At 48.6% G+C, this 121896-nt stretch overlaps 5 protein-coding genes and 1 long non-coding RNA gene across 9 annotated transcripts; 3 read left to right on the forward strand and 3 right to left on the reverse strand.

Moving 5' to 3' along the window:
- The first annotated feature begins 6011 nt into the window (after window positions 1-6011).
- Window positions 6012-45576, forward strand: SCNN1B (sodium channel epithelial 1 subunit beta). 3 transcript variants are annotated; one of them, XM_081840557.1, is made up of 15 exons: window positions 6012-6181; window positions 10743-11039; window positions 21981-22299; window positions 24330-24597; window positions 25728-25918; window positions 31586-31689; window positions 32619-32782; window positions 34347-34445; window positions 38005-38103; window positions 38585-38702; window positions 39844-39919; window positions 40100-40157; window positions 40909-40970; window positions 42734-42809; window positions 43980-45576. In XM_081840557.1, exons 2-15 carry the CDS (start codon window positions 10997-10999, stop codon window positions 44388-44390), a joined length of 2088 nt encoding a protein of 695 aa, XP_081696683.1. In that variant the 5' UTR covers window positions 6012-6181; window positions 10743-10996; the 3' UTR covers window positions 44391-45576. The 3 variants fall into 3 exon arrangements, with proteins under 3 accessions (XP_081696683.1, XP_081696684.1, XP_081696685.1); XM_081840558.1 differs by having other exon boundaries at window positions 6012-6177; XM_081840559.1 differs by lacking the exon at window positions 6012-6181 and adding an exon at window positions 8427-8495.
- Window positions 45577-49781: 4205 nt separating this feature from the next.
- COG7 (component of oligomeric golgi complex 7) lies at window positions 49782-74089 on the reverse strand. The gene is made up of 18 exons (XM_081840547.1): window positions 73971-74089; window positions 72714-72925; window positions 70169-70317; window positions 69020-69136; window positions 68066-68234; window positions 66775-66857; window positions 64909-65031; window positions 61913-62111; window positions 60427-60554; window positions 59040-59194; window positions 58109-58225; window positions 56721-56786; window positions 56308-56491; window positions 54317-54454; window positions 53998-54081; window positions 52752-52866; window positions 50645-50788; window positions 49782-50160 (listed from the first exon to the last, which is right to left on the reverse strand). The coding sequence occupies exons 2-18, from the start codon at window positions 72877-72879 to the stop codon at window positions 49994-49996; spliced, it is 2304 nt and encodes a 767-aa protein (XP_081696673.1). The 5' UTR covers window positions 72880-72925; window positions 73971-74089; the 3' UTR covers window positions 49782-49993.
- A 74-nt stretch (window positions 74090-74163) lies between these two features.
- On the forward strand, window positions 74164-75681 carry LOC309329628. Its single transcript, XR_014151208.1, has 2 exons — window positions 74164-74416; window positions 74879-75681. It is a non-coding gene; the product is annotated as an uncharacterized lncRNA (long non-coding RNA).
- Window positions 75682-75930: 249 nt separating this feature from the next.
- On the reverse strand, window positions 75931-92503 carry GGA2 (golgi associated, gamma adaptin ear containing, ARF binding protein 2). Of its 2 annotated transcripts, none has more exons than XM_081840564.1 (15): window positions 92393-92503; window positions 89531-89615; window positions 88196-88271; window positions 86984-87082; window positions 86081-86204; window positions 85090-85193; window positions 84584-84664; window positions 83632-83778; window positions 82891-82972; window positions 81982-82086; window positions 80450-80620; window positions 79263-79406; window positions 77871-78040; window positions 77020-77130; window positions 75931-76409 (listed from the first exon to the last, which is right to left on the reverse strand). In XM_081840564.1, exons 1-15 carry the CDS (start codon window positions 92433-92435, stop codon window positions 76299-76301), a joined length of 1653 nt encoding a protein of 550 aa, XP_081696690.1. In that variant the 5' UTR covers window positions 92436-92503; the 3' UTR covers window positions 75931-76298. The 2 variants fall into 2 exon arrangements, with proteins under 2 accessions (XP_081696690.1, XP_081696691.1); XM_081840565.1 differs by lacking the exon at window positions 92393-92503 and adding an exon at window positions 89991-90405.
- Window positions 92504-96673: 4170 nt separating this feature from the next.
- Window positions 96674-107740, reverse strand: EARS2 (glutamyl-tRNA synthetase 2, mitochondrial). Its single transcript, XM_081840567.1, has 9 exons — window positions 107591-107740; window positions 105980-106135; window positions 104223-104412; window positions 102309-102781; window positions 101385-101493; window positions 100755-100908; window positions 99074-99204; window positions 98447-98582; window positions 96674-97286 (listed from the first exon to the last, which is right to left on the reverse strand). Exons 1-9 carry the CDS (start codon window positions 107679-107681, stop codon window positions 97203-97205), a joined length of 1524 nt encoding a protein of 507 aa, XP_081696693.1. The 5' UTR covers window positions 107682-107740; the 3' UTR covers window positions 96674-97202.
- Window positions 107741-109195: 1455 nt separating this feature from the next.
- Window positions 109196-121449, forward strand: UBFD1 (ubiquitin family domain containing 1). Its single transcript, XM_081840238.1, has 7 exons — window positions 109196-109331; window positions 110034-110309; window positions 110422-110630; window positions 111359-111424; window positions 111603-111708; window positions 113525-113607; window positions 114795-121449. The coding sequence occupies exons 1-7, from the start codon at window positions 109307-109309 to the stop codon at window positions 114903-114905; spliced, it is 876 nt and encodes a 291-aa protein (XP_081696364.1). The 5' UTR covers window positions 109196-109306; the 3' UTR covers window positions 114906-121449.
- Window positions 121450-121896: the final 447 nt, after the last annotated feature.

Consider the following 121896-nt stretch of genomic DNA (forward strand, 5'->3'; position numbering starts at 1 on the left):
CCCTCCCAGCTCTCACCTGGGAGTTTTCCTTTCTTCTCCCAGCCTCCCACCCTGGGAGATCTTCCCTTCCCTGTCCATATCCCAAAACGACTTGATGAAATCCCATACCTGTTCATACCACAAGTGTTCAGAACCCCCAGTTGGTTGCACTATGGCCCCTCTGGACAGCCATAAAACATCACTGAGACTCCCTCCAAAAGTGGTGGACTCTCCTTCATCGGAAACTTTTAAAGAGAGGTTGGATGGTCACCTGCCAGGGATTCTTTAGCTGTGCTTCCTGTTCTGTAGGGGGGTTGGACTAGATGACCCTTGAGGGTCCCTTTCAATTCTATGATTCCATAATAAAGCAGGACAAATCCACTGCTCATGCCTTGATACAGTATTGTGTCTGTAACATGTTGCAGAATTCACCCACAATAAAACACCAGACCGGTTGGGGATGGGGGTGAGGCAGGAAGAATGGCCCAAGGAAGAGTGTTTGGAGCTGACACCCGGAACAAAGGAAGAAGAACCATGAGGTTTAGGAAGAGACGCCGCAACAGCAATAATTGCTTGAAAAGCAAAAGCACCATCTTGGGCAGCCTTTCCCTCTGCAGGTCAAAACTTGCTGATCCTGAGGCACCAGGAGATCTCAGAAAGGGAGGAGTTGCATTTCAGGGAAGGCCCAGGTGGAGACACCTGCAGAAGGGATGCAGTTTTGCCATGATGCATCCAGGGCTGCTGAGGTGGCTGCTGCAGAAACGGAGCAGCTCGGAGGAACTGGGAATGCGGGCTGGAAGAGGACAAACAGGTGACTCAGGAGAGTCGCTCCCTGAAGTTGCTCATCCGTTCAGACCTGGGAGCACCCAGCTTGACAGGGACGTGCAGCTGCACCCCACCAGTGCCTGGAACGCAGGGGCCACAGGGATCCCCCACCCCTCTGTAAGACACTCTGAGGATGTGAGGCTCACCAACCAGGATTTGCTGGCTTCTTCTCTGAAACAGAGGGCCAGTTTTGTAGCCAAACTTCAGCTTCTGACTTTGCTCCATTTCTGTGATTTTCTGCAGCTGGAACAAACCCAGCAGGTCACTCCTGGAATAACAGACCAAGGGGGAATCATAGGATTGTCAGGTTGGAAGGGATCCCAAGGATCATCTACTCCAAACCCCTGAAATGCAGGAAGACAGACACTGGCTGTGGCACTAGGAAATGTTCCATCTTTTCCCTCCTCAAGGATGAACCGGATTTCAGAAGCGAAGAATGAAACAATAAACACTTGAATGTTCAGATACCTGGTTTTTCTTTAAGACAGACAACGTGCCTGAATCATGGTGGCAGGATTGACAGGTGCTCCAGTCTTCACGTCACTGCTTTGTATGCCTGTCATTTCAATTTGTTCATTTGTTATTGCAAACCTTCATCCAAGGAGCTCGGGGTGATGTATGTGGTCCTCTCCGCCTCCCTTCTATCTTCACAAAATCACTGTGTGTTTGGCAAGACTGAGAGAGACAGAGAGACTGAAGTCACTCAGCAAACTTCAGGGCTGAGTTTGAACCTGGTCTCCCTGGTCCTACTCTAACCACTACACCACATTGCCTCCTCAGTTGGGAAGAATCTGGGCTCACCCCAAGGCTGGGGGTCCAAGCGTGAGGAGCCTTCTCTCTGATGCTTTCCTCATGTGAAGTGTGACTGGAGTATGAGAGTTGATAAATGAAAGTCACATCCACACCATACATTTAAAGCGTGTTTATACCACTTTAAAAACCATGCTTTCCCCCAGTCCTGGAAACTGTATCTATCCAAAAGCTACAATTCCCAGCACCCCTGACAAACTGCAGTTCCCAAGGTTCTTTAGTAAAAAGCCATATGCTTTAAATGCGTGTTAAATGGTCTGGAAGTCACCAAAGACTCAATTTTTTTCATAGCTCTAGGCAGGTAGTTTACTTTCACGGGCATGAGGCAAAAGCCTGGTGGGTGAATATTTAGATTTTATGCTTTATGGAGAGCTTTTGTATACCCTTCAGTTGAAAGCTGCTCTCAAATTTGCAAAGATAATACAGGCTAGAGAGAGAAGGAGTGGTTCAAGTTGGAATGGCAGAGAGAAACTGGGCGGGGGTGAGCTGGAGAGGCTGCCCAAAAATTGTTCCCTGGAGTATTTTCTATGTTTTCCTCTTTGCTTCTGCTTGGGCTCTGCTTGTTATATGAGAAACAGCGGGGGGGGGGGGTCCTCTCTCATCTGAAGGAAACAAAACCCCAAAAGAAAGGGCCATGCACCTTCACAACAGAGCATCTGCTTTGCACGTAGAAGCTCCCAAGGTTCAATCCTCAACAGCATCTCCAGGGGAACGTCTCCTCTCTGGAAAAACCCTGGAGAGCCATTGCTGCCAGTCAGTGCCGACAACACTGAGCTTGATTGATGGACTCAGTCTATGTTCCCTCTAGTCATTTCCCTAGAATGTCTCAGTCAGGGAAGCACATGACTCTCCCTGACGTCAGCCTCCCTCACCATTTCCTAAGAGTGGAACTGTCCTCCTCTCTCTGCTTTGCTGTCCTTCCATGGGGCAGGATTGCAAAAGGGCCAGAAAAGGGACAACCTGGGTCATCAAGGGGATGATGCAGTAACACGTCTCTGAAGAAAGATTGTTTTCAACATTTGGGACTTTTTAGCTTAGAAAGAAAGGCAAGTAAGAGATGACGTGATAGAGGTGTATAAAATTAAGGTGTGGAGAAAGCGAATAATGTTTTTTCCTCCCTCTTTCCTAATACCAGAACTCATGGACATCCAATGTAGTTGAATGTTGGAGGGTTTGGGACAAATTAAAGGACTTCCTCAAAACAGTGCAGAGTTAAACTGTGGAACTCACTTCCCCAGGAGGCAGTGAGGGTCACCAACTTGAATGGCCTTAAAAGAAGATTATACAAATGCATGGAGGAGGAGGCTATCAGTGTCTCCTAGCCATGGTGAGTAGGTTCTCCCTCCACTGTTGGAGACAGGAAGCCTCAACTGCTGGGAAGCACAAGTAGGGAGAGACCTGCTGTTGTGGGCTTCCCATTAGGGCATCTGGCTGGTCATGGAGAGAACAGGATGCTGGGCTAGATGGGCCCCCTTTGACCTGATCCAGCAGCCAGGCTCTTCTGATCTTGCTTCATAAAGCAACTTGCACCCATTTTAGTGGCAAGAGAAGGGAGATTTCTTCTTTTTCTTCTTCCAATATGGATACCATGAAAGAGATAAGCCTAATTTTTGCACAGTTGGACATCCAGGTGACATCCAAAGTAGATCGCTTCTGGAAAATTAGCTGTGATTTCTGCATTGAAGGGGGTTGAATGAGATGACCCTCTGGGTCCCTTCCAACTACAGTGGTACCTCAGGTTACAGATGCTTCAGGTTACAGACGCTTCAGGTTACAGACTCCACTAACCCAGAAATAGTACCTCAGGTTAAGAACTTTGCTTCAGGATGAGAACAGAAATCACGCACTGGCAGCGCAGCAGCAGCGGGAGGCCCCATTAGCTAAAGTGGTATCTCAGGTTAAGAATAGTTTCAGGTTAAGAATGGACCTCCAGAACAAATTAAGTTATTAACCTGAGGTACCACTGTACAGGGAACGGCTGTTTTGTGCGCATTCAAAGCACACATGACCATGCACACATGGGCTGTTTTTGGACCTGGAAAAGGACATAATGGAGGGGGCAGAGGCATAACAGGGCATAATGGGGACAGGGTGGGCTTATGAGCTTACCAATGCACACAGTGACCCAGAATGCAAACCCCGTGCAAATCACAAGTTGCCTGTATACAGTTCTATGATTCTATGAAATGTTGAAGAGAGACATCTGTCGGTGTTCACTCCAGACATTAAAAGCACTTGACTTCCCCCAAAGAATTCTGGGGACTGTATTTTGCTAAGTACTGGGAATTGTAGCTCTGTGGGGGAAAGCTACAGTTCCCATTATTCTTTTGAGGGTGGGCTGGGGAGGTGTGTTTTAAGGTGTAAGCAGCCACACAGGTGCTTGCCAGCAATTCATGTCTTGAAAGCAAAACCAGCCTGCCTGCTGCTCTGAGAGCCCTCTGGCTTCCCCAGCTGCCAAACTCATCATGAACCCTTTGTTTACACAACGTAGAGCTTCCTTCCCGTGCCAAAAAACGGTCCCCTGGGCATTGTCTTATGTGAGCTTTGCTTGCTCGTCGATTGGCCTTTTAGAACGATGCATTCATTCTTCCAGAGTTCCACTGAGAAAAGTGCAATGGCCACAGCCCGGCACTGTAAGTCATACATTGCACATGAGGCCCCATGATGTGAGTTTCGGCAATTGCACAAGCGGTGGAACAAAACAAAGAGGCAGCGTTGGCGGGGGAAATGTCAGGCTCAGAGTCAACAAACTGTCCTGGAAGCTTTTGTGGAGGACAGCAGAGAAGTCTTTAGAATAATGATGCTGATAAGGGTCTGCATATTCCATGTTAGGAATGTTTGAAGTAACTGAGAAGAGGGCCTCTAGGCATGTGCAGAGTGCATTTCTCTTTCTAGGCTTCCCTCCCACCTTGCTTGAGATCAGGGTATTAAAAGGGGAGCACTTGTGCTACACAGACCAAGGGACATGTTGCATGGGGTTCGTCTAGATCAGTGGTGGCCAAACTTGGCCCTCCAGCTGTTTTGGGACTACAATTTCCATCATCCCTGGCCACTGGTCCTGTTAGCTAGGGATGATGGGAGTTGTAGTCCAAAAACAGCTGGAGGGCCAAATTTGGCCACCACTGGTAGATGATCCTTGGGGGTCCCTTCCAACTCTACAATTCTTTAAGATGGCACCTTCAGATGTTCCTAAGCATCCTCCTGCTTCTCCTCCTCCTCCTCGGAAGCCAGCACAGTCAATTCCAGCTGTGTGTCTGCCATCAGCAGGGCTGTGGTGAACTCTGCAAAGACACTTGCTATCTCTGGAGAGGAGAAGGCAAAGAGACCGGCCCTCATGAAGGAACAAAGAGGTTTGTGGCCAATGTGTTTGGTTTCTCTCCAGAGAAGCATGGAGTTTATCTTGGAATGTGCCAGGTCAAAAGCAACAAACAGTGGAGAGGGAGGGGGCTCTCTGGTCAACTTTGTGCCCCGCTTGGTAGCCCTGCAGGGGCATTGTTGAGACAAGGACACCGGACATGGGTGTGATCAAGCCCATCCCGATCAACACCTTCCTGTGTTTAAATGGACAGTGTCCCCTGAGGACATCAGAAGAGCCCTGCAGTGCTGAATCAAGCCAACATCCGGTTCTCAACGTGACCTCCCAGGACCTAGATAGACTACTCCTGGATTTGGAGGTTCCATAAGAAAAAATCTGTGGCCAGATCAGGCCAGAGAGGCTGCATTCAACCCAGAATCTTTTTCTCGCAGGGGCCAAAGGGATGTCCCAATGGGAAAAGACACCAAGCAGCAACTGAGCGCCACTGGAGGGGAGAAACCACAGGAGGCGAGAGGGCTCTTATGCTTGAATCCCACAGGCAACAGGATGCTGGACTAGATGGCCCGTTGACCTGATCCAGCACGCTCTTCTTACGCTCTCTCTCCACCTGCGATTCCCAGCAACTAATTCAGAGGCATTTTGAGAATTCAGGACGGGATGGGGCTCTGAGCTGGAGGAAACCTGTCCTGGGCTGGGTGGTTGCTCTGCAGCAGCCGAGTCAGGCAGGTCCCGATTCCCCTCCCTCTCTGCTCTGTCACGCACTGAAAGGTCGCCAGAGGGGGTGGGCAGCGGGAGCAGCCTCGCAGCCCTGGTAGTCAGAAGCGCAGCGCCCCCTGTCGGAAAGGTTGGCGTAGAGACGGCTTCTGCGCATGTTCAGAGTGCTTTTTCTTCCCTAAGCCCGGCACGCCTTCCCTTCCCAGCCCGCCGACGGGGAGGAATCCAACTGGAGCCGCATCCTCCCGCCTGGGAAAAGCTTCGCCGGCCGCATTTCCGCCTGCCAGGCCGTTGTACTAACAAGACTGAGGAAGAGGTGGCGACCTGAGGGTGGGGGCGGGCGAGGATTTGGCAAGTGAACGGGAGGGGGGTGGGAAGGAACGGAGGGCGCTCCGGGCAACAGAAAGGGGCAGAGGCGACGGAGGAGGCGGGAGCTCCAGGCAGAGACGGAGCCTGAGACGGAGCCGTCGGGGAAGACGCAGGAAGGCGTCCGCGGGACCAGCAGGAGCACCTGCCGCCAAGCAGGCGGAGAGGCAGGTGAGGGATGTGCAGGTCGCTCCTTCCAAGGACCCCTCCGAGCCGAGTGGGGGGGGGAGGGAATCAAACTGTCCGGGGGCTCCGTCGAACCGGAGGGCTGCCTCTTCCGCCGGCTCCCCTAAGCGATCATCTCCGGGGGGGGGGCGCCCCTGATCCCACCCAAGGGATCGAGAACAGGAGGAATCCCTAGCAGAGCGGGAGGGGTCACCTTCGATGAAGACAGAAGGGGTCCCCATGGCTCAAGTTCATACGACTCTTGCTTATTGAAGTCCGGAACGTTCCCTCTTCCAAGAAAGCCGCCTCTCTACATCCAACCCCCCCCCCTTTACTTGCGATGATTATAGGATGGAAATCTGTCTCCTTCCCCCTCCCTAAACCTTGAGAGAACCTTCCTAGGTTAAGAAAGGGGTTAACTTCATTCCAGGGGGCGAGCAAGTGCCAGAACCCTTCACCCACCTGGGCGCTGCTGCTGCTTCCCCCCTCGTCTTCTGAAGCTCTCCAGCCTTCAATTGGCAGGGAGTTCCAGTGGCAGAGCACTACAGGTGTAGACAAATCCATGGCGGTGAATGACGCTATCCGTGGCTACCAGCCGCGGTGTCTGTGCTGCGCTCAGGCTGTTTGTGGGCCTCCCAGAAGAGGGTGAGAACAAAATGCTGGACTAGGTTACCCTACCCCATGTCCTTTGTCCTGATCCAGTGACCGTCGGGCTCCTCCAATGCTCTCTTGACCGTAATTTATTTTAACTGATTTAAATACTCTACAGTGGTACCTCGGATTACATACGCTTCAGGTTACAGACGCTTCAGGTTACAGACTCCACTAACCCAGAAATAGTGCTTCAGGTTAAGTAATTTGCTTCAGGATGAGAACAGAAATCGTGCTCCGGTGGCACAGCGGCAGCAGGAGGCCCCATTAGCTAAAGTGGTGCTTCAGGTTAAGAACAGTTTCAGGTTAAGAACGGACCTCCGGAATGAATTAAGTACTTAGCCTGAGGTACCACTGTAATGGCATTTTTAGATTGTTGTAACTCCTTTGGAGACCTCCGTGTTGAAAAGGGGCGAGGGGATAGTAATCTATTGGCCACAGTGAGGCTGTTTTCTGGCTCAGGGTTAGCTAAACTGGGAGAATAATGACACCCCCCCCCAATTGGGAGCAGGGATGCACAGTTTTGCCTAAACCTGCTCCACTCCTCTCTACCAGGGCCAGATTTGGCTGCCCGCTGCCCCTCCCCAAGAATCAGAATTGTGCAAGACTGAAACCACCAGCTTTTCGACAAGTGCAGCTCATGTACATGGCGGAAAACGTGTGTTTGGCATGTGCACAATGTTCTGCTGTTATATGGGAAAGTGTGTAATGTGTGAAGTGACCCTGGGAAGGGGATAAGAGTTTGGAGCAGATCATGTTGGCTGTGGGGAGGAGGGGGCGGCGGCAGCACACAGGAAGGGATAGCTCAGTTGTTAGAGCATGAGACTCTTAATCTCAGGGTTGTGGGTTCAAAACCCATGTTAGGCAAAAAAGTTTCATGCATTGCAAGGGGTTGGACTAGATGACCCTTGTGGTCCCTTCCAAGTCTGCGAATCTATATGGGAGCAGCATTGGAGGCCAGAGTCACCAAAGTGCATTGCCCTTCCCTAGTTTCTGCTAAAGACCAAATCCTTTTTATTTATTAATTATTTTATTTTTTTGTATATATTTTTACTGAACAATTTAAACAAATAAATTATCAATCAATATACCGGTAACCATTTCCAAATCCTTTTTTTAAAAAAAATAATCTCAGGAAAGGCTCCTTTGAAGATTAACCCTAACCCTTCCCCAACCCGGTGCCCTCCAGAAGTTCAAGGCTACAACTCTCACCAGCCTCTGTGCCCTGCAGCAATGCTGCCTGGGGCTGATGGGAGGAGCCACCCAAAATATCCGGAAGGCATCAAGTTTGGGGAAGGGTGGTTTAAGCCAAGCTGATCGCCAGCAAAGGAAGCACTTCTTTGTGCACTGCCTAGTTAATCTTTGGAACTCCCTCCCACAGGAGGCAGGGATGACCACCGACTTGGATGGGTTTAAAAGAGGATTAAGCAAGTTTATATCAAGGACTACTAGCCATGATAGCTATACTCTGCCCCCAAAGTTGGAGGCAGCCGTGCTTCTCAAAACCAGTTGCTGCAAACCACAGGAAGGTAGAGAGTGCTCTGGGGCTGAAGTCCTGCTTGTGGGTGTCTTATAATAGGCATCTGGTTGGCACTTTTAGAACAAGATATTGAACTAGATGAACCATTTGCCTGATCCAGAAGACTCTTCTAACATCCTTATGAAGCAGGTATCAATCAATAATAATATAAAAAACCCAGTTATTGCTAGAAATACTCAAATAACTCCCGCCACCTTTTGCTTGAATAAGTCCCTAAGCCAAGAGCTGGAGGCATCCTTAACCGGCCTATCAAAGATCTCTGCTTATTTAAATGGTGGTTATTCCAGTTTCCAAACGAGGAGTCAAAGTTCAAGAAGCTCAGTGAGTGATCTCAGGTGGTTCAAACTATTTGTTCTTCCCAACCTGAAGGCTTTGGGCTCTGAGCCACGGGTAGCCTGAATGATGGAGGGAGGACCTTGCGCTGTCTGGGTGCCAAGAGTCTTGGACTCCCAGAGTCCAGTTTCTGCCTGTTTTAAGTGAGCAACTTTGCTGTGCTCATAAATGTCCTTCTCTTCTGCCTTGTTGCTCAACTTCCCTGTCAAAGACCAGCTCTTGCAATCCCCAGTTTCTGCATGATAGAAACAGCATCCAAAGAGCAACACAGAGCTCTGTTTCCCCAAATGTGTCCCATTTGCCATGCTAGCCAGAAAACATCCTTGGTGCTCTGCCAGGTGAAGTGTGTCCTGCTGAGCTTGATGAGAGGCCAGGTTGTTGTGGGCGGCAGGTTTTTTCCCCAGCGTCAGGGATGCCAATCCAGTGCTCCCAGCTGACGCTCGCAAGCCACACCTTAGTTTCAACAGCTGAGTGAGCAGCACAGGTGGAACAGCTGCTGGAGGGAGGGCTTCAAAAAACCCTGTCTCCCACAGCCTTGTCCTGCATCAGACCATTGGGTCCTTCTAACTCAGTACTGTCCACCCCGACAGACAGCAGTGGTTCTCTAGGGTTTCAGGCAGGTGTCTCACCCAACTTTACCTGGGGACTGAACCTGGGACATTTTGCTTGCATTTCCCTTTAGTTCTCAGTCACACCGTCGGGCCTGCTGCTGCCGCCTTGGGCCCATCTAGCTTCCTTGCCTACCTGGAGCTTTTCCCACAGTCTCCTGCTCCTCTGTTGCCCTACATTCCCATTTTTGCATTTCTACTGGGGGATCTTCATGGACCCTCTGCAGTGTTAAGAAGTCAGAGCAGCAAATACTAGCTCTGATGGCATCTGTGAGAGTAGTTCAGTCCGTAGAGCAAGAGACTCTTAATCTCATGCTTAATTTGCCCCACGTTGGGCAAAATATTCCTGCATTGCAAGGGGTAGGACTATCAGGGGGCAGCAAACCTTTTCAGCAGGGGACTAGTCCACTGTCCCTCAGATCTTGCGGGGGGCTGGACTATATTTTGGGGGGGGGGAATGAATGAATTCCTATGCCCCACAAATAACCCAGAGATGCATTTAAAATAAAAAGACACATTCTATTCATGTAAAAACACGCTGATTCCCAGACCACCTGCGGGTCGGATTTAGAAGGCGATTGGGCCGGATCTGGCCCCAGGCCTTAGTTTGCCTACCCCCTGGACTAGATCAGTGGTGTCCAAACTTTTTTCAAAGAGGGCCAGATTTGATGAAATGAAGGGCCATGAGGGCCGACCAAAGTTGTTAACCATTTTTTAGGGTTGAAGTTTTTGAGGTTTTTTCAGGACTTTACCCCAGGAAATAAACAGCCACAGGGGCCAGATTAAACTGACTAGTGGGCTGGATTAAGCCCCCAAAACGGACTTTGAACATGCCTGGACAGTTCTGTGATTCTATGTAGATTCAAGCATTTGTTTTCATCCCCCTGCCCCATGAGGTGTTTCTTACCTATTACTGGAGAAAGCAATTACTGGAGAAAGACTGCAGGGAGGATCCATTTACCCCCCTACAATCGCAAAGCTTAACCCAAATTTTAAAATCTGTGTACATCCTTTCAAACTTCGAGATCTTCAGATGTTGAGAGGAGATTCTGAGGGATGAGTTTTAAACCTGCTGCACTTTCAAGGCAATTGTGCCTCCTGCCTCTGCATAGTGTAGGCTAAAAACACAGAACACTGCTAAACAATTTATTTTAAAGACATCTCTCTGCCTTAAAAGCCTGAGAAGAGTCTTGTGGCACCTTAAAGGCTAACAAATTAACAATGGCAAGAGCTTTTGTGGAGTACATGCCACTGTATCAGGTGTATTAAATCATATATTGAGTTGCAGGTATATAGTCACATAGGTGGGAGGTTTTGGAGGGAAGGGGCATTGTCAAGAGTGAAGTCAGAAGGAAATGAATGCAGAAAGGGACAGGCGGTGATAATGACATTTTTAATAATGGACATTTATAATCTGCCTCTTTCCCTTTTGCAGGAGACAAAGGGGACACCCCCTTTTGCACACGTGTAACCCAAGGCTTGTTCTGCTCCCGAAAACAGCCATTGCTACCAACACCTGATAAATTCTGCCGCAGGAAGGGGCTGTTGGTTGAAGCTCCCTTAGCTCTGCCTGGGACTTGAGTGGGTCTTGGAAGGCACTCGCCTCCCATTGGCGAATGGAGGACAGCGCCCTCTGCCCATTTCACTCCCCCTGTGGCATCTTTTGAGCCAACGCCATCCTAGATCACTATGGATCCACCAGCAATTACTGGAGAAGACAGAAGCTCGCCAGGTAAGGCACAGGGAGGCTGCGCCTAGACAGATCAGATAGCTCAGTTTGCAGACAGGCTCGATGCAGTCGTATCCTGCATGGCGAAATGGGTGGTGGTGAAAAACCAGGACAGGTCCTAAGATGACTCTCTCCGATCCATTTCCCCTCTGGCAGTTATGCCTTCCAGGCTCCCTCCTCGCATGGAGTGATCCTGGATACAAGACTCTCACCAGTGGCGTGTAGAAGCAAATTAGGAATATAGGAAGCTGCCATACTGTCAGACCATTGTTCTAGCTCAGCATTGTCCACACTGACTGGCAGCTGCACTCCAGAATTTCAGGCAGGAGTCACTCCCAACTCCACCAGGAGATGCCGTCAAGAATTGAACCTGGGACCTTCTGCTTGCAAGGCAGATAACTCTGCCACTGAGCTATGTCCCCTTCCCAATTCTGAGGTGCGGATGCGCTCCAGCACAGGTTCCCCTCTAAGCCTACACAACAAAAAGGTGCTTTTGGCCTGGGCAGACACAGTGGCTTGAACACCCAATTCTTTCATCCCTTCCACTTTGATTAACTTCCAGCCTGTGGAAGAGATCTGGTGGACCCAAAAGCTTGCTCAGTTATTCTGCAGCATTTCTGTTGGTCCTAAGAAAGCGGCTTTGGGATTTTCTTAAACTAGAAGGTGCGCTTGAACCCTTGGCCGTGCGTGCTGATGGAATTGATTCCCCCTGTGCCTGCTTAGCTTCCGTGAGTGGGGACCTCTCTCTGAGAACAGCTTCTGACTTAATTGGCATGCAGAGGATTGGCTGTGATCTGGGAGAAGATGTGGTTGTCCCTGCCATGGAATTAATGGTGAGGCTTTGGCTCTGCTCCACTCCACCACTGGATCTTGCCAGATATCCTCCCCTTCCTTCTTGTCCGTTCGCCCCGAGGTCTCCTAGGGAGGGATGGAGGTAGGCCCTTTGCCACCTGAGGGCCTGCAAGAATGGGGCAGCTTCATAGGCGCCGACTCCATGGGGCCTGAGGGGGCCCGAGCCCCCTCAAAAATTCATTTGGGGGGCTCTGCCCCCCAATAATTTAAGAAAATTATTAGTTATATTATGCTTTGTAAAATCACAAAGTTATGTTGGTATTTTTTATTTTCCTTGTTTGATGATAGTTACCTTTTAAAATACATTCAGTAATGAGTTAAAACAAAGCCACTCCCGATCTAGAGAGGGGGTGGGGTTGCGGGCTCTCGACCCATCAACAATCTCGCGGGGCTGGCGTCAGCCCCGCGAGAAGCGGGGATTCCCCCTAGCTCATTAATATTCACCGCCCACGGCAGCAGCCAATCGGCTGCCGCAAAGGGCGGGCCCTCACAGGTTCACTTAAGGTTGGGGCAGCCCGGGGCTCGCCCCTTTCGTTCCCCCAGCAGCAGCGGTTTGGAGGTCTTGGGGCCCCCCCCAATATTTTTTATAAGTCGGTATGGGCCCCCGCCCCCCCAATATTTTTTATAAGTCGGCGCCCCTGGGCAGCTTCCTAGTTTGCCAGCCCCCCAAGCTCCTTGGCTGCTGATATCTGCCAAGGACTCAAAAAATGCCAGTCCCAGCTCTGCCAAAGGAGCAAATCAGGGCTGGGATGGTCTTACAGTAGTGCTGTAGACCCAGCTGAATGGGCTTCCTTCCAGCAGCGGAGCATATATCTATGCTGCCCAGGGTAGGTGCGCTCCCAAGGGGGACATGGTGTGGAGGGTGCCCTCCCAGGATAGCCGCTTGGGTGTCTGGAGTGACGTGCATCTCCTGCAGCCAGAGGCGGAGCGAGCAGCACATGAGAGCGGAGTGCGCCGCCCATGGTGGACATTCAGCGTGCTGCCCACCCGTAACTTCCAAGCCTCCCCCAAGCTGTCAAAACTAACTGGTGTTACGGCAAAATCTGGGTGCGAGGCTGCTCTGCCACCCAGCTCATCGGACTAAGTCCGTGGGTCCCTGCGGAGGAAAAATGAGCTCAGCCGTAGACAGGAGCAAACTGCAGAAGATCCAAGTTTATTGCGCAACAGGTTCAAGGCGAGATTGAACAGTGAGAAAGGGGTGACATGAGTTTTTGAAACTCCCTCCATGTCCCAGAATACAGTGCAAAACACGTCATGAATACATCACAGAAAGGTGGGGTTACACAGATCAGCACTTCAGGAAGGTGGGGGGTTACACAGATCAGCACTTCAGGAAGGTGGGGGGTTACACAGATCAGCACTTCAGGAAGGTGGGGGGTTACACAGATCAGCACTTCAGGAAGGTGGAGGGGTTACACAAATCAGCACTTCAGGAAGGTGGGGGGTTACACAGATCAGCACTTCAGGAAGGTGGGGGGTTACACAGATCAGCACTTCAGGAAGGTGGAGGGGTTACACAGATCAGCACTTCAGGAAGGTGGGGGGGTTACACAGATTAACATATGGAGGAGGGAGGGGGGAATATGCAGAGCTGGAGATATGCACAGATAAACACTTCCTGGGGATGAGAAGACAATGGTCCCAAATATGCATAGCCTGCCACCTGACATTGCCTGGAGGAAAGGCTGATCAGAGTGATTTGACAGGATTAGGGTCTTAACACCTTGCTTGAGGGATTATGCTGGACAGGGGAGGTGTGATGGAGTCCTAGAGAAATTGAGCAAACTGGCACGTTGATTTCCTATGAATTTTATAGATTTTAGTCCCTTTTGACATTGACAATTGGAAATAAATTGATATATTGTAGCGAAGAAGAAGGTGAAGAAGACATACCCCCCCCTTCCGTAACACTGGGAAGGAGGGAATGCTGCCGACAGAGTGGCACAGCTCCCCCACTAACCCCACAGCTCAGGGTAGGCTTGTCACCCCCCTCAGTGAGGGCACCCAGGGCGGTCTGCCCCCACCCCCACCCCTTCCTACACCCCTGCTTCCTCCTGCAATCATCTCTCTTTCCACATCAGGGAGATGGGTGAGGCGGAACGTGTCCTCCATAATTTTTCCACTTCTGGTATTTGAAAATGTGTAGTGCCTCTATGCAAGTCTTCCTAGACTGGACAAGAGCTGTAGACACACACACACACACACACACACTGCTGTTTGCACAAAGAAAGAAGCCTAAAGATTCATCCTGCTCGGTAAGAGTTTGCCAAACACATGCAACGGCAGCTGACTTTGCAGGTGCTCCCCACAAAAGCAAAACTGCGGCCAATTGTAGCACAGATTCTGCATGCCCGGCAAATGTTTCCTTTGCCTGGTCACAGCGCGTTGCTTCTGGCTTCCGCCACTGGCTCCCTGCCACTCAGCCAGCCTGCCAGGCTGGAGATTGCAAATGCCTCCCGATCGGACTCCGTGTGCCGTCTGCAGACACCCGTTCCGCTCCCTGGGCCTGCAGTGCCCATGACCGAGGTGGAGAGGCCTTTCTTCCCAGCCTCAGGGAGCAGTGGGTCTTAGCCTGGCTTGACTTTGGTGCAGTCCCTGAGATGACAGCATGATTGGACACTGCTGCCTTCTACTGAGCTGGACCTTTGGCCCATCTAGTTCAGTAGTCTCTACACGGAGGGTCATCCAGACTTCCTTTTGTGCTGCATTTTTAGGTACAGGCCCATGTTTTAAAGCTCCATCTCCTAGCATTTTATTTATTTATATTTATTTTTGGCCCTGTTGCTTTCTCTGTGAAAACCTGCTCTTTACAGCTGAAAATAAATCCACATAAATCCCAAATTGCCATTCAGCTTTAGAGCCTGTTTTTGTGGGGGAAATGTCATGGCAAACCCCGCACCCCCCAAAATGCTCACTCATGGACTGGGAAAGTGTGGAGCAGTACCTAGAAATGAAGTGTGGATTTCATTTCACTTTTAATTTGTATCCCACCTTTCTATATGGTGGTACCTCAGTTCTCAAACGCCTTGGTACTCAAACAACTTGGAACCCAAACACTGCAAACCTGGAAGTAAGTGTTCCCTTTTGCAAACTTTTTTTCGGAAGCCGAACGTGCTCCATTTTGAGTGTTACGCTGAGGTCTGTCTGTTTTTGCTATTTATTTTGTGTCTTTGCTTTTGCGGCTTTTTTGTTTTGTTTTTGTGACTGTGTGGAACCCAGTTCAGCTACTGATTGATTGATTGTGTGCCTGCAGTACATTGTTTATTGCTTTCATTTTATGGATCAATTGTCTCGATAGATAGTAAAATTCATGTTAAATTGCCGTTTTAGGGTTTGTTTTTAAAAGTCAGGAAAGGATTGATCCATTTTGCATCACTTTCTATGGGAAAGTGTGCCTTGGTTTTGGAACGCTTTGGTTTTGGAACGGACTTCTGGAACGGATTAAGTTTGAGAACCAAAGTACCACTTACTATAAACAAGGTGAAGAAACAACAAAATAGACAGCAAATATCACACACCTAATAACAATTGGACCCAATACAAAAAAGTTGCAGTAACTTTAAAATAAACAACATATATCCAATAAAGCAATATTCAGCAATCCATTGGAATTATTGGATGAGCGCTGACAATGGCAGCTCTCCAGGGTTTCAGGCAGGGGGACTCTCTCTCCCAGCCCCACCTGGGGATAGAACCTGTGCCCTTCTGCATGCAAGGCAGCTGCTCTGCCACTGAGCTACGGCCCTCCCCCTTTGCCTTGTGCTTTTTCACAAGCCAGCTTGCATTTTCTGCACATGCTGCCGTCAGGTTTTGCAGTGTGTGTGTTCATGGTTGGGAAAATCAAAGGCACCCAGGAAGTGTGCTGGTGCTTTGCCAAAGGTAACGTGGGCTCCTGGCCACCTCTCCTTAGCTACACAGCATCCCCATTTGCCCTCCGGGGAGATGAGTGACTCATCCGGGAACAAACACCCGCACCCAGAGCGCCTGGCATGGCAGCCTTTGCCTAGCAGAGTCTGAGTGTGTTTGCTTCAACCTGAGTTCATTCTTCTCTAATGGGGTTTGCATACAGAAGAAGAAGAAGATGGTCCCTGGGGGAGGGGAGGAATCTCCATCTGGCTCTATGAAAGAGCAATTTGGGGCAGGGGCAGTGAGAGATGAGGATCTGCAGGAGACCAAGGCAGGATTCAGCTCCTGATTGTTTAGCAACAAAGATGGTCAGCATTATGGAAAAAAACAAGACCTCTGAGGAACAGGTGAAGAATTGGGTGTGTTTATCTGGGAGTTATCTGGCCTCTTCTGTGGTGATTCCCCATTTGTAGAGTTCTTTCCCCAGGGAGGTTCACCTGGTGCCTTCATTACATATCTTTAGGCGCCAGGCAAAAACATTCCTCATCTCCCAGGCCTTTGACTAATTAAACATGGCCTTTTAGACTGGGAGGGGAGGTTCGTTTTTGTTTGTTACTATGTATTTTTGTGTTTTTATATTGTAAACCACCCTGTGATCCTTGGATATAAGGCCAGGATAGATAGACAGATGATAGATGATAGATAGATAGATAGATAGATAGATAGATAGATAGATAGATAGATAGATAGAGATAGATATAGATGATAGATATGAAGAAGAAGAAGAAGAAGGGTTTGGATTTGATATCCCGCTTTATCACTACCCGAAGGAGTCTCAAAGCGGCTAACATTCTCCTTTCCTTTCCTTCCCCACAACAAACACTCTGTGAGGTGAGTGGGGCTGAGAGACTTCAAAGAAGTGTGACTGGCCCAAGGTCACCCAGCAGCTGCATGTGGAGGAGCAGAGACGCGAACCCGGTTCCCCACATTACAAGTCTATCACTCTTAACCACTACACCACACTGGTCCCCACCTGGAATCTTATGTCCAATTCTGGGCAGCATGGTTGTAGAAAGATATTGACAAGCTGGAAGGTGTTCAGAGAGAGACCAAGTTAATCAAGGGTCTGGAAATCAGCGTTTGAAATACACCAGGTACCAGGCACATTTTGTACCTGTGCTATCGGCCACATGCAACCAAATGAAGATGCCCTGATGCTAGGATGGCGCCTGACCTCTCCACCATCTGGAGGTGCATTCCTGGGGATCCTGGGATCTTGACCCTTTTCACACACTAGCAACACATCCTGTAGAATCCTACCCATTATATTTTAACTGCACAATCGGAATGAATTTCAGGAGCCCCAAAATGGCAACTAAGCATTCTGTTTTGGCAAATGAAACCCTGGTTTAAAGAGCCGTTTGGTGCCTAGCTTATATCTCTGAGTTTCTAACACTGCTGGAAACCAAGGCCGTTGAGGAATGGTTGAGAGAGTTTAGCCTGGAGATGAGACTCAGAGTTGAGTTGATAGTCATCTTCAAAAATCCACATGGAAGATGAGACAAGCTTCTTTTCTGCTACTGCAGAGGGCAGGATCAAGCCAATGGATTCAAATTGCAGGAAAGGAGATTTCGACTAAACATTGGGAAGAACTTTAAGATCCAAGACCTTGTTGCCTCCTGGGCTAACATATAAGAAATGGACAAGAATGGGACCCTGTAAGAATGAAAGTCCCCACAGCTGCTTCTCTCCACAAGGTCTTCTGTGCCCCATCAAAGAGAACTTGGAAGCTGACTTGCTTCCATCTAGTGCAGTATTGCCAACACTGACTGGCAGCGACTCTCCAGCATGTCCAACAGAGGACATTCCCAGCTCCACCTGGAGATATTGGGGATTCAACCTGGGATTTTTTTGTGTGAAAAGCAATACTCTACTTCCACTGAGCTATGGTTCTTTCCTTTAAAAACAACACAAGGTTCCAGTTCTCATTGTTCTAAATAAAGGGCTGATTTAAACCAGAACATAGGAAACTGAGTGAGACCACTGGTCCATCTAGCTCCATGTTATCACTTGGGAAGACAAGCAAACTAATGCCAGTGCAATGGAGGAAGCAAAGATCACCAGTTTCAAAGCAATAATTCTTCAACATCAACTTTGTTAGACTGGTCATGTTGTGCGGATGCCTGCTTATCATCTTCCAAATCAACTAATCTATTCCAAACTTTAAAATGGAAAGCGTAATGTTGGTGGTCAACAAACTAGGTTTAAAGACTCTCTCAAGGCAAATCTTTAAAAATGTAGTGTAAACATCGACAACTGGGAAACACTGGCCTGCGAGTGCTCCAATTGGGGAACAGCCTTTCCCAAAGGTGTCATGGGCTTTGAAGATGCTCGAACTCATGACGAAAGGGAGAAACACGCTACGAGGAAGGCACGCTTGGCAACCCCTCACCATGATCCACTGGCAGAGGAAGAGGGTGCGGGGGGTGCGGTTCGCCCTGGGTGTCATCCCTGAGGGGGTGACATCGGCACGCTACCCCCGTGGGAGGCGCCAACCCTGTGCTCGCTGCCACGCCCCCGTGGGACATTCGCCATGCCCCCCCCGTGGGCAGCTCGCCCCGCCCCCAGGTGCACAGCATGTGTGCAACTCTGGGTGCCAGAGCAGCTAACTCTGCCTCTGCCATGATCAACTCCTGCCCGGAAACCTGTCCCAACTGTGGAAGGACATGTGGATCCAGAACTGGCCTCCATAGTCACTTACGGACTCGCTGTTAAAACCGTGTTCATGGAAGACAATCTTGGCTACGAGTAATCACCAAAGAAGACGAAGATCTGTGCAGCCTGACAGTGGTTCTCCAGGGTTTCTGACAAGGGACATTTCCATCCCTACCTGGAGATGCCACTGAGGACAGAACCTGGGACCTTCTGCATGCCAAGCAGGTGTCCTGCCACCGAGCCCTGCTGGCCTTGCTCAGATTAGCTCTGGCTTCACCTCTTAGGGCTTATCCACACTTTCCTTTCCTCTCTACTTTCCAGCCACAGCCTGCACTTGAAAGCTCTATGTCTGAGTGTGCCCCCCCCTTTTTTTTTTGCTTTCCCCATGAAAAACCACTCTTTAAATCAGAGCAAATGGCAATCCCAGTCAGGGAAGGCTCTGGAGCAAAAATGAAAAAGGGTGCTTCAAAGTGCAGGCCTGTGCCTGGAAGGAACAGGGCAAAAGGTCAGTGTGGATGAGCCCTTACACCTTACAAACCGTTGTCTAAGCACTTGCTGGGTTTCTCTTTTCTTTCTCTCGTTTCGACATTCCACCTTGGGATCGACCGATTCAGAAATATGCATCCTTGGCATGCTAGAGGAGTACAAGGCGTGCCTTTTAGGACTCGCGAGGCCAATGCAAACTCCGCCGCAGCCCTCCATCGGCAGAACAAAATGTACCGATGGTATCTTAAAGGCGAAAGTATTTGAAAAACATAACCTCTGGTCCTGCCCCTGCCAGGCAGCTCTTTCTTGCCTGGGAGGAATCTTCCTCCTTCAACCTCCAGGAGAGCAGAGGCTTGCTGGGGGGCGGGGGCAGCTATGTTCCTGGCTTCCACTGGGCAGGAGGGAGGGTCTCTAGAGACCATGAAAGTTGCACCCCTAACAAGTCACAGAGGATTGGAAGGTGCCCCAAAGGGGGCTCAGTCACTTGTGTCCTCCTGCAGCTTCTGAGACCTGTCATCAAACACGGGTGAAAGTAGTTGGGGGGGGGGAATAAGTGGAGGGGGTGGGGGACCCAGTCCAGTTCTTTTTCTGTACCTTCCAACATTTCTCCAATGAAAATAGGGACATCCTAAGGAAAAGTGGGACATCCCAGGATCAAATCAGAAGCTGGGACAGCTTCTCTAAATCAGGGACATCCCTGAAAAATAGGGACATTTGCAGGGTTTGTTCTTCCTTTCTCCCCATAACTCCACCATGTCTGCTTTGTGCATCTTGTTTCATTGGCACAAAGTTGGCTGTTTATCGAGCATTCATTTGTAGGGAGGTTGCTTTTGAGTTGCCCATTGGGGCATCTGGTTGGCCACTGTGAGAACAGGATACTGTGCTAGATGGTGGCCTGATCCAGCAGAACTCTTCTTCTGTCCTTTACACAATGTCAAGCACTTGTTAACCTACACTTTCCATTCCCTTTCCCCCTCGCCTCCCTTGCGGCAAAAAGTTTGGGATTTTGGGGATTGCATGAGAGCACCCAACCCACTGCTTTAACTGTGCAACCTGAATTGGCTGGTCTACGATTGGCTCCCCTGGAGAACAGTCTGGAAGCAGCCTGAGGAGTCCCGTGGAAGTGTTGCTCTGGCTTATGGCACCCTAACTCCCTGGCTCTTCATCGTGAAGACTAAAATGGCCACCACTTCACAGTGAATTGGTTTTCTGTGGCAGCCAGGCCTTGGCAGGCCATAGTCTGCTCCCCTGTACAGATGGTGGGAAAAGAGCTTTGCCCATCTGCATGGGTTTGCAAAGATGGAGAAAGGAGTGGCAGGAATATCTCCTGGTTTCCAGAGAGCAAATATGAATCATTCTGGCAAAATCTAAATCCAGGGTTGACCAAAACATTTGGTGCCTTGAGTGGAAGATCCACATGGCACTTGACTTCCTACTTGACGACTCCAGCAGGGGCCCCAATCCACCAGGCCTGGCACCACTGTCCGGTTTCCGTTCATTTCAATGAGGTTTACAGAGAACAAATTGCTGGTAGATTTTCCATACCCCCTGCTCCGGTTCAGACCCATCTCCATCCCTGTCAAGGACCATTTGTTTATTTAGTTATTTTTTATATACTGTGTTGTACTTCAAAGGAGACTCTAAGTGGTTTCGATCAATAAAATCAATACCAAAATATTCAATTAAAATTCCACTTTTTAAATGTACTGGTACCTCGGGTTACATACGCTTCAGGTTACATACGCTTCAGGTTACAGACTCCGCTAACCCAGAAATAGTATCTTGGGTTAAGAACTTTGCTTCAGGATGAGAACAGAAATTGTGCTCTGGCGGCGCAGCAGCAGTGGGAGGCCCCATTAGCTAAAGTGGTGCTTCAGGTTAAGAACAGTTTCAGGTTAAGAACGGACCTCTGGAACGAATTAAGTATGTAACCAGAGGTACCACTGTACAGAACAATTTGATATGATGCTCTTACAATGTAATTGTGAATATCAAGTATCTCGGACCCTAGTATCAGCCAGTGAGGTCTTGTTGGTGGTAATGCCAATGGTGGCTGCCCAGTTGGTGTTTAATAGAATGTTCTCCCTCATTATTGACTTTCAGAAGGAATATGAAAGTATTCCTGTTTACCTAGGCATCTGATGGTGGAAGGACACTGTTCTTGGCAACCCTGAGATCCCTGAACATTTAAAACTGATTTTAAAATGTTTAAATGTAACAGCTTTAGAATGTGATTTTTTGAATATTTTTAACTGCTCTTGGAATGCTTTTTTAAAAAATGTTTTGTTGTGGGTATGATCCTGCCAGGGTTTGAAATTAGCTGGGCACCAGGTGCATTTCTCACCCAAAGATTCTCCATTTGCGAGCACCTCAAAAAGTCTGGGTGCCATTTTTTGTGCCTGGCTGACACTCAAGGATTACTGAAATTATGTCCTGTGAAGACTCAAAGTATATGTTAAGGACAGACACTATAAGGAGTTTAATAATAAAGAGTAGAGTGTTTTGAAAAAGTATGGTCCCAATATTTTTATTGTAAACACCAAATTAAACATGCATTAACAATTTCTGTTAACAATGTGATATTAACAATGTGTCACTTATGTGAATTGCATATTAGTTCATGCTTATGAAAATAATAAATTAAAAAGTGTTGCCTACCCCCCCCCCCAATGGCAACTAGACATTCTGTTTTGGCACCCAGCTCCCAGGAGCCTTTTGGCTCCTAGCTATTCTATCCCAGTTTCTAACACTAGTTCCCACCCTGGGCTCCTCCAGGAGGAAGGGAAGGATATTACATAGTAAAATACATACATCAATACATAGTAAAATAATACTAATGAAACAAGTATCATTGGGGGAGGGGGCCACAATAGCAGCTAGCAGGCCTCTATCCCATGATGGGGACTGGACTGATGTCTGCTTCAAACCACAAACCGTTTTCTGTAGTGCCAGGTGGAAGATGCCAACTTTGCATTGCAAGGCAACTCTGGGTGTTGTTTTCTCAGACGGTTTTTGTTAACGGGCTCCTGTTTCCCCCAATGACAGAGCCCAAAATGACCCTGAAGAGGTACTTTGTGAAGGCTCTCCATCGCCTCCAGAAGGGTCCTGGCTACACCTACAAAGAACTGCTGGTCTGGTACTGTGATAATACCAACACCCACGGGCCCAAGCGCATCATCCGCGAGGGACCCAAGAAGAAAGTCATCTGGTTCTTGCTGACCCTGCTCTTTGCCTCCCTGGTCTTCTGGAACTGGGGGTCCCTCATCCTAACATACCTGAGCTACGGCGTCTCCGCCTCCCTCGCCATTGGCTTCAAGACCATGACCTTCCCTGCCGTCACCATCTGCAATGCAAGCCCATACAGGTGAGCTGCTTTTTCTTCTTTCTTTTTTCTGTATTTTCTTCTTTTCTTTTTTCTTAATTCTTTTTTCTTTAATTTTCTTTTTGTAGTATGAGATTGTAAATTCTTTGTAAATTCTTTGTATATGTCTGTAATTTAAATTAATAACGATTATTTTTTTTAAAGAGAGAGAGAGATAATGCAATTCTGGGCTGCATCAATAGGAGTATTGCATCTAGATCAAGGGAAGTAATAGTGCCACTGTATTCTGCTCTGGTCAGACCTCACCTGGAGTACTGTGTCCAGTTCTGGGCACCACAGTTCAAGAAGGACACTGACAAACTGGAACGTGTCCAGAGGAGGGCAACCAAAATGGTCAAAGGCCTAGAAATGATGCCTTATGAGGAACGGCTAAGGGAGCTGGGCAAGTTTAGCCTGGAGAAGAGGAGGTTAAGGGGTGATATGATAGCCATGTTCAAATATATAAAAGGATGTCACACAGAGGAGGGAGAAAGGTTGTTTTCTGCTGCTCCAGAGAAGCGGACATGGAGCAATGGATCCAAACTACAAGAAAGAAGATTCCACCTAAACATTAGGAAGAACTTCCTGACAGTAAGAGCTGTTCGACAGTGGAATTTGCTGCCAAGGAGTGTGGTGGAGTCTCCTTCTTTGGAGGTCTTTAAGCAGAGGCTTGACAACCATATGTCAGGAGTGCTCTGATGGTGTTTCCTGCTTGGCAGGGGGTTGGACTCGATGGCCCTTGTGGTCTCTTCCAACTCTATGATTCTATGATTCTATGATTCTAGAGGACCCTGGACTAGATGGGCCATTGGCCTGATCCAGCAGGCTCTTCTTATGTTCTTAGATCAGTGGTCCTGCCTGGGGTGGTTTCCCATTGGGGCAGGATGCTAGACTAGACGATCCCCCTCTGGCCTTATGCAGCTGCCAGGTCGCTCTTTTGTTTTTATGTGCTAAATCAGTCTGGATTAAGAGATGCCACTTGAACCCCAAAGGGCAGCAGTTCCTGAAGTCTACCCACATGGCTGCACCTGAGGAACCATCCTCCCTTGGGCAGCATGGCTGTAGGAACACTGCTCTCACTGCTTGCAAGGGTTATCCTCTGGAATGCTGCAGAACAGACTTTCCATTCTGGGGATTCCTGTGCACAAAAACTATCTGCCTTGGACCTTTGAAGGCAAAAGTTCACGGTCAGTGTACACACCACCAGTTGGAAAGCAGTTGGCACCTGTGTGGCAAGAGCAGGGATGCCCAGGGGAAGGTGTAATGTTTTAGGGCAGCCTTTCCCCGCAACCTGGTGCCCTCCAGGACTTTGGGGCTACAGCTCCCAGCTGCCTCAGCTTGCTATGACTGTGCTGGTTGGGGCTGATGGGAGGTCTGGGTGTCTCAAGGGTCATAGGATGGAGGATGTTGGTAATTTAGCTGGAATTGGCAGCTTTTAGAGAAAGTCAGAAGTGGAAAGGATTTCTCCTAAAGGAGTTGGGCATCAGAGAGGAGGAGGAGGACCCTAACTCTCAGCCAGCCACTTCCTAAGTTCCAGGAAAAATTATCCGCAGGATCAACTTGCTGGTGGAAATATCACTCTCTAATCTAGCCTTCCCTCCCTGCCACTTTATCCCTGACCTGAGGGTGGAATTTCTGCAGTAGTTCCCACTAGTGGGGAGCAGGTGTGGGAGGAATTGGCATTCAAAGGTGAACAGGCTAGATTTCCCAACAGTGTGCAGGCTGAAACACAGCCACCCCTTGAAATTCATGTTTCTTTCCATTTGAAATTTAGTTCTGTGGCCAAATAATGTGCACAGAAGAGCACAGACAAGGATAAAGTGTGTGAATAAATGCAATTCATACAGTGAAAACTACATATAAATAATAAGTTGTTATTGTTATTATTGTTGTTGTTATACCAAAATGCATTATGGGAAACGGCGTTGCAAAAATGTCCCTATGAGAAGAAATTTGCACCACGATATTGTTGCATTTTCATGACATTCACAGGCGAATGGGGAGAACTGAACTTAAGGTTGGTTGCTTTCCAGATATTCCAAAGCAAAGCCCTACTTGCAGGAGTTGGACAACCTCATTGATGCTGCCCTTGAACAAATCCTGCAGCCTCCCAATGAGAACATGACTGTGTCTAGCCCAACAAACTCTAGCCAGGATCTGAACATGCAGCTGTGGAACCAGATCCCCCTGATGCTCATTGATGAAAGCAACAAGACTCATCCAGTCATCTATGACATCCTCGGAAACCACTCCTCTTTTGCAAACCTAGATGGCAAGAACTGCAAGCTAGCCTTAAAGCTGGTAAGGGGAGGGGGGCCCCATGGGACCTGATGGAGGTGGTGGTGGGGAAACCAGTAGGTGGGGAGGGGAGGGGCACCACCGAGTCATCCTTCTCTGCCCCAGGTAAAAGAGGGGGAACACTGGGAACATGTCACCGTATGACAGAGAAATTCTGCCTGCAATGCATAGTTGAATAATGGAACTCCCTCCCACAGGAGGCAGTGATGACCACCAACTTGGACAGCTTTAAAAGAGGGCTACACAAATTCATAGAGGAAGCTAATAGCCATGATGGATAAGCTCTGCCTCTATATTCTATATATGGCAGTGCCTCTGAATATCAGTTGCTAGAAGCCACGGGAACCGAGTGTTGCTTGTGTGCTTAGTTGCTGCTTGCAGGTTTCCCATGAGCCACAGTGGTTGGCCACTGTGAGAACAGGATGCTGGACTTTGGCCTGATCCAGCCAGCTCTTCTTATGTCCTTATGAACCCTGGATGTCTGAAACTGGAGGCAAAGGAGAAGAAGCTGCTGCTGTCTCTAGCCTTCCCCACAGCTGTTTTTGGCCCTCTTTGTTGCACCTCCATTCGAAGGGGTGGATCCGTCATCTCACCCAGTCAGGTGCCTCTGATAAAGCCACAAGCAGGCAGCAGAGGGGAGCTAAAAAAATCAGGCAATCCCTGCAGTGCTGGATCAGGCCAAAGGGGGGTCAAACAGAAGCTGCAACAGGAAGAACCCACAAGCAGGCCCTGAGGGCAACAGCAACCCTCTCCTCACCTGCAGTTCCCAGGTGCAGCATGACCCATAGCCATTGCTAGCTGACTCCTCCATTCATTCATTTGAAACCTCATTAGAACCCAGGAAGCTGGACCGCTGGTCCATTTAGCTCAGCATCGTCTGCACTGACTGGCAGCAATGGCTCCCCAGAGTTCCAGGCAAGACACCTAGACCTACCTGGAGATGATGTCAGAGTCTGAACCTGGGACCTTCTTATGCCAAGCAGGTGGTGTGCCCCTGACACAGATCCCTTCCCCTGTGACTCCAGCTGCCCCTGAACACGGAGGTTCCATTTAGTGACCTTGGCTAGACCTCTTCTGCACAAATGTGCCTCTTTTTGCTTCTCTCCCTCACCGCTCTCTAATTCTGCTCAAAGTGCACCAATAACGGCACCAGTTGCACCTACCGGAACTTCACCAGCGCGGCCCAGGCAGTGACCGAGTGGTACGTCTTGCAGTCCACCAGCATCTTGTCCCAGAAGACAGAGAGAGAGAGGATTGATATGGGCTACAAGGCAGAGGAAATGATCCTGGCCTGTCTGTTTGGAGCAGAGCCTTGCAATTACAAGTAGGTATCTGGGGGGAATCTTGCCAAGTTTTTGTTTAACTGAAAGAGCATCTTTGGCAACATAAACTCTCATTCACACACACACATACACACACACACATATATTAAAATTTTCTGATTTACATTTCAAAATATTCATTTAAACAACCCTAAATCAATGACTTCCCTTCTTCTTTTTCTATGGTTCATATTGCATACCATAAAAGGTAAAGGTAAAGGGACCCCTGACCATTAGGTCTAGTCGTGGCCGACTCCGGGGTTGCGGTGCTCATCTCGCTTTATTGGCCGACGGAGCCGGCGTACAGCTTCCGGGTCATGTGGCCAGCATGACTAAGCCGCTTCTGGCAAACCAGAGCAGCACAGGGAAACACCATTTACCTTCCCACCAGAGCAGTACCCATTTATCTACTTGCACTTTGACGTGCTTTCGAACTGCTAGGTTGGCAGGAGCAGGGACCGAGCAACGGGAGCTCACCCTGTCGCGGGGATTTGAACCGCCGACCTTCTGATCAGCAAATCCTAGGCTCTGTGGTTTAACCTACAGCGCCACCCGTGTCCCCATTGCATACCATACATCCCTGCATATTTTACATGCACTAAACCATTCAGTAATCCATTGTTAAATCCATCAAAACTTATTTTCACTGTTGAATTTATCTTAATGCTACCAGCATTTTCAAATTAACACAATTTCCACCCATATATTCAGTAAACATTTTCCAGTCTTCTTTGAAAGTACATTCTTCTTGTTCTCTTATTCTATATGTTAAATCTGCAAGCTGCACGTATTCCATCAATTTAAGCTGGCAACATAAACTCTTGAACAGGGTAAACGAAGGAGGAGGCTGGTCTCTAGTGCATGCGGCCAAAGTCTTCCTATAGAAGGGCTGGGGGACAGGGTTGGGCCGCTGGGCCACATCCACACCCACTGTGAGCCAAGTTTGACATCAGGTGACCGGTTCCCCAACACACACACCTCTATGATGCCGAACAGCAACTGCTGGGGTTCCAACTGGTCACAGCAAATTCTGTCCCTCTGTGTAGGGCAAATGGATCCCCGTTTATTGAGATTTGCCTGATTCTGAGCTTGAGCAGACTGGTGGGGAGAGCTGCATGGAAAATCTGATGCACAGCTGGGAAGGAGTTACCCTGAGCCCAGCAGAAGAGCCCAGCTGTTGGATCAGACCAATGAGGCCCTGCCTGGACCAGCATTCTCCTAGCAAGCAGCACCTGGGAGCAACAGCTCTCCCCACCTGTGATTCTCAACACGTGATACTCAGAGGCATATTGCCTCCAACAGTGGAGGCAGAACAAACCCATCATGGCCAGTAGCCATTGATAGCTGCGTCTCCTCCATGAATTTGTATCACCAGATCTGCAGTACAAGATGACATGTGCAAGCTATGAAATGTGTGTAAGATCTGCAGGGAACTATAAATAATTTCCATTCCTTCCTTGGCTCAAATTGCACCCAAAATCCAAGGATGGTACTGCACAGTTGATCTACAGCAGACTCCACCAGTCTAGGGCCTTCCAGCTGATGTGGACTATAGCTCCCATCAGCCCCTGCCAGTGCACCTGGGAGTTGTAGTGCAAAACAGCTGGAGGGTACCCGGCTGGCAAAGGCTAGAGCCGTTTCCTAGTTCAGAGGAGATGGCTGGGGGTGTGTGCGGAGGGTGGATTTAAGGAGCTGTCCCATCCTGCTCCACCCCACTCCCACTGCCGCCTTAGTGCTTCTTACTGGCACCAATAGCCTGATTTGATTTAATTAAATTTCTAGCCCAGTCTCAAGGTTTCGGGTGGATTACTGTCTGAAAAATGACATCCAGTGTACTGGAATCAGATTTTAATAGACCTAAAATCCTAGACCCTCAGAAGCTTAGAGGCCAGAACAAATAAGACCAGTTTGCAGAATCGCTGAAAAGAATGCAAGTCTTGGTCAGCTTCCAGTGGACAATCTGCCGCCGCCGCCACCTCTGCTCCCACCTTGAAATGGACACAACTTTTGGCCCAATATTTCAGCTGCTGCATGAGTCCCATCCAGCAGGAGAAGCAAAACTCTCTTTTTGTTGGATTGGCTAATGGTAAAAATGCTTGGCGTGTGACCTTTCAGATTACACAGAAGCCTTTTTCAAACACAGATGCTCATTGCCAGAGGAATCATAATAAAATTTAAGAGCGATGTTCCATGTCCAGGCTGATGTCAACCTGGTAATGTTGCATGGTAATGGGAAGGATTTCTGCTTTTGTATACAAGGACTAAGAATTAATCAGCAATCTGGTCTTGCTTGGGACACTGAAGAAGGCTTCTGTGTAGCTGCAAAGTTTGCTCGCTGCCTGCATCTGAAAGATGAGGGATGGCTTGGCTTGCTCTGTAGATGGAGGGTTTTCTTTCCCTGCTGCTGAGTCACCCGTGTCCAGTACATTGCGGCTAATTATCAATCAGCAAACACTTGGGGCTATTTAATTAAACCAGGAACAGATTGGTTAACAGATTGGTTATCAGAGCCCCAGGCTAGGCAGGCTGACCTGGGCTTGCTGCAGTCAGGCTCACCTGGCCACTGGCCAGACCTCTGGAACTCAGAAGCTCAGGACTCATTTCCTCTCTCCATTAGCTGAAATAAGAAGGGCCTCCTACTGGCTCCCAGCACATCTGCTGGCCAGCACTGTGCTCTGCCCACATTGGCTGTGACTGCAGCTCCTGTCACATAAGAGCAACGCAGGGAGGATCACAGCCTCCTCAGCCCCTGACCCTGTTGCACACGTATCTCCTACAAAGGCAGTTCAAAGAAGCCTCAAAACTGCTCTCTCTGCCTTCCCCTTCACCCCACAAGCTTTGGGGCAATGGAGTAGACATTCTCCTGATGTGCAATGGCAGATTTGGCCAATGCCCCATCTAGTCCAGCCTCCTGTTCTCACAGTGCTCAACTGTGTGCTGTGTGAAGAACTTATCTGTCCAGAATCTTCCAACATTCCACTTCCATGAATTCTGCTGTTAGGAGAGAGGGAGAAAACTTTGTGGGCAGATCCTGTTTTGGAGTCAGACTTCCACAGGGACAATTCTAGAACTGGAGGGGTCTTTGTAGAAGAAGAGGAGGAGGAGGAGGAGGAGTTTGGATTTGATATCCCTCTTTATCACTACCCAAAGGAGTCTCAAAGCGGCTAACATTCTCCTTTCCCTTCCTCCTCCACAACAAACACTCTGTGAGGTGAGTGGGGCTGAGAGATTTCAGAGAAGTGTGACTAGCCCAAGGTCACCCAGCAGCTGCATGTGGAGAGGCGGGGATGCGAACCCGGTTCACCAGATTACGAGTCCACCCCACCCCGCTCAGCTGATGCTGCAAATGCAGAACAAGAACTTCCCCGAACCCTGGCTCTCTGGCCTGGGCTTGTGGAGTTCCAGCAAGGGAGAGGCCACGCTCCATCTCAGTTCTTTCTCAGGTCAGGGTCAAATTGCTCTTTTCATCCTCCAGACGACCTCTTGACTTTATTTGCTTGCGCAAAGCTGGCACAGTGGTTGGACTCAGCCCGGTCTTTACTGAGTGTTCCCTCTAATTTGTTTATGGGGCGGTTACACAACAAAACAAATCCTTAATCCTGGTTTGCAGGCTTCCATCAATCACCCCACACTTTTCAATGTATTTACCCACCATTTAAATAGCTGCAAAAAGTCCTCTTTTCTCTTTTTTTAAAGTGGACGTTGTGCCAGGGAGGCAGAGCACTCAGATCCGCCTTAATAGCACCAACCTAAAGCTCTTGTCTGCTCTTGAATCCCTCCTGCAAAATAGCAACACAGCCTAAAGGCCCCCGATGCATCTTCTGCTGCCCTTCTGAGATCTATCCTGTAACTCAAGCCCACTTTATTTTGCCCAAAGGGCACATTTCCCCCCTCTTCCATGGGACAGGTATCCCTACCTCCTGCTCCCCAGCCTCCCACAATCTCCTTCTTTGGTGGTTTCTAAGCAGAGCTTGGATGGCCATCTGTCAAGGATTCTTTAGCTGCGATTCCTACTTCACAGGGGGTTGGACTAGATGACCTTTGGGGGTCCCTTCCAACCATCCTATGATTCTATTCAATATGCTCCAGTTCCTTCAACCTTCCCTCACAGGACTGGTTTTCCATCTTCATTGCGCTTCTCTAAAGCTCTTGCGGTTTGTTGGCGTCCTTCAAGCGTGGTTTCCAGCACTGGACCCAGGAGTCCAGATGAGGCTGCTCTATTGCAGAACAAGAGCTGAACTCTCTCCCCTTGACTTGGAAGCCATCTTTCCATGGAGGCAGCCTAGAGGGCCTTGGCCTTTCCTCCAGGGCTAACCCCACCCCGCTGCTTCCCGTCATTCTAGCTGAGAATGACGTTCTCTTTGGAGTGACGTCTGGGATTTCACTGAGAGCCACCCCCTCACCCCCCTTCCAAGTGCCAAAAGCCAAATGTCACCCGACTGGCGCATCCCTGACTTTCCTTCTGCTCTACTTGGCTCTTCGCTCTCTTGTTTGCAATTTGCTTTTTTATCCCAAGGCCTGTCTGTCACCAGACCTCTCGGGTTCTGTTTGTGAGGACCAGAAATCAGGTGAGCAAATAAGTTTTGCCTGACGACATGCACCTGACCTTCAAGGCAGGCCCTGCTCCTTTTGTTGTCAAGAAAGGAGAAAGAAAACCCCTTTGGCCATAGGCCATCAAGATAGCAGTTGACATATCTTTTTAGCCCTTTAGGATGTTTTGATGGGGCAGGTGTTGCTTGTAGCTCAGGGAGCTTGGTGGGAGAGGGTGGGGTTGCCTTTTGCTGCAGTTTGTGGTTTGGGTCTTTGGCTCGGGCATTTTTGAGAGCTCCCCCCTCCCTCCTCAACTGGTGCCTTGATAATATGATGCAGAGTGAGGTGGTGGCTGCTGCCTCTGATCATTCACAACCAGCTTTTTTGGCATCGATAAATACAGACTATCAATTTGGGCCCAGAATGCTGCAGGGGACAGAGGAATTAGCAGTGACTGATTGATTGATTGATTGATTGATTGATTGATTGCATTTATGCCCCACCTTCTTTCCTCCAAAGAGCTCAAGGTGGCATACATAGTTCCAGTGCTTTTATTCTGGCGGGACGCAGGGGTATGCATACCCCTAAACATTTTGTGAATCTTTGTACTTTTATCCATTTACTGTATTTATTTTTCCCAATTCGAACTATAAAATGGTGGTTTTCTTGAGACAAAATGAGAGTACCCCTAAACATTTTTTTTTTTAGAAAAAAGTACTGCATAGTTCTCTTCCCCCACATTTTATCCTCGCAACAACCCTATGAGGTAGGTCAGGCTGAGAGGCAGTGACTGGCCCAAGGTCACCAAGGGAGCTTCATGGCTGAGTGGGGATTTGAATAAACACACAATTAATTGTGACTGTTTTAAACTGTATTGGGTTATTATCTCCCTTACTGGGTCATGCAAACCACTATTTTGAATAATGCTTTATTTGGGGTGGAGGGGACCGGAGAGGAGTTTAGGGAACCAAGGGGGTGAGATCCCCCCCCAAAAAAAATGTTTGGAGACCACTGGTGTATTAGAGGGTCCCTCCCCAGAAGGTTTTTGTTTTGTTTTGTTTTTTTGCAAGCCAAGTGAACTGCTCCCTTCCCAAATGTGCGTCCCTCTCCCCCTTTCTCACCTGGGCTTCCTTCTGCAGGAACTTCACCCACCTCTACCACCCGGACCACGGCAACTGCTACATCTTCAACTGGGGCGTGGAGAAGAAGCCACTCATCTCTTCCAATCCTGGCGCAGAGTTTGGTAGGTAGCGCGGAAGAGGCGAAGGAGCAGCCCTGACATCTGGCTTTGCTTTCCCCCTCCAAATCTGAATGCCCTTGCAGGTTCCTCTGGGTAGGAAGGAGGGGGGCCCTCTGGAGTCTTAGGGTGCCATCGTGAAAAAGGGGCCTGATTCCCAGGCCTCCAGGTGGAGGGAGTGATGGGGAAAGCACCTGCTGTTTAGCTGGGCGTTCCTAATCCGTTCTAGGCGACTTCCAACAAAATATTAAAATACAGTGATGCATCAAACATTAAAAGCTTCCCTAAAGAGGGCTGCCTTCAGATGTCTTCTAAAAGTCTGGTAGTTGTTGTTCTCTTTGACATCTGGTGGGAGGGCGTTCCACAGGGCGGGTGCCACTACCGAGAAGGCCCTCTGCCTGGTTCCCTGTAACTTTCCTAGCCCTGTTTCCCAGCCCTGTGACCTTTTCACTGGAGATGTGTGGCAGAGGTTTGAACTAATGCTCTGCGCCGAAGCCATGCAGTCCTGCAAGGCCTGTGCATGGCAGGCAACCAGCCACCCCAACAGGAGGGCCGGCTTAAGACATTTTGTCCCTGGAGGCAGAAGAGCCAAGGGAGTCTTCCCTCCCAGCATGAAAGCATGTCCATGTTATTTTGCCACCTGAGGCCCTGATGGCTCTCTTTTTTTCCTGCCTGAGTCAGCCACCTCCCTCTGCCTAATGGCAGAGCCGGCTTTGCTCCCCAGACTAGAAGAGACCACAGAGTCCTCCCCAGGCCAGGCCAGACAGAGCCAAGCCCTCTCTTCTCCTCTCCAAAGGTGCCTGTTGCAGCTAGAATGAGGCTCAGGTGGGGACTTTGTGTCTCTCTTTGTGCCCACCCCCCACTGCCGATTCCAGCTCCCGCGTTGCTTGCTGGGGGCCGCAGGCTGACGATTGGTCTTTGCTCCCTTTGCCCAGGGCTGAAGCTGATCCTGGACATCAGCCAAGATGACTACATCCCCTACCTCACCTCGACGGCCGGGGCCTGGCTGATGCTGCATGAGCAGAAGACCTTCCCTTTCCTGAAGGATCAGGGCATCTATGCCATGTCTGGGACAGAGACCTCCATTGGCGTCTTGGTGGTAGGTGCCTGGCATGTCCCGACTGTTCACAGAACTTGGGGCGGGGATGGGAGTGGCTGAGACTCTCTTGGGTCCAGCCAACTTGGGTCCAGCCAGTAGGGAGGTGGGACTCTGCTTTGTTGTTGTTTAGTCGTTTAGTCGTGTCCGACTCTTCGTGACCCCATGGACCAGAGCACGCCAGGCACTTCTGTCCTCCACTGCCTCCCGCAGTTTGGTCAAACTCATGCTGGTAGCTTCGAGAACACCATCCAACCATCTTGTCCTCTGTCATCCCCTTCTCCTTGTGCCCTCCATCTTTCCCAACATCAGGGTCTTTTCCAGGGAGTCTTCTCTTCTCATGAGGTGCCCAAAGTATTGGAGCCTCAGCTTCAGGATCTGTCCTTCCAGTGAACACTCAGGGCTGATTTCCTTAAGAATGGATCGGTTTGGTCTTCTTGCAGTCCATGGGACTCTCAAGAGTCTCCTCCAGCACCATAATTCAAAAGCATCAATTCTTCAGCGATCAGCCTTCTTTATGCTCCAGCTTTCACTTCCATACATCACTACTGGAAAAACCATAGCTTTTACTATATGGACCTTTGTTGGCAAGGTGATGTCTCTGCTTTTTAAGATGACAGGACTCTGCTTTAGGAAGACTCAAATGCCAAGCCTTCCTTGGCCGAAACTCCTCCCCACCCTGAAGCCAAACTTTATCCAGCAAGACAGAAAATCAGGGTGCCTGTTTCAGTACACCTAAAATCCAGTTTCACCAAGAGTCGGGGCAAGAGGGAGTGTCCTTCCTTCTTGCTGTCCTGCAATACCAGTTCCTGGGAACCACGGGCAGGTGCAGAAGGTGCTTGTGTTCAGGTCCTGCTTGCAGGTTTCCCATTAAGGCATCTGGTTGGCCAGTGTGAGAACAGGAGGCTGGACTAGGTTGGGCCCCTTTGGTCTAATCCAAAAGCAAGTCTCTCCTCCTCCTCTTATGGCACTGTCCTCTGTCGGAGGCAGTACGCCTCTGAATACCAGTTTCTGGGAATCCCAGGTGGGCTGAATGCTGTTGCTTGTACAGGAGGCTGGATAAGATGGTCCTCTTTGGCCTAGTCCGGCACCCAGGCTTTTCTGATGTTCCAACTTTGCTTGCAAGGCTGCGTACACATGCTCCTGTTTATTCTGCAACAAGCGTGCTCCCACAACTGGTTTGGGAAGAGGCGTGCACGTGACATTAGCCAATCCATATCTATTCTGCCGTTTCCTATGAAATTCTGCGTTATGGTGCACTTCCCCACAAAACCAGCTTTGATCTTAATTGAGAAAAGTACAACCTCGCTGTGTTTTCAGCCCGGGGAAGTGTACACAGCCTAAGACTTCAGGAAAACATACAGATGTTTCTGGTGTCTTCTTGACGCAACAAAACAGAGACTTTTGCATGCAGGGAGCAAAGTCCCCTTCCTCTCTTCATTTCAGGGCAGTGTCACTGCCTTTCAGGGATCTGGTGCTTCTTTTATGGGGTGGCAGGAGAACTGAGAGCAAGAAGCAACTGTTCGGGGATCCCGCCTGCCCTTAAGATTTCTTTCTTTCTTTCTAGGATGAACTTGTGCGGATGGGAGCTCCTTACAGCGACTGCACAGTGAACGGGTCAGACATCCCTATAAAGAATCTGTATCAAGACTATCCTACTTACCAGGTAATGATTTCTCCACTTCACTCCAATTGTTAATTTAGTATTAATTTATCATCGTCATCCTCAAGCCCTCCACCCTAAGGTCCCAGAGTGGGTTGCAACAATTAAAACACAGTTTAAAACAGTGGTTCCCAATGTGTGCTACCCCCTGCGGGGCTGCAGGATTACCTAAAGGGCTGCTCAGAGGCAAGGGGGCAGGGTGGGGTGTTCGAGGTGTGAATGACTATCAGACTCTGAAAAGCTCGTATCACAGGATCAAGTCTGTCAGTTTTGTTAATGAAGCTAAATATTTTAAACTTGATTTTGAATAAATTGGCAGTTAATGGTGGCTGTTTTGAATTGTGTTGGGTTATTGTCTTCCTTACTGGGTCCTGCAAACTGCTATTCTGAATAATGCTTTTTATAGGGTAGATAACACTGGGGACGAGTTTATGGAACCAAGGGGGCAGTAGCCCAAATGATCTGGGAACCACTGGTCTAAAACAACTCAGAGAAGGGAAACAGCTTTCAGTGCCTGCTCCCTTGATTTTAAGTCACCCTGAGATCGGATGTCTTTCTCTGGGCAGTTGGTTCCCAAAATTCAAGACTTACGCTTAGGTGAGTTTGGAGGCCAGGAATCAGCTTAGGAACCTGCAGGTTATAATTTTATATATATATGTATAACAGCAAAAACGAACAAATGGGAGTGTCCTTGAGCATGTGCAGAGTGCATTTCCCTCTTCCCTCTGTCCGTGTGTTGTGGGACAGTTTTGCCTCCTGGCCAGAGTAGCTCCCAAGCATGCGGGGTGGTTTTGTTTGTTTGTTTGTTTGTTTGTTTGTTTGTTTGTTTGTTTGTTAGCAATCCATAGCTGTGATTCCCGCATTGCAGTGGTTGGAATAAATGCCCTTCCAACTTTACAATTCTGTGTTTCCCCTGATGAGCAGAGGTTGCCTCTGCAGAGCAGAGCAGGTGGCTTGAGTGGTGGGGACTCTCCTTTGCTGGAGGCCTCTGCTTCTGCCACGCATATTGCTGCTGCTGCTGCTGCTTTCTGCACAGCAAGTCGAAGGGCAAGTTTCCCAGCATTCCTCCCCTCTTGCACAAAATCCCAACAACTGTAAACTGAAAAGCCAAAGTTTGTTTCAGCCAAGGGGCAGGAGGCTGGAGAGGGAGCAGCCGGCTGCCTCCTCCTTTCCCAAGTCCCTAAGTACGTCTCCACTGCTCTAAATGTGTCTCCGAGAAGGAAAGGCTGGCGGTCGCCTCCTTCCTTCGACTCCTGCTCATGTAAACTGTTTTCATGTAAACAATGGCAGACAAGCCCTCCAAACATGGAAGGCGCAAGGTGTTTGGTTTCTTCCATAGCCAAAGGCAACTTGCCTTACTCTGCCTTGGCTGCTCTGCTTCCTGGGAGGGGAAATCACCACTCATGTTGTAAAGGACATCAACAGGTTTAAAAGCCCAGTAAAGTCTATAGTGGAAGAACGGCTGGTAAATAATACCTGTCTGATGTGTGCCAAGAGGCGAGAACTTCAGTAGCGCAGATCAACTATTAACTAGGAACATAGGAAGTAAATGCTCTACTACCACTGAGCGACGGTCCTTCCCTTAAAAAAAACACAAGGTTCTAGTCCTCTTTGTTTCTGAATCAAGGGCTGATTTAAACCAGGACATAGGAAGACACCTGGTCCATCTAGCTCAGTATTGTCTACACCAGGGGTCTGCAACCTTTAAGACAAAAAGAGCCACTTGGACCCATTTCCGAAGGAAAAAAAACTGGGAGCCGCAAAACTCATCATTATAAAAATAACTTTTTTGTCACTTTTTTATTATTTCTTTGTTTGACCCCTCATAATTACTCCTCCTCATAGAAATAAACGTTAAATTAACAAGTTACCTTTTTGTGTGTGTGTGTTCTTCACTCCCCTTCAAAACAGTGACCACCGTACATGCCCCTTACAATGTAGCGGGCGGGCGGGAAGGTGACGTCGGGACGGTGCGTGACTAATGCACACACCGCCCCCATGTGACGTCACAGCCAGTACAGCGCCCACCACAGTGGGGTGTGTTGGGGCGCACAATGCACCTCCTCCCCTCGCTAGTATTCGCCCTGGAGCCGCGGCAAAGGTGTAAAAGAGCCACATGCGGCTCCGGAGCCGCAGGTTGCAGACCCCTGGTCTACACTGACGGGCAGCAGATCTCCAGTGCTTCAGGCAGGGGGACATTCCTAATCCTATCTGAAGATGGCATTTGGGATTGAACTGGATGTTCTGCCATTGAGTTAAGCTGCCCTCTGGATGTTTTGCATTACAACCCTTCTCATCCGCCCCAGCCACCAGTGGCTATGTTTCCATACAGCCAGCTGTGGCTCATGTCCAAAACATCTGGGCAACACCAGGCTGCAAAAGGATGGACTAGGAAATGTAGGGACATTATAAAATCTTGGGGGAACTTCAGTCCCAAACCCAATATGCACTTTTTTGCCCATTCCAGGCTTAGGATGAGTCAGGTTTTTAGACTGAAGGGAGCCTCCTAGTCTGCAGAAGAAGCTCTCTTGTCCAGATGAGGGAGTAGGGAGCTGGGTCACAATAACTTCTAAGTCCTGTGCTGGGATGTTGGGTAGATTCAGATAAATGGAGTTTCCCTAGTGCTTGGGGGCAGGGTTGATTGGGCTTTTTCCCTGATCCCTCCACTTGGAATTGAGTGGAATCAGCTTATCTGGTTGTCGGTCAGGGATTCTTGAGCATTGCAGGGGGTTGGAGAGAGAGAGATAAAACTTTATTCGCATTAGCCAATGGCCATAGCAGCAGTAAAACATTACAGTATACGCAGAAAAGGAAATTTGATATAAAAGCACAATTTAAAGTCCTGAATCAGTGATATTAGATGAAAATATGAAGTTATAATATGTGAAGATAAAGAACTAAGATAAAACAAAGAGGGTAAGGATTTGCTGAACTAACTATCTGAACTGGAATACAAAAAAGGGAGGTGTGAGGAAGTCATGAAAATAAGTAAATGAATTGCAAGATATAGAAAGAGGGGTTTATTTTTAACTGTTTTTATTTTTTTTGGAATTTGTATCTTTTGTTTTTTTATTTTTACCATTTTTGTAACTTTTTTCTTATTGAAACTTTAATAAATATTATTTAAAAAAAATAAATAAATAAAGTCCTGAATCAGCAGTCAGTTAGTGGCCCTTATTCTGATTGCCCCTGCTATGAACCTAGCAACCTTTGCTGTTATCTGCTCATTTTGATCTGATAGAAGAAAGGACATTATGGCAGTGGTTGAGCGCCCTGGGATGGTTAGTACGAGTGGGGTGATGATCTCGTTCCTCAGGTCTTTGTAGAGAGTATAGGACAGGGCAGGGGGTTGGACTAGAAGACCCTTGGAGTCCCTTTCAGCTCTGTAATTCTACAATCCTAGGATCTGGTCTCAGCAGGAGGAGATACGGTGGAAACCTAACTCACCTAGGTTGCCCTCTTCCTCAGGGACAGGTAGCTGGGGCAAGGGGCAAGAAGGATTTCCTGACCCAACAAATCCAGAAAGGTTTTACTTCTCCCCTCCTCCTCCTCCTCCCTACAGGAGGAAACAGTGCCGACTGAGCCCTGCTCCAACTGCACTATGGAAGACCGCAAGGGGAGCTCCACAGGAGGGGTCTACAGGACAACCTACTCCATCCAGGTAAGTAATACAGACCGTGTTCTGTTCCCCCTCAACCATCCAGTCAAGCAAGTTTGTCCCAAGTTGTGTCTCCTTAGCAACTTTTGATGCAGTTTCAAGAAGGTCTGATAGTGGTGGGTTGCTGAGGTCATGGCTGGACCTGACCCAAGGTTTGATTTACCTGTTGCAGCACTCTAAGCCACTCCTGGCTAGAAATACAGGTGATGTCCTTTCTCATTTGGTCTCCCTCCTCACATGGGCGATGGAGGCTGAGAGAGAGACTTAACCCAAGGTCCCCTCTTGGAGGGATAGCTCAATCGGTAGAGCATAAGGCTCTTAATCTGAGGGTTGTGGGTTCGAGCCCAACGTTGGGCAAAGGATTTCTGCATTGCAGGGGGATTGGACCAGATGACCCTCATGGTCCCTTCCAACTCTACCATTCTATGATTCCAAGTCCTCTTGGGAACTCGCTGGCTCTAAGCAGAGTCTTCTCTTCCTCCAGGCTTGCCTACGTTCCTGCTTCCAAGCTTGGATGGTGAAGGACTGCAACTGCTGCCACTACTCCTTCCCTAGGGTCCAAGGGAAGCCTTACTGCAACAATCAGGAGTTTCCAGACTGGGGTGAGAATGGACACAGAAAGGACGCGGGGGGTGCTCCCCTTCTTGGGGAAAGTGTGTTTGCCCTGCAAACACTGCCCAAGCAGTCCAGCTTCCTTGTTTAGTTACAGCTATTTGGTTTATTTAGTGGGTGTTGGATATTGTGTGTGTTCCACCTGTGTAAATGGGTCATTGACCATGATGGATTAGTCAAGCAAGGAAAGGACACTGGGAGCCCGGGCAATGCTTTGAAAGGGCCAGGAATTAAAACTCATGCATCTGTTTTTGTTTTGAATGTCTTTCCATCGTTTGGTGTGTGTTTTAAAAAGCGAAGTGTCAAAGCTTGCAATTTTAGATTCAACTTGTGAAGATAATCTGTTTTGTTTTATTTCATAGAGTCTTTATACACCACTTAATCGTAAAAACACAACCCACCTCAAAGTGTTTTACACAAAAAAAGCATTAAAAGTGTAAATCAACAACAATAATTTAAATGTTTGAAAAGTTTAAATAACAATATATTGAAGACAGTTTTAAACAATTATGTTTTCAGCAGGTGTGCAGTGAAGGTGCCTGCCTGATATCAATAGGCAGGGAGTTCCAAAGTGTTGCCACACCATAAGGTCAAGTTCTTATGAATGTGGGACGGGTTGCCAGAGCAGTGTGGACCTTCAGTTCCGCTCTGGACAACAGCAGCTTGATTTGGGGTGAGGGCAGTGCTGGATTTACGTATAAGCTAAACAAGCTATAGCTTAGGGGCCCCACTCTCTTGGGGGCCCCCACAAAATTTAAAGGAAAAAAAACCTGGAGGTACATTTCCAAAATATAAGATAAACAAATAAAAATAAAGCCTACATACAGCAACAGTGTTTCTAAATGGCTTTAGATACCTATTAGGTCCATAAATTACCATATAGCATATATTCAACACAAAAAACAGGGACAATTTGTTGTTGACAAAGGACAGCTGGACCCATTACCTTCAGTAGCTTAGGGCCTCATCAGACCTAAATCCAGCCCTAAGTGAGGGAAGCAGGCATCACAGGAACAATCCTCCCCGCTTTGGCACTTCCATGAGCTTTTAAGCCCCGCAAATTCAGCAGGGAGAAAACAACTCCACTCAAGTTCCTGAAAGCAAAGACTGTGCTTTGTTTGAACTCTGCAGCATATTGCTTCTCTGAGCTGCGCAACCAACTGGAGATCCGCCAGACCTGCATTGAGTCTTGCAAGGAGACCTGCAAGTAAGTACAGGCGGCGTCCCACAAAGTTCCCGAGGCACAGAAGTCCTGCTCTCCGTCTTGCACTGGCCCCTGGGCCTCTCCAGTGGGGCAGCTGGAATGACGCAGCTGGGCTTTGCTGTGCAAAGAGACGGGGAAGGGGGGACAGGGAATGACAACTCTCTCTCCTTCCTTTTTCGACAGCAACACCCAGTACAAGATGACTATCTCCATGGCTGACTGGCCTTCTGAAGCTTCTGAGGTGGGTCTCCCGGAGATGCTTTTGGGGAAATCTTTTGTCTTCTGGATGTTCTGAAGATCTACCCACATGGAGTTGGGTAGATGCTAAGGTGGTTGGGGCTCTTAAAGCAGCTCAGTCCCAGATTCGGGTGCATAAGATTAAATTTATTTTAAAAACACAAAGAGAAGTGGCTCGATTTAAAAGGGATGAAATTCATCCAATAGGGAATATTAAAAATAAAAAAATAAGCTCCTGTTTTAAGAACATAATAGCCTGCTGGATCAGGTCAAAGGGGTCCCATCTAGTTCAGCTCCCTGCTTTCACAGCGACTAACCAGATGCCCCATTGGGAAGCCTGCAAGCATTCTCCCCTCGTGTAGGTTTCCAGCAACTGGCATTCAGTAGCATTGCTGCTTTCATCCATGGAGGTAGAGCATAGCCATTGTGGCAAATAGCCATTGATAGCCCTCTTCTCCATGAATTTGTTTAATCTTCTTTTAAAGTCATCTAGGTTGGTGAATATGACTGCCTCCTGTGGGAGGGAGTTCCATAGTTTAACTGCGTGAAGAAGTACTTTCTTTTATTTGCCCTGAATGGATAAAAGCGCTTTATGTTTCTAAAAATGTACCCACGTCAGAAAGGCAGTCAATTAATTCATTTACTTTTATTCATTTGCAAGGCACCTGACGTTGCATGTACAAGTAAGGAAAAGGGGGGGATGGCAGTCAGAGCATCCCTCCTTCCAGAAACCTTATTTTGTTTCTTCTTTCTAGAACTGGATATTCCATATTTTATCCTATGAAAGAAATAAGTCACGCGATATCACTGTGGACAGGTGAGTAAAAGCCAGCTGCTCCATGAGCCACAAGGAGTGGGTGGGGAGACACAAGGAGGAGGGCTGGGGGGGGGGGTTAGACAGGGAGATGCAGAAGAAGGGAAGGTAAAGGTAAAGGGACCCCTGACCATTAGGTGCAGTCGTGGCCGACTCTGGGGTTGCGGTACTCATCTCACTTTATTGGCAGAGGGAGCCGGCGTACAGCTTCCATGTCATGTGGCCAGCATGACTAAGCCACTTCTGGCGAACCAGAGCAGTGCACGGAGCAGTACCTATTTATCTACTTGCACTTTGACGTGCTTTCAAACTGCTAGGTTGGCAGGAGCAGGGACCAAGCAATGGGAGCTTACCCCGTCCCGGGGATTCGAACCGCCGACCTTCTGATCGACAAGCCCTAGGCTCTGTGGTTTAACCCACAGCGCCATCCGCGTCAGAAGAAGGGAAGGCAGCTACTTAAGCTGGCAGCCTGGGGCTTGAAAGACAGTGTGGTGCAGTGGTTAGAGTGCCAGACGAGGACCCGGGTTTGGATCCCCACTCAGCCCCGTATGGGGCAGCTGCTGCCTCTCAGTGGAACCTACCTCACAGGGTTATTGCAGGGATTCAGTGAGAAGGGGGAAAGAAGCATGTACACCACCTTGAACCCCTTGGAGAAAAGGGTGGGCTATGAATGTAGTAAAAATCAATGTGTGGTAGAGGCAAGGTTGGCTCCAGGGCTTGGAGGGGCCTGAGGCAAGAACTCATCCAGCCCTTGCCCCGCTCCCTGGCTGCTCCTCATCCCTGCCATCTAACTGCTTGCCAGGCAGAGAGCAAGCAGGGATCCATCAGGCTGTGGCCTCTCCTCACCACCTCCAGGATCAAGCAAATAGGGAGGAGGGGGAGGGAGCCCTCAGCAGATTCCCAACCACACCAGCCCATAGAGCCAAGGTATGTAGGATGAAGGCCCCTTCTCCAGGGAAGTTTTTGTGATGCTCAGTTGCTGAGGGCCAAGCCCAGGGCGCTGTGCTCTCCCTGCCCCCGTCAGGCCTTCTTGGGATAGTTGCTGCTCCTTTTGCATGGCTCCTCTTTTTTGCGTCTGCTCTGGCCACAAAGCACAGGCGAGAACCACCAAAGCCCCCTCTGGCTTCTGAGACTTGCCCAGCCTAGCTGCTCTCCCTGCTTTCTGAGCCCCAGGAGGTGCCAATCCTCCAGCCCCAGAACCCACTTTGGAAAGCTCTTGTGGCAAAGGCAGGCCCAGGAGGAATGCGCTTCAGCCAGCCCCAGCTGTTCCAGGGGGTGTATGGTCCCTGCTCTGCAAAGTGTCTCAGCCTTCTCCTGCAAACTGCAACCAGTTTGATCTCAGCTGCTCCAGAGCAGCCGGAAGTTGGGTGACTGGCCCCAGGTTTATAGGCCCGCTTTGCAGCTGCAGCAGCTGCCACAGCCTTGTTTGCCGAGCCTTCCTGTGTGCCACGTATACCAGAGGCACCAAGTGAGAGTGGGCTGTCTGTGGCGTGGAGAAAATGGATAGGGGAAATTTCTCCCCCTCTTTGCTAATGCTCAGAAGTCCAGTGAAGCTGGGAGATTCAGGACAGATGGAGGAAAGTATTTCTTTGCACAGCACAGAGAAACTGTGGAACTCCCTGCCACAGGAGGCGGTGATGGCCCCCAACTTCAGGGCAGGAGCCTGTAGGAAGGGAAGGGCAGAATTTCAGGCAGCAGCTTATCAGGCCTGGTGAATGAATGTTTGAGGAAGAGGAGCTCATTGTTTCTCCTCTCGCTTCCTGCAGGAGTGGGATCATCAAGCTCAACATCTATTTCCAAGAGTACAACTACCGAACCATTGTGGAGACAGCAGGGACAACTGTAAGTGGGCTGGGTCCAGATCCCCTTGCTCAGCCTATTCTATGAAGCACAGGGTGGGGGGTTGTATAATAGTAATGCGGGATGTGTTTTAAGCCCCGCCCTCTGCACTGGAAATGCATTTCCCTTCTCTCAGGTGCCTCCTGGTTTGGCTTTTGTTTCTGAGTTGTCACAGAAACTGTCTCAGGGATGCTATTATTTCACATGTTGCAAAGGGTGAGTTGTGGCCTCTGGGAAAATACTGATTTGGTGTTAAAGAATGGGAGCCGTCTGTGAGCAGGAGAGCTCTCCAGGACTATGATGAGATGGGAAAGACCTCAGAGCTCATTCCAACTTTGGAATAAAGACAAGCTTAAACTGTTCACTCTTCAGCTTTTGAATCTCCAGCACTCCCCCCGATAGTTTATTTAAAAGCTGAAGTCTTGTTAGTTTCCCCTCTGAAATTGGTTGTGTCCTTGGCTGGGAATACAGTGGTACCTTGGGTTACATACGTTTCAGGTTACATATGCTTCAGGTTACAGACTCCGCTAACCCAGAAATATTACCTCGGGTTAAGAACTTTGCTTCAGGATGAGAACAGAAATTGTGTAGCGGTGGTGCAGCGGCAGCAGGAGGCCCCATTAGCTAAAGTGGTGCTTCAGGTTAAGAACAGTTTCAGGTTAAGAACGGACCTCCAGAATGAATTAAGTACATAATCCGAGGTACAACTGTACTACAATACAGTCGTACCTTGGTTGTCAAACGGAATCCGTTCTGGAAGTCCGTTCAACTTCTGAAAATGTCTGACAACCAAGGTGCGGCTTCCGATTGGCTGCAGGAGCTTTCTGCACACAACTAGAAGGCACAGAAGCCACACTGGATGTTCGGCTTCCAAAGAACGTTCACAAACCAGAACACTCACTTCCGGGTTTGCAGCGTTTGGGAGCCAAAACATTTGGCTCACAAGGCATTCGGAATCCAAGGCATGATTGTAAAATTGAAAAGGACATAAATAAGGGTTTTTGTGATTAAAGTCCAGTGAGGAAAACTTGGATACAAAGCCTATTCCATCCTCTGGACTTGTTCCACTGGAAGGCCATCCTCAAAGTAAACAGTTGCCCCACTGGGGTCAGGACCCCCCTTACCTCCCTCTGCTCCAAATGCCTTCTCAACCTGTGATTCTTCCCATTGCAGGTTGTCTGGCTTCTCTCAAGCCTGGGTGGCCAGTTTGGCTTCTGGATGGGAGGCTCTGTGCTGTGCATCATTGAGTTTGGAGAGATCCTCATCGACTTTGTCTGGATCACTATCCTGAAGCTGATTGGCTGGTTCAAGGGGCTGAGGAGAAAGCGCAGCCAGCCCCCGAAGCGGGACGCTCTTCCCACCGTGTCTGAGAGGGTGGAGGCTCACACCAACCTGGGTTTCCAAGGGGAGGAGGAGGGGGAGGAGGGAGCCAATGACAATCCTGGGGACAACGACTTGGCCGCAGATGGCGAGGCTGGGTCTGAACCAGGAACGCCACCTCCCCAATACGACTCCCTCCGCGTGTCGGCCACAGATGTCATGGAGATGGATAGCGATGGGGAAGCAGATCCGTCTAAAGCTTAATGCCCAGCTGATGTGGAAGGGGAGCCAAGAAACCCCCTCTGTCCTCCAAGGGAGCTTCATAGAATTGCAGAATGGAAGGGACCTCAAGGGTCTTCTAGTCTGTGCAGGAATGCCCACCTAGACAGCCTGCTCCTTCTCCCTCAGCTGCTTGCAGCATGGGACATTTAGGGATTCAAGAGTGGCTGCTAATGCAAAGCCCTTTCTCCTTGGGCTCTTGGTTCAGCTTTTGTCCCGATTGGATTGCACAGAGGTCAGGGCATGCCCAGTCTGCTTTGAGTGTCTGTTCCGCTTTGTTTACAGCAACTGTGCATTCATTCTGATTCACTTGCATAATCAATAGTTCATCATCGGTACATTTCTCTGTCACTATCCTAACTGCCCAAAGTCTGTCTGTAGTGGTGGTGGTCTCCCCCCCCCCCAGTGGATTCGTTGGGTTAGAGTGGCAGAGCACTTTTAAGCACACAAACATAGACGTTCCAGTCTGTGCTGGACTCCCCCCTGCAAAACACTGATCAGTTGGAGGTCTCCCATTTTGCTCATCTGCTTAGTTGGAGCATCATATCTGGCTGGAGGAATGTGCATGGCTGCAGCTTCTGTGGAACCCTTTAGTGTCGGGCAGAGCCTGAGTTGTAAAAATGGGGGTTATATTGCAAAGCTCCATCCAGACACCTCAGTTAACCCAGCCAGGGCTGACGTTTCAGTGATGCTGGAACCCTTTTGCTGCCTGCCTGAGCTGGCTGGCCATGCACCTGACTCTCCTGTGCAAACTGCTGCCCTCAAACTTGGGGGTTTTGAAGATGCAAGGAGGGGAGGGAGTTTTTGTTTGGAGGGAGAGGGTAAGAGTCCTTTGCAGAATACCAACTCACCTGTGGTGGAAAACATTTTATGAGTTGGACTCTTTGTGGGTGGGGTTTATTTTAGATGAAGAGAAGCAGAAGAGGAGTCCACCATCAACCTGTGCTTGTTAAGAGAGCAATACAAGCAACCTCTCATTTCCTACAGCTCAGGCCTTTCTGTGGGCTAACAATAAACGAGACAGACAGAGCAACTGCCTTGCCTGCTTCTTCAAACCTCCTCCTCTTCCCGCCCTCTCCTCTACTTGATGTGAATTGGAGCATAGCCTAACGTGCTCTAGGAAAAGAGGAACATGACACACCAATAAAGAAAGATGCTGCTTCCTTTTCGATCTCTTTGGCAGAATGCGCCCAGTTTTGGTTGACAACCAGGTGGCCTCTTCCTCTTGGCAGACACTCTATCTGCACATGGGAGCCTCTGTGATGCACCAGCCTCCAGCGAGGAAGGTGGCATGATAATCAAGGGCTTATGCCTTGTGCCAGCCACACACACTGACACACATGCACATGTTTAGTATAAAATGAAGGTCTGTGCAACTGGCCTCTTTCTGCCAATTAGCAGAAGAGCTGGGACAAGGCGAGAACCACAGAGCTAGAAAAGGTAGACGAGCGTCACATCAAGCAATGCTCCGCTGGGCTGATCGCCTCCTAAAGGGAGCTCAGCAATACAAGGGGGCAAAAGGGGAGTAAGTAGCCCCCTGGTGGGGATATGTAGATACTGCTCTCTGGCCACCTGACTCCTGCTTTCCTGAACTGCACTCCCCTAAACTTACCTGGGAGATGGAGGAGGAGGAAGTGGTAGGAGGGGTTCAAAGAATCAGGCCAAGTGCCTGAAATGCTCCACAGCCCTCTGCCTACCACGGACAGCACCTGCCTCTCCTGACATGGCTATTGACACCTTGCATTAGACAGATTCCAGGCCCCAAAAGTCACCTAAACTGGGAAGGGAAGGAAGAGCTGCTTTTGGGCAACAAAATATCTGGGACTGGGCTGTGCAGAGATGATGGGAGGGTGATAGCCTCAGGGTGTTGGGGGAGAGAGACCTTCCTTCAGCCAAGCAACCAACCAAGGCTCCAGCTCCTTCCTCCCACCCCCACTGACCATACCGGAGGACAGAAAAGAGCCCCCAAGCTGTAGAGACGGACCTGCCTTTTGCAGCAGGCCTAGAGTTGCCTTGTGCAGGAGGAGCTTTGCTGCAGCCTCCCAGAGGCTGGCTCTTCCCAACCCCCCCCCCCAGCACTGATGTCGCAAGTCACGCCCCTGTCCTGGGTGAATCGAGAGCTGAGCCACGAACAAGCCCATAAAAATGGGCAGGATGGCAGCGAGGGCAAAGTGATCCCAGGAACTAGGAGAGGCAGCCTGCTCCAGACAGCTGGATCCGGTCTGTGCAGGCCACCGCCTGGCTCAGGCTGTCCGTCAGAAAGGGGCCAGCCTGATGGACCAGCCCAGGAGGAATGTCCACAGCCAGCCCATCCCACCTGGTCGCCAGAGTACATGGCAAGGCTGCCCTCAAGAGAGGATGCTGTGCCAGGCAAGCAAGGACTAAGCCTCACAATCGTTCTCCTAAGCCAGGCTCCTCCCCATTTCCCAGCCTGTTTTCGCAAGTTGCAGAAAACGGCACCCAAACGCCACGTGCACAAAACTGACACCTGCCGCAAGGTGGGCTAGGGGGAAGAGAGGGTGCAGTCCAAGCCTCACATTGCTCTCCTGCCTGCTCCACTCATGCTGTGCCCTGAGCCTGGAGAAGAACACCCCTCACTCCCTACACTGCCAGGTTTTTATTTTTTTGTTACAGAGCCACAAAGAGGGCCCTTGAAACAGGCAAGCCCCATCAGCTCACCTACTTGCATAACCCACATGACCAGGGCAAAGTTAACCTCAGACTTGGAGGGAAGGAACGTTTTAGGTGCAAGCTTCACTAGGCTGCACCAATTACAAGCAGATGCAAGTTTTGAATTTGACAAGAGCTCTGGTGGCTAAAGAATTATGTGTGAAATGCAAAAGCCTGTCTGGCTCCTAGAAAAGTCAAGTAAAGAAACTGTGTTGCTTTCTCTTCTTGCTGGTTCTTGTGAGTTCAGAGGTTTTGCTGGTTGGAAGGTCACTTAGTCCTCATTAAGGAGTTCCATTAGATCAGGCAAAAAGCTCCCATTTGGTGAAGTACCTGCTTTTTGCACTGATCAGCCAGATGCCCCAACCAGAAGTCCCAAAGCTAGAGATGAAGGCAAAAGCCTTCTCTCAATCTGCTGCCTCTCATGGGGAAGGGAGTATCAAGCCATTGTAACTGGTAGCTTTCGGCCATAGACAAGGATGGCTACCGAGTTGGGTGGCTTTACACGGGAATGAAACAAATTCATGGAGTTGAGTGCTATCGGAACACCTACTAGTCGTGATGCCTACATATTGCTTTGTGGGTCGCAAGAATCATTGCCTCTGAATACCAGTGGCTGGAAAGCCCAGGTAGAGAGAGTGTCATGGGTCAGGAGTCAGCTTCACCTGTTGAACAGCAGCCTGAAGGGGGTGAAGGCAAAGTGACTCCACCTGCACCTGATCAGCCTTCAGGGTCACAGAGCAGAAGGCACCAATGAGAACCAGCTGGCTCTGGGCTTCTTAAACAGAGCTCTCAGCAGCAGTCAGGTTCAGAAACAATGCCTATGTTCTTGGCCCTACCTTGCTACTTCCTGCTCTCCATCTTGACCCTTGGGCTCTGTGTTCGTCTGGATTCCCTGACCTTTGAACTGTCTGACTTCATATGTGTATTCTGCTCTCTGGCAAGTGTTCCTCATAGACTCCTAGCCCTTGCTTGCTTGGCAACGAGACTTCGATGGGGCTACGACAGAGAGTCCCTGTTGCGCTCAGGTCCAGCTTGGTGGCTTCTTCCCTTTGGGGCATCTGGCAGAAACAGGACTACGAAAGGCCCTCTTTTTTATCTGATCTAGCTGAAGCCAGACTCTCCTGATGTTCTCAGCCATCCTGGCTGCCCTATGTTCAGTTGAGGCAAGAACAAATTAGGGCTTTTTAGAACCGGTGACTGGATTTTCCCAGGAAGGAACAAGAGCATCGCATCCAAATTCCAAGAAAGGAGCCTGGGCCTCTCACAAGGCAGGCAGCGTTAATCTCATTACAGCAACCCACAGAACTGGTTCCCTGGCCCAGCAGGCGCACCACAGACAGGTCCCTTCAGGAGGAGCCTCTACCTGCTGCATGAGGACACCCTTGAACAAGAGGTGCTTGATGCCTGGCAGGTATCGTGCCCCATCATGCCAGAGCCGGCACAGATTAGCAGGCCTGTCCCTTCTGCAGCACAAGACAGGAGCAGTGCCCCAGTCATGCCTGGGTATTAAGAAATGCAATTATGGAGCAGGCACTGCTTGAAGGGATTAGAGGGGGCAGTCTGATGCCAGTTGCTCCCTTGCCCTATTTTAATCCAGCCCCATTTATGGTCTGCCACACCTCTCGGCCTTACCCCTAGCCAGCCCAGCACACCTTTGGCTGGCTGCCAGCAATGGCATAGCATGGGGGAGCCACAGGGGCAGTTGCCCCCGGTGCAAAATTGTTAGGGGCACAAAATTTCAACACCCAGTGCTGCCTCAGTACAGCTGCGCACTTCCATTCCTGGGATCCCCTGAAAACAGCTTCTCCTTGCGAACCAGGAAGTGACCTCTCCAGATAATGGAACAACTCATCTTATTTCTACGGCTGTGATCTCATGGGGGATGTGGAAGCCGTTAGACACTTGAATGTGCATGCGTACTCCGTCCGTTTCCCTCCAACCCCACCACGCGGTCCCGGGTACTGGCAACTCATGCTACGTCACTGATTGTCAGATTTGCTGCAGTATTTGGATTCCACCTGAGGAAATGTTTGTTGGAACTCCCCATTCCTCCAAATCATTTCTGCCTGTTCTGGAGCTTCCAGGTACAGACATCCCCCCACATACACACACTTGTGCACGACCACGTATACACGTGGCACCAGGAAATAATTAAATGGTTGAATTCATACCCAGAAATGGAGGGAGAGAGCTGGCTCATGAGAAGCACCTCCCCAGAGCCCAAAAAGGGCTTCCGTGAGGGTGGAGATGAGGCTGGAGGCTCAACGGGGCTGTTTAGGCTGCTCAACTTCCCCTGCAGCAGCAGCTTTTCCATGCAGCCTCCAGCCAGACCCCGAGTTTCAATTCCAGTCGTGGATATTTTTGGTACTGTGGTTTTTTAAATCTGGATTGGAGAGGGAGCGGCAGAGAGGGCATTTAAAGGGTGTTTAGAGGCTGTTCCCCACTTACGTGATTTTTCGGGGTGGCAGAACGTAACCCCTGTGTAAGTTGGGAGTGGTCTGAAGTTGAAATCAGAACAGCAGCTGGTTGAGGAGCCTTGCCCCTTCACCCTCCCACCCACCCACTTGGTCTGATTCCAGCAACCATTCTCCCAGATCTGATCAGCATGTTGATGGGTTCCTCCACCCCAAATACAGGTGACAGCACTGTTTGCATATGTTCAAGGTCTCCCCAGTCTCCGAAGAAGCCTCCTTGGGGAACAGCTGCCTCTTTTAAGAAATTTATTGAGCGACTTACAGATAAACCCTCTCCCTCGCAAGTGCCCACATCTCTTCTGTGCTTCAACAGCGTTCCTCCACCTGGGAAGGAGTCCGTCCGTCCTGCTACAAGGAGTTCTGAGTCTCCACGCACCTCGGATGTTTCCGCATCCAAGTGCCAGTCTAGAATTCTGAACTTTGTGCTAGGAGCAATCAAGGAGTTTAGTAGTCCAGGCCCCTCATGGCTGCGATGCTGGTGGCCAAACGACGGGGAAAGCTTTTGGCTGTCTGCTTGTAGTCCTCAGGCTTGGTCTTCAGGAGAGCCACCATGTTCTGCAGAGCCTTGGAAGACTGGAGGCCCAAAGCATCCATCACGTTGGCCAGGTAATCTGCAAGGCCAAATGCCGGTCAGAGGGAAAAGAAAGAGGCCGGGCAGCCCCCTCCCCAACCCTGACAACCAGGCGTGAGATCTGTCAGGACCAGACATCAGCCTGATTCAAAGCCCTGATTTGTCCAAAGCAGCTGACAGCTGCACCCAGAGGAAGGGATGAGTCCCAACAAGGTGGCGCCCAAATCCTTGTCCTGGTGGAAATTCCCAGGGGATCTTCACTGACAGGCAGTGTTGTATAGTGGTTAGAGTGTTGGGCTAGGAACTGGAAGGCCAGGGTTCAAATCCCTGCTCAGTCATGAAACTGACTGGGTGACTTTGGGCCAGTCAGTGTCTCTCAGCCTGACCTAAGATAACCATGTATCCCACCTTGGAAGAATGGGATGGGATGTAAATAATGAAATGGAGGTTGCGAGGACAACCTCCTGGATCCTGGCCAGAGAGAAAGCACCAGCTCCCTTCTGTGGAGAGGCAACTGCCCTTACCGATGTCCGTGGCCAGCTGCTTGGTGGAGTGTGGGGTGAGCTCAGGGATCTGGAGAATGACCTCACAGTACGTCTGCATCGTGGCTCTGGCGAGGGAGCCCAGCCAGTAGTCGGCCATGTTGTCCAACTCAGGGAGGTCATCACCTGGGGGCAACAGGGTGGGGGGAGAGAGAAAGAAGCATGTCAATTGGAAGTCACCAGAACTGAGTTCCAGCACCTCTCAGGTGGGCGCCATTGCCATTCTAAGAGAACAAGGGAGGTGTTCATGGTGAGTGAAGTGTTCTATGGCCTGAAGGAGAGTGGCAGCCCTAGTCTCTAAGGAGGACACCAGCTGTCCCCAGCACCAGTTCCGCCACCCCTGCACTATCCTGCCCAGGAAGATTTGCAGCAGGGCCACCTCGGACTAGGGCTCCCCAGCTGGTCCTGTGAGGGGAAGGGGTCATAGCTCAGGGGAAGAGCACACATGCCTTGCACAAAGAAAGTCCCAGGTCCCAACCCCAATGGCATCTCCAAGTGGGGCTAAGAATGTCCCCTCTCCAAAGGAAACCCTGGATAACTGCTGCTCATGCAGATGACCTGATCTAGAAAGACCAACAGCATGATGGTTCCTCAGTTCCAGCATTTGCTCAGCTGAAGGCAATGTAAGGAAGAGGTAGAAGAGGAGAGAAACCCACTCCTGGCCTGCTGGGGCACCACCGAGCAGGCTGCCAGCTTTCAATCCACACACCCCATACCACAAGCAACCTGCAGGTTTTTAACTTTTGCCCAACCCTTCTTTCATCTCTCGCTCTTTCCAAAGGTTAGCAGAGTATGGCTCTGGAGAAGACCTCCAGCGGGAGGGAGGGAGGGAGACAAATCACTAAGAACAAGTTACAGACAGAGTCCACAAAGGCAATGCTTGGCATCCAGAAGGACCTGGACAGGATTTTGGAATCCAAACAGCAGCCTAAATTATAACCAGAAGTCTAGTGCCAGGGCAGACTGCCTTACACTGAGTCAGAAAATTGGCCCATCTAGCTCAGTATTGTCGACACTGATTGGCAGCAATGGCTCACCGGGGTATCAGGCAGGGGACATTCCCTGGGACCTGGGCGGTTTTGCATGCAAATCTGATGTTCTGCCATTGAGTTACTACAGCCTTCCCCAAAAGGGAAGATCCTGGGGCACCAGCAGCCCATTTGGCTTCAGGGAACATCTCAGGGAATGCTTCCAACCCTTCACACCAATAAGCCAGACCACAGTCCTCCCAGACAGATCTGGTCCACGGCGACTGCATGCCCTGAGACACACAGACAGCTGCCTTTGTACAAGGGGCTGAGCGCCAAGAGGGAATTAGAACATGGTGACCTGGGCCACGGCCAACACCGCCCCCCTTCCCAACCCATGGGTAACAAAGGCAAGATTAGTCATGCTCTGCTAATGTTTCCCCGGCAGAGACTCCTGGGCTGAGCCGTGCGGTGGGTGCCCCACTCCCTTCTCATCATCCCAGCACCCAATGCTCAAGAAGAAGTGAGGGGTGAAGAGGGGACCCTCGAGGCAACGATATCTCCCAAAGGAAGGCAAATCCTGATCCTGGCCAGGGTGAGGGAGTGATGTAGGATGACCCAGCTCCAGGCACAGCTGTCCAGCTCCCTACTAGAATAAGCCTGGAGAAGAGGAGAACTGAGAGGTGATGGGACAGCCACCTTCAAATATCCGAAGGGAATATCTGATGGAAGATGGAGCCAGCTTGTTTTCTCCCATGGCTTCAAATGGGAAAGAAGGATATTCCTACTAAACATTAGGAAGAACTTGTAACAGAGAAACGGATGACCTCAGAAAGTGGCAGGATCTCCTTTGTTGGAGGTTTTTTAACAAAGGTTGGGTGGCCACCTGTCAGGGATTCTTGAGCTGCAGTTCCTGTCTTGCAGGGGGCTGGCCTGGGTGGCCTTTGGGTTCCCTTTCAAGAATCCAGTTCTATGAATCTATCCCTGCCTGGCCTGACAACAGTCGACAACAGGATTCGTGGAGAGGTAATCCCGGACCATTCAAGCAAAGGAAAGAGCAGCACAGGCAGCTGTGGGAAATCCCAAGAGCAGCTCCCTTTCAAAACTTCGCCTTTCCCCACCTTGCTCTGGAGGAAAGGGCAGCTTCCCAGCATGCAATGCCAGCTCCAGAGCTGAGTCTTCCTGGGTCACAAACGGTTCCAGGTGGAGAGGCAGAGACATGATGTACTGGCCAATCTAGGAAGAAACAGAGGGCGCTCCATCGTCACACAGTCATTTATTTAAGAAGTTTACATACCGCTCTTTGTCAAAAAGGCTGGTTTACAACATAACAGCATAACAAACAACACAGGGTACATACATACCATAATATCCGTAAAGTACACACAAAAACACCTGCAAAATGCAAGTCTAAGAACCGAAGACTAAGTAATTATCTGCGCATTTCAGATACAACTATAAAGCACGATACATATTTAACAACAGCTGTAGTTGGTTTTTAAAAAAGTATTTCTGAATCAGGCCGGGGGGGGCGGGCATCCAGTACAGCCTCCTGCTCCCACAGTGGTCAACCAGACACCCCAACAGGAAGAAGCCTACAAGCAGGACTCCAGTGCAACAGCAGCACGCTGCATGCCCGCAACTCCCAGCAATGGGTTACACAGAGGCATCTTGCCTCTGATGCTAAATGTAGTAAGAACAGAAGATGAGCTGCTGGATCAGGCCAATGGCCCATCTAGTCTAGCCTCCTGGGCCAAACAGATGCTTGTGGAAAACCCAAATGCAGGATTCAAGCACAAGAGCACTCTCTCTGCTTCTGTGGTTTCCAGGAAATGGTTTTCAGAAGCACTGCTGCCTCTGGCTGTGGAGACAGAGCTCAGCCATTGTGTCTAGCAGCCATCAATAGCCTTCTCCTCCTGCATGAATTCGTCTAATCCTCTTTTAAAGTTGGTGGCCATCACTGCCTGCTGTGGGAGGGAGTTCCATAGTTCAACTATATGCTGTGTGAAAAAGGACTTTCTTTTGCCTGTCCTGAATCTTCCAACATTCACTAGATATCCATAGATCTCTAGTGTGAGGAGGAAGAAAAGCTTTTCTCTATGCCATACATCATTTTATAAACTTCCACCCCGTTGCCTCTTACTCGCCTTTTCTCCAGACTAAATGCCCCAGACGCTGCAGTCTTTCTTCATGGGGGAATGGCCCCATCATCCCCTTGATCATTTTGGTTGTGCTTTCCCTGAGCCTTCTCCAATTCTACAGTATTCTTTCTGAGGTGACACAACCAGCATTAGGGCAGGTCTTGTGTTGTCCTGCCTGCCTGTCAGTCTCCCATGCACACACACACACACACACACACGATCTTACGTTGCTGATGTATTCCAGGGGTGTGAGGCTGAAGTTGGGCAGCTCATCTGTCAGCATCTCCCCAGTGCCACTGGTGCTCCAGCTCTGGCGGGCAGCAAAGCAGAGAAAAAGGCAGCTGAAGCCACGCAGGCACCAAGAACAGCACCAGCATGATGGCTGGAGAGGGAGCCCACTGAGCAGGGAGGTTCTCCCTGAGATGCAGCAACATTCTTGGAAAGATTGCCCCACCCCCACCCCACCCCCTCCTAATCGCAGGAATCCCCACCCACCCTAAACCTAGAGGCACCCATTGGAGTTTCCCTCGCAAGGTGCTGCTCACCTCCATCTTGGAAACCAACAAGAGCTGCTGCTTGATGCGAAGGAAGACGGAGTCGAAGGCCAGCTGGTGGGCCTGCTGGTTGAGGCGCATGAGGGCAGAGCGCGAGGCTGACAGCAGGTTGTGGCTGGTCCCTTTCTCCTAGGGTGGGGAGTCAGGGAGTCAAGGCCGGAGGACACAGGACAGACTCCGCCCTACCAACACCACCAATTTTTTTTGTGAGTCTCATGCACCCTGAGGACCAGGGACCACTGGTCCATCTAGCTGAGTACTGTCAACACAGCAGCTCTCTGGGGTTTCAGGAAAGTCACCCCCCCCCCAAAAAAAAAAACACAACCCCAACCTGGAGATGCCCGGGATCAGGGTCCTTCTACAAGGAAGGCAGGTCCTTTAGCCACTGAGCTACAGTGGTCCTACCTTGAGCCAAGACTGAGCATCTGCTTTGCCTATGGAGCCTGAGCTCTGGAGCCCATCGTACAATGAAGCCTCTTCAGAAGGATTCTTGGTTCTCAAGCTTGCAGGGAGGGGTGGAGGGGGCTTGTTTGGGCAAAGGACAAGATGGCACCCTCCCCCAAGGCACATACAGAAGCCAATTGGACTGGCAGTTAAATTGGACTGCAATATGAGAGAAAGGACTCCAATATGAGAGGGCAGCTGGCTAGCATGGGTGGTACTGGGAAGGTGGCATGGCGCCTGGATGCTCACCACACCTCCACATCTGCCACTTGAGGCGGCTGCCTCACTCTGTCCCATCACAGGGACCCACCCCTCCCCTCCTTCCTGACACCATGGAGAACTGCTGGGTGCCAAGCAGGAGATGCTTGGCCAGGTGTGACTTGCTCAAAAGGCCCCACACTGTGTGGCCTAAGGCAGCCTCTTTTCCAGCTGCACTGAGAAGGGCCCTTTTTGGGGCCACCTGATGCTCCCTCCTTCACCACCATCCGTCATCAGTTGATGCAACCATCCTGGCTTCTCTCCACATCCCCGCGGGAAGAGTGCCCTGCCCTTTCCAAAGAAACAACTGAACAGCAAAAGAGAGGTCAACTGGGGCCAGCCAGGGCACGGCAGTCCTGGAAAGCAGAGCACACGGGGCTCTCGACACCCAGCAGGCACGTGGCAGGGCGAGTGACCTCAGCAGGGGCGTGCCCTGAGTGGCAAGAGATCCCAAGCCCCCGTGAGAAAATAAGCAAGGGGGCAGGAGCGCCGCAAAGAGGCCCCCGGAAAAGCAAAGAGGCTGCTGCAGGGAAGGAGCTGTAACCAGAGCTGCTTGTGTCCCCTCCCCTGGGACGAGTTGGGAATAGGCAGAGACCAAGGGCAGCCTGGGAAAGCGCCGGCAGGAAAGGAAGCCTCAAGGGTTCAGGGCTGCAGGCACACCATGTATTTATAGCACATCCTCCCCTTCCAAAAACAGAACCCTTGGGAGCTGTGGCTTGCTCCTCACATAAGAAGAGCCCTGCTAGGTGAGGTCAATGACCCGGCTAGCCCAGCCTCCTGTTCTCATAGCGGCCAGCCAGATGCCTGTGGGAAGTAGCACCCAGACACAAGAGCACACACACACTCCTCCTGTGATCTTCAGCAACTGGTATTCAGAAGCATTGCTGCCTCCAACTGTGGAGGCAGAGCCAAGCCATCGTGGCCAGTAGCCATCGATAGCCCTCTCCTCCATGAATGTGTCCCATCCTCTTTTAAAGCGGCCTGGGTCACTGCCATCGCTGCCTCCTGTGGCAGCAAGTTCCACAGTCTAACTCACAGAAGTATGGTTCCCTAAAAAAGTGCCCTGAAAAGCTACAGTTCCCAGGATTCTTTTTTTTTGGGGGGGTGTGCTTCAAATGCACTTTCAATGTATGGTGTGTGCGCACCCCCTGGTTCCAGACAACACATTCTCTCTCTGCATCTCCCCATCCACCCAAGTGTGGGGGACAGCTCAGAGCCAGGAGGAGCCCAGTCTGCCCCCTAAGTACAGAGCTCCGCCAGCAGCCAGCTGGAAGCCCCACCTTGAGCGTGTAGAGGGTCTCCAGCAGGGCAGCATACTCAGCAGGGCTCTCTTGCTGCAGGTAGTTGTGCTCCTGCCAGGGGTTCTTGAGGGGGCTCTGCTTCTCTGTGCTGGGGTCTTGGAGGCCGCTCAGGCTGCAGGGGCTGTAGGAGTCCGAGAGGTACTTCCCTGCGGCGGACAGGATCCTGCAAACGGCAGGAGGGAAATGGAGCTGAAGCCCCTCCATGGGGAAAAATCCTTCCCCCTCCCCAAGCCCAACACCACCACCCCCAACAGGTCAAGGTCCACCCAGACCTCCAGATCTTACATCCTGCACAGAATGTGTTGCATGACAAGACAACCGACAGCTGTCACAAGGTGACTGGCACCCTGCTCCCCCTGAAGCCCACCCAAACTTTGCACAGAAGACATCACCTGTTTGCCAGCTGCTGCTCAAAGTCTCCACACTGGCGCAAGAGCTCCCCACAGGTGGCGATGATCCTGGGGGAGAGGAAAAGCACCTGTGACATCACAGCATTCGTAAGCCGCCACCAGGCCCAATGGCAGGAGAGAGCAGACATTGTCAGAGCATCTGGTTGGTAAGAACAGGTGGGCCAGGCGATTCCCATCATGCAAACATCAGAAGACCCTGCATGGCCCAACTGTATCCTGTTCTCAAAGTGGCCAAAAGAGTGGACACACCGTTTCCTTCTCATGCTGTATCCAAGAGCACAGAGAGAACCTAGCCACTGTGGCCGGCAGCAGCTGTTTATATCTGTATCTCCCACTAATCTTTTAAAAGCCATTTCAGTTCGATGGCTGTCATTTGTCTGTACACAACTAGAAGCAGCTTGTTGGAGGGGGGAGAGTAGAGTTGCCCCCAAGAATCAGTGGATGGATTTTTTATTAAGTTCTGTCCAGTTACGGAGCTTGGAACGACTTTCCCTTTCCTCAGCAACATCTGCCTTGGCTCACAACCTTGAGCAACCTGTAGCCTTCAGCTCCACAAATGCAGCAGTGTAACTAGCCGCTTTGGTGCCTGGTGTGCGGCATGTGGGGACGAGGCGTGCAGCGTGGAGCCTCTTTGCTGCCTCCCCAGGGGGCCGAGGGAGAGGCAGTGGGCAGGCACAAGCCCCATGCTGCCGTTTCAGGCAGCACGGAGCCTGCAGGCGCCCAGGAGAGCCTCATGGCTTGGGCACACTGCAGGCCCTGAGGTAAGTGCTGGCCCCTGCGGTGTGGCGCTCAGTGTCAGCAGCATTTCGTTACGTTGTTGACTAAACTAAAAAGTTTCGTGAGCCCAATTTATTATTTTTATTATTTTTTAAAATAATTATTTAAAATAATTATTTAAATAAATAATTAAAATAATTAAAATAATTATTTAAAATAATTATTTAAAATAATTATTATTATTTAAAATAATTATTAAAATAATTATTATTTTTTTATTATTTTTTAAAACTCATTTTTTGTCACTTTGCCTCCCCCTCAGTAAGCCCACCCAGGGCTGCCCACACACCCCTCCTCCACCACTGCACAAATGCCTTTTGCAATGCACCTGGCTCTCTCCATGTGGCGTGTGCTGAACCATTCAGGTTATTAGGGGGGAGCTGGGGTTAGTGGGTTGGTACTGCAGAGGAGGGGGGCTCAGCGTTATGTTTAAATCTGCTCCCAGCTTGCGTGAAACCACAGCTACAGGTACACCATACATTTAAAATATGTTCTCCCCCTGCCCTGCAAGAATCCTAGGAACTGTAGTTTACCCATACCAGAGCTACAATTTCCAGCACCCTTGATGAACCTTCCAGCTACCCCACTCTCACCGGATTGCGTTCTGGAAAGCGGTCCAGTCTTCTTGGAAGAGCGAATCGGAAGGGATGTCCTCCAACTGGCACTTCTTCCTGATTGACTGGAGGGCATTGCTGAAGTCAGAGGTGTATCTGCAGAAAGACCCAGAAGTTCAAGATGCACGGAATACCATGCCAGTTTATGATCTTTGATGGCAGGGTCACATTACTGGTATGTTTCTAATTCTTCATGTGTTTTTAATCCTTGCATATACGTTGCTTTGAGAAGACAACTAAGAAATCTACATCACCACCACACAGGGTGAGAGCTGAGCACCAGCCCTCCAGGCAGGGCAGCCATCACAAGAGAGGGAAAGCTGGGTAGCCAGGGCAGCAAGAAGCTACATCCCCCAACCCAAATAACCAGGCTTGCATCTTCTCTGTGCTAAAACTCCCCCACCCCTCCAAAAAGCAAAACTCTGTGGCTTTCATATATTGCCCAGTGTGAGCAGAACAACACAGACACATTGGATTGCATCCAGCTAAGTTCTGCCCTGAGTGGAGCTCAGTTAGTCACGTCTATCAAGTTCAATGGGTCTACTCTTAAGCATGAGCAATGCTGGAATACAACCCACTGTTTTGGAGGCATCTGTTATTCTCCTTGTCACAGGAAGCAGCCAGGAACTATGTTGGGAGATTTGAACAATCAAACCCCCAGCAACCCTGTGGTTTTGGGGAATCTGAATCCTTTGCTCACAACCACATTTGGGGATGCATGGGTGGACTGGCACTCACTTCCAGAGAATGACAAAATCCAGCTGCCTTTGCCAATGGCAGGGAAAGTTTCAAACATCCATCAAAGGAAGGAAGGAAGGAAGGAAGGAAGGAAGGGAGGGAGGGAGGGAGGGAGGGAGGGAGGGAGGGAGGAAATAACAGCTGACTTGCTAGCCAGCTCCCTGGGACTCACTTGCTGAAAAGGGCTCGCAGGGCCTTGAGGAGGCCTCCTACCCCCAAGCCGTCCGTCAGCTTGAGGCAATTGTCCACAGCCTCCAAGGCCAACCTGAAGAGCTTGTTCACGGAGTGGCTGAGTTCCTGCACGCAGTCGATGACCTCCCCGTGCTCCTGCACAACCACAGGACATAAGTCATACCAAGAGACAGAGAGGGGGGTACACCTCCCTCAAGAAGGAACATCATCCCACCGGATACTAAAGAGACAAGAAATCAAAGCAAATGTTTCCATTCGGACCCAGAAGCATCCACCATTCCTCAACGCATCCAGCAAAAATGAAAAAGCCCTCAGCATTTAAAAAGAGCTGGAGGGGGAAAGGTTCATCTCTGCCATCACTCACCTGGCAGTTTAGGTAGGAGTGGACCTAAGTAGCTTGGCAGGTGTTTTCACAAGATAAACACCCTCCAAAGGCAGCAGAGCGCCTCAGCGGTGCAAATACCCCCAAGGAAAAGTTCAGGGAGCAAAAACAGCCAGAGGCTTCAGCCGTCAGTGCAAGGGGTGACTCAGAAGCCCTGGCCTACAGGAATGGTGGGTGAGCTTCTTCAAAAGCCTTCCTGGACTGGAGTAATGAGGGGGCTCAGAGGCCCTCCTGCTTCAGAACCTAAGAAGAACCTGCAGGATCAGACCTATGGCTCATTTGGTCCAGCATCCTGTTTTCAGAGTGGCCAACCAGACGCCTATGGAAACCAGAAAGCAGAACTTGAGTACAAGAGCCCTCTCTCCTTCTGTGGCTTCCAGCAACTGGTATTCAGAAGCATTGCTGCCTCCAACTGTGGTGGCAGAGCACAGCCATCATGGCTAGGAGCCATCGATAGTCTTCTTGTCCTCTGTGAATCCTCTTTCAGAGCCATCCAAGTTGGTGGCACTTGTAGGAGAGAGTTCCATAGTTTAACTATGCACTGCCTGAAGAAGGACACTTTTTCCATCCCGAATCTTCCAATGTTCACTTTGTACATCACAGGGTGGGCTTAGATGGCACCTCCCTTATGAGGGTGCATCTGTGCATTCAGCTGGTCAAACCAGCCTTCCCCTCCTGGCATTGTGGGCTGCAATTCCCACCCATCAGTTTCAATGACTCTTGGAACTGCACATTTTGTTGTTGTTAGAAAAGTGGGACACACACACACACACACACACACACACACACACACACTCCTCACAGACAGGAGGGTCAGCCAATGTGGTGCCCTCCACAGGATGCTGGACCTCCAGCCATCATCCCTGCCTCCTGGCCATGTTGGTTGCTGGGGCTGGGAGCTCAATGCTCCTGGAGGGTCCCTTGGGGTCAACAGGCAGGCAGGCAGGCAGGCAGGCAGGCAGGCAGGCAGGCAGGGCTCCCTTACCAAGGGGACAGCGCTCAACTGGATGAGGAGGTTCTCTTCCTCCAGGGCTCCATACTGCAACTGGAAGAGCTTGTAGGGACCATAGACAGCTTCCACCAGCTCTGTCACCTTCACCAAGTTGCATTCCCCTAAAAGCTCAAAGAAAGAGCATCACAGCACTTGTCCCCAATGCTTTTCCTCCCACCATAAAAGTCCCAGGACAGGTCCTAAAAAACCGCACCCTTTAATCCACTATAGGCATTTTCATGCACTCCCTGCCCCCTCCCCCCGTTAGACCCCAAAAGAGGCCCCCTCCCTCCCTCCCCCAGCTCTTTCTGGGTCCTACACTGGCTCCCACCGCATGCCTTGCTGAAGCTCCCCACTCTTCCCCCCAGTCTTCATCGACTCCTTTGTCCTGGGGAGGGGTGGGTTAGGGTGCTTTGGCATCTTCCTGGCACAGTCCAGTGTACCCCAATTTTTCCCTCTCCTGAAAAGGCCTACGCAAGCAGGACAGGCAGAAGGACACTGTCCTGGCACAGAAGGAAACTGCATTTTTCACTGCACACGTTTTATTTTATGATGGTGACGTGATGTCAGCTGCCTTGTAGGGCCCTAAAATGCTGCAAATCAAACAAACTGAACACCCAGCTTGGGAAGGGTGCCCCGGGGTGAGAGGGAAATAAAAGGCATCCACGTGCTCTTGGCGCTGTGTTTTCAGCCTTCCTTGACTAGAAGTCTTCAGTGAGTTCCTCACAGACACCAGGACAGGTTGCTGCTGCTGCCAGCCAGAGCTGGGATAATGGAGATGCAGCATCTAAGTCTGAGAGGGAGAAAGGCCTGGCCTGCCCACTGCCGGCATGTGGCTCCCAGAAGATTGCCCAGGACAGACTGAGTACCTTGGGCTGAAGGAGGTTCCCCACCTCAGACCCAAGAGCAAGTGAACCCAGGCCGGCAGCTCAAGAGGAGGTTCAAAGGCTGCCTCCCCCCCCCTCCCACCATGCGGCTGGGTGGGAACAAAGCAGCCGCCTGTTCCAGGAGGGTGCTGGGATGCTACGAGAGTTTGTCGAAAGCAACAAGTGCGAAGATGTATTTACTCAAGGTAGTATCAGAACTGTTCGGCTTCAGCAAACACTTTAAGAACTGTGTCAACACCGCTCAAGTTAGTTAAACAAAGTTTGGTACAAATGTTATGTAACCGATAAATGGCATCAATGCAATGCTAACAAATTGCATTCCGGCAAGAATATATATAAATATATCCCGTGCACAGAAAGGAAAAAAAGGAAGGGGAGACGAGAACAAAGATGTTATAAGAAAGAAAGAAAAACTTTCCACTTTCCCACTCTGTATCACTTTACTTCTTTATAATTTGAATTCTTCCTTTAATATTAAAATTTTTAAACAACAAAATAAAAAGGGAGAGGAAAAAAAGCAATGTGCTTAGAGGACTTGCACAGAGATGGATCGGGACAACACGCAAGCAGGCATGGCCCAAGAGGGCACTTACTCAAAACGGGCAACATGGCGACCTCCAGGCCGCGAGCAAAGTAGACCGTGGCATCGTACAGCCCCAGGAGGCGGCTCAGCCTGCTTTCAGGGCCAGCGCGCTCCATGGCAGTGCTGAGGCAGACGGGGATGGAGGGGACCAGGGCGCTGAGCACCTGGATCAGCAAGACAACCACAACTTGGTGGGGGTTCTTGAAAACCTGCAGGAGGAAGGGGAAGCAGGGGATGAGACCAGAGGCTGCAGTCGGTGGACCTGTCTGTAAACGAACACTGGAAGCTTCCTTAAGACAGTCAGACCAGTGGTCCATTGAGCTCAGTGTTGTCTGCACAGACTGGCAGCAGCAGCAGCAGCTCGCCAGGATTTCAGGCAGGGGCCTCTCTTTCAGAGCTCTACCAGGAAATGCCATTGGGGGTTGAACCTGGCACCTGAACCTGCAAAGCCTTGAATGACACCCCCTATGGCTGGAGGCATCCTGCAGGCTGACCCATGTGGGTGAAAACTTGCCTGTTTCAAAAAGCTAGAAAAGGAAACCCACCCTGAAGGGTCCGTCAGCTACAAGGACATGCCGACCCAGAGCTGGTCTGAAAGGCTGGCAGACTCACCAGGCGCTGTTAAAAAGATGGGAGGGAGGGGTGCTGATGGCAGCTGTGAGACACATGCAGTTCCCCAACCAACAGCCTCTCTCTGGACAATCATTTTATAGATTCCTGCACTCCATGGGGAGCACACAAGCACAACACTTTCCACAGCCAAAGGGATGAAATATTATCCTACATATTTGCACATCCGGCCAGTTCAGAAGCGACTTGGGGTCCATAGCAGCATCTTCTCGCTCTCTCTCTCTCTCACACAAACACACACACACAGACACAAGTTTTTCTCTTTCTCTCTCCCAGAGCTACAATTCCCAGAGTTCCCTGGGAAGAGGGGTCGACCATTAACCACACTGGGAACTGTAGCTCCGGGAGGGGGAAAGGGGCCTCCTAACAACTCTCAGCTACCTTACCAAACTACAGCTCCCAGAGTTCTTTGGGGAAGCTACAGCTGTTTCAAGTAGTCAAATTGTGCTTCAGGTGTATGGTGCCGACACAGCCCATGATTATCACAACCCGGAGAGGGGTGGGTTGAGAACTCCCTCTGGGCTCCTTGCTATAAAGAGGCCTCCAACATACAAGAGATATACATCAGCTTTCTCCTTCATGGGTGATAGGTCAGCTCCAGTGGCCTAATCTGATGAAGTTGGCAGCAGCCTTCTGAAACTCCAGCCACAATAAACTAGCTGAGCCTCCAAGATATCGCAAGGACCCTTGGTATTATGCTACAGGTGCTGCTGCTGCAAACGATTCCCTTCAGGGACTGCACCTGCCTTGTTGCTACAGGCACAAGCCTCCCACAGTATGGGCATTTATTCTCCCCAGAGATAAGAATAGCCCGGTGGCTGGACCAGGCCAATGGCCCATATCTAGTCCTGCATTTATTCATTCAGCCATTTATGTATTTATTTCGTAAAATGTATATGCCGGGTGATTGTTAAAAAAAAAAAAATAATCTCAAAGGATAAAACGATTAAATTGTCAATTAAGATAAAAATTAAGATAAAAAGCGAAAATAACAGTAGACTAAAAGCAGATGAACTTTCTAAAACACCCAAGAACGTTTTCAGCAGGCACCAAAAATATTGCAGTGAAAGCTCCTGCCTGATGTCACTAGGCAAGGCGTTCCAAAGTTGTAGGTGCAGCCATACTAAAAGATTGAGTTCTGACAAATGAGGAACAGGTATGATGTGGCATCTGTAACAGGGCCAGTTCCACCAATCAAAGTTTAACAGGTTTGTTAAAAAAAGCTATGGTTTAAACAAAGCATCACATGGAAACCAATGTATGCAACCTGTGAGAAATATGGAGGGGGCTCCAGAAGAACAATCTGAAGCATGACGAGAGGTCACTGCAGCCTCCTATTCTCCCTAATTTATACTCTGCTTCTCAGCCTGCTTTAGCTCCCAGGGAAGCAGAAAGCTACAATTAAGTGCTAGCAGCACTTAAATACACATGAGAGCCAGTGTGGTGCAGTGGTTAGAGTGTCGGACAGGGGCCTAGGAGACCAGGGTTCAAATCCCACCACTTGGCCATGAAGCTCACTGGGCAAACTTGGGCCAGTCACTGCCTCTCAGTCTAGCCTACCTCACAGGGTTGTTGTGAGGATAAAATGGGGTGAGGGAGATCTATGTACAGCACTTTGAGCTCCTTGGGATAAAAAGAAGGGATATAAATACCATAAATAAATTAGTGCCCCCTCTCCTGCCCCCACTCAATTTTAGACATATGCAGAACTGCCCACACTGTGTAATTCATCTGGTCCTGTTTGTCATAGAGAAGGATGAGGAGCTGTGGAGAAACGCCAGACAGAATCCCCTACTGAGGAGCCTTCCTCAGAGACTCCTTTCACCATTGCAAGGCTCCGCAGCCACGAGCGTCAGAAACCTGCATTTTAAAAATATATATCTGAGCGAACATACACACAGAGGATGCCACCAGGATGCCAGCATCCACTTCACACGCCAAAATCCCAGACCTGCCCAATGCAATTACGGAAACACAGGAAAAACACCAGCGGAATCTTTTTGTAGAACCGGGCTCGAAACCGATGGCTGCAACAGCCCATTTGTATTCAAGGCCTCCTTCGTTATCAAGATGAAAATGCTCAAAAATTTGCAAGGGAACTCTCCTTCGAACTAAAATCCAGCCAAGCTACACGAGCTGGTTGGGAAAACCCTGGAGGGGATATGCCAGACCATAAACAGAGTGCGCATTTTGCAACTGCTCAGCTGAGCGACTCGGCTACATTTCAAAGAGATGGAGGAGATAGAGCAGCTTCAGAAGCAGCTGCACTCCAAGACCAGACCTACCCCCAACCCCTACCACCCTGGTTTGTGGCCAACTCTTCCACCTCCCTGCCTGGCCCAGCCCCTCCTCAGCCAGCCAGCCCCATGGCCATACCTGCATGGCCCACTGCAGCTGAGAGTGCCACGTCCCCAGAAGACCATCGTAGAGCTCCGTTAGCTGCCGGTCCAAGGGGAGAGGAGACTGGCACAGATCCTGCCACACGGCCACCAGCTGCACCTGAGGGTGAGAATACACGTCAGGGTCGCATTTGCACAAGAGATTGCTTCTATGGCGCCTCTGCTTGGTGATGTGTAATAAGTGGCACCATATGGATTCAATAATTGGGTTTTGTTCTTCCAGAATGACATTGAGAACAAGAGAGCAGCTTTTTATGATTCTATAACCTGCACCCCAAGAGCAGCGGACTGACTTCAAGATTGCCTTTGAGCAAAGCAGATGTTATGGTTAAGAGTGTCAGGACTGGGAGACCAGGGTTTGAATCCCCACCCAGCCGTGAAGCTCACTGAGTGATCTTGATCTGGTCACTGCTTCTCAGCATGCCCTACCTCACAGGGTTGGTGTGGGGATTAAATGGGGAGGAAGAGAAGTATGCATGCCCCCTTGAGCTCCTTGGACGAAAGGCTGGATGGAAATGTAATAAACACGAAGTAAACGAAGCTCATCCTTCCATCTGATGAGCTGTGGGCAGCAGGATGCCAGACATGGATCAGAGTTCAAGCCCCGGCTCAATTTACAGGGTGGCCTTGGGTCTAAGCTGCTTAACAGGGCTGTTGTGTAGACCAAATAAGACAGGGCCACACACCAACCTGAGGATGCTTAAGTGGAAATCCAATAAAACAGCAACTGCTGCAGGGACCACCATTCAAATAAAGAAGCTTGAGGCTAGCATTACACATGTGGCCCCCAAAACACTTGGACCAGGGAGCATTCCTGGAGCCAGCTGCCACTCTGGGCAAATCACATACACCCAAGCACAAAACGATGTCAGAAGAGGCCCTGGATCCCTTGTCAATTTAATTAAAACTGGTATGTTACTGGGAACCAGGGATGAAACCAACACTACTCAGTCCAGCCCCAGCCCGGCTGCTGAACTGGCTGTGTCCCAGGGAAGGGCAGCCCAGAAAGAGGATTATTTGCCACCCTGCCACCCAGAATGTACACCTTCCCACTGCCAAGAGAGTTGCATAACTCTCACCCAGTGGCGATGGGAATCTGGCGTCACAAAGGAAGGGGCAGGAAAGGCTCTTGGAAGGCACACAAGCGGGGGGGGGGGAGGGAGAGAGACTGGGTGGAGGGGGAGAAGAGGGTATATAAGTGCCACCCTTGCCTGCCCCCTGCTGTTTCTCCAAACTGTTGCTTGTGCAGTTTTAGCACTAAAAACAGAAGGGCAGGAAAGAGCACCTGGAAAAAAGAGGTGCAAAGAGGCGATGGGAATTTGGGCAAGCCAGGATTGCGACAGGGGCTGGCACCATCCTGATTTTCCCTTGCCACAAGGAAACAGGATTTTGTGTGTCATGGGCAGTAGCAGAGCAGGGAACCAGCAGATCTGACCTATGGGGGGTCCAATCCAACAGGGCTTGTGGTGGATGCCATGTGAATTAGCAAGAGGTGCCATGACGCTGTACAAGACATTAGTCAGAGCAGACCCACAGAAATTAGGGTGCATTAACCTCAGGGTGTCTACTCTGAGCAGATCTTAGCTGGATACAACCCTCAGCAACCAAAATGCCATAAGTGGACCTGGGCGCTGATAGTACAGGAAAAGCACCCCCTGTCACCACCGTCACCACCCCATTTTGTGATCTGCCATCTCCCCAAAGCTGGCCAAGCAACAGGGCAGACGGTGCTCAGGCCTGCAAGAGCAAAAGGAGGGATCTGTCTTCCTCATTCCACCCAGAGGAAGGCAGTTGGGGTTCAATCCACAGCAACTTGTGTGTTTCAGTGGGAGGAAGGGAGTACCTTGTGGCACTTGTAGTAGTAAGCCAGCAGCTGCGGCATCCGGTCGATTTCAGTGAAGACTTTGACGAACAGGCGGGCCTGATCTAATAAAAGGCAAAAGAGCTTCGGTCAGCCAGTTTTGGGTGGCAGGTGGAGAGACAGAGAGGTCAGCCTCTTGCCCAGGCAGAGCTCAGATCAAGCGGGAAGCACAGAATTCTTTGCCTAATCCTCTTTTAAAGTCCAAGTTGTTGGCAGCAGCAGCAGCAGCAGCAGCAGCAACCCTTTTCATTTCCTAAAGTCCCCCCAAAACTTGTAGGTGCAAATTAGAGCAGAGCATTGCTTCACAAATGCTGTCCATAGACAACCCAGCCCCCCTCCCCTCCCCTCCCTCCCGCACATGTGTGGGTTTGTATATTAGGGGTGGGCAAGTGGACAGGTAACCTCTGGGCCAAACATAAAAGCAGGAAATGCTGTGCTGGATCAGGAGGGAAAGAAGCTCAACCTCTCTCTCACAGGGCCAGGCAAAAGCCTCATGTTCAGTACAAGGGTGCCCCCTCCTGGTGGCTCCCTAAAAGAGCTCCAAATGATCCAGTTGTGATTGGAGAGTTTGCCAAGGATCCGCAGTGGATTACTACAGTTCTTTAAGAACTTGAGTCTAAAGGATTTCTCCCAGGAAGGAAACAATTTAAAAGATCAAACCTGAACAACCGTCACAACCCACTAACAAACCACCTGCTACACAATTCCTGGGGCAGCTTTGTGGCACAAGGAGCATCTCTACTCCTTGGCCAGAGGACAGCATAACATGTGGCACAACAGTGTAGGATGGTCCATGTTTTCATATCAAGTGGGCTCCAAGAGTACTTTGACACAGAGTCCCTGGGGCCCCACACTGCCTTGTCACATCCGATGGGGGAACGAGGTCAAAATCTGACACCCAGCCCTCCCATTGCCTTCCCAAAGCCAGCTAAGCAAGGTGCCGGATTTTCAGAAGGAGGCGCAAGGTTCTGGCAGGGTCCTGGAGCCCTTCCACCTCCTTCCCAAAGCTGGGGAAAGCACTAACTAGGCTTTGGGAAGAAGGCCTAGTTGGACCACCCTGGTAGTATCAGACTAGGACCTGGGAGATCAGGGTTCGAATCCCCACTCAGCCATGAATTTCACTGGGTCATCTTGGGCTGATCATTGCCTCTCAGCCTATCCTACTTCACAGGGTTGTTGTAGGGATTACATGAGGATGGGGACAGCCACTTTGAGCTCCTTGGAGGAAAGGGGTTATATAAATGAATAATAGGACCAAAGGCCACAGACTCACCAACAGACTGAGCGTTGAAGGCAGCCACGATCTGGGGGCTGGCCAGGGCCTCCAGCCGGTTTTTGAGCGCTTCCAGATGCACACACTTTTCCGAATAGTCTGGTGTGTCCACCAGGACTGCCAGGCTGCTTTGCATGCTGGTCAGCTTGGCTGAAATCACAGACACGTCCTGGACCCAGAAAAGAACACCACCATTTGGTCATTGGAATTGCCCAGCGAGCACATGTTTTGCACATCCCACCCACACCCGCAAGGCACACTTCTGTTCCCCTTTCATATGAAGTGAAGGACAACCTCAACAGCTCATTTTGCTCAGGGCAGGGGGGAGGTGGAATCCGAAAAATAGATGGTGTCCATTTAAAAAGAAATAACCTTGCACAGTTCCAGCTTAAGAAGCCAAAGAGGATAACCAGCCAGCAGCAGCAACAGAATTGGAGCAGAGTTCCAAACTCAACAAACCATGAGATTCTTCTGCCATGTCAGCATCTTACACAAGTCAGTAGCAGAGAAGCAGAAAAAGTGCACAGGCTGCAGAGACAACCCAGACAAACGCCCAGCAGTCTCCTTCAATGGCTTTTAAAAAAAAACAAAAACCTGTTCCCCAGGCAGCGACTCAAAGATCTCTCTTGCTCTCTAGCTGACCAGTGCCTGGTTGAAGGCTATCAACCCCAATGGCTCTTCTTTGCCTCTGGTCTGAGGCTGCAATACCAGATGCTGGAAGCCACAGGAGGGGAGAGGGTTCTTGTGCTCAAATCCTGATTGCTGGGTTCACACAGGCATCTGGCTGGCCACTGTGAGAAAAGGATGCTGGACTAGATGGGCCATTAGCCTGATCCAGCCACACCTGGGGCTGATGGGAACTGTAGTCCAAAACATCTGTACTGCAAGAGGTTGGCAAAGGCTGACATCTAGAGGTGAGATGCACTTTGCAGCCGTGTGAGAATATACACATACCTGTGTTTTAAACGTCTCCTCGATGTCAGCACTGAGGGTGCTCCACTTGTCTGCCTCCTGGAGAGAGTCGGCGGCCAGCTGCATCCTGGATTTCACATGATCCAGTTTGACCAAAACCTGGAAAAGAGGCAGAAAGAGCCGCAAAAGATGACAGCGAAACCTGCCTTGTGTCGCATCTTAATTTTGCAAGTGACAGTTGGTTGGTTTTTGTGTTTTTCATTTTAATGATAAAGGCACTCCCTGTGAGTTAGCCATTTCTGTTGGGCTGTTTCTAAATAACTAATGAATGTTGAAAACATATCCAACTAGAAACAGAGAAATTTGGCTCCATAACAAAGCACAACTCTGGGATTTGGGGGGGGGGTGTTCCATCTACCATTAAAGAATGTAAGGAGAGCCCCACCAGGAAAGACAAGGGGGTGGGAAGCAACCTGTATAGTGCAGCATCCTGTTCCCCAGAGTGAGACAACCGGACATCCTTAAGAAGCTCTCAAGCAGGGCACTAGAGGCAAAGAGTCTCGCAATGTCTGCTCCTCAGAGGCATGGCTGCCAGTGAACCCGAGGCAGTTTGAGGGCTTTTAAAAGGGGTTAACAAATTCACTGAGGAGCAAAAGGCTATCAGTGGCTACTAGCCACAATGGCTTTGATTTTACTTCCACTGTTGGAGACAGTAATGCTTCCGAATGTCAGCTGCTGCAAACAGCACACAGGGAGAATTCTGTTGCATTAATGTCATGCATGTGAGCTGCTTCCCTTTGGGGCATCTGGTTGGCCACTGCAAAGACAGAATGCTGGACTAGATGGGCCCCCTTCAGGGAGGCTCCTCTGCTCTTCTCATCTTTTCAGTGCTTTGCTATACTGTACTGTACATACCAACGTGGCAGCCAGAACCAGCAACTGCCATGAGCAGAGTCGAGGTGGGGAAACATCTGTGGCCCTCCTGATGTTCTTGGACTCCAGCTCCCACCAGCCCCAGCCAGCTTAGCCAATGGTGAGGGCTGATGATGGGAGTCAAAGAGCAACAATAGCCGGAGGGCTGCCGGTTCCCCGCGCCGGGCTGACCCCTTCCACGCTTGTGCCTCTTGCAGCCAGCCTGCAGCTACTCCAGGAAAAGGACAGCCCACCTGGCCATGCCAGAGGATCAAGTACCTGCATCGACTGGGCTGTATCCTGCTCCAGCTTCTTAATATCTTCCCTCACCAGGACCATTTGCTCCTTCAGGAAGGTTGCCTCCTGCTTCAAGGCCTCCATCTCCCGGAGAACTCTGGGCATGCTCTGGAGCGCCTGGTGGCTTGTCTCTGCAGAATGGGAAAGACAACCATCAATGATTCAGTGGCTTGGTGTAAGAAAGGAGAAGAGATTCCTTATTGAGAGTCCAGAAGCAGGGCAAAAAAAGAGGAATTATATCCCCAGAGGACGGGGTACTGGGGAGAGAAGAGGAATCACCAAGTGGGCAAAGCAGGGATGGGGACATTGCAATTCAACACAGCACTGAAGGCTAGAAATACAAGGATATGAACAGCAACTTTAAATTCTGACTTCTCAGATCCCCCATTTCTGAGCATCCAGAACAACCTTGCAGCCTCACTTCCGACCTGTTCATCAGCTTTCTGGAATAACATGTCTCTTCCGGCTAAACTGGCACGCCACACTTCTCTCACCCACTGCTGTTATAGTCAGCATCTTCAGCACAACCAGTTAGAACACATTGTGTCTTTCCATGACATCACAGAAGCTCAGCCATTGGCTGGGAAGGCTTCTGCACTCTCACCAAGTCACTTAAAGAAGCTCACTATGTCACATTGCAGACCAATTTTCCCTAACCTACGGTTCTCAAGCTGTTTTGCATTGTAACTCCCATTAGTTAGCACAGCTGTGTGATGCTGGGGGGCTGATAGGTGAACAGCTGTGCTGGACTGGGCCGATGAGAACTTTAGTCTCCAAAAGCTAGAAGGCACCAGGATGGGTTGGCTGGCTCATTATTTGTGAGTCACAACATCTGCTTCTACTGTGGCTGCTATGCAGGATGTCACAGGAAAAACTTCTCAAAGACTCAGCTCATTCTACTCTCCAACAAAAAGACTTTGCATTTTTAAATTTTAAAGTCAACCAAGCTGCTTTCCTCTTCTGCAGTGTGAGTGGCCTCAGTGTGAAGCTTCAAAGAATCCCTCAGCTTTTTTCTCTCCTGTTTTCATCAGTTTTCCACCTCATCTAAAAACACACAGCAAATTGAAAAATTGCTACCTTTGAGTATTGCAATAGGGGTCAACGGTCACAAAACCAGGCTCCAGTAAATCCACTTGCCAAGTTAATTATGGAATCAGGGAAATAGAAAGAAAAGAGCATGTAAAAGGATAAAAAAGGAAGATGGAACGCCTCTCTCCTTTCCTTTGATAAGCTTTCTACTTCTGACCAGCAATTTAAATGGTAAAACATCTTTGCAAGATAGTTTGTTATTTCAAATTAAAGCTAAAGGCTGCATTTCAGGAAATCCTTTGTGGAAGAAATGCTCAATGTGTTGAACTCATCCACATTTAATCAAAAGCAAGCTCTGAGTTCAGTGGAGCTTACTTATAGGATTTCAGGCTAAGCAGCAGAGTGTGGTTGGGAACAATTGTAAGCTAGGTGGGGGTCTATAGTTAGAATACAGCAGATCTTTCTCCCATCTACCCTCTCCCCCCATTTTAAATAGGGACATTTAAGCCATTGTTTTATTCCCACAGAAGTGTTAAAACTCTAACATGAATTTTGGGTTTTCTCACAAGAACAAAGTAGTACAGTGGTACCTTGGGTTAAGTACTTAATTCGTTCCGAAGGTCCGTACTTAACCTGAAACTGTTCTTAACCTGAAGCACCACTTTAGCTAATGGGGCCTCCTGCTGCTGCTGCGCCACCAGAGCATGATTTCTGTTCTCATCCTGAAGCAAAATTCTTGACCTGAAGCACTATTTCTGGGTTAGCGGAGTCTGTAACCTGAAGCATATGTAACCTGAAGCGTATGTAACCCGAAGTACCACTGTATGTTTGTAATGGTTTGATTAGATCACGTATTATAGAGGACATAAATCACCAAAGAGGAGTTTACATGCCAAAAATTTGGTCCTTTCATTGAAGAAAACCCTAATGTAGATTTCCAAATCCCAAAGACAGAGATATCTAGTGATCCAAGTTGGGGGAAAAACACATTTGAGAAGCAGACCAGCCTATGAAAGCTTGTGTCACCAAAAAATTTATTCTTTATTGAGGTGCCACAGAACTGCTAAAGAAACTAGCCATTTTCCCTACATTCTTTTGCAATAAAATTTCTTAAAATAAGCATCTCACTGGCCAGCTTCCACACTTTGTGGCTGCACCAGAAACGGCAATGTAAAAGTGTTTTATTATTTTAACTAACTTGTTTAAACAACTGCACTGGAATGGGACAGTCTTTACATTTTGAAAAGGTGAAAAACTTGTCAACAGCTATAGAACAAATTTCAGATTAAAGGTTTTCTTTTAAGTCAACCTATGTAAAGTCTGTTGCATAATTTAATCAGTCGATATCCATGCTGACAAATTCATACAATATTACTGTGCTGTCAAGGTGAGATTGGACTTCACAGCTGGCTTGCAGAAACTAATGTTTAGCTACTAAGTTTAGCTACTAAGTTCCTGCCCTGGAACCCTAAGTTGAGCCTCCTTAAGTTGCTATTACCTTCCACAGCATTGTTGACCTCTTGGATAAAGAGCTGCAATTTCATCACCACCGTGTTTGCATGGGCATCCAGTTTGCCCGGGGCCTCCTGTTGGACTGCTCGGAAGACCCCGTTCACCCAGGCCTTCACCTCAAAATCATCAGCCAGGAACTTGGAAAAATCCATGCTGTCTTCCACCCTCTCCCCTTGCGTGGGAGCAAATTAGCAGTGCCTGGAAGGATACAAGACGGACAGATGTGAACAAGGACAGGGTTGCAGCAGCTCAGTGGCAGAGCACCTGCCTGACATGCAGTTTCAATCCCCACTAGTGGCATCTCCAAGAAGCGCTGAGAAAAGTCTCCTGCCAGAAGCCCTGGAGAGCAGATGCTGCCAGTCAGGGTAGACTAGGAGGTTGGCTGACTTTCACAGGTCACAGGTGTGAATAAGTAATCAATTCAGAGTTCTGGCAAGAGTAGCCTCTCTGTCAGCTAGCAGTCAGAGTGGATTGGAAGGACACAGGGAGACAGAGGGAGAGCTTGGTGCAGTGGTTAGAGTGTTGGACTATAACTAGTTGGGCTGTGAAGCTCACTGGATGACCTCAGGCTAAAGGCCACCTCTCAGCCTAGCCTGGCCCACAGGGTTGTTGTAAGCAGAAAAGGGGGAAGAAAAACATGTATGCTGCTGTCAAACTTCTTGAAGGAAGGCTCAGGATACAAATGAAATACAGAAGTATGCCATACTGATTAGAGACTTAGTCTAGGACTTGGGAAACCAGGGTTTGCATCCCCACTCGGCGATCTTGGGCTATTCACTGCCTCTGAGCCTAGCCTACGTCACAGGGTTGTTGTGGGGGCAGAATGAGGTAGGCCACCTTGAGCTCCTTGGAGAAAAAGGTAGGATAGAAATGCAATGAAATAAAGATGTGAGATGAGGAGGAGAGGGCAAGACCATGCCACTGCCGTCCTTAAATATAGTATTACATTTATGCAGAGAGAATATTCCCTAATCCACACTTATCTATACAGAGAGAAAGGGGTGGGTGTCAGTGAGAGCGAAGGGAGAAAAGACGTGACTTACTCTTGAAGGAGATAAAGGGTGCTGCCTCTGCCCCTCCCCGCGCCCCTATGTGCCCCTAACCCCGACTTCCTCATCAGGAAATAAGAGGCGTTCAGCACAAATTTCCTTTCCCCCCCCCCTCGCCCGCCCCAGTGCTCTGCCTCTAGGGCTTGGCCCTGAGAGATAGACTGCCCCTGTCCATGGCGGGTCCACTGTCTCACCTGCCCGCCCGGAGCCCACCTGCGCGCACGCGCACAGACCCGTCTATCTCCGTCACTCTTCAGCCCAGTGGGCCGCCATCTTGACAACGGGCCTGGGTTGGCTGAAGCTCCGCCCCCCGCGGCTTCACGTCGGGCCCCGCCCTTCTATCCCGTGGATTGGCTCCGCTCCTGCTGTCGTGGCTCCGCTGAGAGAGACCCCGCCTACACGCTGCGCGCAGGCTTGTCTGGCGCCGGGGCGGAGACGCTTCGAGGGGCTTCTGCTGAGCTTTCCGTAAGGGGCAGGCAGGCAGAGAGCCAACAGGCGCAGTCTTTTCCTGTCTGAGTTTCTGCCCCTGATAGAAGGCTAGGCAGCACAGGCACACGTTGGCTGGCAAAATAATAACGGGCTGTATGCAGTTCTAGCCCTACTCTGAGTAGATCCATTGAAATGAATGATCATGACTAAGGTAGGTTCATTTATTTCAATGAGTTTGCCCTGAGCAAAAGGTAGCTGGATATAACCCACTCAGAATATTGATTGATTTATGCCTCTTTTTACATTCATTTCATGTATTTTTGTTGTGAACCTCTTTGATATTTTAATGAAATAGTAGTCTATAAATTCTTTGTCGATTATGATTGCTTTTGATTTTATTTCATTCTGCAGGCAAAAGCATTCCTCTCCTCCCTGGCGTTTGGCTCATTAGCAGTCTATGGCCTTTTAAACAATGTTACATGTTTTTGTGGTTTTTATATTGTGAACCACCCTGTGATCCTCAGATGAAGGGCAGTATAGAAATTTAATTAATAATTCTGAGCCATTTCTCCATATTTATTTCTGAATGCTGAAATTGAATGTTTACTTCACTCAAGTCATAATTACAGTTATGGTTTTTTGATTTATCAGTACATTTGTTGACTTTTTGCAGTTGTATACTTAAAAATTAAGAAAACCATGTTAGAAGTCGGGCAACTCAAACAGAGGCAGCCACTCAAGACCCCCCCTGAAGGCACCCTAGGAAGAGTCCTTGCCCAGGACAGCTGCTCTTGGGTTGAGAAGACGCAGAGAAGACTGACACCTTTGGAAAACCAGGCTAAGCACACTCCACGTGCTTGCTCCTAAATGCAAAAGGAGTCACACAACCAGCAGCATCTCCCTGGGGAGCAAGGGTGCTGCTGCCTCATTACTAGCTCAAAGGAAGAGGCATGCAGACCAGTTTTCTCTAGACCTCTTGGCAAGAGGCGGCTACCCAGGGCAACATGTTTTGATTGGGTGCCATTAAGGGAGGCCACAGATCGAGCCCACAGGGCAGAATGCTTAAGCTGTTTTCAGCATTGTCTTTTAATTGTTATAAGCTGAACCTGGGACCTTAGGATGAAGGGTGGGTAATAAATTATACTAATCTTAGCCAGCAACTCTTCTGGGCAAGGCGCTCTGTGCCGGCAGCAGCAGAGCATGAGTGGTGCAGGGACAGAATCAGAATTGTAGAGCTAGGAGGATCTGGAAGGGTCATCCAGTCCAAAGCCCTGCAATGCAAGAGTCACAACCAAAGAACCCTTGACAGGTGGCCATCTAGGCTCTGCTTTCAAACCTCCAATGAAAGAGAGTCCTCCACGCAGACGCAGAGGTTCCTTCTCCCCTCCCATCCTCTAAATAGCAAACTGGTCCACACAAGGCACCCTGCAATTTCAGGCAGGCCCCTCTTTAAAGAAGGCAGCCAAATTCTTTGGAGCAGATACCACTCTTTGGAAAGTAAAACAAATCCAGCCTACAGCAAAGCGTTTGTCACACATGTGCATCGCGTCATGTGTTCTGTTGGTCACATCTTGCTCCCTCTAGTCATTCCCATGGCCCTCTTTCATCTCCGCTTTTCAGCTTCCTCCACAGCCCCAAATTCTTTATTTCCAACAACCCTCTTGCCAGAAATTAGCCAGTATATTCTGTTGAAGTTTTTTCCCATGTTTACCTTTGACTCGTGTCTTAGAAACAGAAAAACTTTATTATCAGTATTCTATGGACTATTGGGTTGCACACATTCCATGACATCACAGCAGCTCAGCCAACAGGTGGGAGGGTAGCTTTCATGTGGACCATCCTCAGAAACGAAGTGATCCCTTCCAAGATTATTGGAGGAAAAAGTGTCCAGTGCTGTTTACATAGTCCAAATGAATATAAAGATAGCTGCATTTTTAAAAATGTACTGATTGGTATACACGAAGAAGGAGGTATCTTGCTCCAAAGCGTAATTGGCATTGAATGTCTGGGCCCTGGTGAGGCTCATCCCAGTGCCCTGAGGCCATGAAGATGGTGCTCTGGGGAATCTTCTGAAGTCACCGGGCAAGCAGTCACTAAATCCCACCCCATAACTCTGCATGGGGGAAATCAGATACCTCCCTAGTTTCTGTGCAAGGTGCCCCATTTTGGACGAAGGACAATCTGTATCTCAGTCGGAGTGGAGCCTGGGAACAGGGGAAAAAAGATATAAAGTGGAAAGACAGACACATAGACACTCTGCAGTTTCTGGCAGGCCCCTCTTTAAAGCAGGAAGCCAAAATTTGCCCATTCTCTCTCTGGTGCAAACATGCCAGGGCAAATTCAGCCGTAGTGGAGGTCCTTCCACTCCTATCTACAGCATGGTAAATCTGGGGGAGGGGATACTGCCAATGGACCTAAAACGGGCCTCTCTGTTTTTTCCCAACTTCCTTCCGGCAGTCTTCTAAATCTGTTTCTTACAAAAAGCAGGTGCTGTGATCCTATCTTGGATATGGGCTTTACACAATTCCCATTCGACGGTCTGAGGAGAAGCTGAACCCTCATCAGTTTCAAAATGTTCCTGAAGTTCGCCTCGCGCGCCCCCCCCTTCTAACATTCTCATCCCTACATCTCAGTCAGCAGGGCCAGTGGTCAGAGGTGATGGCGATGGTGGCGATAGGATTCCAACAAGCACAGATGCTCCCAGCCCTGCCCCACATTCTGAACAGGCAGCCAAAGAAGGGGCCACTGGCTCCCAGCTGCTGCTGGGCAGTCTGCTACCCAGACCACACACCCTAACCTGATCCAGCCACATACCTGGTGAGGGTTGGCCAGAAGCAGTACTTGAGAAATCACCGTTGGGGGAAGGAGTGGGTTGAAGGCCGGCAGCTCGGAGCCTGTGGCCGGTTGCAGCTTGATGGCCATTGACTATCATTCAGCAGCAAGAAAGAGGAGAGGGAGAGAGAGAGGGGAAGAAGGATGAGGTCTCCTCAGGCACAAGCTCAGCCCAAGAGGGGTCGCTGGGACAACCCCATGGCCCAGTGCCCCAGCAGCATATCAATCACAACATTTTATAAATTATCCCCTCTTTCTGTTTCAAGTTGAAACCCCCAAGGAAAATACACCCTCATACCGCAAAGCAGGAAGGCAAGGCAAAAGTGACAAAAACAGAGGTCAGGCCAAAGACCTGCTAGAAGAGAAACGTTTTCTGCTGGCCTGGTCTGTATGGGAACCTAAGATCCTTGTGACATCAGGTGAGAAAAGCCTCACCCTTCCCTGACAGCAGCAAGAAATGGAACCTTTAGCATCATCGGCCAAGTCCTGTGGGACCTTCTGCCACTGGAGATTCAGCAGGGGCCTTCTAACGCCTGCTGAAAACTTTTCTATTCTGCCATACTTGTGCAGGCAATTAAGAATAGCTCCTTCACAATGGTGTCTGCTTTTTAACTTTTGTTATGGCTTGTATTGTATTGCTTTATGTTTTTATTGCTATAACCTACTTTGTTAAATTATTTATGGCACTGCGGCCTACACATATTTTTATAAGTAAATAAATGAAGGGCACTATGTAACTTCCTGAATAAAATAAAACAATCCACAGGGAGGAAGGAATCCTGCTGATCAGGAGCACAGCTCTCTTGCCTAGATTAAGAGCCAGTTTCTCTCACCTTGGGCACAGCAGCCTGGAAAACGATGTCCTGGACTGGGTGAGGGGCAGTGCTCAGCAGGGAGAGAACCAGCACCCTGGTGGCTGGTTGGCCGGGAACCGGGTCCCTGGAGAAGTGGAGCATGGCTTTCAGACCCTTCTCCTCATAGACTGTGACCGGGGGGATCGTGCCTATTGGGGACAAGAAGACAGACAAACATGGGAAGCTGCCTTACACAGAGTGAGACCACTGGGGTCAGCTAGCTCCACACTGTCTACACTGATTGGCAACAATGCAATGACCCTCCAAGATTTCAGGCAGAGGTGTCTACCAGCCATACTTGGGAGATACTAGAAACTGAACTCGAGACCTTCTACATCCAGAACAGATAGAATCATAGAATTGTAGAGTTGGGAAGGGCCATGAGGGTTATCTAGTCCAACCCCCTGCAATGCAGGAACCTTTTGCCCAATGTGGGGCTTGAACCCACAACCCTGAGATTAAGAGTCTCCTGCTCTACCAACTGAGCTATCCCAGCTATGCTCTACCACTGTCCTTAGGCAATCTGGTGGCTAGGATGAGGATGCCAGGATCCAGAGGGAGGGGCAGGGAAAGTGGCATTTATTTATTTCATACAATTTATATGCTGCTTAATTGCAGAAATCTTCATCCCAGTTTGCATAAAGAATAAGACAGTAAGGTAATTAGTAAAAACTATTACAGCATTCAAAAAAATGAAAACCATCCCTAGAGCTGAAAACACACCAGCATCCCAAACACCAAGCTTGTCTAAAAAAAGGTTTTTAGTAGGTGCTGAAAAGAGTAGAGAGGCAGGGAATTCCCATGTGTAGGTGCTGCCACACTAGGAGACCAATTTCCAAAAAATGTGGAACGGGAATTGTGTGGCACCTATAACGGGGCCAGTCCTGCAGATCAAAGCAATCGAGAGGGTGTATAATATGGTCCCAGATTACTGGGGGCTTTGTATATTAATGGTGTAATACCTTGAGCCTGGCCAGGGAGCAAATAAGCAACCACTGCAGATATCTGAGCACAGGCGTTAAATCCTAACATGGCCTCACTTCCATCAGCTATCGTGCTGCAGAATTCTGCACTCACTGCAGCTTCTGAATCAGGCGCAACAGAAGCCCCGCACAGAGTGCATTGCAGTGATCTACTCTGGAAGTAGCCAGCGCATGAACTACTTGCAGCCAAGCCTTCCCGGTCCAGGAATGGCCGTAGCTGCCATGCCAACTGCAGTTGGCAACAGGTAGCCACAGAGCCTCACAGAGGGGCAAAGCCAAACCCTATACGGGGCTCTGTCGCCCCACCAGAGTCCACATCCCACCACCAGATCAGGTGCAGCTGCTTAGCTCCTGCCCTGTGAAGAAAAGCTCCCATCCTGGCACTTACTCAGAGTAATGGAACTCAGCGGAATTGAAAGCTTAGCCAAGGAGCTGCTGGAGGACGCAGGGCAAGGCGGCAAAGGTGCTGGTGCCATTTCAGGTATTTGACTGGAGACTGGAGGAGCCGCTGTCGTCGGGCTGATTGGAAGACCTGGGGAAAGAGAGTCACAGGAAGCTGGAGGCAACATCACTATCCCAGCAGGGAACTAACCCTTTCCTTCCGCACCTCCCTTCCCCACGCCCTGGTTGCCTCTTGCTTAGATGCTAATACTGCAGCAACATCCCCAAAGGCTCCTCCTCCAGCTTTGGTCATCCATGAAGACCCTGGTCCAGGATGTGCAGCAGGATCTGAAGCCAACGAGGGCGCAAGTAGCTCAGGCCCACTACTCTTCCACCAGCCCAGAAGAAGGAGGATGGCTCTTGAGGCCCCTGGCCTGTTTTTTTCATAGCTGGCTCTCCCTGGGGGGCTCGGAAGACCCCACCAGAAGGAAACAGGGCAACTATAACAAGGACAGTTCTAACGGATTTATTTATTTTAGGGTTTGGAAACGGTTCCACAGCAGTGTACAAAAACAAGAGTCTAAAGCATAATGGAAATCATAAAGCGGTGTTGAAAACATGAAGCCGCCAACAGCTTGTTATGTCCTGGTTTGGAGAACACATAGAGTAGCATTCAAACATATTCAGAACCAGTGTGGTGTAGTGGTTAGTGTTGCACTAGAAAGTGGGAGAGCCAGGGCTTTTTTTCCAGCCAGAACTCCCCGGAACTGAGTTCCAGCACCTCTCAGGTGCCATTATAAGAGAACCAGGAAGGCATTCATGGTGAATTCCAGCACCTCTTTTTCTAGAAAAACAGCACTGGGGAGAACTATTTACACCACCTTGGGCTAGCTGGAGGAAAGGTGGGATATAAATATAATACATAAAATAATAATAATAATAATAATAATAATAATAATAATTTACCCAGAGTAGACCCACTCTGAGCCCAAGTTAGTCATGGACAGGGTCTACTCTGCATAAAAGCTAAGTCCATTAATTTCAATGGGTCTACTCTAAGTAGGGCTAGCACTGAATACAACTCTTGCCCTCCTCAAACACTCTCCTCCTACAGGCCCTTCCCAACCACAGGAAGCAGGGCTTTCTACATCAGGGAAGATGCAGCCCCTGAGAACTCCAGTCCAAGACACCAACCTAACATCAGCTCCTCATCCAGTGAGTGGGTAGAAGAGGAGGAGAGGAGCCTCTCCAGAAAAGGCTCTGTCTTTGCGTTCTCTTGCAAGGGAGCCTGGCACCCAGCACCCAGCTCAGAGAGGTCGATGAGGGTGAGGCTGCTCGCAGCGTCTGGAAGGGGCTGAGGTCCAGCTGAAATAATAATAATAATAATAAATTTATTTATATCCCGCCCTCCCCAGCCGAAGCCGGGCTCAGAGCAGCTAACAACAATAAAAGTAACACAATTTACATAAAATCACAATCAATTAATTGAAATGCATTCTAAAATCAATTCAAAATCAAATTAATGGCAACCATTGGGCTAGAGTTCTATGAGGATTACCGAAGGAGGGGGTCAGACTGTACCTTGGCCAAAGGCCTGGTAGAACAGCTCTGTCTTGCAGGCCCTGTGGAAAGATGTCAAGTCCCGCAGGGCCCCAGTCTCTTGTGACAGAGCGTTCCACCAGATCAGGGCCACAGCCGAAAAAGCCCTGGCTCTGGTTGAGGCCAGCCTAACCTCCCTGTGGCCTGGGATCTCCAAGATGTTTTTATTTGAAGACGGTAAGGTCCTCCGTGGGACATACCAGGAGAGGCGGTCCCGTAGGTACGAGGGTCCTAGGCCGTATGGGGCTTTAAAGGTCATATAGGGCTTTAAATGAAAGCAAGATTTGTTTTTTAAACCAAGTAGATGGCTATCCCAAAGAGGCTCAGCTGGTAGAGAATGCTGGGCAAAGGGAAGATCTTCCACCCACAATTTCAGATTGCTGCCAGCAGTTCTCCTGACACAAACTCTGCATTTCACTTGTCTATTACTGGGTAAGGCAGACAGCCAAGAACTTAAGCGAGATCCACCACTCAAAGCAAAACACTTCTGACACAAATCCATTCTCTTGGGAGCAAGATAGCATAACTTCAGCCTTACTAAACAAGCAAGAAAACCAGCAAACTGTGTCAGGCTTTTGAAACTGTAGGCTGGCTAGCTGCTCTGGTTTAGCAAAGCTTCCCAAAATGCTCCCTGACTATCCTGACCTGCAGAGCAGAAGCAGAACAGGATGTTTTCATTTACTGTGGTGCTTCAAAGCAGAGACTTAAAGAGCTGGAAGCTTTTTAAAAAGGGGGGCCATCCTGCAGTTTGTGGTTCGCAAAATGAAGTAGTCACCTGATGCGGTTTTCTGCTCGCCCTTCTGACCCTCCTTTTTTCCTTCCTTCTCAAACCCACCTCCTCATACCCCCCTCTTTAAATCCCTTCCCAACAACTCTGAAGAACAAAAAGGCACCTGTATGATAGCTCAGTCCGTAGGGCATGGGACTCTTAATCTCAGGGTAGTGGGTTCAAGTCTCACATTAGGCAAAAGGTTCCTGCATTGCAGATGGCTGGACAAATGTGGTCCCCTTCCAACTCTACTATGATTCACCCTAGCCCATCTCAATCTGCCCCTTGGCTTCACTGCAAGCAGGGCCTCCCCCAGACCCTTTACAAGACAGGGAGAGCCTTGCCAACCTTGACCTACCAGCAGTACCACCAGAGCTGGTCCCAGAATCCCCAGCAGTGCCCACAACGTCCTTGTAAGAGCACAGCACCCGTGTGAGCCTGTCACTTGCCTGCAGAACCTCCCCTACAGAAGCAACAAGAGTGAGAATTTGCACCACAAGCTTCACTCAACAATTACAAGAAAACAATTGTTATTTGTAGGGTGGGGGGTTCTTTGTTCCATATGTTCTGTATTATTAGAGTTAAAAAAAAAAAGTTACCCCTGTTAAGAAATTAAAACCCTGGAATTCTAATTCTCGGGGCTAACAAAACACACACAAACCCCATCTAATAAAATTGATTTCACCCCAAAATGGAAAACGAGCGAGGTTCCAACTAAAGAAGAATGGCAACTTAAGTTTACAGAATATGCACAACTCACAGACTTAACAAATAGAGTAAGAGAACAAGAAGAACATACGTTTAAAGAAGATTGGAAAATGTTTGTTGAATATATGGGAAATAATGATGTACAGCTGAAAACGTTGGTAGCATTAAGATAAATTCAACAGTGTAAATAAGTTTTGATGGACGCAACAATGGAATACTGAACGGTATAGTTTTTGTAAAATATGCAGGGATTTATGATATGTAAAATGAACCATGGAAAGAGAAGAAGGAAAGTCACTGATATGTTAAGATGTAAAATGAGTATCTTAAACTGTAAAACAGAAAACTTAATAAAAATTATATACAAATAAATAAATAAAAGTGATTTCAAATCCAGCAGTTTCCTAATTTGAGGGTAGAGAGAATAGGGGACAGCTGTTCCGTCCTCAGCCAGAACAAAACTGCATTTATTGGGCCTCTGTAACATCCCTCTCTCTACACACACACCCCTGCCCAGCCCCTCCACTTCCCTTCTCTTGTCTGTCTTTCCCATTCTTACCCAGAGCTTCCTCGTCTTCCACCGTCTCGCTGGCCACACGGAAGAGCAGCGGCTTCAGCCTCTCGCACTTGGCAAACGTGGCCTGTGGAAGGACACAGCCAGAATGGAAGTGCCGCTGGCTCAGCCTCACAGCCCAGCTGACCCAGCCCCACCCCACCCCAGCTGTGGCCCGAGGGGAGGAGGAAAGCGCACCACGCATGCTCAGAGGAACTTTATTCATCGTGTTAAGATAATATTCTGCTATGTGTTTCAGGGCAGATTCCAGGCACCCAGAATTTAGTTAAGCCCAATCCAGTTTTCTAGCCAGAGGGGTACATATGCAACTGAAGAACATCAGAAAAAACCTTGCAGCCAGAGGTCCATTGAGCCCAGCATCCTCTCCTCACCAAGGAGGCCAACAAAATGCCACAATGGGAAGCCTGCAGACAGGGCCTGGGTGTACCAACAGCAGTGTGTGATTCCCCGCAAGTAGTATTCATTGAGAATTGTGGGAAGGAATCTGAAAACAGAGGTCCTCTCTCTCTCCTGGTGACAAACGAGTCAACCAATGCATACTGCAGAGGCCCCACCATTGTCCTCAAGAGCCCCCTCCCCATGGCCAGGCACAAGAAGGTCCTGGAGCATATGGGGCTGCCCGGGAGAAAGGCCTTACAGAGCATGCTAGGTGCTGTGCCTTTCATGCCTGGACTTCAGAGTTGCTCCCCAAAGGTCATGGGGCGGGGGGGAGAGAGCAGGACTTACCTGTAGGAGCTCCAGGGTTGACGTGGGGGTCCCGGTTCCCTTGCTTTCTTGCCAGCTTCTCAGCATCTCCTCCAACGCCTCTGCGCTGCTGCGGGCTTCCTTCAGAGCGTTCAGTCGCCTGGAGACCTTGGCCGATTTCTCCTGCTCCTGCAATGGGCCAAACACACTCAGATTATTTAGCTGTGTTTCAGAGGGTGGGGGCTGGATGACCCCTGGGACCCTTTTCCCAACTCTACAATTCTGTGACTCTATGATTCTAGGTCGCAAGGCATTTCCCCTAAGCAATTAGCAGCCTCAGCTTGTGCCTCTCATACCAAGGTCTGATAATAAACTAAGCCCTAGAAAAGCAAAGCAGAGAAAGTCTGAAGACGACCACCTAAGAATCTGTGCCTGCATTTCTTTATTTGTTGCCTTTATATCTTTACCCCTCCAAGGAGCTCAAGGATTCTCCCCTCTATTCATAAACGGTTCTCCTCCACTTCATTTAATCACCACAACAACCCTGTGAGGTAGGTGAGGCCGCAAGGAGTGAAGTTACAAGGAACCAGGCAGAGGGCCTTCTTGGTAGTTGCACCCACTTTGTGGCATGCCTTCCCGACAGATGTCAAGGAGTTAAGTAACTATACAACTTTAAGAAGACATCTGAAGGTTTTTATATTTGTTGGAAACTACCCAGAGTGGATGGTGCAACCCAGTCAGATGAGTAGAGTAAATAAATAATAATAATAATAATAATAATAATAATAATAATAATAATAATAATAAAGCAGTAATTGGCCCTAAGTCACATCCAGTGAGCTTCATGGCTGAGGGGGGATTTGAACGCTGGTGTCTTCCAGGTCACAGTCCAGCACTCTAACCATTACACCACACTGGCTTCTCCATGAGCATGGAGCCCTCTGGCACCAGATGCTGCCAGGCAATTGGGGGAAATGGCAGAGAGAAGGCCTACCTCTCTGATCATCCCTTTGATCAGTCTGTTTGCTGCCTGAAGGTCCTCTGGGTTTTTGCTTTTCAGGAGCCTTGTTAAAAGCTGAGGAGAGGAGGGGAGAAGGTGAGGACTAGGCCAGAAGCATCACCACACAGTCAATGGCACACTTTGTCTCAAGCAAAACTGTTCAGGAACAAAAAAAAGGGGGGGAGAGACTCCTACTTTTTTTAAAAAGGGGCTGCTTTGAATATTTACCAACAAGGCTTTCAGGTGGTCTGGTTTTGCATAGAAAAAGCAGCATTTCTCAGAATAAAGTTTTATAACCAGAATATTTTTAAAAAACAAGGGAAGGGCTGTAGGGTCAGGGGACAAAAGTCTGCTTTGCACGCAGAAGGTCCTTGATTCAATCCCCAAAAGGCTTGTCAGGGGCCCCCGTAGGTCACCCTGTCGGCACCCACTACCCAAGTCCATTATTTTCGTGAGCAATAGTGCAGCGTCCAGCTTGACCACAAGGAGGAGCAGGTTACCTTGGATTTCTCATCATCAGCATCAAAAATGGAGCTAGCCGGCCGTGGAGAAGGTGGTGGCAGAATTTTGTCTTCCGGTAGTTTGGGGTCTTGTTTGACGATCCCTGAAATAAAGCTTTGCAGTGTTGGCACACCCACAGTTCAAGGATGCTCAGGGGCCATTTAAAGTGACAAATCACAACAGAAAAGGCATTGAAAGCTAGTTGTCAGAGCCTGGAATTCAGAGATTCAAAATGCAAGAAACTAAAAATTTAAAGCAAAGGAGCAAAAGCTGGCCTTAAATCGCCTGCAATTTGTCATCTGCAAGGCTTCAGATTGCACCGCAAAAACTTTTGGATGCAGCTGTTAAGAGTGTCAGACTAGAATTTGTTTTTTAAAATGGATGATCATTAGAGATGAATTTTAAAGCAGTATGTTAAAGGGGATGAATTGGAGTATATCTGAGAGTTGGAAACCAGTTTGGGGGGGGAAGGTATTTAAATTAAATTAAATCTGGTTATGATGTTTTATAAATTTGAAAATGAATAAAAATTAATTGGCAAAAAAAGAGAGTGTGGGACTAAGACCTGAGAGACCAGGGTTCAAATCTCCCCACTTGGCCATGAAGCTCAATAGGTGTGACCTTCGGCAGTCACCACTTCTCAGCCTTAGCCACCTCACATGGTTGTTGTGAGGAATAAATGAGGAGAACCATGAAGACCAACTTGAGCTTCTTGGAAGAAAAAGGGGAGATACAAGGGCAATAAATAAATAGACCCACCACAGTAAGTAGTTTAAAAGAGATAAGAGAGGTAAACACCAGCTGCGCAACCCCTTTTTTGTGGTCCCAGGAAGAAAAATACTTTGTTCTGCTTTCTCACGGAAAAACCTCGTGAGGAAAAAGGGTGTTGGAAGCATTTTGGTCAGCAGGCTTGTGGTTTAAGGCCATGTGACTTTGAGATGGGAAGGAGGTGGGGGAGAAGACAGACAGAAGAAAGAGCTAAATGGAGACCTTGTTTCTTCAACATTTGATAAGCGTCGCGGATTTTCACTTCCTGAGGAAACCACACCATCCAACTGAACAGCAGCTCGACGATGCGGGATTTGACTCTGTCCGTTGACCACTCTCCGAGATACTGGGAAGCCCAAAGTAAATATGGTTGGAACCAGAATAAGAAAGACCACCACCTTGGGGAGTCCCCCGCTCCTCACAAAGCAAGACTGTGCCCGCGGCATTTTGTACCCACACCCACGCAAAATAAATCCTTGTACATTTCAGATGTTTTCTGGCTTCAAAGGATGCACCTGTACCCTTAACAGTGGGAACAGGGGATAACCAGTGGCCCTGCAGATGTTGCTGAAAGTACAGAATCCACCCCTCTTTTAAAAATAACCACACACAACCCCAACTTTATCTTGACCTTTAGGACTCTGAGGAGGCCCTTCTGAAGGGACCTCGCAGCCACCCCTTTTCTGACAAGGGTCCCTCCCTTCCAGGCTTCTTTTTCTATATAATAATAATTTATTATTTATACCCTGCCCATCTGGCTGGGTTTCCCCAACCACTCTGGGCTGTTCCTAATAGAATATTAAAAACACAATGAAACATCAAACATTAAAAACTTCCCAGATGTCTTCTAAAAGTCAGATAGTTGTTTATTTCCTTGACATCTGATCGGAGGGTGTTCCACAGGACGGGCGCCACTACCGAAAAGGCCCTCTGCCTGGTTCCTTGTAACTTTACTTTTCACAGTGAGGGAACCACCAGAAGGCCCTCAGAACTGGACCTGAGTGTCTGGGCTGAACGATGGGGGTGGAGATACTCCTTCAAGTATACTGGACCAAGGCCGTTTAGGGTTTTAAAGGTCAGCACCAACACTTTGAATTTCTGAGCTTCACCTGCCTGGGCACTTACCTTGGGAGAAAGGACCTTTATGAGACCATTCAGAAATCGGAACTTCCCCATTTCATGATGGAAATTCTCTCCGCAGTTGTTCACACACATCTCCAAGACCTCGTGGGGAAAAGAGGCAAACACAAACCTTGATCCTAAAAGAGCGGGCAAATCCACAGGGAGCCCCCAAGACCCCATCACGCCAGCCTTGTCCTTAGGCAGTGGGGTCACCAAGCCATTCGAGGTGACAACACATGGTGCAGAAAACAGAGCCAGGTAACTTTCTCTAGGTAAAGGCAGTGGGAAAGGGGACCCAGGGGTGCAGGGAGGGGGAGGTGCTATTTTCTCTAAGTCTTCATAACTCCAAATAGAAGTGCAAAGGGCAGCCATCACTGGCTGGGTGCTCTCCAGATGTTTTGGACTGCAATTCCTATCAGCTGCAGCCAGCATCTGTGGTGGGATCTATAGTCCAAAACACCTACAGGTCAGTCACTAGGTTTGATGAAGGCTGGCGGAGAGACTCTGGGTTGGTTAAAATCCATATCTGCCCTTGCTCATCTCGATATGGGAATTTCAGGAAGGAGAAAAATACTCTGCACATGCTCACAGACACTGCATTTCTAATAACTTCACACTGGCCACAACTGACCCCTGGCACTGAGAACTGATTCCAAGCCTAAGCTAACAGGCTGTTCAGAATAAGCAGGGGAGGTGTTCCAAACAGTGCCAGTTGTCAGGCATAGCTCAGTGAGCAAATGAGGGAGGAGAAGGTGGACTCAGTCAGGCTGAGACTGATTGGGATGGGGGGTGAACGAAGGTTGTGTAACGCAGATGTGACAAGCTACAAGAGCAGGAAGCTCCCCCTCAAAAAGAGGGAAAAAAGAACCACCAAACTGCAGAATTCTCAGCCTAGATGCACATCAGCAGCTGCTCTGTCCAGACAGCAAATGGGGGAACAAGAAGTCTGGAATCCGAAGAGGAAATGCAAGGCCTTGCATGCACGATATCCCTGCGTCCAGGATACTGCAGGATACACTGGGTTGCACAATGCTCACACTTATTTCTTGCATTTATATCCCACCTTTTTCTCCAAGGACAGCAAGTACACAGTTCTCCCTCTTCTTATTTAATCCCCACAACAAACCAGTTATGGGACTGAGAGGCAGTGACTGGTCACCCTTCATGTGCAAGTGGGAATTTGAACCCAGGATTTCCAGGCCCTGGTACACTTACGGTTAGCGCATGCAGAGCCTCTGCCTCCTGCGGCGACTGGATCTTATGTTCCAGCAACTTCAGAGCTGTAGCAATGCTGAGAGAGAGGTAAAAAAGAAAAACAGTCATGCCATAGTCCCTGAAATCATTCTTGAATTCACCTTCACAACAACCAGAGGAGGCAGGTGGGTATTGCTGTCGGGGAGGGCCAAAGCTCAATGGGAGAGCATCTGCTTGGCATGCAGAAGGTCCAGTAAGGGCTGGGGGGAAATACTCCCTGCCTGAAAAACTTGGAGAGCCACAGCTGCCAGTCAGCATGCACACAATCCTGAGCTAGCACAAGGCAGTTTCCTATGTTTTCAAGAGGAAGAGGGCAGTTTGCTCAGTGATGGACAAGAGAAGATCTGTACTTCTGCACCCAAGACCAGCTCTCTGCTTTTGCCACACAAGATCCAGGGATATTTCATAGGCAGCTGACACCTGACACTTCCAACTGCATGTCATTTTAGGGTAATATCTGTTGAACCCTGTTATTTGGGGTTTTTTCTCAGTCTCTACAGGAAAGTAGCTGAGGAGTGGAGGTAAACCACTCGTTGTTTCTTCTCTGAGAGTGTTGAACGTGGTTTGTAAGAGTGATCACTGCTGCTCGTGATGGCTAGATATGCTCCAGTCTGGCACCTTGCCAACAGGTTGTACAGGCTTTTTAAGCAATATAGAAGAAGCCAGCTGAACCTGTTTGACCAGAAACAACTGCAAAAGAAAGCAGATAGGTGCTTGAGCCACAAGAAGCGAAACTGCTCCTCAAGAAACAATAGATCATCTCCGCCAAAGGAGCTCAAGCACACTCTTGGCATGACATAAAATGCCATGCAAGAAAAGGATGGAATGAGCAGAAATTGTGGCAGAAAGAGAGCTGAGGTTCGTTCCAAGCCCATCCCCAGTCAAGGAACATTGCCAGACATTCAACTTTCAACCAGCTGCTATGTTTTAGGAGATGCAAAAGCTCTCAAGAATTCATTTGCTTTCAGCAAACAGTGCCCAAGGCTTAAGGGATTCCTGGGCAAGGAAACACAAGCAACCCACACACAACGCAACAACTGCAGACCAGAATCTGACCACACACCGCAAGAAGAGTACAGAGGCGCTCTCTCCTCTCCTGTTCTGCCTGGGAATCTCCCACAATCTGCCCTGCTGTAGAGCTTCTGCACATGGGCAAAGGGTAGCAAACAGAACTTTGGGGTGACACAAGCTCTGACCACCTCTCCACGCTCAAGACAAAACCTTTGCCAACTTCCACATCCACCTCGAGCTGGAAGTGGCCTAGCAAAAGGTTCTCCTCACCCAGTGCAGCCTTACCTGTCAGCATCTGCGTTGACCTGGTCGCTAAACCTCTGGATACATTCCCAGTTTTCCTCGGAGTTACTGGGGTCTGTGGCTTTGTCTGCCATGGAAGACAAGGTTGGGAATAGTCACAACAGTGCAGCACAGCTGGGCAAAACACCAGTGTCTGATCAGCCCCAGATGTTGCCTGCTATCCAGCCCCAGCCCTGTTCTGTTGCCAGTGAAAGGACACAGAAAAGAGAAAGGGAGCAGAAAGTGAAATGGAGAGGCAGCCTAGTCCTCTCCCCCAGGCAACCATATCTAAAGGGGCTGCAGTGTATTTAGAAAATAAGCTAGGAAGGAGAGGAAGAAATAGTCACCAGACAGGGGCCTTTTCAGTGGTGGCTCCCCAGTTGTGCAATGTCTTCCCTAGTGAGGTGTGCCTGTCTCCATTGCTAGCAACTTTCAAGAGGAACCTGAAAACATTCTTGATTACCTGTGCATCTGTTGGTGGCTGTTCCTGGAAACTCCAAGATCATTGAATGGAAGAACGTTATTGATTGTAATTGCTTTTAGACTATTTTTAACTGTAACTGCTTTAATATGTTTTAAGTTGCAACTGCTCTTAGAATGTTTGAATCCATTTTTGCTTTCGTTTTCAAATTGTGTATCTGTTTGCAAGCCTGGGCTCCTTGGGGAGGAAAGGCGAGGCATGAATTCAGTAAATATTAATAAAAATAGATACTGATGGGAGATTTGTGTTAACAGTCTCAAGTGGGAGGATGAAAATAACAACCGTAAAGTAAATAGCACACAGAAAGGAAGGCCTTTGTTTAAAAGAAATTAAATACTTTGAAGAGGATGAGATAATATTGGATGGAGATTTTAAAAGCTTTAGATATGCCCACTGATAAAACAAAGAATAAACTGAGTTTTTGGTGTGTGTGTTTTTACATTTTTTAGCCTTGTTGGCAGCCAAGAAGAAACAGGGAAGAACAAGAGCAGGTTTGCTATGAAAGAAAGAGACAAACTAGGGGCAGTGTATCTTCTTAGAAATCTTTTGTTTCTGAGAGTTTTGAAGACTGCAGATTTTTAAGGGAAGTTAGAAATTGTTGCAATATCCTCAAAAGAGAGAAGAATGCTTAATAATTCTGTTCAGTTGACAAAAACCAAGCTACTGAGAAGTTAAAGAAAAATGAAACCATTGCACTTATAAGGGAGTATACAGCATTTAGGCTGCAATCCTATACCTACTCACCTGGGACTAACCCTATTGAACTCAACAGGGCTTACTTCTGAGTAGACACATATAGGATTGCGCCGTTAACAAATGAATGGTCAGGCTCTTTAATTAGGAAGGGAAATCCAGGTGTAAAAAGGATGGAGTGTAAAGAGGATGGAGAATGTTCTTTCCACCAGTTCTCTCCAACAGAATTTTGAAATGCTATCTACTGTATTGGAAAACTGACTGATAAATATACAGTACAGGCGTTGATCAGATGCATTTTTAGGCCTGGCAGGAAAACGTCAGATTGCATCAGATTACTGCTGGCTCAAATCAGAACAGAAAAAATTACAGGGTTTTTTCCCTTGCGTCAGAGAAAGCTTTTTATAGAGTGAGAAAATGATCCTTTTTTCTGTAACGAAGGCATTTGATTTAGGGAAGCATTTATACAACAGACAGCCCTGAAGCCAGAATTAGCTGGGAATGTGTACTCTTGTTTTAATAATAATAATAATAATAATAATAACAACAACTAGGCAAAATACTACTTCTTGGAGTTACTATTATTTGCAGAAACTAGTCAGAGGCAGCAATGCATGTGAATGCCAGTGGCTGGAAGCCACAGGAGGGAAAAGTGCCCTTGTGCCCAGGTCTGCTTGCTTTGCTAGCTTCCCGTGGGCATATTGTTGGTAACTGTGAGAACAGGATGGCGGCTCAGATGGGCTTTGGGCCAGATTCCAAAAAGGCTCTTCATATGTCTTTAACTTTGATCAAGAGCAGTAAGAAATTGCCCATGAATAAAAGCAGTGAGGATAATGGGCCAATAAAAAAGTGTCTTACATTATTTATTTATTTATGAATTTATAATCCACGCTTTCAGGGAGGGAAAACACACAGCAAGGTGGAGTACAACATATAAAGTTATAAAAATCAACAAATGGCCATAAAAACATGGTTAAAATTTATCAGTGAATATCAATAGACACTGACTGATTAAAACAAAACATCATTTTGTAAAGGCCTGTCTGAACAAACAAAGAAAGTTTTTAAAAGAAGGGATAATGATGTAGTATTTAAGTCTGACTAAGCCCACTTGAGTCAAGAGTGGGGATCGAATAAAAAAAAATTATGGCAAAATATCAGGTTATTAAGTCCAGGAGGCAAGAAGTACCTCAAACATGAGGAAACTAGAAAATCCCCAAATTATCTGCCCTCAAATGAAAAAAAAAAGAGAGATGCAGCAACATTGAATAAAAGCAGTATTAAAGCAGCTTTGACGGGGGGAGAAATCGGAAGCCAAAACTGTTGCCTTTCAGGGTCCCCCAGTCTGGATTGAAAAAACACGCAGCCACTTTGACTCCGCCTTGCCGAAGGGGGCCAGTTTAAGCCGCCTGGTGCAAAACCGCTTCCGAGTTGCACCGTTTGACGCTTCAGGTGGTTTGCAAGAAAAGCTCCCAGCGGTGAGAGCTTTCCAAGACACCCCCCTCCAGGCTCATATGCCAGATTTGGGAGCGAAGGGCCAGCCCGGTCGGGTGGGGTGTCCTTCTTCCTCCTCCCGCGTCTCAGGAGCCAAGCAGTCAAGCTCCGCGGAACTCAGCCCGGAGAGGCGCCCAACCAGGCGCCGTAGCCTCTGAGCGCGTGCAGAGCGCCCTCCCTCTCCTCCCCACACTCACGCAGCAGCAGCTCCAGCGCGCCCGGAGGAGCCGCCCGCGCCATGGCCTGCCTCCCTCTTCCTCGGCCGGGCAGAAAATTGGCCCGGCACGCCCAGCCCGGGGTGGGACGACCCTCCGGCGCCCAGATCCCGCCTCGGCGCCCGCCCGGGGCGGGGAGAGGTAGCCGGAGCGCCGCCTCCGCGCCCGGCGCTGGGCAGCAACAGGCGGAGGCCAGGAGCAGCCCCGGGCCTGGCACTGGAGCCCCGCCGGGGAAAAGCGCACCAGCAGACGCCGCGAGGGGCCGGGAAGCCGCCCAGAGCAGCCTCTCCCCGGGGGCTCCGCGCCTTGGCCAGCTGGACCAGGGTGCAAAACATTGGTGGGGGGTGGGGGCAAGGGGAGCATAAGGGGAGAGAGGACAGCGGGCTGATAGATTGATTTATACATCGCTTTAAAAAAAAAGCTTAAAGTGGTTTACAAAAAAAAAACCACCCAACAAAATTATCAGTAAGAAAAATGAACAGCAATAATGTAAAACTTTCCAGAAGTTAAAATGAAAGACTCAAAATGGATTAGTGTTCACATCACCTTGGAAAAGCACGATTAAAAACCAAAGCCTCCAGCCCACAAGAAAAATAACGATAATCCGTATTACAGCAAAATTCTTGTTAGGCTGGAAGTGGGAAAAAGTTTGCCCACTCCTTTGCAACATTTGGGTTGGCCTAATGGAGGTGAGGTTCTTCTAAGGATTTGGATTTTTTAGTTTTTGGAAATGTTCACCAATAGCTCAGTGGTTCCCAATCTATTTTGGACCTCTTGGTTCCATAAATTCATCCTCAGTACCCTCTGCCCTATGAAAAGCATTACTGTAGTCAGAATAGTAGTTATCACCACCCGGAGGAAGATAATAATGCAATACAATTCAAAATTAATAGATTGCACATTTTATTAACAATTACCTTAACTGTACATTTATGCAAAACCCAATTAAACTCTGTAGTTTGAGTGATTCCACAAAACTGAGGAACTTGATCGAGTGATACCTGCTTTTCTTTTTCTTTTTTTATAAATATTTATTAGAGTTTCCAAATTAATACAAAGAAGAAGAAAAAGAAAAAAGAAAAAAAAGAAAAAGTAACAAAAAGTAACAAAAATACAAAGATACAAAATTAAAAAACAGTTAAAACAAATATAGTTTCCATTACTTATTTCCATTAACTTGTTTCCCAGACCTCCTCTCACCTCCCCCTTTTGTACAGTGGTGTCCCGCAAGACGAATGCCTCGCAAGACGAAAAACTCGCTAGACGAAAGAGTTTTCCGTTTTTTGAGGTGCTTCGCAAGACGAATTTCCCTATGGGCTTGCTTCGCAAGACGAAACGTCTTGTGAGTTCTTGCGAGTTTGTTTCCTTTTTCTTAAAGCCGCTAAGCCGTTAATAGCCGCTAAGCCCCGTGCTTCGCAAGACGAAAAAACCGCAAGACGAAGAGACTCGCGGAACGGATTAATTTCGTCTTGCGAGGCACCACTGTATTCCAGTTCAAATTCTTAACTCAGCAAATCCTTATTATAACTTATTATAACTTATTGCTCAACCTTTACATTACAGCTAGTAACCACTTAATTTCTGTCCAACATCCCTCTAATGTCCATTAATTTTGCAATGCCTCTGCAAATAGTCTTTAAATTTCTACAAGTCTTCTTCCGCCGACTCTTTTCCCTGGTCTCGGATTCTGCCGGTCATTTCTGCTAGTCCCATGTAGTCTATCACCTTCATCTGCCATTCTTGCAGAGTGGGTAAATCTTGTGTCTTCCAATACTTCGCGATGAGTATTCTTGCTGCTGTTGTTGCATACATAAAAAAGTTCTTTCTTTGACACCAATTGGCCGACCATGCCCAGAAGAAAGGCCTCTGGTTTCTTAAGGAAGGTATATTTAAATACCTTTTTCAGTTCATTATAAATGATTTCCCAGAAAGCCTTAATCTTTGGGCACGTCCACCAAAGGTGAAAGAATGTACCTTCAGTCTCTTTACATTTCCAACATTTGTTATCGGGCAAGTGATAAATTTTTGCAAGCTTGACTGGGGTTATGTACCACCTATATATCATTTTCATTATATTCTCTCTTAAGGCATTACAGGCCGTAAATTTCAAACCGGTGGTCCATAACTGTTCCCAGTCAGCAAACATAATGTTATGTCCAACATCCTGTGCCCATTTAATCATAGCAGACTTCACCGTTTCATCCTGGGTGTTCCATTTCAGCAGCATGTTATACATCTTTGACAAAAATCTTAGTTTTGGGTTCTAACAATTCTGTTTCTAATTTTGATTTTTCCACCTGGAATCCAATTTTCTTGTCCAATTTATAAGCCTCCATTATCTGATAATAATGAAGCCAGTCTCGCACTGCGATACCTGTTTTTCAAAGTCAGATAGTCATTGACACACATCCCACTTGGTGCGCTGCTAGGTATCTCCACTGCCCCCAGGGGGTTGTAACACTCACTTTCAGAACCACTGCTCTATGACCTGGGGGTGGGGGCCAGTTCTCATCAGCCTCACAGCCAACACTGGCCAGTGGTCAGGGGGAATAGTCCAACAACATCTGGAGGGGGCACCAGGACAGCCACCTTAATCTAGAGTGGGGTAGTCCAGTGGGTGGTCTGGGCGGTGCATGCACCCTCCAAGCCCTTGCACTGCTTTCCCAAAGCCCAGCACCTCACTTAGCTGGGCCACCCTAATCTAGAGAGAACTGGGATACCCCAGCCAGAAGAGAATAGTGGACTGAAATAGAGAAGTATCAAAGACAATGGCCAAATCTATTAAAGATAAAAGGGGAGTGATTTAGCATACTGTTCCCCACCCCACCCCCAACATGACTGGCCTTAGGACTCTGCCTGGGTCATCTTATCTATTATTTGTTTTGTGCCCTATTCTTCAGCCAAAAAGGCCTGACAATCCCTACCCTCAGGTCTACAATCTTAAGAGAAATGACAGGACAAGCAAGGGGAAAGGGACAGGGAGGGTGGAAGAAAATCAAAACTCAGGGACCAACTTATAGACAGTTGTTCCTGTAATGACCAGCTGGCCCAGCTCAGGGACAGGAGGTGCATCATTGCTGGGCATTTGTTATTGTTGTTGTTGTTGTTTAGTCATTTAGTCGTGTCCGACTCTTCGTGACCCCATGGACCAGAGCACGCCAGACACTCCTGTCTTTCACTGCCTCCCGCAGTTTGGTCAGACTCATGTTTGTAGCTTCGAGAACACTATCCAACCATCTCGTCTTCTGTCGTCCCCGTCTCCATCTTTCCCAACATCAGGGTCTTTTCCAGGGAGTCTTCTCTTCTCATGAGGTGGCCAAAGTATTGGAGCCTCAGCTTCAGGATCTGAGCATTCAGGGCTGATTTCCTTAAGAATGGAGAGATTTGATCTTCTTGCAGTCCATGGGACTCTCAAGAGTCTCCTCCAACACCATAATTCAAAAGCATCAATTCTTCGGCGCTCAGCCTTCTTTAGAGTCCAGCTCTCACTTCCATACATCACTACTGGGAAAACCATAGTCTCTGCTTTTAGCAAGCAGGGCATTTAGCAAGATGCAATGGGCCTTGCTCCACATCTCTCTTGCACTGAGGCAGTCTGCCGGAATGGCAGTCTCCCCAGGAGACAGCGGAGGGGAGAGGCGGCCTGGTGGGAGCTGCCACAGCAGAGCTGATAGACTGAGCTCTGCTTCCCAGGCCCCCCCACTGCTTGCTTACCTTCCAAGCCAGCCTGTAGCCACACGTTCCTTGGAAGAGTCACCTTCCTCCACCACAAAGGGTCGCAGTCTGAGCCATTCAAGGTTGCTCATATAGGGATGTCTGCGGAGGGCACAACCCTTGTTCTGGAAAGACATCCCAAAATGGTGCTCAGAGGGGCAAAGACCTTTGGAGGCCCTATGCCATGAAAAGATTTTGGTGCCCCCACGTATATCTAATTCAAAATATAAACAATAATAAACTGTAAAATAAATTTTTACTTTTTGAAATGAAACAAAAACTACAGTAAGATGGAAAGTCATGTTTATTTTTGCATAGTTGTAGAAATGATGTTTGTGTTCAGCTGCACCATATGGTCCAAGGGGGAATTCCTATGGTGTCCTCCTTCCCTTGATGCCCTAAGCACATGCTTATTTTGCTTAATGGTTATTCCAGCCCTGGGCAGAGAGACTAGGCTGAGCACAGGAGATGCTGTAACACCCAGCAGGACCACACATCTCTGTGGATTTATGGCTGATGATGGTGCAAACGTCACATTAAAGATTCATATTGATTTTCAATTGTATTTTATTGCTCCTTTTCATAGAACCAGAGAATTGTAGAGTGGGGAAAGTCCCCAAGGATCATCTAGTCCAATCTACTGCAATTAATTATCTCTGAGATTGTAATGCAATAAAAATACCCTTTGAATTCTATGGAACTGGACTTTCGGTTTGGCTCACTCTCCTGTGGCTTCCAAGGTTGAGGCTGCTCCCCAGCCCTGAAGGAATGCCCAGCAGGGTGACAATGGCTGCGAGGCCATGTGGAAAGCGATCACAGCAGCACTTTGACCTCCAGCCAGTGTTTTTGCTTTCTTTATTAATGCCACGTCAGACTCAACTAGAACCGGAAATCCCCTTAGGGTCTCAGTGCCAATGCCAGGCTGCCAACCCCAGAGCACTTTTAAAGAGAGAGAGAGAAGGGGTCAAGTCCGTGGCTGTGGGATGCTCTGCAGTCCACAGGAAGGTGTCTGAGCTTTGTGGAAGGCTTGACATGCAAGCTCTATTGAAAGTTTGGTTGGCTGTTTTGCTTCAACAGGTCAGCTGCAAAGGGCTCTCTGGATCCGTGCGCTGGCCTCTCTGGGCCCCAAGGAGACCATCATCTCAGCAACGCTGGGTCCTTCCTGAAATGGACAGGGAGGTTACTCCAGAAAGGGAGGGGGAGCCCCTGCTAACCGGCAAGGAACACCTCCCTACTTGAAAACCGGAGCTCCTGAAGCTCTGTGGAAGCTAGAGTCTGAGAGGCCTCCATTACAGCACTCCCTCTTCCATATTAATACCACAATTCCATTGACGGAGTGCTCTACAACCTTTGTAGCTACAGTACCACCACTCCTCCTGAGTAAACAACATTGGCCCAGTATACCTGAAGGGCCGTCTCCACCTCCATCGTTCAGCCCGGATACTGAGGTCCAGCTCCGAGGGCCTTCTGGCGGTTCCCACACTGGAAGAAGTGAGCTTACAGGGAACCAGGCATAGGGCCTTCTTGGTGGTGGTGCCCGCCCTGTGGAACACCTTCCCACCAGATGTCAAGGAAATAAACAAGTATGTGACTTTTAGAAGACATCTGAAAGCAGCTTCCTATGATTTCAGTGCTGCCCAATAAATGGAACAACATTTAAAAAACTGGCAACCTGTATTAGGTGTTTAGCTGGCATCTTCATGTTGCCATTCAGGCGCCAAGTAAAGACTTGCTGATCAGGGCATGCTTGGGGTGTGGGGAGGGCTCACAGAATCATAGAGTTGGAAGGGACCCAGAGGATCGTCTAGTCCAATCCCCCGCAATGCAGGAATATGCAGCTGTCCCTGAATGAAACCTGCAACTTTGACATTGTCAGCACCATGCTCTAACCAACTGAGCTATCCATCCTTAGTCTTGGTTTTATTCTAGCTCTAGCTTGACCTGTGGGTTTTTGCTCATACTTTTTCATTATTAATTGTCAGAAATGGTCCATCCGTGTTAACTGATTTCACGTGTTTTTATTGTTATAAGCCGCTGATTTGCTGAAAACGAGGCCCAAATAATTTTAGGTCAGCCTTTGTCAATTTGGCGCCCTCTATGTTTTGGACTACAACTCCCATCGGCCCCAACATGATATGGCTAGGGCTGATGGGAGTTGTAGTCCAAAATACCTCGAGTCTACCAGGATGGCTCTTTCGATTATTTTAAAGAGATGCAGCAACTACCACTGAGGTCCATTAGCAGAGCCAAGCCAGCTATTGGCTTTCAAAACAGAGCAGTTCAGATGATGAGATTTGGGAAGTGGGGCCCGGGGAAATTTACCTTCTGGCCACTGAGGGCCAAGCGGAGAAGTCTCATCATGCCACTGTATTGGGTCCCACTTATCTGCTCCTGCAGCCGCCTCAGGTCTTTGCCCAGCTCCTCTGGGGTCAGAGCAGCCACCGGCTGTTCCAGCAACCTTTGGGAAGAGAAGAAGAAGAAGAAAGGATATTACTTTAAACTCGTTTTTCTAAACTGTGGCTCAGTTTTCACTTGGAAAAGCTACTGCCAAGTGATTTATCGTATCCATTTTGCAGGGCAGGTTGTTTCACTTGCAGAAGACCCTTCATGTGGCAAGAGTCATAGAATTGTAGACTTGGAAGGGACCACGAGGGTCATCTAGTCCAACCCCCTGCAATGCCCAATATGGGCCATCTTTTGCCTAATGTGGGACTCAAATCCACAACCCTGTGATTAAGAGTTTCATATTCTACCAGCTGAGATAATGTAAGGTTCTACTGTTTATTTACCATATGAGGGAGACTGGCTGAAAACACGTGCTTACTCCAGCATGGAAAGTACCTGCTGTCACTCAGGTGAGGAGGAAGGTGGAGGAGGCCAGACCTCTGGGTGGTTGCAACATCCCAATGGGTTAAAAAACAACAACAAGCAAGGTCCAGGGCAACTCACCTGAGAACCAGCCTTCCTATTTTGTCTGCCTCTGCTGAAATGGTTTGCAGCTCCTCGTGAGGCACGGAGGGCCGGATCCACAAGAAAGAATACTTGGGTGACACCAAGTCCTTGAGGCGGCTTATGTGACCCTGGGGGGAAGGACCACTGAGGTTCAGAGAGACAGGCAGATCAGTTCCCCTGGCTGGAGCCCCCACCCCAACACCACATCTCTCCCTGCCCCACGGCACCTTCTTACCTTAAAGTCGAAGAGTTTCCAGCTAGGAAACATATATAGCATGAAGTTCACCTGGCACCTTCATTATACACCTTTAGGCTCCAGGCAAAAATGTTCCTTTTTAACCAGGCCTTTGGTTGATCTGTTTGACATCCTATAGCCTTCTAAAATGTGGCTCTTTTCTGGGTGTGTGTTATTGGGTTGTTGTTTTTATTTTGATTATACAGTGGTACCTCTAGTTACAAACTTAATTCTTTCCGGAGGTCTGTTCTTAACCTGAAACTGTTCTTAACAAGAGGCGTGATTTCGCTAATGGGGCCTCTTGCTGCTGCTGTGCCGCCGGCACATGTTTTCCATTCTCATCCTGGGCAAAGTTCTCAACTCAAGGTAACTCTTCCAGGTTAGTGGAGTTTGTAACCTAAAGCGTATGTAACCTGAGGCGTTTGTAACTTGAGGTACCACTGTATATGTTGTGATCTTTTCTGTGAACTGCCCTGAGATCTCCAGGTATAAGGTGGTATATAAACTCAATTAATAATAGTACAGTGGTACCTCAGGTTACAGACGCTTCAGGTTACAGACTCCGCTAACCCAGAAATAGTACCTCGGGTTAAGAACTTTGCTTCAGGATGAGAACAGAAATCGTGCTCCAGCAGCGCAGCAGCAGCAGTAGGCCCCATTAGCTAAAGTGGTACCTCAGGTTAAGAACAATTTCAGGTTAAGAACAGACCTGCAGAATGCATTAAGTACTTAACCCGAGGTACCACTGTACAGTGGTGCCCCGCAAGACGAATGCCTCGCAAGACGGAAAACCCGCTAGACGAAAGGGTTTTCCGTTTTGGAGGTGCTTCGCAAAACGAATTTTCTATGGGCTTGCTTCGCAAGACGAAAATGTCTTACGAGTTCCTGCGGGTTTTTTCCCCTTCCCCCCCCCCCTTTTTCTAAGCCGCTAAGCCGCTTATCCGCTTATCCGCTAAAAGCCGCTAATAGCACTAATCCGCTAAGCCGTCAATGGGCTTGCTTCGCAAGACGAAAAAAACGCTAGACGAAGAGAATCGCGGAACGGATTCTTTTCGTCTTGCGAGGCACCACTGTAATAGTATTTCTTATGCAAATATTGAGGCACCCAGTCACTCAGTGCCACCAGTGGAAACCATCTGGCTCATTTAAGCCTGTGTTATTTCATAATGATGACACTCACAGGTGGAGGACACTCTTATTTTTATATATCATTATTATTTGTAAAGGAAATCTATGTCTGAGTTAACACTTCGTTATCCCTTTGGAGACGTGCTGTATCTTTTGTGCTCCCAGGATGTGACGCTTTGCGGTGTTAAAATTTAGGGCCTTTGTTTTCTTTCCTTTCGTTATGTTGGCAGTTTATTTAATAAAAAAAAAAAACAAGAAAGTAAAGAGGCAGGCACACTTGTGCACAGACACACACACCCTCTTTGCCTGACTTACCATTCTAAGCAGCAGCACCTGCTCCACATAGCCCTTCTCAAGGACCTCCCGGTCTACCACCTGGCTCCCGTAGGTCTCCTCCACAGAGGCCTGCACCTCTGCCACCAGCTCTTGCCGTTGCAGGTCATCTTCAATCCGACGGGTCAGGTGGATCCTGTGCACACACACACAAAGACACTTCATAGCATCATACAAGTGAAGAGTTGGAAAGGACCTGAGGAGCATTTAATCCATCCCCCTGCAGTACTAGAATATGCAGCTAGAATATCCACATGGGTATTGAACCTGCAGCCTTGACAGTGTCAGCAGCATGCTTTAACCGGCTGAGCTATAAGGAGTGGGATGACCTTTTAGGGATACACTTCCTCAGTTTCTCAGCGATGCCTGTTTGCACCCTATGTGACATCTTGCTTTTTCTTCCCTGAATGCAGCCTGACTTCAAGGAGGTGGCAGAAGAGACCCCCTGAGCTGGAGGGGGACTGGACTCCAAGGAAGGGAACAGGGAAGGGGACCAAAAGGTGATGCTCAGCAGATGTAGACCTCCCCACAGGGGATAAACAGCCCACAGATCAACAGCCAACCAGGAAATGCATGGAAGCTGGTGCTACCCCGCCCCTCTGGTTCCTCCACCTGTTGAACTCAGACAGCTTCTCAAGATCCAGCAGAGCTGAGTGCCTTTCGATCCTGCTCACGTTGAACTCCTCAATCAGCTCCTTCAACGTCCTGCCCATCCGGTTATCTGCAAATGAAACCAAGAGGTCCGATTAGATTTTGATTAGATTAATTAAAATCTCAAACAAGAATGGAAATGTGTAGAAGAATACATGACAAAAACATGCTCCAACAAGAATTTATTGATATGTATAGGGCGCTGTGGGTTAAACCACAGAGCCTAGGACTTGCCGATCAGAAGGTCGGCGGTTCGAATCCCAGCGATGGGGTGAGCTCCCGTTGCTCGGTCCCTGCTCCTGCCAACCTAGCAGTTCGAAAGCACGTCAACGTGCAAGTAGATAAATAGGTACTGCTCTGGTGGGAAGGTAAACGGCGTTTCCGTGCGCTGCTCTGGTTCACCAGAAGCAGCTTAGTCATGCTGGCCACATGACCCGGAAGCTGTACGCCGGCTCTCTCGGCCAATAAAGCGAAATGAGCGCCGCAACCACAGAGTCGGTCATGACTGGACCTAATGGTCAGGGGTCCCCTTTAATTTAATTTATTCATCAACATTGATGATAATTATTTCCACATTTGGCACCAGCCTTGCCCAGGTAATCCAACTGTACCCCATTTTGGGACCCACTGGAATCGATGGCATACAACTCTAGGATTCCAGTGATGGGCTAAGCAGAAAATGTCCCGGGAGGCCTCAGGAAGCCCAGGGACTACCTACTAAGGAGGGACCAGCTCCAGGAGAGACTCCACTGAACACAGTCATTTGCCAAGACAAGGTGGAAAAGCGGGACACCCATAATTTTATGAGCAGGATTCAAATACAAGCAGAGAATTCACACCAACTGAGCCAGCCTGCTGGGGTGTTGAGGGCTACAGCCTCATTACCTGCAAACCCAGAGCCACAATTTGTCATGATGTCCAGCAGGGCTTCGGGAAACCAGCCATCCTGCGCAAGCTGCTCCACAAAGATGTCCCCCTGCCTCTTGGAAAGCTTGCTGCCGTCTTTGTTCAGGAGCAAAGGGAGGTGGCCAAATTGAGGTGGGTCCCAGCCAAAGGCCCTGTAGAGGAGGAGGTGCTTGGAGGTGGAGATGAGCCACTCTGCCCCCCGCAGGACATGGCTGATCCCCATGACGTGGTCATCCACCACGTTGGCCAGGTGGTAGGTGGGGAAGCCATCGCTCTTCAGGATCACCGGATCCCCTTCGATGCTGGCAACAACGTGCTTGCTCCAGCCGTGGATCAGGTCGCAGAAGGGTTCCGAGTTCTCCTCCAGGCGGAAGCGCATGACAGAGTCAATGCCCTGAGACACCTTCTCGGCCACCTGCTTGGGGCTCAGGTGGCGGCACCTGTTGTCATATCTGTAAGGAGAGGGGCAGGGTTAGGAATCACATCTGAAGAAACAACAGCAGCAGCAGCAGCAGCAGGCTTCATCTATAACCTAAGCCGCTGGTTCTAATTCAACTGAACCAACACAAAACTTCAAGGCTTTGAGAAACCCAGAATCCCAGCTGACCGGACCACCCTGCCTTTGATGGAGGCAGGAAATGTGTCTCCAGAACTTGTACTTTTACAGGGGTTGCACATTGGCACTTAGGAACTCCCTGCCTGTTGATTTTTTTTATTATTCATTTGCAGTATTTATAGCCCACAGTATTTTCAATCCCGGGGTGGGGAACAAAGGAATGAAAATAAGAGAAAAACAACGTTAAAAAGTCACAAAACAGGTACAATAAACGACTAAACAAGGAAAATTACAGCTACAAAAACCCTGTATTTCCAATTTAACAAAATACCTAGGTAAAAACAAGCAAATCGTTCAAACAGATTTGTTTCAAACAGAGCCAGTGTGGTGTAGTGGTTAGTGTGTTGAACTAAGACCTGGGAGACTGGGGTTCAAATCCCCACTCAGCCATGAAGCTCAATGGGGGGCCCCTGGGCCAGTCACTGCCTCTCAGCCTGGCCTACCTCACAGGGTTGTTTGTAAGGATAATACGAGGAAAGGGAAAATCTGTATGCCACTTTAAGCTCCTTGGAGGAAAGGTGGGATATAAACATAAGAAAAAGAAAAAAGAAGACAAACAGATGGTCTTAGCGATAGTTCCCATCATCCCCTTTTCAATTATGGCTGCTGACTCTTTCCCTCTCTGTCTCTCCCACAAAGAGAACCTGTACTCTGTGGCTTTTGATTTAACACATTTTGCCCCTGCCCCCAAACCCTCCAAGTTCTCACTCTGAGCAGGATAAATTGTTGCCCACAAGCAGCCATAGCAAAAGATCTCCCAAGCCCTTCTCCACAGTAGCAACAGAGCAAGGAACATATACTAAGGAAATTTGGGGAGGGGGCGTCAGGCCACAGCCAGTGCTTCTCTCTCCTTCCCTCTTAGATTCACAGAATTAGTCCAGCTCCCTGCAACACATTAGGCAAAGGTCCTTGCTCTATTGTTCCAGATACTGCTGGAGATTGAGAAACAGGCCTCTGAAGCCGATAAGCCTGATAAGGAAAACACTGGCCTTTCCTGGCCATCAAGGCCATTCCTGATTGTAAGCATGCTGGGTCAAGGCCCAAAGTCCACAGAGCCCCACACGGACAATTCTTTGGACTCACCCAGCCCTGCCTCCTGATTCCCCATCAGCCAAACGTCAGCCCCCATCCCACCAGCATTCAGGACTCTCCTTGGAAGAACGCAGAATTGTCAAAGGCAGAGAGACGTGTAGCAATCCTGCGGCTGAGCAGGACCCAGGTTGCGTCAGCAGCCACGCAGAGAGCACACCCAGGTCTAACCTCCACCTGATCCTTACCGTGGCGTCTGCCGGTTCCTCAGAGCCTCTTTCCTCAGCAGCTCCAGGCGCTGGGGGGTGCAAAAGCAGCGGTAGGCAGCCCCCTTCTCCAGAAGCAGCTCTGCGGCTTCCCTGTATAGGCTGAGTCGCTGGGATTGCTGGTACGGGGCTGCTGGGCCACCCCGGCGAGGGCTCTCCTCAGGTGGGATGCCTGCAAGGGGAGGCAGGGACAGCTCTTCAGAAGCAATCAAGAGCAAAGGGATCCCAAACGTGGTCCACCCTGCCCTCCTGTGGACCACTTGGAAATTGCTGAGGATGGCTAAGAGCTGTTGCCGCCAGGCGCAAGGTGTGCCGCCCACTCGCCTGCCATTTTGTCACCCCCCTCAGTCATGACACCCAGGGCAGACTGCACCCACCGCACCCCCCTTCCGACACCTCTGGGGGAACTCGAGTGCAAGTTTAGAAAAGTGCAGACAGAGATAGTCTTACAGTGACTCAGATCATTTAAATCCCAGGGAGGCTTGAAGTCCCCACATCCCATAATCACATGATGATTTTATCAGGTGAAGAAGTGGTGACTCATTATCTGCTCCCCTGATTTTAAATAAATCCCCATTCCCAGGTCACTTAAATCCCAACTCACTGGACTGTGCTGCAGCCCAGCTGCAAACCCCTTTTAAACAAGGCTTTTCTGATGGAAATGCCTGTAGCAAGAGTTAGAGGAAGATAGCCAGTAGCATAAAAGGGCAGGCATTCTTGTGGGCACCCCAGTGACAAAAGCATCAAGAAGTAGGCAGGTGAGTTAGGCACCTGTGAGAGTGCAGCCACAGGGAGAGAAGGCCAGAGCAATCAACCCTCTCCCTTTTTGGATCTTGCAAATCCCAACTTTCCAAACAGAAAAATTATAACAAAGAAAATGCACATTATGCAGGTGGAAAAACAAATCAAGTGTGGGAGGGAGCCATCTAATTACTGAACACAGAGTGTCAGATGTACAACTCTTTGCTTGCTGGACAGAAGTCACATGTGTCTAAAGTGTGGTGGATAACTCACCATCAGCAAATAAATTTGTTTCCTTGAGGCCAAGGCAGCTGACTTGGAGATTGTGTTTTGCTTCGTTTTTTTTGAAAGTAAGCAAAGAAACAAGGAGGGGGGAGTCTGAACCCCTTTCTATGAGGTTAAGCATCAGGGAGGGTAGATAACTTGCTGTGAGTGATGGGGCAGCTGTCCTGTTCTCCAAGGTGGTTTATGATGATGCTGGGAAAGAAAAGCGGGGGTGGCGAGAGGAGGGGGCTGGAATATTTTCTATTTCCCCACTCCCTGGATAAGACAGAAAAACCAAGAACAAAGAGACCTACATTGGCTCCCAGTACATTTCTGAACACAATCCAAAATGCTGGTGCTGACCTTTAAAACCCTAAACGGCCTCAGCCCTGTATACCAGAAGAAGCATCTCCACCCCCATCATCCAGCCTGGTCACCGAGACCCAGCTCCGAGGGCCCTCACTGTGAGAAGTGAAGTTACAAGGAGCCAGACAGAGGGCCTTCTCAGTAGTGGCACCCACCCTGTGGAACGCCCTCCCATCAGATGTCAAGAAGATAACTAACTATACAACCTTGGGAAGACATCTGAAGGTAGCCCTGCATTATTATTATTGAGGATCTGATCATCTTGCACTGCTTCCCTGAGGAAACCTGGCAAAGCACGCAACCCCACACACTGTTTGGCCCCTGTGTTAGAGCTTGAACTGCATGCATGTGTGGGCAAGCAGAATTACCTGCCCATTCCAGCATATCTTCTATGCCTTCAGCAGCCCCGGGCACCACCCGGCTTTGGTCTGTGTCCTCCAGTCTGAGGATGAAACTCCCTTGGTGTTTCTTGGCAAAAATGTAGTTGTACAAAGCAGTCCGCAGGCCACCTAGGTGCAGGAACCCTGCACAGCACGTAGAAAAGGAAGAACAAGGTACATGAGGCACAACTCTGGTGCTATAATCAGAGGCTGTTTGCTGTTCTAGCTGAAAAGAGAACCTCCACATCAAGAGTCATTCCACTTCCAATTACATGAGCAGGAGAGAAGTGAACGGTTTAAAATGTACAAGCAGTTGAAAACTACCTTCCTTCTCAAAATAATATTAGAATTCAGGCTGGCTGGTTCAGAACGTGCAATGCATATCACAGCCCCAAGAAAAAGAGGCAACTGTTTACTTAGTTAACTTTTAAAAGAGGAATAGGCAAAAGTAGGGAGAAAAGGTGTGCTGAGAGATGTTAACGATGACAGCTGAAATGGAACTCCGTGTTCAAGAGCAGTCTACCTCTGATTAACAAAGGAAGGCACCTTTATGAGCTTCCCAGAAACATGCACTTGGCCTTTTTTGGATGCAGCTGTGATGGAATAGAATTTCCACCTTCTGCAACCAGCACTGTTATGATGGCAGTTGCGAGGCAAGCTATATGGAGATCACCAGGTTGGGGAAGGCTGAATAAGATAGGTTTTCGGTCTGATCCATGCACCTGGGCAATTCTTGTGCTATCCCTACATATCCAACTTCAACTGGGTTCAGGGACCTTCAACCACAAGGTTAAGCATACTTCAGGCTTCCATGATCTACTCTGATTTCTACTGAGACACTTTTGACAAACCCCCCTTTGTTTTTGTTCATCCCACACCAAGGGCATAACAGCGGCATCTCAGCTCCAAGGACAGTAATAAAAACCAAGAGGCATTCAATTAGGCCTGCACAACTCATGATTCATGAAGCTTACTAGATCCCACCATTGGTAGTTAATTATAACTCAATGAGTAAGTGTGTAGGGGTCAGAGGCCTAGTATCTTGGGAGACCTTATTTTTTTAATGACTGTAAGTTGTTTTTAATATAGTTTGAATGCTGTAACCCATCCTGGGACCTTAAGTGTGAAGGGCAGGTAAAAAAATGAATTGATACCTATTAATACTTGTTATATGGCTATGCATAATCATTTTGACATAGCGTGGTTCCCATTTATAACCAACAATAGTGTATTACACAAACCTCCAACGACTCATGCATCGCTATGGAATGGGTTATTTGCCTTTCCCCTGATGGGTTCTCTTAAACCTGTTTCAGACTATCCCTTTGTTGTTGATTATGATGGCACAGTTACAGCTGCGGGGTTTGTTCTCTTTTTATTTCTCTTCACATCCTATTGACTTTTTACAGCTGTAGTTTCAGCAAACCAGCAAACACGTATTTTAAAAAAATATGATAACAATATCCGATTTGGAGAATCGCTTTTGCAAACTGCCCGGGAAGGCAGCACAATCCTAATCGTGTCAGGCAGCGGCCCAAGGAAGTCCCCGCGGCTTCGGCAGCAAGGCGAGGAGCTCCGCGTGGCTCCGGGGCAGCTCACCTGTGGGGCTGGGCGCGAACCTCACCCGCACGCCGGACCCCCGGACTGCGCCTCGCAAGGCATCCCCCACCGCTGCAGCGCCCAGTCCCATGGCAGCGGCGACAGCAGCGGCCTCCCAGCTGTAGACTCAATAGGCAGCTGCAGAAGCGCACGTGGTCTAACACAAGGCCCCGCCCTCCGCGCCCCATTGGCCACATTCCGTCGGTCATTCAGTTTCCGACAGGAACAAGGGGCGGAGCCAGACTTAAAGAAACAACGTCCTCGCTGCATCCGCCGAAATGGGGCAACGCCGAAGTGGGACCAAATACTATCAGTTTTACTTTTTATTTTATCTTTTATTTTAAATTTTTAATAGAATATTTATTTTTCTATTCTATATTAAGGGGAGGAAGAGAGGGTGGATTTATTTTTAATATACACATTATTTTTGCGGGGTTTTTCGGCTAATAGAACCTGGATCAAGCTGTTCCAATCAATTTATTCTTTATATACGTGTGTGTGTATTTATATTATTTATTTCATAAAATGTGTACACTGCTTGATTGTAAAAAGAAAACCTCTTCAAGCAGTTTACAAAAATAAGAAACAATAAAGTATATGAAACAATAAAATTATCAGTAAGACAAGTTAGCAACAATAATCTCAAACTTTAGTATATGGCAGCACAGCAAATTAGCTAGAAGGCTGACCTTTGCATCCTGCTTGGGGTGGGCTTCCCAGAGGAGGTTGCACCTAGTTGGCCACTGCCCCTATAAGAGACAGGCTTGCAGCAGAGCTCCAAGGGCCACCCTTCTCTAGGTAAGACAACCTTAGCTGAGAGGCAGAGCTGCTGCCTGCCATGCAAAAGGTCCTGGGTGGGAAAGAGTCCCTGCCAGAGTTCCTGGAGACTGGCTGTGCTAAGTAACTATGTTGCTGTAAAAGCAACCAGTGTCTTGTGGCAAAAAAAAAAAGGACCAGTAACTTTATTCTGATTAGCTTCCATTTATTGGCTGGCTGGCCCTGTGTTCTCCTGCTCCACTGAGGCTCTTTTGAGGCGTGTTGAGAACTTGGCTTTTGATAGTGCTGTTTTATTAGCTGTACAGTATTGTAATACACGTATTTTTATATTGTTTTAATTCTGTCAGAGTTTAATTACTTTTAAATGATTGTATATATATATGTATATATATATATAGCTTTTTTGTATTTTATCTGTGTTGTTTTTATTTGTGGAAGCCACCCTGAGTCCCCCTGTGGGTTAAAAGCAGGATATAAAAAACAACAACAGACAGAGGCGGCAGCGAGAAGGAGGTGGTCAAAACTGTGTCAAATATTTATTTAATAAATAAAGATATTTATTTATTTTTACTTTTTTTAAAAAAAGCGTCATTCCCTTTTGTATCTTTCTTTAAGGCTTTTCCACCGCCTTTCCAGCTTGGGCGATTTACAAAACCAAACCACGTGGAACTTCAACGCTACGACGGAGCAGCCTCCGCCAACTTCGTGCCCTCTGCCGGGCTTTTGGACTACAACTCCCATCAGCCCTTGCCGCCACAACAGCCATGTTGGCTGGCTGACTGGGGAGAAGGAGGTGGCGGGAGCTGTAGTCCAAAACATCCGGACCGGCGAGCGAAGGTTTCGAGGCGGAAGGGGCGGGCTACGGAGGCCGACGGAGGCCAATCCGGACCGCCCGGCGCTTTTCCCGGCACCCCCCCGGGCGGGTTGTACACAATCATCATGGCTGCCGCCTCTGCCACCCCCGGTGCGCGCGCGAGAGAGAGCGGGGTCCGCCAGGGGCGGGGGCGCGCGGAGGGAAACAAGGGGCAAGGCCTGGGCTGTACACTTTGGGGGTGGGCGACCCCCGGCCTTCCCTCTCCCCGTGCCAGGGCAGCCCCAAACTCCCCCCTCAAGGCAGCGACTAGGCTGGGTTGGGCTGGAGGTTCACCCTCACCTGCCTCCCCTCTCTCGGCCTCGTGCCTTGAGCCACTTTTTCCTAAAGCGCCACCCACCCAGGAAAGCTTCGGAGGGTCTTCCTCGGGGGAGGCGCCCTGGCACGAGGGAGGGGAGTTTCCCAGGCGTGTCGCCGAGGTCTGCCTGGCTTCAGCCCTGAGACGGGCTGGGCCCGCAAAACTGGGGGCGGGTGCAGAGGTGGGGGGTGTAGGGAGAAATACTGCAAGGCATAGGAGTGAGGAAAGTAGGGTTCTGCTCACCAAGCGGGTACAAGTGGAGGAGACACTCCAGTACTGGGATAAGTGCTATTAAACAAAGAGAAAATAGTTCCTGTTGGGAGTGTTTTGAGCTGACTCTGTACCTGCCGCTGACATAATTCAGCCCTGACTGAAGTATTAATCTGGAGTGGTGGGGGTTTTTGTTTTTATTTTGAGTGTTGTCCCAAAACAGTGCATGAGGAGTGTATCCCACCTCTCTCAAGGGGGCTGTTCTCATTTGTTTCCTTTCTTTGCAGATTCGGATGACACCAGCATGGATGCAGAAGCTGAGAATCCGCCTCTAGGCTGCAGGGATGGCAGCGATCCTCTTTCTGCTGAGAAACCTTTGGAGACTGATGATCCTCAAAGTGATCCACCTGACCCACAGGCTTCTGTCAGCAATGGCGGCGATTCTGAGATTGGGAAAGAGCTGGTTGAGCTAAAAATTATCTGGAACAAAAATAAGTATGACTTGAAGTTCCCACTTGATAACACAGGGGCTGACCTGAAGCAGAAAATCCACTCACTCACAGGTGAGGCTGTCTGTGTTTTATGGAGAGGTAATTCTACCACGTGACCTTCCCATCATATCTGGAAGAAATTCCTGCGTTAAAAAGTCTTCCCTGTTGATTCCTTCTTTGCTAGGCCTTCCACCTGCAATGCAGAAGGTCATGTTCAAAGGACTTCTACCAGAGGATAAAACTTTACGGGAAATCAAAGTGATCAATGGAGCAAAAATAATGGTGGTTGGCTCAACTATCAATGATGTCTTGGCAGTAAACACACCGAAAGATGCTGCTCAGCAGGAAGTGAAATCAGAAGAGACCAAAAAGGAGCCCCTTTGCAGACAAAAGGTTGGTTACAACTTCCAGCCTAGGTGGCTTGTTTGGACTGAAAGTGTAAATGGATCTCCCAGGTAAAATGGGAGTACCCCTTTTGACCATAGACCAGTTAAAAGGAAGGACCTTGAGGTCCATGTGCTTCACTGACAGGTTAACTTGAAGCTCCTTATCTTGATAATTCCTGCAGCAGCCTTCTGGTTAGAGCACTATTCCAATAACTGAGAGAGCAAGTTTCCTAAAAACTATCTGCAAGTCCAAGGTTGAAGAGCCATTTGAACTCTATTTAACTTTAGTGGAACGGACAGTGCAGTGACTGTAATTTAGCAATAAATAACATTTTGTAGCCAAATGGTACTGCCCTTTAGGTAGTCCTGTTGAATTTGGCCTTTGTCAGCTTTGGCCGATAGCTAATTCTGCTATCAACTAGTCAGCTTTGAGGTGGGAATCTCTGTGAGACCTTCTCATGCTTTCCTTTGCAAAGTTACTAATGTGATAGTTTTCACCAAAGTTGTGGTGTAAACCCTTGAATTTTAGGGAAGTGTGTGAATTTATAACTACTGATAGACAGCATACTATGCATTTCTTGATTGCATTTGGATTGTGTGGCTAAGATAAGAGGTAACTAGTTGCCTGTGTATCTTCTTGGAATTCTTAAAAATCTCAATATGTTAGCAAGTAGGTAGATGGGAAAATCTTCTAGGCTTTTGTCATGTTTATTTTTTATTTCCGCTTTGTTACAGCAACACAGGAAAGTGTTAGATAAAGGAAAACCGGAAGATGTGATGCCTTCTGTCAAGGGTGCCCAGGTGTGTGAGTAGGCTGTATCATTGTCGAGGTCCATAGGAGCCAGTGGCAGTTTCTGGGGCTCTTCCTTCTCTCCTACACTTGTGTCCTGTAGAGGAGGGTGGCTTTTTTAACTTTGTGCTGTAAAGCTGGCAGGAGCTTCCTGTTGTTCACAGAAGACCTCTGTTCTCGACTTCTTAGGAGCGCCTGCCAACTGTTCCTTTATCGGGCATGTACAACAAGTCGGGTGGAAAAGTGCGGCTCACCTTTAAACTCGAACAAGATCAGCTCTGGATTGGCACTAAAGGTAGGTGCTCAAAATTATATACTTTGGGGGGACCTGAAGACTTATCTCTGGGGGAGTACTGATGGCATGTTTAGTGTTTCACAGCTGACCCCTTGCAAGATTTCTGAGCCTGTAGAGTCATCCTGTTCGGGTGATGGTTTAGGAGCAACAGGTAGAAACATGCTACAGTTCATGTGAAGCTTGAGCGGAAAAGGCATTGGTGATTTAGATACCTTAGAGCGCATTTCCTGTACATCTTTGACCAATCAATAATTTGGCCTGCTTGAAGGGTTGACCTACCTAATATATGAGGGCTTTTGTGGCACTTCAGTGTTTAATACTCTGCCTGTGCCCCTTGTGTCTGTTGTGCAGGAGTCTTTTTGTGGTAGGGAGTTGAGCTGCTTGTGTCCCAAGAACCACCCTGGAGGGAGGCTCTGAAAGTGCTGAAACATTGAGAGCGCTGGCATTCTGCACATATGCACCAGTGGCACTTTGTTTATTTATTTATATACCACTGTTCTCATAAATATCAGAACATTGCACAGGGGCTGGGCAGAGTGGGGGACCATTAAAAGCAGAACTTGCAGTACAGAGGGTCCTTAGAAAGAGATTTTGTTGATCTGGCTGGCTGGTTGAACTCTGTGTAGTGTTTTAGTGGCTCTGTAAGCTGCACTTCCTGCTCGTTTGCAGCCCCAGGCTTTCTTTAGATGCAAAACTGGATTGAGCAGGCATGATGCGTGGAGTTGAAAGGGCTAAAGAGTCTGTGGGAAATTATGGGTATTTCTGAGTTTCATTTAACACGGCTAGTTGAGGAGCAGCATACTTTTGCTACACTCTGCTTTCCATTGAAAGCTGGGACTTACTAGTTTAGATGTTTTTGACCCTCACACAGAGTAACAGGCACAGTGTAGCCCATACTAAGCTGTTGTATGTCCCATTTGGTTTCAATAGCAGCTAAGCTCATGCTTAATTCTCACCAGATGAAATTAATGGGCACAAAGTGCTTTTGGCCTCAGTCACAACTGTGGTTGTGTAATCTCTGTATTATGACTTCTTAATGGTTACTGATATGACTGAATAATATTCTAATGCAGTAATGACCAATTTCATTATATGGGGTTTGGTTTTTCCCAATCCAACTCCTTAGCAGTAGGAGCACTTAAACCATCACCTGTTCTTGCAGCAGCCCACCTGGGGAGGGTCAGGCACCTGGTAGTTCACATCTCTGCCTGGCAAATGGCCCTACCATTGGGGAAAGAGAGAGACCATCTGAGTGCCTCAGCAGGGGGATCTTCTCCTTCTGCAAAAAGGCACATCTGTTGACTAGGAAAGATGTGAAATGTGACACTCTATTATGCTGGCCTTGGACCAGCTTCAAATAGGGAGGAAATAAGCTGATAAGAGGTTGAAATGCATTCTCATTTTGTCGCTGTGTGGTCTTGCAGACAGACCATGCTTTTGTTTTGTTTAATTCTATCTGATTTCTTGCCACAGGAATGGTTTAGGGGGTGAACTAGGGAAACAGCAAGAACTTTAAGGATTAAGCTGCATATGGGGTTTATAAATTTCTTTTGTCTTAGCAGAAGAAAGCCATTTATTTATTTATTTATTTATTCATCCATCCATCCTTCCAGTGAGTTGAGTGATGCAAAGAGCATTCGGGGTGGAGGGAAGGTCTTCTTTGGAAGAGGAGAGGTTGTTGGGATCAGGTATTGAGGCTGGTGTAGTTTTGAGAAAGCCTTTCCTTTTTCATACATTCTGATGGGATGGAGAAGCTCTGGAAGGAAGAGTGTGAAATGTCATCCTGCCCAAGTTGACATGTTTTCTTTCAATGCAGAAAGAACAGAAAAGTTGCCCATGGGGTCTATCAAGAACGTGGTGAGTGAACCTATCGAAGGACATGAGGATTATCACATGATGGTAAGGAACGGTCCTCTGCAAATACTGCACCTGAACTTTTGCAGATGTTAAGCCCAGGGTTTCAGGAGAAGACTACATTCCTATGAACAAAAGCAGTCAGCATAAGGGCTAATTCAGAGAGAAGCCTTTCTTCCTTCTGTACCCTTCATGCAGCACTCTCCATAGAGAGGATCATATTCCCTGCTTTTTACCCTGCAAGAAGACTCATCATTCAGTGAACTCCTGTGATTTGTCTGCCTCTCTTCTATTTTCTACAGAGGAAGTACTTCTCCCTTCAGTGGGCAGAAACACACAGGGGCACAGGGCCTCTACTTACATAACAATCTCATTAACTCTTTGGTTTATCTGCCACGTGAAAGGAGAGTTTATGCGTCTCCTTCTTTTTCCTCCTCTCACAAATAGAACTGAAGTTGGTGTTAAGTGAGGACCAAGGGGTGTGTTTGTGGCCCTCTGGATGTTTCTGAACTACAACTCCCATCAGCTCGCATGGCCAGCGGTGAAGAAGGATGATCATGATGGGAGTTGTAGTACAGTTTGGTTGCAGCAGCTGACTGGTTTGCACAAGTGCAGGAGTAAATAATTGAAGCAGAACACCTGGGGCAGGGGGGAGGCGCAGTGTGTGAGCACAGAGCTCATTCCCGAAGCACCAAACCGTGATTTGGCTTTTATATTCAAAAGTCTGAGCCCAGCTGGCAAAATGCATAATGTCTCTGTGTGTGAACAAAGTAGTGTCCGGCTTGCTGGAGGCAAGCTAATACACTCTGCCTCAACTACTTTGTCTATAATATGGAGATGCTGGTGTTAGTGATGGCCTACATTGCTTGGTTGTTGCAAGGGTTTGGGGATAATGTACATGAAATACTTTGAACACCCGAATATGTATAAACAGAAAATGTCTGATACCAGTTGCTGAAAACCACAGGAGGAGAGAGTGCTCTTGTGCTCAAATCCTGCTTGTGTGTTTCCCAAAAGAGGCATCTGCTTCACTACTAGAATAACAGAATGCTGAACTAGATGGGCCATTGGCCTGATCCAGCAGGCTTTTCTTATATTCAATGTTTTGAGAGAGAACTGCTGCTCCTCAGGAAACTGCTGAATCTGGCTTGGTCCCAGTGTTAAATGAGGTGGCCATAGTCTGAGAGACCTTAATCCTGAGCCTCCTGTTCTTCTTTTCCCACATCTTCCAGGCCTTCCAGCTGGGTCCTACTGAAGCCTCTTACTACTGGGTCTATTGGGTGCCTACTCAATACGTGGATGCCATCAAGGACACAGTGCTGGGGAAGTGGCAGTATTTTTGAAGGCACGCTCACCTCTGGCACTGGAGACTGACATGAACCTAAGGACACTGCTAGGAGAGGCCTGGACATGGGTCGTCCTGGAACTTCTTATCGATACGATCTCAAAAGAGGCCTGGGAGGACGCCAGAGGTGGGGATCTCTCGCCATTAGTTTATTTTTAACTTAAAAAGTGCAGCAGCAGCCTTTGTTCGGCAGCCCAGCTTCAACCATATTTAAAAACAAAAAGCAAATATGATGGAAATCAATAAACCTTAATTCACAAACCACTGTGTGTAATACACTTTAACTGTGCCAGGTGTAGTAGCCCTTCTGGTTTTCTGTTTCTGCAAGGAGAAAAACGCTGACACACCGCTGAGGATTTTCTACATGATTTGGACAAGAGACAGATATTTTCGTAACTCTTCATTAACAAGCATTATGGTTTGTTTGAGATATGCGCTTGTGACTGGGAGCTTGAGAAGTAGGTTTCTCTCTCTCCTTTTTAATACTAAAAGAAAACTTTTAAATGGTATGCAAACTTGGGGTTTCAGAAGCCATATCTTCCTTGTCCTTAAGTTTCCTGGTAGCTTTTCTGGTAGCAAAATGGGACAACTCTCACTCTTAACCCAAAGATGCTTGACTCCTTTTTCAGATGCTGGCAATGATTCTTTAGTGGAGTTTTTCATGCCTGTTACTGAGAGGAAGGAAGCTTAATGATGCAGGAGGCTTGCAGCCATGCTGGACTGTTGCTTACTCTGTTCTGTGTTCCGCCATTCTCTCTTTCTCCCTTTCTGCTACCATTATTAGGGGGATCTAGACTGCCTTAAGAAGCATTTCTTGGCTATCCCTGTTGTTACCGAGAATTACTTTGCAGCTAGCTTGTGGGTTTGTTATCTCTTGTTTTACGTATAACATTTGCTCTGCATCCAGACCGCATCCAGTATCACCCCAGCATCAGTGGGGCTTCTGAATGTGTGTACAGTCACACAGCTGCCTCAATGTGCTCAGAAGGGAGGTCCCTCCCTGTGTTCAAAGAAGAGACACGGCTGGTCTGTGTGAACATATGTGCTCTCCTGCGCATTCTAGAGATGCTGGGTTTGCAGCTGTTATCCACAGCAAGAGAGCACATTCTTCACACCCTTTAATATGAGGTTAGTGGCATTGTCAAATGTTTTAGCAACTTTTCCATAAAACGGTGGTTAAAATTGAACAAAGTGGTAGTCACTTGCTTTTTGTTCATTATACCAGAACTCTGGTCCACTGCGTGGCCTGTGGAAGACACGAATTTGCTTTAGAATACAGGTTTTTTCTGTTTGGTGCTCTTTATACCATGTTTTCAGCTGAGCGAGTAGCTGGCCATCACCCTGTTCCTTGGCCCACTTGGGGGACCCTCAGGTGTCCTTGTACCCTATCTTCCAAGCAAGTGTTCCTTGAGTCTTTGCCTAGGTGAACTTGGAGTGTGGCTTAACATCATGATTTGCATTGATCCTGGTAGGAACTGAACCCGAATGAACTGACATTCCAGCCTAGCTCATTCAGGATAAGTTCCCTGGGGTTCATGTTTTTTAAGAACAACTCAGACAAATTGCATCCATAGACCTCCCTTGTTCAGTTGAGTTGGCCATCTTATTTTCTGCTGAGCTATTGTATAAATCTTTCTGTGCCTGGTGGGGGCACATTTCAAGAACCCTTGGAAGTAATTGTGACTTCTGTGCCATCTAATTTTTTGGAAGTGACCAGTCTGGTTTTGATGATTGATTTCCCCACTCCTAAACATCACCAGGTGTGTGAATAGAGATATATAAAACTTCAAATGTTAATGCCGTGGTTGGGTCAGGGCATGTTTTCCTGGAGAAAAAACAGGCATTTGGAGAAATTGAAATTTATGCAATTCTTTCTTACCAAACCTAAACCCAAGGCTATTAGTACTAACTATCCTGCATTTCATTCATGAATCTAAGAAGTATTGCAGCAGTCAATTGACTATAATCCTTCAAGTGCTACTTTCAAAGGCTTTTTATTCATCATCCTAGTAGTAGAAAAATATTGCATAAGTTTTTTCAGTCTTTCCTCAAATGCCAAGTTTTTACAGTATCCCCACCCCACCCCCCGAATATGTTAGGGTACCCAATTATTTTACACATCTCTACTAGTAACTCATAACTCCTACTGGCAACTAGTAACCATAAATACTTACAGAGTAAGGTTGGCTGCAATTTTAGCATTGGGAACGTAAGACGCTGTCATACCAGTTGCTAGGAATCACAAGTGGTCAGAGGGCCGCTGCGCTCATGTTCCTGCTTGGAGGTTTGCACAGGAATTTGGTCAGCTGCTTTGAGAACAGGATTGCACTAGATGGGCAACCTTTGGCCAAACCCAATGGACTTGTCCTCCATTCACCAGATCAGACAGTTGGTCTATATAGTTCAGTATTTACACTGGCTGTGGCTGTCCAGGGTTTGAGGCAAGCGTCTTTCCAGCCTTAATTGGCGGTGCCATTGGGGACTGAACTTGGAACCTTCTGCATGCAAGGCAGACGTTGTACCACTTACAGCTCTTCTCCCTTCTGATTTCCTCATCCCAGGCTCCTTTGAAGGAAGGCTGTCTTTTAACTACCTGCCTATCATGGTATACTTCTCCTTAGTGCTGTAGTTCAATTCAAAGGTCGTTTGCCTCTGGTTTTCTTTGATCCCTGTGGTGCCCATCGTGAGCATCCTTTGTTGTGCATGGAGGGTGAGCCTCAGTCTGAGCTTTAGCTGCACCTGAAAACATCCCTGGCCCAGGTCTGTACCTCCTGGATTAGAAGACTACTTGATGCGAGCATTTCTAAACATTAGAGATCTGGTGTCAATGTCACCTGTCTTCTGCAAACATGTATCCCTGTCTGTTCCATTTCCATGAAAGTGACCTTACGGGATGCATCCACACAAATAATTACAACTAGTATTGAGGTTGTCTGTGCTTTAGGGGACGAGTGGGAAGCTGTAAGAAGGTGTGTGCCTTACATCTGTATTGTTGGCAGCTGTTTAGGAGCAGGAGTCCCTTTCCCCCCACAAGGGGGACTATACCGAGTGATGCTCAGGTGGCGCAGGGGTAGAAGAGGTCACTCTCTTTTGGTCTTTCTCTTTTGGTCTGCTTTCTAGAGAGGTCCTGCTTTAGGAGAACAGGAGGGACATCAGAGCACTTTCAGGGTTTCAGTAGCTATGTTCTCTCTCCAAAGTTGGTGGCAGTACGCCTGTGAATATCAGTTTCTGGGAATTGTGAGTGAGGGAAGTGTTGTTGCTCTCAATTCCTGGTTGTGGGCTTCCCTTTGGGGTATATGATTGGCCTCCATGAGAACATGAGGCTGGACTTGATGGGCCCCCTTGGTCCTGATCCAGCATCCTGGTTCCTCTTAATGTTCTTATATTGAAGGTAGTGGCTAATTGTGACAAGTGGAAGGGAGTCTGACATGTGCAATATCAAACTGTTTGGCTGTTCGCTCCAGCTCCTTCCCGCAAGTGCTTCAACCCACCTTCTCAAGGAGTATGGCTTCTCTCTAGAAGGCAGAGCAACAATACAAGTAAATGGCATGGGAGTCCTGACAGTGGGTTGCTTGCTTCCTTGTGTACAAGGGCAGCTGAAGGTTTCCAAAGGACTTGCGCCAGACTGGTTTCTCTCCAAAATTAACATTAAAGTGGTTCAAATTTTTCCTATGAACATGCAGTTTAAAAGTGACTATGTACTTGCAAATTTCCAAGTGCTTCCTATTTGTGCAGCTAAAGGCACAATTTGTAACGGGCCATAAGTGCAGATAACGTGGTTGACATGGTCTGTCCTTTTATAAGATGATGTGCTGATGCTTTCAGTTGCCTTCCAGTCTTTATATGTGAAGGGCATGTCTGCATAATTGGGGATGTGGTGAAACATCTGCATGGAATAGGTAAATGATTTCTAGGTTCAAGCATCTGTTGTCTTTTTCTCTCTCTAGAAGCAAGCCACAAATTCTTAGTCTCCAGTCTTCCTCAAGGCTCAACCATTTTTCAAAAATTTATCTGCATCATGGGCTAATGCCTTCGGAGCCCAGGGGATTTACTCAGCCTAAAGATCCATCTGAACTTTTAACATCTGCATTGTGGCTTTGTTTGAGCCACGGCCTCATTGAACTTAGTCCCACAACCTGTGTTTAGTGCCAAGACGAAAGCCTTGGAAATTGAGAAGTAAAGAAAATATAAGCAATTACCTCTGAGTATAAGCAGAGTGCCTTTCTCTTAACCTGTCAGGCTCCTCTTCTCTCTCCTTCCACCTCCCCCAACACACCTGGGACGCTGTATCCAACATCAGCTGTAACTCAGAGCAAACCCATTGAAATCAAAAGACCACATGTCCATTACTTTCAATGGGCCTCCTCTGAGTACAGTTAACATTGGAGCCAACCCTTGGGGTTATCGGGCAAGATTCCCTAGTGAGAGGGCTAGAGCTTCAGCTTGGCTTGAGTTCTTATTCTGATCTTTAGGCATTTGGAATGCAGCTCCAGCCCCACTTGAGCCTTTATGAACGATTCCACCTTTGATCCTGGAGGCAGCTCTTGCTTCAGGTACTGACTACGAACAAGCAGCTTTTTCAAGCTTGCTGCGTATTCACAACATCCTGCTGTGTCTTTTTCAGTCCATGTGTGTATCTGTACCCCTCTGTGATTCCTTCCTTGCAGGGGGTTGAACTAGGTGTCCCTTGGGGTGCATTCCATCTCTACAGTTCTATGATTCTATGACTATTCAATTGAACACATTTCGATAGCAGTGTGGCTGACCCTTGTAGGTGCTGGTAGTTGCAGTCCAAAACCGCTGGAAAGCGCCAGCTTGTGGAAGAGTACCTAATCTGACAACTCGTTGCACCCCATGTGCTTAGGAGAGGGGGACTTGAGTTTCCTCCAGCATGCCAATAATTGGGTTTCTGTGCAAGAGAGGGGCAGCCACATTGATGCAGAAGGCTGAACTGGACGGCCTCAGTAGAACTGGCTTTCTAATGCTGCTGGTGTTTTTGTTTTCCCCCTTCATTGTCTGCCCTGTCCTGCTGCCTGAGATATCATTCTTTGCCTCTGCTTGCTTCCAAACTGCAATCCCTTTCTGTGAGGGAGTGTCTTTCTGCAGCTTGAAAGCATCGCTGCTTAAAAGCCTCCCTGGTGCCATGTTTACGTGCAGGTTATATTCAGATCATTTAATGAGCCTGTTGGAAAACATTTGCTTGTGTGTGTACCTTCTTAAAGTGTCTCTGAGTGGAAAATGAGGTGTCTCTTCTTAGTGGAAGGAAATATCGAAGGACTTGACTTTAGATTACAGGTGCTGCTTTGGACTGCTTATTAGGGAAGGCTTCAGCAGACACAAAGAAGTGGGTGGGTGTTCCCCTGTGGGTATTTTTTAATGAAAAAACCACCTTGGGAGCATATCTCCGTTCACCACTCCCATGATCTCCATCCTTTTTGAGGCAGATTTTCAGTTCTTTTAAAAAAACTGCCAGGAGGAAAAAAAAACCATATCCTCATGTTTTCCCCTGCTTTCCCCAACCACGTATACTCCAGATGTTTTGGACTACAGCATCAATCAGCCCTAGCCATCATGGGAGATGTTTAAAACATCTGGATGACCTCTGGTTGGGAAAGGAATTTGTCTCAATCTCATGGAGCAGAAACATCCCATGTAATGCTGGTGATTAGGAAATTACTCTGCATTTGGTGCCTAGGAAACGGGGGTGGTGTTCCAGGGCTAATCTTGCTCTTGCTGAGTTGTTGATTTTCTTTCCATTTTCTTAACCAGGGCCAAAAATCTAGGTTCTGTTGTGCAATGCATTTCTCCCACCCAAGGTGCCATATTTGGAGAACTCTCCTCCTTCAGACTTGCAGCCATAGGGAACCTCAATATGCCCTTAGCCCAGCACGGGCACATGCTAGCTGTTTGGTCTTACAGGACAGGCTTTCACCACTTGCCCTCCTCCCTCCTAGTCTCCCAGACCTTCCAACAGACAAGAATGACCTGCCCACATCGTGCCCACCCCTTGTGGGCAGCTTCACAAGCAAATGGAGCGCCCAAGAAGGGCCCAAGCAGTGAAAGCAGCCAGCTGGGGTGTGGTTGGCATGCACATGTACACACAGACCTGTTTAACACTGGTATGGATGCATTTCAGGGGCTGGGATCTTGGTGTTCAGTATCAGGAAATCTTCCATCTCCCCCAGTATCCCTTCCTGTGTGAAGAGTTGCCCTGTGCTGGGGTGAATTTCTCTTGCGCCATCATGTGCCTGCCCTCTGAATCTTAGCCAGTTCCTTGCATGGACAGAAGCTAGGCAGGCAGTGTGTCTATCCCAAATAGCCCAGCCTGATTCACCCTCATCCCAGGTCCTCTGCAGAGCAGCAGTTTATCATTTCCAGGGCCGGTTATGGGAACAGGAAGGCATGAATGAGGCTGGGTGAACATTAAGTCTTAGACGTGCACTGCTGAAATATTTTTAAGTGTAACTTTGTCCGGCAATTATTCTCCTTGTTCTATTCTGTAAGATCAATCAGTCTTGTCAATTAAACTTTGATAATGAACACTTTTGGTTGTGTTGAGTGGTTTTTCACATGGTACCTGTCCCACATAGTGCTATTGAATTGGGGGGGGGGGTTTGGAGGTGTGGAGGATGGCATCTCAAGGTGGCATTGGGAAAGACTCGCTACCTGAAACCTCAGAAAGCTGCTTCCAGTCAGTGTTGACAATACTGAGCTAGATGGACCATTGGTCTGACTCCATATAAGGCAGGCTTTGAGCGATGAAAGCCCACCCCCCACCACTTCAGCAGTGAGGCTATTTGGTAGAGAAACGCATCTTTGTCGGGGATCCTCACATATAATACTTATTGCAAGTATCGCTAAATTACTAAGTAGGTGAAATAATACTTAAGAACATAAGAACCACCTGCTGGAACAGGCTAGTGGCCCATCTTGCTCAGAATCCTATTCCCACAGTGGCCAACCAGATACCCCAATGGGAAGCCAGCTAG

Source organism: Podarcis erhardii (genome assembly GCF_964252035.2).
Source record: "Podarcis erhardii genome assembly, chromosome: 14".
NCBI lineage: Eukaryota > Metazoa > Chordata > Lepidosauria > Squamata > Lacertidae > Podarcis > Podarcis erhardii.

Bases quoted from the DNA above. Each gene is read 5' to 3' on its own strand.
- SCNN1B (XM_081840557.1), top strand. From the start codon at position 10,997: ATGGATCCACCAGCAATTACTGGAGAAGACAGAAGCTCGCCAG. The intron at 32,783-34,346 runs GTAGGTGCCTGG...CTTTCTTTCTAG, and splicing joins CCTCCATTGGCGTCTTGGTG to GATGAACTTGTGCGGATGGG. The intron at 42,810-43,979 runs GTAAGTGGGCTG...TTCCCATTGCAG, and splicing joins TGGAGACAGCAGGGACAACT to GTTGTCTGGCTTCTCTCAAG.
- COG7 (XM_081840547.1), bottom strand. From the start codon at position 72,879: ATGGATTTTTCCAAGTTCCTGGCTGATGATTTTGAGGTGAAGGCCTGG. The intron at 56,492-56,720 runs GTGATGTCTTCT...TGCCGTTTGCAG, and splicing joins GAGCAGCAGCTGGCAAACAG to GATCCTGTCCGCCGCAGGGA. The intron at 52,867-53,997 runs GTAAGATCGTGT...GTTTCTTCCTAG, and splicing joins CCCTGGAATACATCAGCAAC to ATTGGCCAGTACATCATGTC.
- GGA2 (XM_081840564.1), bottom strand. From the start codon at position 92,435: ATGGCGCGGGCGGCTCCTCCGGGCGCGCTGGAGCTGCTGCTGC. The intron at 82,973-83,631 runs GTAAGTCCTGCT...GTCCTTCCACAG, and splicing joins CAACCCTGGAGCTCCTACAG to GCCACGTTTGCCAAGTGCGA. The intron at 82,087-82,890 runs GTAAGAATGGGA...TTGCTTCTGTAG, and splicing joins GGAAGACGAGGAAGCTCTGG to GGGAGGTTCTGCAGGCAAGT.
- EARS2 (XM_081840567.1), bottom strand. From the start codon at position 107,681: ATGGGACTGGGCGCTGCAGCGGTGGGGGATGCCTTGCGAGGCGCAGTC. The intron at 102,782-104,222 runs GTAAGGATCAGG...CTCTCCTTACAG, and splicing joins AGGAACCGGCAGACGCCACG to ATATGACAACAGGTGCCGCC. The intron at 100,909-101,384 runs GTGGAGGAACCA...GTGTGTGCACAG, and splicing joins AAGCTGTCTGAGTTCAACAG to GATCCACCTGACCCGTCGGA.
- UBFD1 (XM_081840238.1), top strand. From the start codon at position 109,307: ATGGCTGCCGCCTCTGCCACCCCCG. The intron at 110,631-111,358 runs GTTGGTTACAAC...GCTTTGTTACAG, and splicing joins AGCCCCTTTGCAGACAAAAG to CAACACAGGAAAGTGTTAGA. The intron at 113,608-114,794 runs GTAAGGAACGGT...CACATCTTCCAG, and splicing joins ATGAGGATTATCACATGATG to GCCTTCCAGCTGGGTCCTAC.